Source organism: Giraffa tippelskirchi, chromosome X (assembly GCF_054371585.1).
Source record: "Giraffa tippelskirchi isolate mGirTip1 chromosome X, T2T-mGirTip1v1.2.pri, whole genome shotgun sequence".
Lineage (NCBI taxonomy): Eukaryota > Metazoa > Chordata > Mammalia > Artiodactyla > Giraffidae > Giraffa > Giraffa tippelskirchi.
In genome coordinates, this window is record NC_137289.1 from 57,701,499 (window position 1) to 57,845,677 (window position 144,179).

A 144,179-nucleotide genomic window follows, 5' to 3' on the forward strand; every position below is an offset into this window, starting at 1 on the left:
TCTCTGGTCGTGTCCATCTCTCCCATAAGTTGTTCTTTCACCACTACCAGGGTACATGTAGAAAAAAAGAAAACCAGATCACTTCTTTTCCCTGCTCAAAACTGCTTTCTATCACACTTAAGCTTCCCTTGTGGCTCAGCTGGTAAAGAATCTGCCTGCAATGTGGGAGACCTGGGTTCGATCCCTGGGTTGGAAAGAGCCCCTGGAGAAGGGAATGGCTCTCCACTCCAGTATTCTGGCCTGGAGAATTTCATGGACTGTATAGTCCATGGGGTCACAAAGAGTCAGACATGACTGAGCAACATTTAAAATAAAATCCAGATTTTATTTAAATAAAGTCACATTTAAAATAAAATCCAGTCTCTTTGCCATGTTATATTATATGTGTGCAATGTTCTATATTGCCTCTAATTGATTTAAGAACACTTAAGTATCAGCTTTGTAATATACCTTCTTTAAGATGCATATTTTTCCCACTTTTTATCACCTCTGAAGTTGGGATTAATTTTACCGTTAATGGCACATCATATTTTAATTGCAAGCAATTTTTCTCCTTGGTGCATAAAAGAAATACGGGTCTTACAATGTATGGACATCTTGAATTCAGAGAATCAATGATTTAATGAAATGGTGTATTGGTCTAAAAAGTAATCTTCTGAAATATTGGGCTATGGTGGGGCAGTGGAAGTAAGAAGCAGTGGGTTTAGTGTATATTTTGAAGTAGAGAAAGAACAGGCAGTATTTATTCATATTGATAAACAATTCATTCAAGTCATTGTAAATTGGTTTTAATCCACACTCTGGGGGTGGTTAGTTAACATTTGAGTTATCCTAATCAGGAATATATACTCAGGGGGACTTCACATGCAGGGCGATGAGGGAAGGGAATGTCGAAGCCTGAGTGTGGCAGTTACTGAACCGTGGCTCTGTAACAAGAGAAGCCTGAGGGCTACAACTAGAGAAGCCCATACACCGCAGTGAAGACCAAATGCAGTCAAAAAAAAAGAAAGATTTAAAAGGAATATACACTCAGGAGTAGTTAGCATTTTAAAAATCCTAAAGATCCTACTCAGGTGTCCTTACCCTAAAGATAGTCAAACACACCCCCACTCCATGTACACAGTTTCCTATCTGAACCTGTGCTAAAGCAGTTCTTATACTTTCTTTGTGCCATGGGCCATTTTGACCAACTGATGAAGCCATTTCAGAGTCATGTTTTTAATGCACAACAAGATGAAACACATACAATTACAATTAAAACCAACTGGTTGAAATGCAGTTATAAAAAATTTGACATATTATTATGTATACTTCTTTATTAACCTAGCAAATAACCAGATCTAGTGGCATGGTTAATAATCACTGTAATTTGGAAATAGTGATGAGTTTAATCTTTTGAGATTGGCAATAGCCATAATATGATATGAAAATGTTTGGTATGTGTTGGTGACAAAATCACAGGTACTGCTAATAAGACTGTGTTTTGTTGACTACATTCAACTAGAAATTGATAAAATAAAGACATTTTTCCCCATCAAAGTCCCAGATCCCCCTGGATTCTATCCACAGGGTCAAAGGTTAGGAAACCTTGCACCACAGATTCTGCTTATCAACATAAGAGTTGTAAGAAATACATTTCACTGGTGAAATGAATTGTGTTCAAAATATGTGGAGTCGCTAGAAATGTTGTCCAGGTGCTTCCATCCTTGCATAAATACAATATAAAAGTCTTGCAAGCCATTCTAACAGCTGAGCACTCTTTGGGGTAGCATTCTGCTCCTCGGACCCTGTGAGGTCTTATATCCCACTGCATGATCGCCAGCCTGCCAGACAGTTCCCAGTGATTCTTTCCTTGTATGGTTACTGCCTTCCCACACTGAATAGGAAATAATATAACTACTGTAATGTAACCAGCAGAATATTATGGAAATGTCCAAGTGTGACTTCCCGGGCTAGGTTAGAAAAGACATTGCAGCTTCTGTCTTACCTTATCTTGTATCATTGCTCTGAACTTACACATTTATGAGAAACGGAGAGGGCCACGTGGTGAGGAACAGAGATCTGTCAACCACTAACATGAACTTGCTAGGCATACAAGTGAACCACCTTGAAAGCAGATCCCCAGGCCCATTCATGCCCTTAGATGACTGCAGCCCTAGCCAACATCTTGACTGCAACCTCATGAGAGACTCTCAGCCAGAACCAGCCAATGAAGCTGTTTCCAGATCCCTGACACACAGAAACTATGGGACATAATAAATGTTTGAAATAAATACTAAAATTTGCGGTAATTTGTAGCACAGTAGTAGATAACTAATACATACTACTGACTGGAAGATTTTCCTGCTCCATCCAGAAGATAGACTGATCCTATCACCATAGAATTAGGCTACCTGTTTCAGGTAAATGTTTCATGCAAGCAACTTGCTGGCGTTTCTAAAGACAAGAAGAGCCTATGTGACTGAACCCCTGATTGCTACTAACTGAATGTGTCATAGAATTTAGTGTGATGCTTACTTTCATTGTAATGTTCTACCTAGTAAGGGAGGTTGTGGAAGAAGTATGACCTATAGCCCTCACTTACCTCTAATCTTCAGAGGCTCCCTAAGTCTACCAAAAACGATGGGTTTAAGTCTATTGACATCACATTTGCGAAGGCCTGCATGGTCCTAGATAATTTGACTTTTTCCTACCTTTCTAGGGGCTTACCTAGTGGCTCAGATGGTAAAGAATCTGCCTGCAATGTGGGAGACCCAGGTTTGATCCCTGGGTAGGGAAGATCCCCCAGAGAAGGGAATGGCTACCCACTCCAATATTCTTGCCTGGAGAATTCCATGGACAGAGGAGAGCCTGGTGGACTACAGTCCATGGCGTCACAAAGAGTTGGACACGACTGAGCTACTAACACAAGGGGTTTCCCAAGTGGCACTAGTGGTAAAGAATTTGCCTGGCAAGGAAGGAGATGCAAGAGACATGGGTTCAATCTTTGGGTCAGGAAGATTCCCTGGAGGAGGAAATGGCAACCCACTCCAGTATTCTTGCTTGGGAAATCCCATGGCCAGAGGAGCCTGGCAGGCTATAGTCCATGGGGTCGCACAGAGATGGACATTATTGAGCATAAAAGCTGAACTCATTTCTTACCCTATTCTCTCAGTCCTCTTCATGGCTGTATTCATTTGCTAGGAGTGCCATAACAAAATGCCACACATGGAGTGGCTTCAGCAGAAGTTTGTCTCACACTTCTGGAGAATAGAAGTTCTAGTTCAAGATATTGGCAGGGTTTTTTCCTTCTCAGAGCTGTAAAGAAGAATCTGTTCCATGCCTGTCCCCTAGCTTCTGGTGGTTCGCTGGCAATCTTGGGTGTTCCTTAGCTTATAGAACCATCACTCTGATCTCTGTTTTCATTTTCACATGTGTTCTCCCATGTCCATGTCTGCGTTCAAATTCCCTTTTATGATGACATTAGTCATATTGGATTGGAAGCTCACCCTACTCCAGTATGATGTCCTCTTAACAAATTACGTCCAAATAAATTTGCTTTCTGAGGTACTGGGGCATCTGCATATATATATATATATATTTTTTCGGCCACTCCTTGAGGCTTGTGGGATCTTGGTTCCCTGACCAGAGATTGAACCTGGGCCTTCAGCAGTGAAAGTGCTGGGACCACCAGGGAATTCCCCTGCATATGAATTTTTGAGGAAACACAATTCAACCCATAACACTGGCCTTCTTTTTATTCCTCTAGCACACCAAGCTCATTTCTACTTCAGGTCCTTTATATGTACTAGTTCTCCCTCTAGAACCCCAAAGAAGCATGACTGTTTCCTTCTCAGCACACTCAGTCATCTTATATGTCACCTCCTCAAAGAGGTCTTCCTTGATCATCCTAGCTAAAATAGCCCCTCCACCACACACATCATTCTCTACTCCTTTCCCTGCTTCAACTTTCTTCATAGCACTCATCTTTACCTGGTATATTTCTTTTTACTTATTAAAAAATTTTTGGCTGCACTAGTTTGGTCACCTGATGTGAAGAACTGACTCATTGGAAAAGACCCTGATGCTGGGAAAGGTTGAAGGCAAGAGGAGAAGGGGACGACAGAGGATGAGACGGTTGAATGGCATCACTGACTCGATGGCATCACCAAGTTTGAGCAAGCTCCAAGAGTTGGTGATGGACAGGGAAGCCTGGCATGCTGCAATCCACGGGGTCGCAAAGAGTCGGACCTGACTGAGTGACTGAAATGAGGTCTTCGTTGCTGCACATGGGCTTTCTCTAGTTGCGGTGAGTGGGGGCTACTCTCTAGATTCGGTGTGCAGGCTTCTCACTGCAGTGGCTTCTCTTATTGCAGGGCGCGGACTCTAGGCATGAGGGCTTCTGTAGTTGTGGCACACAGACTTAGTGGCCCCATGGCATATGAAATCTTCCTGGACCAGGGGTCAAACCCATGTCCCCTGCATTGGTAGGCAGATTCTTAACCAATGGACCACCAGGGAAGTCCTCTTTTTATTTTTAATTTGTCTTTCGCACCAGAATATAAGTTCCATAAGGACAGGGAGCTTGTCCATCTTATTTACTGCTGTGTCATCAGCCCTTAACACAATGGCTGTTAGAAAGTAAATATTTAATAAATGTTTGTTGAGTGAGCAAATGCTCACTTTGTTGATTCTCTGATTTAGTTTCTGGAAAGCTCAGTAGAATCAAGTTTTCCCTGAGAAAATGGAACTTACACCAAGATATTAATTCTCCTCCTTGAAATGAACTAACTTATTATCCAATTATAAAACAGCAAAATAATATTACTTCTCTCCCCCAAAGTTACCTTTTCCCCCCTCCATTTGTACTACCAGGAAGCCACCTGACGGCAGCAAAAAATCAGAGTGGAGAGAGGTCAGTTCCAAGGCAGAGGCACACTTTCAGTCTTTCCTCAAAGATTGTCTACCAAGTGCTCTGTCTCCAGCCTGGCTAGTTCTTTTCACTTCTAGTGCGTGCTGCTGTATAGCACGTGGCGTGTGTGCATACTAAGTCACTTCAGTCATGTCCTACAATTTGTGACTCCATGGACTGTAGCCCTCCAGGCTCCTCTGTCCATGGGATTCTCCAGGCAAGAATACTGGAACGGGATGCCATGCCTTCCTCCAGGGAATCTTCCCAACCCAGGGATCGAACCAGCGTCTCTTAAGTCTCCTGCATTGGCAGGTGGGTTCTTCACCACTAGTGCCGCCTTAGGAAAAGTAGGGGATCCCTTTTCATTGAATCAGATTGCTCAGAAAATGCCAAGGAACTAAGTTACCTTCCAACTGAGATTTCTAGATTTAATAGCCTTAAGTCAGAGAAATGGCTATATTTTGTCCTTTATTTTGTTTGTTTTTTAAAAAGAACAGTCCACTTTGAGATCTGGCCTGTCAGGTATCTCCCAGCTCTCAGCTATATGACCTCTGACAGGCACTGAGATAAAATGGTATCTTAACAAAGTCTCTTGGGATTTTTTTTTTCATTATTGTTTGTTTTCCTATTTCCTTAATGATCAAAAGATGACTCCAAGCCAGAATCTTTGATGTTTATTCACCTAGACTCAGGCTTTTCCTGTCATAAAAAAAGGGAGGAGTGTGTGTGTTTTATGATCTGGTAAGATTCAAGCAAGGGTAGAGGGAGGTTCAGTTTCTAAACCATTTCTTAAAGGACAAGAAAGGAATCTAATTAAACCGTCTTGCGAGATCAGTGCCCCAGTTTTTTTTTCCATTTAATCTTTTCCCAAACCTGCTTAAATGTTTGAGCCCTTGTGGGTTGCAGACTCTGTAGAGCAATGCTTCTCAAATTTAATGTGCACATGAATCACCTGGTGATCCTGTCAAAAGGAAAATTCTGAATCAGTAGGTGTGGAAAGGATATTATAGGTGGATTAAGTGGGCTTTCACACATTCACTTTGGCTTCAGCCCACCTCTGAACAGCCAATGCACCCTTGTTTTCCAGAGTGCTCTGCTGCAGTGCTCCATTCTAACTACTCCTTACCGCCAGATGCCCCAGGGACCTGTAATAGGTCCCTTTCTCAGCAGACCCTGCCTTCTGTGAAAATACAAGTTACAAGTGATAGTGGGCTGATTAGTAACTTTCCCCTCTCTCCCTAGAGCAGAGGACCCATCCTCCACCCCTTCTTCGACACAAGATAACAGTGGAATTTAGTCACAGCCTCCAAGAACATAGTTTTCTCCAAAGGAATAATTCCAATGGTAAGAATTTCTTGTCCTATGACAGACTAATAAAAAGACTATTTTAGTGGGATAGGGAAGAGGAATATCATTTTAAATTTCTGAAAAAAAATTATACAACACAGGAGACTGTCAACCCAATTTACTTTCTCCTCTACCTGTCATCTGCTTTGGTCTCATTAAAGGCAGCATTTTCTTATTTTATAAGTGGAACCATGAAACTGTCATATTAGTGTCTATTTCACATTTATGTACAAAGAAGTTGCAATTCCATAGCAATAGAAGCAACAGAAATCTGAGTGAAGTTTCCCAGTGGATGACAGTACATTATTTGGTGTTTACTGATGCTTAAAGGATCCTGATAATATTTGACCAATATTTCACCCAATAATTTTTCTATAATTTCTTTATTTTGGTAGAATTGAAACTAGTTATCTAAAATTATTTAAACCTTCAAACCACAGGACAAAATATTTTATAGGATAGCTTATTTTCATGTCATTTATAAAAACAAAAATGGGCTCCTCAGGAGATAAACTTGCCCTGCTAGAGATGTAAATGTTTGCCTGCTCTACCTACATCATGTTGTATTTTATTCGCTCAGTCGTGTCCGACTCTTTGTGACCCTGTGGACTGTAGCCCACCAGGCTCTTCTGTCCATGGGATTCCCCAGGCAAGAATACTGGAGCAGATTGCCATGCCCTCCTCCAGGGGATCTTCCCAACCCAGGGCTTGAACCCTCGTCTCCTGTGTCTCCTGCATTGGCAGGCGGATTCTTTACCACTGTGCCACTTGTCCTCCTCCTGCCTCAGTGACTGTTATCCTGAACTAATAATCACATTAATTGATCAGATGATCACATAACCCAAGGATAGGTAATCTCATCTGATAGAATGGCCAGCAATCATATCTGGCCTGGAGCATAAGAAAGGCTGGGCCAGGGAGTTCCTTGGCGGTCCAGGGGTTAAGAATCTGCCTTGCAGTGCGGGGGATGCTGGTTTGATCCCTGGCCAGGAACTAAGATCCTGTGTGCCTCCGGGCAACTAAGCCTGCTTGTCACTACTAGAGAGAAGCCCCATGCACTGCAACGAAAGATCCCACATGCTGCAACTAAGACCCAACGGAGCCATAAATAAATAAATATATTTAAAAAAAAGAAAGGCTGGGCCAATCAAAGTCTGTTCTCAGAAATATTGCTGAGGAAACAGAAAAGATATAGAGATGAGAGGGAAAAGTAATCCACAAAAAGAACAGAGAAGGTACACCTGAAAATAGGGCCTCTTTTTTTCTTGCAATGCACTGAATTGGTTTCTGTTCTTTGCATCAGAGGAGTGAGAAAAGAAGCAATAACAAAGGAAAAAAAACACTGTGGCCTGGAGGGATAAATGATGGTAGATTGGGGAGTTGGTGGCTTCTGCATAAATAAAACATTAAAGACATTCCTTCCATCTTTCTTGCTACACTGTGAGCTCCTTGAAGAAAGGGGCTATGTCTTATTCATCTTTGATTTCCTTACACCTTGTGTAGAACAGATATCCAATAAATATCAAATTCCATTTTTTTTGATGCATGCAAGTCATCAAGATCTGATAGCATAGTTTGGTTGATCACAACCTTTTCATCACCTAGGACTTCTTTCTTTACATTTCCCTCAGTGGACCTTATATTTTGAAAAATATTGTTCAACTTGCATTAAGTAATAATGATTTTTCTTACAAGATGCCTGAACTTCATTAATTTTCAAATTGTAAAGTCTAAAAGTCCAGTTTAGTTATTAGAATTAAAAATAATTGAGCTAGGCTCTTGGGTCAAAATAAATATACCAATTGAATCCTATATAGATGACAAACAGATTAAAGATGAAATTTAAAATATTCAAAATATCAGGCAATAATAAATATGAACAATTAGGAATCAATATACAGAAAAATATGCAAGACTTCTATGGTTAAATAATAATAGTTCATGAAAGACATTTTAAAATACCAAAGTGCTCTGTCCCAGCCCTGGGGCTTAAGCTTGATCAGATCATATTTTCTCCCAGAACAGATGCAGAAACTTACCTCCACTACCTAAATAGATGTCCAAGGCTTATAGGTTTTAAGAACTGAAAGGGCAGGGATTTTACCTTACAAGCTAATAAGTGAGACTGTGTCGTGGATGTTGGTGAAGACAAGAGACTCCTGGGCAGAGACAGAGGATTTTATTTTTCATGACACAGCAAGCAGCACAAACTTCATGTTGGTTTTTGTGAGCTCCCCACGCCTCTCAGGACCCATAGGGGAGACATAAGCAGGGTAAGGGAGGGCCAGGCTGATGCTGTACATGACATGGGTTTGCTTTGTGGCCAAGGAACACTTAGCTTGGGGGATTTATTGATTTATAGCAGGCAGAGTCAAGGCCACTCTGTCTATGGGGAGATATTAACTCATCTCTCAAGGCTGCTGATTGCCATAAGACTCAGAAATGGCCTGGGTAAAGAGCAGGTCAGGATCTTGCATTCTTGGCATAGCAATATTTGTAGGAGCATGAGAGACTTGTGGAAGAGTAGTTCCCCAACAAAGGGTGTTTGTGGGTATTGTGAGGAGATATCTGCATGGGATAGGTGGTTAATGACAGAGAAAAATCTTTTTTTTTTTAATTGAGGTACAATTGACATATATTATTTTCAGATGCATAACAATGATTTAATATTTGTATATATTGGCAAATGATCACTGCAATAAGTCTTGTTAACATTGGTTACCATATATAGTTAGAATTTTTTTCTTGTGATGAGGACTTTTAAGATATACTCTTTTAACAACTTTCAAATATGCAATACAGTATTATTAATTATAATTACCATGCTGTACATTACATTCCCTAGCAAAATTTTATTGTAAGTGAGATGACTGTGGAAAGCTGTTTAGCAGTTCCTCAATATGTTCAACATAGAATTACCACATGACCCAGCAATTTTACTGCTAGGTACATACCCAAAAGAATTGAAAACAGGTGTTCAGACAAAAATTTGTACATAAATGTTCATAGCGGCACTATTCACAATAGCTAAAAGGTGGAAGTAACCCAAATGTCCATCAATGGATGAATGGATAAACAAAATGTGGTATATTCATGCAACAGAATATTATTCATTAAGGAAAGGGAATGAAGTCCTGATATATGCTACAATATGGATGATCTTTGGAACCTTATGCTAAGTGAAAGAAGCCAGTCACAAAAGTCACATACGTTACATATGTTCAAGCCAGCTCTGCTCACTACACGACAGGCCAATTAACCAAGAAGACGAGGTGTTTAGGAAAGACATGCATGCTCAGTCGTGTTAGGGGAAGTACACTGACTGAAACCACCAACGCTGGGCAGGCACCATAGTAACCATTTGCGTTAGTTGTTTTATGACAGGAGGTCCTGGTAAGGAACTAATAAGCCACTACCAACCAGAAGAGTTCGGCAAAGGTCAAAAGGAGACACCACGTGTCCAACCACCTCCCAGAAACTTTCTTGCTGGTGTCCATTTTGGCTAAGCAATGCATGCACCACCAGGAAGGACTCTGAGTCAGAATGATTGGTCAGAGTCAACCTGGAAACTAATCCTATCACCATAAAACCTGAGACTGCACATGGCAGAGCAGTTCTGCTGGGTTCCCTTACCCTACTGCTCTCTGCCTGGGCACCCCTTCCCAATAAAATCTCTTGCTTTGTCAGCACATGTGTCTCCTCAGACAATTCATTTCCAAGTGTTAGACAATAGCCCACTTTTGGACCCTGGAAGGGGTCCCCCTTCCTGCAACAGTTGTGTCTGACTCTTTGCAACCCCATGCCCATGCAGGGTCTTCTGTCCATGGTATTTTCTAAGCAAGAATACTGGAGTGGCTTGCTGTTTTCTTCTCCAGGGGATCTTCCCTACCCAGGGATCGAACCCATGTCTCTTGCATCTCCTGCATTGGCAGGCAGATTCTTTACCACTGTGCCACTCAGGGAGCCTGTCAAGGTAAAGAATAACAGCTTTATTTGGAAAGCTGGCTTGCGAAGAAGATGGCAGACTAATGTCTCAAAATAACCATCTCATCAGGGTCTGGATGCCAGGTTCTTTTATAGAACAGAGATGAGAGGAGGTGAGGAAATAAAGTAAAAAGGCCATTAATCCTGCAAATAACTTCTAAAATGGCAAGCCTTGGGGAAGGGATGTGTTAATCTCTTCTTTCTTGCAGTCATTCACAGGTGGGCAGGGTCAGATTATCTCTATGTGCACTGAACAAAGGCACTTTAACAGGCAGAGGGGCAGGATTCTCTGAGGCAAGCCATTATGTATGAGCTTCCCAGGTTGTGATAGTGGTAAAGAACCTGCCTGCCAATGTAGGAAAGGTAAGAGATGCAGGTTCAATCCTTGGATCTGGAAGATACCCTGGAGGAGGGCATGGCAACCCATTCCAGTACTCTTGCCTGGAGAATCCCATGGACAGAGGAGCCTGACGGACTATGGTCCATAGGGTTGCAAAGAGTCAGACACGACTGAAGCAACTTAGCATGCATGCACATAATAACAAAAGCAATAAAAAGCAAGTCAAAGAAACAATTCCAATATAGAGTCAGAATTGGCTTTTCCCTGCAACACATACTGTAATGTTTCATTTATATGAAATGTCCAGAACAGACAACTCCATAGAGTCAGAAAGAAGATACCAGAGAGCAGAAAGCAATCACTAAGGACTAAGGGAAGGCAAGAATGGAGATTGACTGCTTACTTGGCACAAGGTTTCCTTTCATGGTGACAAAAATTTTCCAGAACTAGATACTGGTGATGATTTGCACAACATTGTGAATGTACTAAATGCTATTGAGTTGTGCACTTTAAACTGGTTAAGATGGTGAATTTTAATATCATGTGTATTTTACCAGTGAAGTGAAAGTGTTAGGGGCTCTGTTGTGTTCGACTCTTTGCAACCCCCTGGACTGTAGCCCACCAGGCTCCTCTCTTCATGGGATTTCCCAGGCAGGCATACTGGAGTGGGTAGTCATTCCTTTCTCCAGGGGATCTTCCTGATCCAGGGGTTGAACCTGTGTCTCCTGTATTGCAGGCAGATTCTTTACCATCTGAGCCCCTAGGGACACAGACACAAATCTTCTTGAAGTTCAAGTATTGCTCCCTCCAACAGGTTGATCAGATGACAGTAAAGCACCTGGCAGAATAGTCATGTTCTTGCCTAGGCACAGACTGGAGGACCAATGGGCAGAGGCCCTAGATGCAGGTATTGCCCTTTAGCAAGGCATGTCTCTCAGTTTACTCGAACAGTTATAGATTTGGGGACACCACTCTAGGATTGAACCTCAGAGCACCTCTGCCACCCTTCCCTAACCCATCCAGCAATTCTTTTCCTTGTCTTTCCCACTCCAGCTCTTCCCTAGGTTTCAGGATACTTCCTTTCCATCCAAGCCCAGTTCTGTTTTCTTTACCAGGAGACTTTGATGACCCATGGTAAAGAGCCTCAAACCAGAGTCTATGTCCTTAACAATGAAAAACCATTTTCTTGACAGCAGGAAAGTCTCAGTCTTTAAATTTTAGATAATCTCATCTTGTACTCTCTGGAAGAGAGAGCCAAAATTTTCATCCTGTTCTGAGATTGTTCCTTACACCTAGAATGAACTGTGTATTTCTAGTACACCAAAGGGAAAGGTTTTTTAAAAAGCAGTTGCATTTCCTTGTTAAAAAGACCAATCGTTGGGTTTCCATGGTGGCTTAGTGGTTAAGAATCCACTTGCTGGTGCAAGAGATGAGGGTTCGTTCCCTGATCCAGGGAGATCCCACATGCCTTGGAGCAACTAAACCTGTGCACCACAAGCACAATTGAACCTGTGCTCTACAGCCTGGGAACTGCAACTACTGAGCCTATGTGCCACAGCTCCTGAAGTCTGAGAGCCCTAGAGCCTGTGTTCCACAATAGAAGCCACCACAAACAGAAGCCTGAACACCACAACTAGAGAGTAGCCCCTGATCACTGAAACTAGAGAAAAGCCCACACAGAAGCAAAACCCCAGCACAGCCAAAAATAAATACAATCATATATATGTTGACTACTGGGCTGCAGTTCTCATTTTGGCTCAAATAAAACACTTCAGAACTCTCAAGCTGTGCATCTATTTTTAGTTGATGTATATTAAAAAGACCAATCATTAACATCTTGCTTTACTTGCAAACAAAACAGTTCTAGCTCATCTACTCCACAGCACATGTTAATTCTTGAGACTATAGACTATCAACCTTTAGCTCTGAAAACTTAGGCTTTATTTTCTTTCTCAGGCAGAGTAGGAAGTTCAGAACCAGTGAATACAGTCACAGGAATGTCATTTCTTGCCATCTGTATTAGCTTCCTGTTGTTACTGTAACATAGTACTACAAACTTGGTGGCTAAAAACAACACAAATTTATTATCTTACAGTTTTAGATGTTAGAAATCTGCAATGGGTCCCAATAGGCTAAAATCAAGGCTTTGTCAAGACTGCATTCCTTTCTGTAGGTTCTAGTGTGCCTGGTGAATTTAAGGTTCTTTCTCCATCGTGAAAGAATTCAGAGACAAGCAGAGAGGTTAAGACAGTAAAGTGAAGGTTTATTTAAGGAAGGATAGGCTCTCAAGAGGGAGAGTGGTCAGACAGGTGAGGACCTGCTGCCTTGGGTTTCTTTGACAAGAGGGAAATGAGGGGATTACAACTGAAGGGGTGGAATATTCACTGGGGAAGGAGGAGTTTGGGGGTCTTTGTCCTGGCTTTTCATCCCAGCTCCATTTCCCTGAGGGGAGGAGGGATTTTTGTCCTGTTTAGCTTAGATCAGAAATACATCTTATCTGCAAAGCTAATCTCATTGTAATGAGAGCATTAGGAGCAAAAAGGTTCCATTCAGACTCAGAAGACTCCTGCCATTCTCCACTCCACGCTATCTGCTACTGGAACTCTTATCACCCAAAACGTGTGGTTTCCTGTCAGTCTGAAGATTCCTGCTTTCCTCTGTCTGCCTGTGGATCCTCGCTGTTTACAAGACGTGTGATTTCCTGCCACCTGCCCCTGCCCCCATTTCTCTGCTCATACCTAGCTACCTGCCTGCTGTAACACTAGGACAGAACCCATTTCCTTGCCTTTTTCCAGCTTCATGCCTGTATTTCTTGGCTCCTGGCCTTTTTCCTTCACCTACAAAGCCAGCAGTAGAGAGCTGTGTTCTCATATCACATCACTCTGACCTCTTCTTCTGCCTCCCTCTTCCACTTTTAAGGATCCTTGTGATTACGTTATGACCATATGCATAATCCAGACTCAGTTCAGTTCAGTCACTCATTTGTGTCTGACTCTTTGTGACCCCATGGACTGCAGCACCCCAGGCCTCCCTGTCCATCACCAACTCCCAGAGCTTACTCAAACTCATGTCCGTTGAGTTGGTGATGCCATCCAACCATCTCATCCTCTGTCCTCCCCTTCTCCTTCCGCCTTCGATCTTTCCCAGCATCAGGGTCTTTTCAATTAAAGCCTTTAAGCTAATCCAGAATAATCTTCCTATTTTAAGATCAACTGATTAGCAACCTTAATTCCATCTGCAAACTTAACTCCTCTTTTCCATGTAAAATGGCATATTAACAGGTTCCAGGGATTAGAATGTGAATGTCGTGGGGGGAACATGATACCACCTACCATACCATCACTTGACAATGTTTATTGAACACTTACTGTGCATAGAGAGTTTCATACTCTGACTTAGGGAGTCATTTGGGTGTGGCAGGCTTTATTTAGAAACGATTAAATAAGGAAGGTTTCACAGGCCACAGGAGAGGTAAGAAGAGAAGAGGAACTTCTGCTATGAAAATTAGAACACAGTATCATATGATTGTTGAGGTATTCAGAGAAGACTTCCTGGAAGAAGCAGAACTTGCATAATCAGTTTTAAAGAAAAGGCAAGACTAAAATATTGTTTCAACGATACTGAACCATTGAACTGAGTTCAATGAGTTGAGCGTGTTACATACTGTTAAATTAATTAAACAAGCAGGCCATTAGACTGAGGTGGCTCTAATGCTTTCGTGACTTAGGTGAGCAAATCAAAACCTATACCTGTACATGCTTCAATGTTAAGAAATAGAAACTTAAAGATTACCAATCACAAATAGACAATAAGGCTTTAAGCTGTGGCCAAATAATATCCTTTCTTTGCTTCCATACCTTTTCTATATACGTCATTCCCTTAGTTCCTGTTGGTGGAGTGCTCCTAACCACTTTTGGTTTGGTGCTGCTCTAGCAAAATCAATTTTTGCTCAAATAAACTCTTAATATTTTTAATATGCCTGTTTGTCTGTAAATAATACACACTTCTAAGTTCAGCTTTCCAATGCAGCAGTTGTAAAAATGAACATACTCACTCCTATTACAGAGATGTCTCTGTAACACTAACCAGCTTAAAAAGCAATGTTATAAAGTCACTTGGTGCTTACCACAGCCCTCTGAGGGAAGTAGAGAGGACAAGAAAACACAAGAGCCTTGCCATAATTAAGTCCTCAGACCCCTTCCCAGGCCTAGGTCAGCTCCCCATGTTCCTTCTTCCTTGTAGCCACAGGAACACACCTGTTTTCTCTTCTTTTGCTGTTGTCTTCCTAAACCTAGCTGCAGAATGATACATGGTCTCTTCACCTCCCCTACTTGTTTGCTGACATTGAAGTCAAGCACAGGGCTCATTTAATTTTAAGGTTTATCTGCTAACTACCCTGGAGAAACAGGGAATAAAGTTAACAGATATAAGGGAGTGGCAAAGGTTCTATAATCTTACAAAGTTCATATAATTATGGCCTTTAAGCTATAATTTCTATTCCCTTTTTCAAAAGTAAAAGAAAGTACCATTGGGTTCAGAGCATCTGCTTATATTTTCTTAGGAATCATCATCATCAGAGTAGTAAGCAACTATGGAGTGCATTGTTCTAAATGCTTTATGTATTTTAACTCATAATCTTACAACAAGCCATTTTATGGTAAAGTAAAATGAGGCAGACTTCAAACCCAGGTAGACTGGCTCTGGAATCTGTCTTTCCAACCTTTATACCATACTGCTTCACTGTCTCTTTCTCTCACCACCCCGCCTTCTGCCTGTCAATGTAGGTTATTGCTTGGACAGTTGCTTCATGAGGAACCAGAACACTAAGTTATAGATGAATAAACTGAGTCCTAGAAAAGTTAGACTTTCCAAGGCAGCATTGGTTGTGACTGGGGAGTGGGGAGTTAAATCCAGTTCCATCACAACATGCTGTCTTTTTAAAAATAATATTTATTTATTTATTTTTGGTTGCGCTGGGTCTTTGTTGCTGCGTGTGGGCTTTTTCTAGTTGTGGTATATGGGCTTCTCATTTCAGTGGTTTCTCTTGTTGCAGAGCACAGGCTCTAGGTTGTGTAGACTCAGGAGTTGTGGCTCTAGGGCTTAGTTGCCCCAAGGCATATGGGATCTTCCCGGGCCAGGAATGGAACCTGTGTCCCCTGCATTGGAAGGCATATTCTTAACCACAGCAGGGAAGTCCTATACCATGCTATCTTTATGTTCGCTTTGTGAAGTCTGATTCTGATCCAACATAGTGAAAATAATTGATTTCAAATGATTCCACATACATCGACCCCTTTTATCACTATGGGATGTTTCATTTTTGCACACTTCAGTCAAGGCCAGATTAATACCATTAGACTCTAAACTCTAAAAGAGAAGGATTCCAACACCATTCTCTATGGATTCAAATTAAAAACCTTTATAAACAATAAAATAAATATAACAAAGTACCAATTTTCCCCATCATGACTACTTAATTTTTTTTTTTTCTTTTTGAAACACCAACAATCAAATTCTTAGAAGAATTCTTAGAAACATTTTTCTGGATGTCCCAAGTACATGTTTAAACTGTTAAGTAATTCAGCACTGCCCATTACATATTAATTCCTGGAAATTGTATACAAGAGTTATAACCATAAAAGTAAGTTTAGGACAAACAATGACAGAGACAAGTGATCAGAAAAGAGAGCAAGCAAGTCAGAGAAGGGCTCTATGTTTGCAGTTTACAAAATCCACCTACAGTGGGTGGAATCAACTGTCTACAGGAAATCTTTCAAAAACACTGAAGCCTATTTACATCAATAGCGTAACTATGGATAAGTTACTGATGACATTTGAATACTCCCTAGAGGTCTCCAGGAAGCAGCCAACTTCAAGTAATGTCAGTCTATAAACCTGGGAAATGCAAACATTAAGATAATCTGGTGAAAAAAAGAGGGAGGGAAAGCATTATAATATGTAGAACCAAAAGAAGGAAAAATATTCTTAGAGAATTTACAAGAAAGGGAATATGATGCTAAAAAATTTTTTAGTATGTTCAGCATTGCCTAAGGAAGAGGGGCTTCAGTTTTGGGTCATGAATGTTTTAGTTGGATTAGCTGATATAATCTTATTTTCAAAGGGCCCAACTGATCCTGCTGCTGCAGCCTAATAATATTCCATTAAGATTTGTTCAGAGTCTGTGCTCACCAACTTATCAATTGACTTCCTAGCACATTGGGAATGGGGTCCTCAAGCATGGCCTATATAATCCCTTGGGTAGAATATAAATTGTCATCTAAATGATGTCATTCTCCAGTGAATCACAAGATCTCAAGATTGGAGGATACTTCTAAGACATTTAATTAACTATCCATCTGGTGCTGAAATTCCTCCTATAATGGCAAGAGGGTCGTTAATTTTTCCTTGAGCATCTCAAGCAACAGGAAATTTACTGTCTCTTTACTTCTTTGAATACCTGTGATAGGAAATTCTGTTTTATATTGAACAAAAGTGTATCACTTTAGAGGCTCCAGTCCTAGGTTGACTCCTTGTATCCAGATACAAAACAAACTAAGCCTCCAAAAGCAAGAAACCATAGATAAGCTCATGTTCCTGACAAACCTCTCTTCCAGGCCAAACTCTCCAAATTTTTAAAAGTTCCTAATATAGGGTAGTTTCAAATCATTACAGCATCCTGGTCACCCTCCTGTGGACAGGCTTTAATTATTCTTTTAAGCTGTGGTCTTAGACAGGATCAAGTGTATTTGTAAAATTTGCGAAAGTTGATATCTTCATCACAAATGGCTAAGATGAGTGTCTCTTTCCACTCCTCCTTCTCCTCTGTCACAATCCCCCTCCTGTCAGGCAATGCTGGAGTGGCCATGTGAATTCTGGAATAGAGCAAAGGGGGGAAGTTGCACTGGTAATGTATTTAGTTTGGATTTAAGAGAATTTACTTTGTGTGGTTCACTGATACTTTCGTGTAAGTTAACTGATTGTCTTAGTGTGGTAATGGCTTCCAGGAATACTCCTACCACTAACTGTGCTAATTTCACACAACATTGTGACACTAGGTTGCAGGTGTCACAGCTGTCTAACACTTTAGCTGTTAGACAGCTAAAGAAAGTGTTATATTATTTTATGAGCTTTGTGGTATTGAAGAAATTTTACAGCTTTTTAAAATATAAAATGTGCTATGCATTGAGCTGTACCCTTACAATGGGGAAATTTTGCTGCTGCTGCTGCTAAGTCGCTTCAGTCGTGTCGGACTCTGTGCGACCCTATAGACGGCAGCCCACCAGGCTCCGCCGTCCCTGGGATTCTCCAGGCAAGAACACTGGATTGGGTTGCCATTTCCTTCTCCAATGCATGAAAGGGAAAAGTGGAAGTGAAGTCGCTCATTCGTGTCCGACTCTTAGTGACCCCATGGACTACAGCCTACCAGGCTCCTCCGTCCATGGGATTTTCCAGGCAAGAGGACTGGAGTGGGGTGCCATTGCCTTCTCCAGGGGAAATTTTATGGTATGTAAATTATAGCTCAAAAAAGTTGTTAAAATGTGCTGTAACTTCTTTTTTTATTTTAAATAAATATTCACTTTTGTGCCTAAAGTGAAGTAAAATAAGAATATATAGCCAGGTATCTACAAAAAGCTACACCAAACATCATACTTAAGGGTGAAATGTTGAAAGAATCCCCTTTGAGACTGGGAATTAGACAAAGGAATTGATATTACTACTTTTGTTCAACATTGTGTTAGAAGTTCTAGTGAGTAAGATAAGCCAGGAAAAAAATACAGTGGACTTTTGAACAACATGGGAGTTAGGGATACTGACCCTCCACCCAGTTGAAAATCTGCATATAGTCAGCCCTCTGTTTAGGGTCTGTGGTACTTCCACATCTGTGGTTCTGCATCTGCAGATTCAACCAACTGGGGATCATGTAGTACTGTAATATTTACTATTAAAAAAAGCCACATTTAAGTGGACTCATACAGTTCAAACCCATGTTGTTCAAGGGTCAACTGTAAAAGATTTAAAAATCAGAAAGGAAGAAGTAAAATTGTTATTATAACAAAAAATATGACTGTGTTTATAGAAAATGTGAAAGACTAAATACAGGGATATTATTAGAATTAACAAGTGCATTTAGCAACATTGTTGGACACAAAAGTCAATGTGTTGCACTTTTATATAATAACCACAATTTCAATTAAAAGATATAATTTACATTCCTAGAAAAATGTAAAGTATTTAGCAATAAATGTAGCAAAACTTTGCAATAAAGAGGAAGTTGAATCTAAAATTGACATGAAAGTGCAAAAGACCAAGAATAGCCAAATCGCTTTTGAAAAACAAGATGGGGAAACTTGCCCTATCAAATGTCAAGACTTATTATAAAGTCATAAAAATTAAGGCTGTGGTGTGGGGAAAACTAAATAGAGAGTTCAAGAACAAATCCACCTGTATATAGACATTTAATGTATAATAGAACTGATATTTTAGATCAGTGAAGAAAGTGTACTTTTCAAAAATGGTGCTGGAACAATTAGTTTTTCATATGGAAAAATCATTAATTGGACCCCTACTTCACACCATACACACACAAAAAAACCAACTCCAGATAGATTCAAAGCATAAATGTGAAAAGCAAAAATATAAGACTTTTAGAAGAAAATATAATGAAAGAATACCTTAATGATCTCTGAGTAAGTGAAGGATTTCTAAAAGGATACATAAAATGTATATATCATAAAGGAAAAGATGGTAAATCAGACTATATCAAAATTAAGAACTTCTACTTATCAGAAAACGCTATTAGGAGAGTGAAAACACATGCTATAAACATAACCAATTAAGCATTGATATCCAATTATAAACAGAACTCTAAGAATGTTTAAGCCATAGAAAAACAAACCAATAGAAATACCGGCCAGAGGGCAAAGAGGCCAAGATGGCAGAGTAGGGATACTCTGAGCTCACCTCCTCCCGTGGGCACACGAAAATTCCAATTATTTACAGGGAAACTATTGATGAGAAAAACAAAAGACTAGCAGAAGAGATCTTCTATTAATACAACTAAAGATATAAAGATAGAATCTTAATGAGATGGAACAAAAGATGAAACATTAAGAAAAAAGAAAGAGAAAAAAAAAAGGAAGAAACAAGTTCATGGATCACCTTTCCAAGAGGGGCCGAAGACAGGTTGAACCTTTTGATTTCCGCAACAGTCATGTGGTGTAAGGCGGCCAAACAAGGATGCAGAGCCAAGCACTGTGAATCCTACAGAAACACGGAAAAGCTCAGGGAATACCACGTCTTTCCCACCGCATCAAAACTCCTGAAATCAGTGACCACATCCTCTGCAACCACACAATACAGACTTGGAGATTTACACACAGAAAAAAGGAAGGAAGGAAGGAAAGAAAGAAAAGAAAAGAAAAAGGTCAAAAAGTAGAATAGGCCATTTCTCAAAGAGGAAAACTCAAATGGCCAACAGTTGAATTAAAAGATGCTCAACTGGGAGTTCCCTGCTGACCTAGTGGTTAGGATTCCAGGCTTTCAATGATGTGGCCTGGGTTCAATCCCTGTTCGGGGAACTGAGACACCACATACCATGGGAACTACATGTGCCAACATATATGAATCTCAGAAACAATGTTGAGTGACAGAAGCAAATCACAGGAGCATACATACATACATATAAACAGCTAGATCCCATTTATTTAAAAGTTCCAAAACAGAGAAAATCTAAACAATGTGTTGTTTAGGAATGTATTTAGTTAGTAAAACTATAAAGAAAAACAGGGCAATGATTACTCCAAATTTCAGGAGAGTAGTTACATCTGATTTGAGGGACAAACTGGGGTAGAAGGGAGACTGATCATGGAGGGACACCCAGGGGACTTTAAAATACTGGAAATAAATACTCAATTTTTTAAACCTGGGTACTGAATACACAGATATTCACTCCTTAAAATTATTTTCATTTTATTTTTTTAAATTTGTTTATTTTAGTTGGAGGCTAATTACTTTACAATATTGTAGTGGTTTTTGCCATACATTGATGTGAATCAGCCATGGGTTTACATGTGTTCCCCATTCTGAACCCCCCTCCCTCCCATTACATATATATGTTTTGCACATTCTTCTGCATATATTTCATCATTTTAGAAAAGGATAAATAGTAGTGCCCAGAACTGAACACACAACTCTAGCTAATCCATCATATTAGAAGACAATCACCTCCCTCGTTTTAAATACTTTGCTGTTTTTGTTTAGTAAGTCGATCATGTCCATCTGTTTCTGACACCATGGACTGTAGCCCAACAGCCTCCTCTGTCCATGGGATTTTCCAGGCAAGAATACTGGAGTGGGTTGACCTTTCCTTCTCCAAGGGATCTTCCTGACCCAAGTGTCAAACCTGGGTCTTCACATCTCCTGCATTGGATGTGCATTCTTTACCCCTCAGCCACCATGCAAGCTCATAAAACCCAGTATTTACTTATGAAAATTAGTTGCATTCATGGAGAAAAATTCAACCTTTATAAACTAGATGTTAAATGTTACTAGTCATTTCTTATTTGAGAAAAACTGATTAAACCAAGAAGGTCTCATTTTCATAATACCCCCTTACATAACAAATTATCAGACACATTTGTACATATGGATGTACTATCTTCTTAGAATATTTTTGTAAGTAACCTAAAATCTGATTTGACAAATCATTCAACTGAAAAGTATTGTACTGATTTTATTATACAATCTTGACTCAACAGTGGCTTTCAGCTTTATCTATCTATATAACAAAAATTCCCAAATATTTTGAGACAAATACTTTGCCTCTATTTTCTTCTGAGCTGAGGTGTACATTTATACCTGCTAAATTTTCTTTTATTCTATGTGGCCATTCTTTTCACTTGTCCTTCCAACCAGTCAAGAGCTCCCCAGAACCAGGTCATCTTCCAGGAGAATTGGTAAACCAAGTTTCTGAGCTAGCCAAGCTGAGGTCCAAACTGCAGCCAGCAGAGCCAACAACTCTTCTGAAAACCCACCTCAAAGCAGCTTCCTTAACATGCTTGTGTTCTGCCCTGCTTTTCCAGAGGTCATCTGTTTATCGCCTCAGCCTAAACTCTTCCTTCTGAGAAACCTTAGCGAGTGTCTTATCAAGGAAGACAATGCCTCACATTAAGTCATGTTGGTAAGTTGATAGGAGAGAATATTCTCACCCAAGAAGATTGTTATTTCCTGAAGGGATAAAACCTCACCAGGGAAAACCCCTGTGGTACTTATAGGTAGGGCTGGTCTACCAATGCTGATAACACAGTTCTGACCAGAGGAGGAAGATAGAGTGCATTTATTCATTCCTGAAAGCTTTGTGGGTAGAGGTGCATCTTTCTGTAATCTGCAATCTTCAAGTTTCACAGACTCTGAGCTGGACAGAGGTGCTAACCCTGAAGAGCCTCTTCAGAATCCAAGTTGCCGAATCTTCCTTGCTGCCTGCAGAGGCTCCAAACCACCTATTGACAATGGGAAACTGGGTGGTTAATCATTGTTTTCCAGTTTTGTTTCTGGTAAGTGATTTTTCACTTTCTATTAATTACTCTTAGAGTAAGGAGATGTTACGTTTGTTAATATGTGTACAGTTACCTGAAAGGGAAAGATTCCATGACAATATTGATCTCTTCAAGGTCAGTTATCACTGAAAGGTCCAATCCTAGGATTGCATATATATGTTTAATATACTTTTCTATGTATGATGTATTTCAGTATCTTAGAAATCAGTCCAACTCCAGAAATTGATTGATAAAGAGACAAGAATATAAACCGAAAGTATTTGGAATTTCAATCTGTTTTCATCTTTTTTCTTTTCCATTTCACTTCTAACTACTGCTATGGAGCACTCATTTCTCTCCATTCTTTCTATCCTGCTCACACCAAGAAATCATAAAATCATTGAATGTTTGAAGTAGAAGTGATCTTAGAGATTATGGCCCAGCACTGTCCACTAGAAATATAATGTGAAGTCACATATGTAATGTAAAAATTGTCTAATACCTATGTTGAAAAAGGTAAGAAGAAAATGGTGAAATGAATGGCCAGTAATATGTCTTATTTAACCCCGTATATTTAAAATGTTGTCCTTTAAACATGTAATCAATATGAAAATATTAATGAGATAATTTATTTTATTTTTACTGTTTTTGAAACCCAATGTGTATTTTATACTTACAGCACATCTCAATTAAAACTAGGCATATTTCGTGTACTTAGTCGCCACATGTGGTTAGTGGCTATGGCTTTGGGTAGTGCACAAAGAAACCAACTCTTTGATTTTACAAGGGAAAATAAGACCCAGATGTCACACAGTGAATTGATTGGAGAGCCATCACTCAAACCCAGCTCCCCAGTGTTCAAGCCAGAACTCCTTTACCACACTACATGTACACAATCCCCTTCTCCTAACACACTCTCTAACTCAACTCTAGCTTCATTTCTGCTATTAACTGAGTGACCAAGATCAAATTACTTATCTTCTCTAGACTTTCCTGTGTTGTAGGTGGGGGAGGATTAATGAAAACTAAATTACATATAAATATGAGTGTTTCCAGCTCTAAAATCCTCTTTTGTAATCCCTCTCTTAGGTGATGATGATTTAAATATCTTTCCACCTTACACCAGTCTCACCAGAGGGCTCAGACTTCTTATTATCTCTGACATGTACTCTTTTGCTATTTTTTTTAATGAAAAATAAATTAGCCCCAAAATACTTTTACTCCTTCCTGCCAGGTCTTCTACTTGACTTTCTTTTCCATTCATAGTGAAGGAAATTATAGTCAAGGTGGGGAAGGGAATGGAATTCCTTACAGATGTCACTGTATTTCATCACTCATCTTACCTGCAGTTGATTATTTGGCTGACACAGTGTTCTTTGCCTCTGTGTCCCTGTCAGATACTGAAATATTTTTTCTCTCTCTAAATAAGGTTCTCTACCTTGTCTTCTAAACTCTTGAATTATCTGTGGCTTTCACCTCTCTTTTTCCATTAGGGTCAAAGATCTCTGGAAGACACACAACTCTGGAAAGGGTGTGTGGGTAAAGAATGCAGAAAGAAATTGAGTGGAAAAGCCAGTCTGGTGATGAAACAGCCAAAATTTATTGAGCTTGTACAATGCACCAAGCATTGTATTAATCACTTGACATGTATTATTTCATGTAACATTCACAGCATTGCTGTGGTGTAGATATTGTTATTATCCTCATTTCAGAAGTGAAGAAATTAAGGTTCAGAAAAGTTAAATCACAGACCTAAGATTACAGAGCTAGAAAGTGGTGGAGCTAGAATTTGAGCCCAGGGAGTTTGACTCCAGCATCATGCTTCAAATCCGTATGTTATGATGCTACAGGTACGTGAGTGGTCCAGATCTAGGGAATCTGAATGGACCATAATCTAGGCTAAAGGCCCTCTACCCATAGGGCTGAGATGGTTCTGGACCATCCTAGGGCCACAGGTATATATTAGAGGTATGTATTCCAGTGCCCCCAGAGTCCTGATCAATTACAGACTTTGTTCTCCAAAGCAATGGAGAATAGGTTCCAAATTTCTCTCTTTGCCAATGGAGACAGATCTTGGGTCAGACAAAAGAAGTCTTAAGCGCTCAAATGAGTCCACAGCAATGATAGGTTAATTTGAAGAAAAGAATAACAACATAAAATCAGGGAAGTGTGTGTCAGGGTATAATTAAAGAGGCAGGCCCATCTGGAATGGTTTATTCCCTTCAGATGGGTATTGTTACAGATGTTGAATTTATTCTTTGTTTCTTTAGAAATCCATTTATTCACTTATTGCCACTTAGGTGCAATAGTTTGAATGCTCTAGTCCAGAAGTTGGTAAATGTTTTCTGTAAAAGGCTAGATTGTACATATTTTAGGCTTTGTGGGCCATATGTTCTCTGTCACAATTTCTCAACAGTTCCATTGAATCACAAAAGCAGTTATAAACAATACAGAAACAAGTAGGTGTGGCTAAGTTCAAATACCATTGTATTTATAGATACTGGAATGTGAATTTCATATAATTTTTGCATGTCATGAAATATATTCTTCTTTTGATTTTTCCAACCATTTAAAAATGGGAAAAAATATAAAAACCATTCTTTAGCCTGTAGGCTGTACAAAACAGGTGGTGAGCTAGATTTGGCCTATGAGCCTTGATTGGCTGACCTTGGTCATTAGCATCTAGTGCATGTCTTGAAGTCCTGACTCTGAGAGTAAGTTTACTCATTTAAAATGAAAACAGATTATAGGATTTTCCCTGATGGTCCAGTGGTTAGGAATCTACACTTTCACTGCAGGGGGAACAGGTTAGATCCCTGGTCAGGGAACTAAGATTCCACATGCCTCACAGTGCACGCCCTCTGCCAAAAAAAGAAAACGTATAAACACAAAATAGCCAAATGGTAAAGCTATTCTTTACCCTTTACCTACTCCTTCCCATACCCAAATTTCGCTTTATACCTTGCTTCATTTTTCTTCCTCTAGGCTGCTTGGTTGGGGCTGAATGTTTTCCCGTTCGTGCATGCCTTCCTGTCATTTGAGAAGGCCACCAAGTACTACTACACAAGAGAAATACTGGGGGTGAGTATCACAGTTGTGATGTGGGGAATCTCTCTCTTTTTTCTTGTCTCTCACCCTGGCTCCTTCGAGACCCAATGCCCTGATTTCCCCTCGAGTTTGGGTCGCCAGAAAAAACTTCAGGCTACCCAGGTAAATTTGAATTCCAGAAAAACAACAAATCTTTTTTATTTATTTTTGGCTGTGCTGGGTTTCACTGCTATGCGGGCCTTTTCTCTAGTTGTGTTGAGCCAGGGCTACTCTTAGCCCTACTTCTTTGCAGTGCCCAGGCTTCTCACTATGGTGGCTTCTCTTGTTGTGGAGCATGGGCTCTAGGGCATCTGGGCTTCAGTAGTTGTAGCTCCCAGGCTCTAGAGCACATGCTAAATAGTGTGGCAACTTAGTTGCTCTGCCACACATGGGATCTTCCCGGACCAGGGATCGAACAGGTGCCCCTTGCATTGCAAGGCGAATTCTTAACCACTGGACCACCAGGGAAGCCCCAAATCTTTTTTTAAATTTAGTATTTATTTGGCTGCATCAGGCATTAGTTGTGGCATGAGATATCTCTCCTTGTGGCGCTGCGGTGCACAGACTCTCTAGTTGTAGCACCTGGGCTCAGTAGCTGTGGCGTGTGGGTTTAGCTGCTGCATGGCAGGTGAGATCCCAGTTCCCTCATCAGGGATTGAACCAGCGTCCCCCCTCCCCCATTGCAAAGTGAACTCTCAACCACTGGACCACCAGGCAAGTCCCAACAAGTATTTTATTGGGGGTATCACTTATTCCAAATATTGCATGAGACAGGGCCATATCAGAAAATGATTCATTTTTTAAAGTTCAGATTTAGCTGAGCATCCTGTATTTTTGTTTGCTAATCTGACAGCCTTATCCAGGGCACACTCCCAGGCTCCAATAATGAAAACACACAATAAAGAAATATTGAGTGATTTTCAAACCGGTTTCCATAGAAATTCAGGTGTCCCTGCAGAGTGTGAGGAGAAAGCTAACTGGACAGTGTCCCTACATCAACCAAAGCAGCATTTATCTGTCTTGTGGATTCCTGCTTATGATTTTAAGAAAGAGCTTGGCTGAAAACAAATGAATGAATAATTTGAAAACCATTGCTGTGGACTGATCTCACAGAAAAATACGTATCAAACAAGAGGGATACTTGGTGTGATGAGTTTTGTGGAGTGGATGGTGTTGCCAAATTCAAGGCCTGTAGAAAGATGGGGTCAAGTCAGAGTAACAGGATGGAGAAGCCTGGGGAAGGAGTAGATTATAAGGACAGGAGAGGAAGGGTGAGGTGGGTATGGCACGTTGGCTTGGAAGTGAACAAGAAGAAGCTTGGAGATGAGAATGGTTCTCTCACGGGCTCGTCAATCTGGCCACTGCCTGGTTAAAGAAACAAATTTGACAGCTAACTCTTGTCAGTTATTCAGTAACATGTAGGGATTTGAAGAAGTCACTTTCATCTTGATGGTACCTTTTTTCACTAGCTTTCCAGAAAGACTCACCCAGTGTACATGTTTAAAGATAGCTTGTCCTTTAAAAAATCCTCTTGTCTCTTCATAATCAAATGATTCATGTTGAGATCACAACTCGTTTGAATGTTCTGTTCAGACTTATTTCACCCTGCTGTTTTTCATTTTAAATGTTGATCCTTGATCCTTCTTTGGAAACTATAACTCCAAAGGAAGTGTTAATTTGTTTTAAAAATGGTTTTTTATTAAGAGAATGATGTAATAAATGTGACTAACTATTAAGAACAGAATTGCTTTATGATCAAAAAGTCAGCAGCAGAAAAATGAATCATGCTGATATCCTGTGGACATTTCACTTTGTAAAATCCTTTCTATAAAAAATTAACTATAAATGATACTACTTTCAAGGAGATCAAATGGTATAGAAGTGTTAGAATAAAATGTGAAAATCACTCTCCCATCACATTCCGTGGAGATAACCTTTGTTAATGGTTTGACTTGTGTGTCTCTAAAGACACACTGACATATACTCACAAATGCATCATATATATAGGTTTTGTTTTTGAGATAGGTAATATTTTTATTCATTTATTCCGTATAAACAGTAAAACTTGCTCTTTTTGGTGTACGCTTCTATGAGATTTGATAAACACATTCAATGGGACAATTAAAAAAAAATTAACCAAAGAAAAAAAAGGATCACATTGTAGATATTGGCTGCAAATTTCTTCTTACACTTAGTGTATCTCAGATATCTCTCCATGTATGTACATAACCAGTGATGTGCTGGAACCACCTCATGCAGTTGCCAGTTGTGCATCTCTTCCCAACCCTATATCCAGTGTTGTTTAACGACATAAGGTTGGTATCTTGAAATCTGCATTGGTGGGAGTATTTACAACAGGTAAATTGACAAACACTGGAAATCAAGAATCTCCCTTCCCCTGAAAGCTGATTGTGAAGCATTTACCAGCCTTACACCACTGCATATAGATAGCCCTCATTCTTTTAAGAGAATAACAGTTCGTGGCATTGAGGTACCATAATTTATTTAATCATTCCCAAGGGTATGTCTGAAATTTATGCTTCCTTTAGGAAAATACAGAGTTATTTTCATCAGAGGAATGAGTTTAAATCCATAGTCAATGAGGCATTAATGGCAGCTGCAATTGAATTAAAACATCAGTTAGTGTTAGTGTTGAAAAGTGAACATAAATTGGTGTATTTCAATGTGCTGCTACTGGGAAAAAAAAGATTTGCTCTGCAAAGAATTCATCCCATACAGATATCTTCAACAGAATATGAAGCTGTGAAATTGTAGTCCTATATTTTTCAATTCGCTTGTCAATTTTAGCTTTAAGAAACCTCTGTGACTCAAATAAGCAAGCGGTGGGAACTAATGTGGAAATGCAGGATCTTTGAGATGAGCAGAGGAAATTTACTCAGAAGCAGAACAGGCTATCTCTACCAGAAACAGTTGGAGTGTCACTCAGCAGAGGGAGAAAACACACGTCATGTGGAAGAGTCAGAAATGGAAAACAGTAGGGCAGCTCATGTTCACTGTACTGCCTGACATTGTAAGCCATTATGGATGTAGGCAGATCTTGACCTGGCTTATTAAGCCAATGTCATGTTGTCTGGGTTTAGGTTGTATGGAAAAATAGTCTTTGTGCCGAAAAGGTTATTAGAAAAAGGTGAGTAGTGGTGATGATTTAGTCGCTCAGTCATGTCTGACTCTTGCGACCCCATGGACTGTAGCCCACCAGGCTTCTCTGTCCATGGAATTTTCCAGGCAAAAATATTGGAGTGTGTTGCTATTTCCTACTCCAGGGATCTCCCTGATCCAGAGACAGTGACAAATTGTTTATTGTAAAAACCAATTGCATAACTAGAGGGGTTCTTTTTCAATACCATGGATTACTCTGTCTAGTGAAGCCTACCTACCAACTCCCTTTCAGAATAATATTTTTAAATATAGTCGATAAAATGCATGGGATTACAATAGAAGCCAATTATATTGAAATATAACCAAAATGTACAATAAAACAAATTTGTGATAGAGTAATATATCTATCTGCTTCTTTAGTTATTGTTGTTTAGTCTCTAAGTCATGTCTGACTCTTTGAGACGCCGTGGACTGTAGCCTGCCAGGCTTCTCTGTCCATGGGATTCTCCAGGCAAGAATACTGGACTAGGTTGCCATTTCCTTCTCCAAGAAAAAAGCAGAGAAATTGTTAACTCTGTCTCATCTTCTTCCTTTTAGCCAGTCATTGACAGGCACAATTGTAAGGCTGGCCAGTCAGATGAAGTGTAACAAAAATTGTCTGGCTGCTGCCACCACCTTTGTTGCTGCTGTGAAACTGTCATACTACATTGTATGCAGTCCCAAGTACATGGAGCTGACTCAGAGACCAGTTGTACAGTTGAGGAGAGAAATCGAAATAGCTACCACAGAGTTGAACATATTCTATCCAGTCTATACCTAATCAAGCCTGTTTCTGGGCTCAATCCTTTGAAGCACTGATTCCTTGTCTCCTTTTCTAGCAGCTTATACTATTAGATCAGATGTGGTCCACTGGAGAAGGGAATGGCAAACCACTTCAGTATTCTTGCCTTGAGAATCCCATGAACAGTATGAAAAGGCAAAAATAGAGGACACTGAAAGAGGAACTCCCCAGGTTGGTAGGTGCCCAATATGCTGCTGGAGATCAGTGGAGAAATAACTCCAGAAAGAATGAAGGGATGGAGCCAAAGCAAAAACAACACCCAGTTGTGGATGTGACTGGTGATAGAAGCAAGGTCCGATGCTGTAAAGAGCAATGTTGCATAGGAACCTGGAATGTTAGATCCATGAATTAAGGCAAACTGGAAGTGGTCAAACAGAAGATGGCAAGAATGTACATCAACATTCTAGGAATCAGTGAACTAAAATGGACTGGAATGGGTGAATTTAACTCAGATGACCATTATATCTACTACTGTGGGCAGGAATCCCTTAGAAGAAGTGGAGTAGCCATCACAGTCAACAAAAGAGTCCAAAATGCAGTACTTGGATGCAATCTCAAAAATGACAGAATAATCTCTGTTCGTTTCCAAGGCAAACCATTCAAAATCATGGCAATCCAAGTCTATGCCCCGACCAGTAATGCTGAAGAAGCTGAAGTTGAATGGTTCTATGAAAACCTACAAGACCTTTTAGAACTAACACCCCCAAAAGATATCCTTTTCATTATAGGGGACTGGAATGCAAAAGTAGGAAGTCAGGAAACACCTGGAGTAACAGGCAAATTTGGCCTTGGAGTACAGAATGAAGCAGGGCAAAGGCTAATAGAGTTTTGCCAAGAGAACGCACTGGTCATAGCAAACACCCTATTCCAACAACACAAGAGAAGACTCCACACATGGATATCAGCAGATGGCCAACACTGAAATCAGATTGATTATATTCTTTGCAGCCAAAGATGGAAAAGCTCTATACAGTCAACAAAAACAGGACTGGGAGCTGACTGGCTCAGATGATGAACTCCTTTTTGCCAAATTCAGTCTTAAATTGAAGAAAGTAGGGAAAACCACTAGACCATTCAGGTATGACCTAAATCAAATCCATTATGATTATACAGTGGAAGTGAGAAACAGATTTAAGGACCTAGATCTGATAGACAGAGTGCCTGATGAACTATGGACCGAAGTTCATGACATTGTACAGGAGACAGGGAGCAAGACCATCCCCGAGAAAAAGAAATGCAAAAAAGCAAAATGGCTGTCTGAGGAGGCCTTACAGATAGCTGTGAAAAGAAGAGAAGTGAAAAGCAAAGAAGAAAAGGAGAGATACACCCATTTGAGTGCAAGTTCCAAAGAATAACAAGGAGAGATAAGAAAGCCTTCCTAACTGATCAGTGCAAAGAAATAGAGGAAAATAATAGAATGGGAAAGACTAGACATCGCTTCAAGAAAATTAGAGATACCAAGGGAACATTTCACACAAAGATGGGCTCAATAAAGAACAGATCTACAAAACAGATCTTCATGACCCAGATAGTCACGATGGTGTGATCACTCACCTAGAGCCAGACATCCTGGAATGTGAAGTCACTCATAGAATTTATTTGTTAACATCAAATCATTAAATTCTGTTCTCTTTTATATTGATAAATGTGTAGTCAAACATTTCCAAACCATTGTCATGAGGATTTCTCAATTCAATATTAAGTGCAGCAAATTTTCTGTTATTTGTAACCAGAGAGTTTGGACTCATTGTCCAGGTCTCAGACAAGTGGACCAGGCCCATGCTCACCTGCTAGATGAAGAGATGAAGCAGCTGATGGTTTCTTCTCTCCTCTGTTCTAGTCAGCGCTGGCCTGGGCCCGAGCCTCTGCTCGCTGCTTGAATTTTAACAGCATGCTGAGCCTGCTTCCTGTGTGTTGAAATTTGCTGTCTTTCCTGAGAGGCACCTGCTCAGTGAGTCCTAACCATTTGTAGGTCATTTTTCACATTAAAGACAAAAGACTCTGTACATCTCAGTAGGACAGTTCAACACCAAGCCCCTAGGAATGGAAGCCAGAGATCTCCTTTGGGGAGTGAGGCAAGGGGGTGAGCAAGAGTGGGTGGGTATTGGCATGCTTTATGTAAGACATGTTGGTTATATGTTGAAAGTGTTATTTGCTCAGTTGTGTCCAACTCTTTGTGATCCCACGGACTGTAGGCCACCAGGCTCTGCAGTCCATGGAATTCTCCAGGCAATAATACTGGAGTGGGTAGCCATTTCTTTCTCCAGGGTATCTTCTCAACCCAGGGATTGAACCTGTGTCTCCTGCATAGCAGGCAGATTCTTTACCATCTGAGCCAGCAGGGAAGCCCATATAGTGAATTTCATAAAGCTGCCTGGGGACACCTGACCATGATCATTTCACATTTGTAGTTTTATAGGAGTACCCTGAGAAATCAACTGGATCACAACCTCGCCTTCCACAAACTGGTGGGATATATGATCTGCCTACACACAGGTAACTGGGGCAACGGATGAACCTGCAGGCTTCCAGACATTCAGAATCTAGTTTCATTCATCCATGTGTATAAACATTCAAAATATATTTATTGAACACCTGGCACTGTTTGCCAAGCACTATTTTAGACCTGCTTTCATGGAATTTACATTCTATTCCTTTGGGAGTGAATATAAAAAAGATCTTAATTCTCTCTGTAATCATTATTGGGCACTTTATGTGGACTCACCATTCTGCTTGGCACCACATGTAGGATTTTCCCTTTCTAGTGAGGCATGCCTGCCGTGATGTTTCTGAGACAACTTTCACATTCCTTTCCATCTTTCCATTTAGCCATTCACGTCATTGCACACCTGTTTAACCTTGAACGATATAGCAGAAGCAGACAGGCCACAGATGGATCCCTTGCTTCCATTCTCTCCAACCTACCTCATCAAGAGAATGATTCATGGCTAAATCCCATCCAGTCACCAAACACAGTGAGTTGACTCAAGGGAAAAGCATCTGGGATCTGGACATGAGCAGGAAGGGCATGGGGTCCTTGGTGGACATTGTGTCTGGTTGAAATTTCTCCTTTCATGGACAGTGATGTATGTGACATTCACCAGCATTGCTGGTCTCACTGGAGTGATCATCACAATGGCTCTGGTTCTCATGGTGACTTCAGCTATGGAATTTACCCGGAGGAGTTATTTTGAGGTCTTCTGGTATACACACCACATTTTTATCGTCTACTTCATTGGCTTAGGAATTCATGGTCTTGGGTAAGGTCCTCAAACTCCCATTTTTCACGCCCCAGTTCCTGATCTTGTGTAATTCTTTGCCACATATTGTCCTTTTTTTCTGCCTCAGTGGAATTGTCCGGGGTCAAACAGAAGAGAGCATGGCTGAGAATCATCCTCACAAGTGTGCAGAGTTTTTTGAGAAGTGGGATGATCCTTCCTTCCATTGCAAGCCTCCTCAATTTGAAGGGCTCCCTGCTGAGGTAAGACCAGGACAAGGATAGTAGGCTCTTGCTAGGAGATGTTATTGTCATTGTTGTTATTATCACTTTTCCTATTATAATCATTATCAGTTCAGCCTGATGCTGACTCCTATGGAGGACATATGCTGTAGGTTATTCATCTTATGGATGAATGCTTGTACTTTTTGACCAGCATCTCCCAATTTCCCTCACCTTCCAGCTTTCCCTTACTACTTTGTTTTTGAGTTCAAATTTTTTTTAAAATTGAACTATAGTTGACTTACAGTATATATTACTTTCAAGTGTACAACAGAGTGATTTGGTATTTTTATATATTACAAAATGATCACTGTAATAAGTTGCCATCTATCACCATAGAGAGTTATTAAGATATTATTGACTATATTCTGCATGCTGTACATTACTTCTCTGTGACTTATTTTATAACTGAAAGTTTGTACCTTTTAATCTCCTTACTATGTTATTCATTCCCCCCCATACCCCTTCTGGCATCACCAATCTCTTCTCTGTATCAATGAGTCTGTGTCTGTTTTGTTTGTTCATTTGTTCTGCATTTTAGATCCCACATGTAAGTGAAATCATGTGGTATTTGTCTTTCTCTGACTTATTCAACTTTGCATAATACCCTCAGGGTCCATCCATGTTGTTGCAAATGGCAAGATTTCACTCTTTTTTATGGTTGAGTAATATATATGTATTATATATATATATAACATCCATTATATATGCATATGTAAAATCACATCTTCTTTATCTATTCATCTATCAGTGGACACTTAGGTTGCTTCCATATCTTGGTTATTTTAAATAATGATGCAGTGGATCTTTTCCAGTTAGTGTTTTTTGGTTACTTTGGAAAGATACAATTGACCCTTGAACAACAGAGGAGTTAGGAGTGACAATCCTTGGGAAGTAAAAAATCTGTGTATAACTTTACATTTGGCCCTTTGCATTCACAGTTTGGCTTTAGTAGACTCAACCAGCCACAGATCTTGTAGTACTGTAGTATGTATTTATTGAAAAATCTGCATATAAATGAACGTGTGCAGTTCAAACTCATGTTGTTCAAGGGTCAACTGTACCCTGAAGTGGAGTTGCTAGCTCCTATGATAGTTCTGTTTTTGATTTTTTGAGGAACTGCCATACTGTTTTACTTAATGGCTGCACCAATTTATACTCCCTCCAACAGTGCGTAAGGATTCTCTTTCTTCCACATTCTTATCAACACGTGTTATTTGTTGTCTTTTAAATAATGGACATTGTGACAAGTGTGAAGTAATATCTCATTGTGGTTTTGATTTGCATTTCCCTGATAATTTAGTGACATTTTGTATCCTTTCATGTGTCTGTTAGCCATCTGTATGTCTTTTTAAAAAAAGCATCTATTCAGGTTCTCTGCCCATTTTTAAATTGGGTTGTTTGTTTGATGTTGAGTTATATGAATTCTTTGCATAGTTTGGATATTAACCCTTTATTGGATATATCATTTGCAAGTATCTTCTCCTATTCTGTAGGCTACTTTTTCATTTTGTTGATAGTTTCTTTCACTGTGCAAGTTTTTTATTTTATGTAGTCCTATTTGTTTATTTTTGCCTTTGTTTCTCTTGACTGAGGAGACATATTAAAAAAATATTGAATGACTAAGACTGATGTCAAAGAGCATGCTGCCTACCTTCTTCTAGGAATTTTACGGTTTCAAGTTTTACATTAAAGTCTTTAATTCATTATCATTTGAGTTTATTTTTGTTTATAGTGTAAGAGAGTAGTCCATAGCTGTTCAGTTTTCCCAACACCATTTATTGGAGAGGGTATCTTTTCCCCATAATCTTGCTGCCTCTGTCATAGATTAATTGATCATCTCCCTGTGGATTTATTTCTGGGCTCTCTATTCTGCTCCATTGGCCTATATGTGTTTTTGTGCCAGTATCATACTGTTTTGATTACTGTAGCTTTGTAGTATAGCTTGAAATGCAGGAGCTCTAGCTTTGCTCTTCTTTCTCAAGACTGTTTTGGTTATCTAGGATCTTTTGTGTTTCCACACATATTTTATTTTTTATTTATTTATTTTTATTAAGTTAGTTTATTTTCTATTTTTTAACTTTACAATATTGTCTTTGTTTTGCCATACATTGACATGAATCCACCATGGGTGTACATGTTTTCCCCTTCCAGAACCCCCCTTCCACCTCCCTCCCCATCCCATCCCTCCGGGTCATCCTGGTGCACCAGCCCTGAGCACCCTGCATCATGTGTTGAACCTGGACTGGCGATTCGTTTCACATATGATAATTTACATGCTTCAATGCCATTCTCCCATATCATCCCGCCCTCACCCTCTCCCATAGATTCCATAATACTGTTCTATTTATCTGTGTCTCTTTTGATGTCTCGCATACAGGGTTATCTTTACCGATTGACTAAATACCATATATATGTGTTGGTATACTGTATTGGTGTTTTTCTTTCTGGCTTACTTCACTCTGTATAATAGGCTCCAGTTTCATCCACCTCATTAGAACTGATTCAAATGTATTCTTTGTAATGGCTGAGTAATATTCCATTGTGTATATGTACCACAGCTTCCTTATCCATTCATCTGCTGATGGGCATCTAGGCTGCTTCCATGTCCTGGCTATTATAAACAGTCCACACATATTTTAGAATTATTTGTTCTAGTTCTGCAAAAAATGCCATTAGTACTTTGGTAGGGATTGCACTGAATCTGTAGATTGCCTTGGGCAGTATGGTCATTTTAGCAATAATAATTCTTCCAATCCATGAGTGCAGTATATCTTCCCATGTATTGTATCCTCTTCAATTTCCTTCATCAATGTCTTATAGTTTTCCAAGTGTAGATTTTTTTTTACCTCTTTGGTTAGGTTTATTCCTAGGTGTTTTATTCTTTTTGATGCCATTGTAAGTGGGATTGCTTTCTTCATTTCTCTCTCTGATAGTTCATTTTTAGTGTATGGAAACGCAGCATTCCTGTTGTGTTAACAGAACACATAATTAACATATTAGTTAACATGTTGTTGTTTAGTCACTAAATTGTGTCCGACTCTTTGCAACCTCATGGACTGTAGCCCACCAGGCTCCTCTGTCCATAGGATTTCCCAGGCAAGAATTCTGGAGTTGGTTGCCATTTCCTTCTCCGAGGGATTTTCCCAACCCAGGGATCAAACTCATGTCTCTTGCATTGGCAGGCAGATTCTTTACCACTGAGCCACCAGGGAAGCCTACATTTGTTAGTACTTCTAGAATAAGATCTATTGAGGTTGAAGTGGATGAAACTGCCATTTTTGTGGGACAATTGCTCAACATCAGCAGTTTCATCCACTTTGACCTAATAAGACAGGAAAGTAAGACTGCAGTGGATTTCCCCTAACTAACTCATTCTGCTGAGTGGTCCAGACCCAAAGTTCCCCAGGTCCCCACTTACATTGCCTGTGACCTTTCTAAGGGCCACAGTGCATCCTAAGGAGTGTCACTAAGAAAGGAAAAAAGAACTTCAAAAGAACAAAACTGAAAATGCCAGCCTGGCTGCAGCACCAGTATATGTATCCCAGACATGCCAGCCACAGGCTGGGCCCATAGGAGGTAGCTCTTAACTTGTTAATATATATTATTGATATATTAATTTTGTATCCTGAAACTTTACTCAATTCATTTATTAGTTCTAATAGTTTCCTGGTGGTGGCCTTAGAGTTTTCTATATATATTATTTTGTTATCTACAAACAGTGACAGTTTTACTTCTTTGTTCCTAATTTGGATTCCTTTTATGTATTTTTCTTGTCTGCTGTGGTTAATACTTCCAATACTATGTTGAATAACAGTGGCAAGAGTGGGCATCCTCATCTTGTTCCCGATCTTAGAGAAAATACTTTCAGGTTTTCACTAGTGTATATAAGGTTGGCTGTGCTTTGTCATATATGGCATTTATTTTGTTGAGGTATACTTCTTGTATGCCCACTTTTTTAAGAGTTGTTTTTAATCATAAATGGATGTTGAATTTTATCAAAAGTTTTTAGGCATCTATTGATATGATCATTTTTATTTTTCAACTTGTTAATGTGGTGTATCACATTGATTGATTTGCAGCTATTAAACCATTCTTGCATCCCTGGAATCAGTCCCACTTGATCATGATGTATAATCCTTTTAATGTATTATTGAATTCTGTTTGCTAATATTTTATTGAGAATTTTCACATGTATGTTCATCAGTGATATTGACCTGTAATTTTCTTTTGTAGTGTCTGGTTTTGGTATTAAGGTGGTGCAGGCCTTACAGAATGCATTCAGAATTGTTCCTTCTTCTGTGATTTTTTGGAATAATTTGAGAAGGGTAGGTGCTAACTCTTTAGGTGTTTACTAGAATTCACCTATGAAGCCATCTGGTCCTAGACTTTTGTTTGTTTGGAGTATTTTTTTTTTTGCTACTGATTTAATTTCATTGCTGGTAATCAATCTGTTCATATTTTCTATTTCTTCCTGATTCATTCCTGGGAGATCATATGTTTCTAGGAATTTATCCATTTCTTCTACTTTGTCCATTTTATTAACCTATAATAATTTTTTGTGGTAATCTCTTATGATCCTTTGTATTTGTATGGTGTCAGTTGTAACTTTTCTTCTTTCATTTCTGATTTCATTTACTTGGGCCCATTCTTTTTCTTGATGAGTATGGTTAAAAATTTATCCATTTTGTTTATCTGTTCAAAGAACCAGCCTTTAGTTTCATTGATTTTTTTTTTCCTCTAGTCTCTATTACATTTGTTTCCACTGATCTTTACTGATGCTGAGCTCTTTAAGCTTTTACATGACTGTAACACTCTATCTCTTTTTCAAATCTGAATGATAGCTTTGTCAGGTATTCTTGGTTGTAGGTTTTTTCCTTTCATCTCTTTGAATATATAGTGCCTCTTTCTTCTGGCCTGTAAAGTTTCTGCTGAAAAGTTAGCTGTTAGTCTTATGGAAGTTCCCTTGTACATAACTAGTTCCTTTTCTCTTGCTCCTTTTCAGATTCTCTCTTTATCTTTAATTTTGCCATGTCAATTATAATGTGCCTTGGTGTGGACATCTTTGAGTTCATCTTGTTTGGGACTCTCTGTGCCTCCTGGACCTGGATGTCTGCTTCCTTCCCCCGATTAAGAAAGTTTTCAGCTATTATTTCTTCAAATAAGCTATCTGACCCCTTTTCTCTCTCTTCTCTGAGATCCCTATAATTCAAATGTTAGCCTGCTTGACAAGGTCCCAGAAGTCTCTCAAGCTTTCCTCATTTTTAAAAATTGTTTTTTCTGTTTAGCTCCAGTGGTTTCTATTACTCTGTCTTCCAGTGTGCTGATCTAATTCTGCATCATCTAATTTACCATTAATTCCTTCTGGTTTATTTTTTATTTCAGTTACTTTATTTCAACTCTGTTTGGTTCCTCTTTTTTTTTTTTTAAATTTAAGTTTTAATTTATATGGAACTTAGTTGATTTACAATGTTGTATTAATTTCATGTGTACAGCTAAGTGATTCAATTATACATAAACATATTTCCATTCTTTTTCTTTTTTTTAATTTCTTTTTTTTTTTAATAAATTTATTTATTTTAGTTGGGGGCTAATTACTTTACAATATGGTAATAGTTTTTTATCTTTTCTAACTCTTTGTTAAAACTTCTCAGTGTTCATTTTTTTATTTTCCTGAGATTGTTGAGAATCTTTATGATCATTACCTTTAACTCTTTGTCAGGTAGATTACTTGTCTCTATTTTGCCTAGTTTTTCTGAGGTTTTGTCTTGTTCATTTGTCTGAAACATATTCCTCTGTCTCCTCATTTTGGCTAATTGTCTTTATTTATTTCTGTGTATTAGGTAGGTCAATAACATTTCCTGATCTTGAAGAAGTAGCCTTACACAGGAGACATCCTTTGGGGCCCAGTAGCACACTCCCCTCTGATCATCAGAACTATATGCTGTATGGGCGCCCCCTTTGTGAGTTGCATGGTCTCTTCTGTTGTGATGAGGCTGACTACTGTGGGCCTGTGGGCATACTGGTAAGCATGATTGACCTCTGGCCCAGTTGACTGCCAGGCCCTGCCTCTTGGGGTGGCCACCAACCTACTGTGTGACTGGGTCCCCTATGTGGCTGCCTTCACAGTCTGGGGGTCCTAGGGTTGGTGCCAGCCTGCTGTTGGGTGGGTCCGTGTCTAAGTGTGACTACCAGTGCTGCTGGGGGGACATCAATGCCAGCCCACTGGTGGGTGGGTAAGCTCCCAGCACTAATAGCCTAGTGGCAGGACTCCAGAATGGCCCTTGCCAGCATCAGTGTCCTTGTGGAAGAACGAGCTTCCTCAAATGGTTGCCACCAGTGTCTATATCCCAGAGGTTGGGCTCCAATGACCTCTTGCCTCTCTGAGAGGCTCTACAAGAACAGTAGCCTTCCAAAAGTAAGCCCCATTGGCCTTCAAAGCTAAAAAAATCTAGGGGCTCATCTTCCCGGTACAAGACCCTAGGCTGGAGAGCCCAATGTGGGGCTCAGACTTCTTTCTCCGTGAGGAGAGCCTCTGCGGTTGTAACCATTCTCTTGTTTGTGGGTTGCTCACCTGGGTAAGTGACTATAACATGACTCCACCCCTCCTACTCATCTCGTTTTGGTTATTTCTTTATATTTTTAGTTGTGGAAAATCTTTTCTGCTGGTCTTTAGGTCATTCTCATAGAGAGTTGCTCTGTAAATATTTATAATGTTGGTGTGCCTGTGGGAGGAGGTGAGCTAAGGGTCTTCCTAGTTAACCATGTGGGTCACAGTCTGCTGCCTCATGATTTCATAAAATGCCAAAAAGAACCCTGTGAAGGAAGATCTTCTCCTCAGTCCTTGGATGGGGAACCTGAAGCTCAGGGACCTTAGTGTCCTATTTTGCCATAGGTCACTGGCAGAGGACACACTGGAAGCCTCCTCAATTTATTTTTTAAAATATTCTTGAAGTTGGCTTTCTTTGATTTTGTAAGAACATGCTTGGAAATTATTATTAAATAGAGGATGATCAATAAACTGGGTTCCAGGAATCTTAAGGTGTGCCTCAAGTTAATTACCATAGATATTATGTTTTACCTTTGCTTGTTCATAAAATGTTAGGTTGAGGATGAAAAGGAAAGGAAAGTTTGACTTGTGGTGTCTTAAAGTGCTCTGAGGATGATTAAAATCTTTAAATCACGTACAGAATTAAGAGCAATAGCTGAGGCCTCATATAGAAAGGGAAAAATGTTTTTTTAAGAATCCCCTAAAGTTGACATTTCAAAACAGTTGGAAGAAAAGAGTCATTATTCAATAATTTTCTTTAGGATAGGATGGACATCTAAAAAAAAGCTGTCTCTGTATTCCACTTTACAGTAAAATATGGTCCAAGATACATTGATCAAGGATTTAAATGCTGAAAAAAAGAAAGACATTGTAGAAGTACCCTAAGTCCTCATGGGAATTTTTTCTAATACAAGAGTGTTAGTAAAAATACTCTAAATAATATTTTTTAAAAGCTCAAAGCCAGAAAAGGAAAGATATTGTATATTTTCTTAAAATTTATTTCTTCTTTCCCTCTCTCTTTATATATATATATATATATATAAAAATATATATATATATATATAACTTTATGGCAAAACACCCCATCATAAATAAAGACAGGTAACAAATTACCAAGTAGGAAAAGTATTTACAATTCACAGACCATGAATTAATTTCCTAATATACAAATATAGAAATCAATAAGAGAAAGCCCAACAACCTGATTTTAAAAAAAAAGATGTAGAAGATATGAACAAAGTGACCACAGAAATAAACCTAACAGATTAGCAAAGATCAAAGATTTTGCTCACATGCTGTGTTGGTAATGCTCTCAAGCATTGCCGGTGAACGTGTAAATCTATAAAGCTGCTTTTAAGTGTAATTTGACAGTATTTACCAAGCTTTACAATTCTACTTCCAGGAGTTTGTTCTAAAATATGCTTGCATATGTGTTAAATTACATGCATTAGGTTATTCATTGTAGCATTGCTTGATAGAGCAAAAGATTGGAAATAAGTGCCCATCAGTAGGAGACTATTTAAATTATAGGACTTTCCTACAATGGCATACTCTGTAGCCATTGAAAAGAAAAAGGTAGCTTTATAGATATGAATATGGAGCAGTCTCGAAGATGTTGTTGTTGTTCAGTCACTCAGTCATGTCCGACTCTTTGTGACCCCATGGACTGCAAAATGCCAGGCGTCCCTGTCCATCACCAACTCCCAGAGCTTGCTCAAACTCTATCCATTCAGTTGGTGATGCCATCCAACCATCTCGTCCTCTGTCATCCCCTTCTCCTTCTGCCTTCAATCTTTCCCAGCATCAGGGTCTTTTCCAATGAGCTGGCTCTTCGCATCAGGTGGCCAAAATATTGGAGTTTCAGCTTCAGCATCAGTCCTTCCAATAAATATTGAGGATTGATTTCCTTTAGGATTGACTGGTTTGATCTCCTTGCAGTCCAAGGGACTCTCACGAGTCTTCTCCAACACCTCAGTTCAAAAGCATCAATTCTTCAGTGCTTAGCCTTCTTTGTGGTCCAACTCTCACGTCCATACATGACTACTGGAAGATGTTAAATGAAAAAAAGGCAGTGCGGTGTGTATGGTCTGCTACCACTTGTACTTAATGAAATACTTTCACTTAAATGCATATTCTCCAAAAGGATTCACAAAATAATAATATTGATTGCCTTGGGGAGCTGAGGACAGGGCTGGAAGGTAGATTTACTTTTTATTGTATACTCTTTTGTACTTTTGAGTTGTATGATATGTCCGTGTATTACCAACTTTAAAAATAATTTTAAAAAGACATACTTTGCATATCTTAATAGCGCATTTCATTTCTAAAGTCAGTGTAACTTGTAGGCTATGACCAGACACCTTTTATATTATTTGACCAGTACACAAGAGGTCCTTAAAGACAGAAAGCTATAAAGCTTGACTAGTCCCTTACTAGCTAAGGTAGTTAATCCCCTGTCTTATCTTGAGCATCAGCTTCTATCCCTTTCCCATTACCTGAGATAAACGTATATTTGGCTTATTTGGTTGTATACTTAGAACTTGGGGGTTGCTTTGATTAGGCATGTAACACTGCAAGGGAGAGAATATCAGTTTTACCATCTGTTTGTATTAGTTTGTTTCTTTCATGAACGCACACAAAAATACTCTCTCCATAGTCTCTCCATTTAAAAATTATAACAATAATATTAACACATGCTTATTGTAGAAAATTTGGAAAATACAGAAAAATATTTAGTAGAAAAGAAAAATTTCACAGAATTTTACCACCTAGAAGTAATAATTTTTTTTCTTTAATCTATATCATGGATCCTTTCCTATATTGTCAAATATTCTTCTGAAACTTTTGTTGTTGTTGTTGCACTGCATGCAGAATCTTAGTTCTCCAACCAGGGGTTGAATCTATGCTGGCGGCAGTGGAAGCATGGAGTCCTTACCACGGGACCAACAGGGAGTTCCCCATAGCATTTGTTTTTAAAATACCATTTTGTCATTTTTTTCCCGACCTAGTCATTTTTAATGACCTTGAGGGTATTACTTATTTTTAGTCAGACAGAAAAAGACAAATGCAGTATGATCTCATATGAGGACTCTCCTTTAAAAAAACAAGGAAAAAAGAAGCTCATAGATACAGAGAACAGATGGGTGGTTATCAGAGGCAGGGTTTGGGGAGTAGGCTAAATGGGTGAAAGTATGAAAAGGTACAAACTTCCGGTTATAAAATAAATTCTGAGGACTAAATGTACATGGTGACTATAATTAATAATACTGTACAGATTATTTGAAAGGTACCAAGAAAGTAATTCTCATCACAAGAAAAAAATATTTTTGGTAACCATGCATGGTGTGGAAGGTTAACTAGATGTACTGTGGTGATCATTTTGCAACATTTACAAATATTGAATCATTATGTTGTACACATAAAACTGATACATTATATGTCAATTATATCTCAATACAAAAATAAATAAAATTAAGAAAAGACAGCTTGGTCTTCAAAAAAATCTGTATAGTATGCCATTTTTATCATTTTTTGTCCTTAATAAATAGTCATGACTATACTCATGTACTTTGTGCATGCCTTAATTATTATTATTATTATATATACTGTATTATATACAATATATATAACATATAAAATATATGTTATAATTATAATATATAAAATATAATATAATATATGTAATATATTATAATAATTATATAATATATAATAATTATATAAGATATAATATATTATATATATTATATATGTATAAAATATATATTATATATAATATGATATATGATAATATGTAATAATATAATATTATAGATTAGATGTATGATATTATATATTATATATAATACATAATTTATTATTATATATCATATATTATATATTTATATACATAATATATATTTATTATATATTATATATTATAATGTTATTATACTATATACTGTATTATATTTATGTTAATATTTTTATATATTTATTATATATAACAAACATATATAATATATATTATAATATAATTATAATATATATGATAATAATTAGATTATAATAAATTATATATCATATATATTTGCTATATATATTTATTATATATAAAATAAATACATATAATAATGTATTACATATATATACATATATACATATATATATACATATATGTATATGTATAATATATATATTATATTTATATAGTATATATTCGTATATAATATTTATATATAATATATAACATAGTAATAATATAAAATATATATTATATATATTTTATATATAATATATATTATATATATTATATATAATATATAACATTATAATAATATAAAATATAATATATATACTACATAGATTATATAATATATATTTGTATATATTTATATATACAAATATATATATTTATATATATTATATTTATATATATTTGTATATAATATTTATATATAATATATTAATATATATAATATATAAAATATATATATAATATAACATTATAGTAATAATATAAAATATATATAATATATATTTATATAATATATAACATTATAATAATAATATAAAATATAATATAATATATTTGTATATATTTATATATAATATATTAATATATAATATAAAATATTATATATTATATATTATTATATATAATATATAAATACACATAATAATTATATATTATAATAATATATAAATATACATTATATTATATATTATAATAATATATAAATATATATTATATTATATATATAATTATTATTATTATGCCTTAATTATTCATTTATTCTCCATTTCCTAGTAGTAAAATTCCTGTGTCAAAGAGAAGGAATGCTTTCAAGGCTGTTAGATGTGTTGCCAAATTTCTTTGGGAAGATGCTACTTATTTGTACTTCCCAGGTACACATGTGAATGGTACACATCTATTTCTCTGCATCCCAGTTAATGGTGGGCATCATTGTTTAAAGCTGTTTTCCAATTTGAGAAGCTAAAATGCTATTTTGTTTTAATATTGATTTTCTCTGATTACTTCAAAGCTAACATCCCCCCCCCATTGGTGACTAGCCACTTCTTAAATATATTTTTTCATGTCTTCTGAATCATCTGGGGATTTTTTTTTCCAAATAAGAGGTAGTATCAAATTGTAATATGCCCCTTCTCAGGTTTACTGGCCCTGTCTCTGCCCCATTTTTCCCCAGAGATACCCAAGGAAATATCTTGCCTGAAATAGCATAAGAAATCTCTTTCCACAGAGTTCCAAAGTATTGTGATCGAGCAATTGTGCACAAAAGAACATGACTTGGCATTGCTAGGAAATACATTTTTAGGAGCCCCTGTGAGTATGGAAGCAACCTGCTGCCTTTGAGATCTGACGGATAGAAAGCCTTTTTTTTTAAGTAGACAAGATAAAAATTGTATTACTATGTTAGATGTTTTGAGCACCTGAGAAAAGAGGTGATGAATAAATACCAAGTTTTATATATTGCTGTTATCAATAGTGTGAGCCACACACTTTTTTCTTTGCTTTGTTTTTAATCATCTACTTCTATTTCACATCAACCTTCTTTGTTGGCTTTTCAGATTGGACAAGTTGTCCTGGAAGAAAGTCTTATTTTTTTTTATGTCTTTACAACACTGTTTCTGTTTCATGTTTTGGTTTTTTGACTGAGAGGCATGCAGGATCTTAGCTCCTCCACCAGGGATCGAAAACATGCCCCCTGCATTGGAAGGTGAAGTCTCAACTACTGGACTGCCAGGGAAGCCCCAGCCTTAGAGTCTTAAAATTAAATTTTAAATATAATTTAAGAATATATATTATTACCATGTAGTTTATTTCTGTGCTTTTCTCTTGTTTCCTGGTGAGACCTGTAAAATTTCAGGAAATGATCTGCTTTATGAGTAACAGATTAATAAAACTGTTGTGGATTACTCCTTTCCATTTCCGTCTTCAAGTTTTGGTGAAATTATAATGATACACATCACTCAAAAATATTTATTGAATGAAGGAATGAACTGTTACACAAATAAATCCTATAGATTAGTGTGTAACTTCTCTTTTTATTGTCTCTGTGTGCAGTCTTGGAAATGGATCCTTGCACCAGGCATTCTTTACATCTTTGAAAGGATCCTCCGATTTTACCGCTCTCAGCAGAAGGTTGTTATTACCAAGGTAAAGAATATGCACTTTCTTCTTGGTGTGCTAAGAGTTCTGTTCTTCCTGATTATAGAAATAAATTGCCATGTTGTCACCTTCAGGGGAATAAAAAAGAATTTGAGGGCAATATATATGAGTTCCTCTGGTGCTGGAGAGAACTGGAGAGATTTGGCAGAAATCATCAGCATGGGTCTATGTCAGAAGTTGCTAACAGGTGGTCTACGCCATATCTCTGTAGCCCGTCAGGCTCCTCTGTCCATGGGATTCACCAGGCAAGAATACTGGAGGGGGTTAGCCATTTCCTTCTCCAACACTTTGGCCACCTGATATGGAGAGCCAACTCACTGGAAAAGACCCTGATGCTGGGAAAAGATTGAGGGCAGGAGGAGAAGGGGATGACACAGGATGAGATGGTTGGATAGCATCACCGACGCAATGGACATGAGTTTGGGCAAACTCCAGGAGATGGTGAAGGACAGGGAATCCTGGCAAGTCCATGGGGTCGCAAAATGTCAGACACGACTGAGCAAATGAACTACAACAACAACAACAATCTAGCCCACAGACGTATTTTGTTTGGCCCATACACTGATTGTTTAGAAAGTTGAATTGGTCGCTAACGTTTAGAAACCTGGATGGAGGCTTTCACATCAAAAAATATTATTTCTTGTTGCTTTTCCAGCTTATCCAGTTATAGCACAGGGAATTGTATTCAATATTTTGTAACAAGATAGAATGGAATTTAATCTGAAAATAGTAACTGAATCACTTTGCTGTACACCTGAAACTAACATAATATTATAAATCAACTATGCTTCAATTTAAAACTGACATTTCTAGCCTCTCTTGAAGAATCAAGCAACCTGATAATGCTGAATCTCCGCTCCATAGTGCAACCATTGTCTGGACTTGGTAATTGCTGCCCCCTTCAGAAAAGACTTCTGTTTGCAATTTACTGTCATCACCAGCCCTTCAGCTTTACTAATTTACTTTATCTGCTTGCCCCTGTTGCCATTTGAATTTGCCTCTTTTGGCCTCTGCGCTTCGTTCATAGGTTGTCATGCACCCATCCAAAGTTTTGGAATTGCAGATGCACAAGCATGGCTTCAGCATGGAAGTGGGACAGTATATTTTTGTTAATTGCCCCTCAATCTCTTACCTGGAGTGGCATCCCTTTACCCTGACCTCCGCTCCAGAGGAAGACTTCTTCTCCATTCATATCCGAGCAGTGGGGGACTGGACAGAAAATCTCATAAGGACTTTTGAACAACAGTATTTGCCAGTTCCCAGGTAGGTCCTTAAGAGCAGTAGAGACCCAGACCAGAATGCAGACAGGCAGAAAAGAGAAAATAATTCCTCACTGAACCTTAAGTCTGGTAAAATGGACTATGATTAAAATACACAAGCAACAGTGAGCCGTGGAGCAGTTATGTCTCTGGGAGGACACTTGAGGTTGCAGGTGGAGGCGAGACTTCACTTTTGCCCACTGTCTTTTGCCTTCTGCCAGGATCCAGGTGGACGGATTTTTTGGCACTGTCAGTGAGGATGTTTTCCAGTATGAAGTGGCTGTGTTGGTTGGAGCAGGAATTGGGGTTACCCCCTTTGCTTCTATCTTGAAATCCATCTGGTACAAATTTCAGCATGCAGATAACAATCTCAAAACACAAAAGGTACACCCCTGAGTACCATTTTTCATCTGGTCTGAGCCTGACAGGTCCACGGTTTTCATGGGCTAAGCTCTTTACAATTAGTAAGAGAGTAACCTCTCCCTGGAGTTACGAGAGTGAGTGATCACTTCTTCCAGTCAAGGCATCTGCTTCTGCAGACTTTCCATAAGAACTGGGTCTTCATTTTCAAATGGAGTTTGAAAGCACCTTGAACTGAAGCTGATGTTTGAGCTCTTTCCATAATGGAAGTTGTCAGGACTCTGGACATTAATGCCACTTGAGGTCAGCAGCTCTGTACAAGTGACTTTTTCCAGGTCACTCTTAGACTTAATCAACAAATATAGTGTATATGTGCATAATCATGTCACCATAGTGCACATTGTAAGAGGCACTTAATAAGGCTATATTCTCTCTTGCTGATTCCAGATCTATTTCTACTGGATCTGCAGGGAGATGGGTGCTTTTGCTTGGTTCAATGACTTATTGGCTTCCCTGGAATAGGAGATGGAGGAATTAGGCAAAGTGGGTTTTCTAAACTACCATCTCTTCCTCACCGGATGGAACAGCAACTTTGTGAGTTCAAACAACATACTAATTCCCTAAGATGAAGGTCAGACAAAACATAATGCATGCTGAGCGGAAATAATCATATCTTATGATCTCCTACTTGCTCTCACCTTCACACCCAAGTTTAAAAGTGGCTGAAGGAAGGGCAGCTATCAGGACATGCTTTTTCTAACTTCCCATTTCTCCGACTCCAGGCTGGTCATGCAGCACTAAACTTTGATAAGGCCAATGACATCCTGACAGGTGTGAAACAGAAAACCTTCTTTGGGAGACCTATGTGGGACAATGAGTTCTCTACAATAGCTACCGCTCACCCCAAGTAAGTGTATTCTCCTCTAGTTGGTTGATTTTGCAATTAGGTTTAGGAAAAGTATTACAGCATGTTGAATACTCTTGGGAAAAGATCTCTGGGTCCAAAACTATTTGCACCAATCTTAAATTCTTGCTTAAAAGTGAGGAAATTTCATCTGAGATTTCAGCCAAATAGGGGTCTTGATCTTGTAATTGATGAGAAGACGTCTGTTGTCCCCACCTGCATTGGAACAGTGAGGCAAAGAAACTCAGTTCTGGTTGTATTACCAAATAAAAGAGAGAACTAGAACCACTCAAATGCAATGTTTTGGGCCAAAGCAATTCTGAAGAAAAACAACAAAGCTGGAGGCATAACTCTCCCAGACTTTAGATAATACTACAAAGCTACAGTAATCAAAACATCTTGGTATTGGCACAAACATATAGATCAATGGGACAGAATAGAGGGCCCAGAAATAAACCCACACACTTAGGGCCAGTTAATTTTTGACAAAGGAAGCAAGAATATACAATGGAAAAAAGACAGTCTTTTCACCAAATGGTGTTGGGAAACCTGGACAGCCTCAGGTAAATCAATGAAGTTAGAATGCTCCCTCATACTATACACAAAAATAAATTCAAAATGGCTTAAAGACTTAAATGTAAAACATGACACCATAAAACTCCTAGAAGAGAACCTAGGTAAAATGTTCTTGGACATAAATCATAGTAAGATTTTCTTAGATCAGGCTCCCAAGGCAAAAGAAATAAAAGCAAACATAAAAAAATAGGATCATATTAAACTTCAAAGCTTTTGCACAGCAAAGGAAACCATAAACAAAATGAAAAGACAACCTACAGACTGGAAGAAAATATTTCCAAGCAGTGCAACTGACAAGGGCTTACTTTTCAAAATATACAGACAGCTCATACAACTCAATATCAAAAAAACAACTCTATTAAAAAATGGGCAGAAGACCTAAATAGCCATTTCTGCAGAGAAGGCATACAGGTGACCAACAGGCACATGAAAAGATTCTCAGCATTGCTAATTATTAGAGAAATGCAAATTAAAACTAAAAATGAAGTATCACTTCACAGCAGTCAGAATGGCCATCATCAAAATGTCTAGAAGTAGCAAATGCTGGAAAGGGTATGAAGAAAAGGAAATCCTCTGACAGTATTAGTGGGAATATAAATTAGTTAAGCCACTATGGAAAGCAGTATGGAGGTTTCTTTAAAAAATTAGTTGTTACTATATGATTCAGCAATCCCACTCTGTGGCATATATCCAGAGAAAAGTCTAATTTGCAAATATACATGCCATCCCAATGTTCATAACAGCACTATTTACAATAGTCAAGACATGAAAGCAACCTAAATATCTACTGACAGATGAATGGATAAAGAGGGTGTGATACACATACTCACACACAATGGAATACTACTAAGATAATGCCATTTGCAACATGGAGGGACCATACTAAGCAAAGTCAGTCAGACAAAGATATATCACTTATATGTGGAATCTAAAAAATATGGTACGAATGAACTTATTTATAAAACAGAAATGGACTCAAAGACAGAAAACAAACTTATGGTTATCAAAGGGGGAAGGGGAGGGGAAGGAATAAATTGGGAGTATGGGATTAACAGATACACACCACTTATATATGGGCTTCTCCAGTGGCTCAGTAGTAAAGAAACCACCTGCAAGGCAGGAGCCGCAGGAGAAGTGGGTTCAATCCCTAGGTCAGGAAGATCTCCTAGAGGAGGGCATGGCAACCCACTCCAGCATTCTTGCCTGGAGAATCCCATGGACAGAGGAGTCTGGCGGGCTACAGTCCATGGGGTTGCAGTGTCTGACATGACTGAGCACACAACTAAATAACTGATGACCTGACCTCAGTTTTCTGAGGGGTTTTGAGACATGCTGGAACATGAAAATCAGTCATAAAATCCGCCATTCAGATGGGAAGGAGATTAAGCTGATTGTATCAGATGATAAATTCCTGACACTTTCCAGTTCTGGAACCTTGAGCTAGAAAGAAAACCCTCTGATCTTCAGATTCCTCATCTGTAAATGGGGTTTATATTAGTAAGCGCCTGCTCTACTCACTTGCAGGATTGTCATGAATAAAGCAAGACAATGTATCAAAAATGCCCTGTAAACTGGAAAGCAGCATATAAACAAAAGAGATTATGTTAATTATTGTGTCAGGTTGACCATAGTTGAAGCTGCATTAAGGAATGCTTACATCATGTGGGAAAGGAGAAAGAGGAGCCAGGGAAGGAGTAGGAGAGTGTGGAGAAGCAGTGTCACAGAAGGCAAGAGAGGATGTATTAGAGGAGAGTTGTCAACAGTGTTGGAGGAATGGCAGGGTCCAGCAAATGCTTATTTAGTTTAAGGACGATCTAACTATATTTATAGACAGATCAGGAGCCAGTAGATAGGAATAAAATAAACATGCAAAATAAACATGCAAAAGGGGTTTCTCCCACATTGTTTATGGGAATGTGAAACAGTGCACCACTTTGGGAAAACTCTGGCATTTCCTCAAAATGTTAAATTCCATCACCACATGACCCAGCATTTTGACTCCTAAGTATATACCCAAAAGAAATGAAAACATATGTCCACACACAAACTTGTATATGAATGTATGTAAAATAGCCAAAAAGTGTGGAAACAACCCAAGTGTCCATCAACAGATGAATGGATAAACAAAATGTGATATATTCACACAACGGAATATTATTCAGTTGTAAAAAGGAATGAAGTACTGTTATATGCTACATGGATGAACCTTGAAAACAGTACGGTAAGTGCAAGAAATCCAACACAAAAGGCCACATATCATATGATCCCAGATTAGGCAAATCTAGAGACAGGAAGTAGATTTGATTATCTAGGGCAGGGGTGGGGGCGGTTGGCAGAAAATGGCAAATGACTGCTAATGTGTATGGGTTTTTTGAGATGAAAATGTTCTTGGATTTTGCACAACTTGGTGGTTATACTAAAAAGCACCACTCTAAAAGGGTGAATGTTATGTCATGAGAATTACATTTCAAATAAAAGAGGGGAGAGGAAGATATGAGGGAAGGAAGGAGAGAGTGAGGCCCAGAGCCTAGTTAGAAAGAGCATCTTTGGCAAGAAGAATCACCACCTCTTCAATGTGAGAAAACACTGGATGGCTTTAATGGCAGCTAACATAAGCACTTGCTATGTGCCAGGCATTTTTCTAATTGCTTTACATGTTATTTTTGTTTAAACCTCCAAACAAGACTATGAGGTGGATACTATTTTTATCCCCATTTTACAGGGTTTGGGGGGAATGGTGAAAGAGAGATTAAGAAACTTGCCTAAAGTCATACAGCTGGGACAAATGTCAGAACAGGGATTAGAACCTAGACAGCCTGGCTTTAGAGTCTAGTAGTTCATAGTGCGCTGCTCTCCATATCCTATGAGTGTGCTCAGTAGTAGAATAGGCAAGGCTAAGTACTGAGAGGGTTAAGGGCTGGGAGCATATTGGGGATTGCAAACAGAAAAGGTGAGATGAACATGAAGAATGTGAGGCAGTCAATAACTGAATTTTTATAAGGTTGTTGGGAGGAGAGGCATAGCAGAGGTAGAAAACATTCCCACAAACCATCAGCAGCCTTTGCTACCTTCTAGCTCTGGCTACCATTCTATTCTTGCAGGTCGGTGGTGGGAGTCTTCCTATGTGGTCCTCAGACTTTGGCCAAGAGCCTGAGCAAACGCTGTCACCAGTACTCCAGCCTGGATCCTAGGAAGGTTCAATTCTACTTCAACAAAGAAAATTTCTGAGTTATAGGAATAAGGATAGTAATCTGCATTTGTCTCTTCTTTTCACCTTCAACAATTTACTTGGTTTGGCCAGGTTGAGGCAACCACTTAAAGACAGTAACGTTTCTTTCAAGCCTCGAGTCCCTGGCACTCTTTTTTGATTGGATTCAACTTAGTCATCACTGGGAGCTTCATGGACCTAAAGTACTTCAGAAGTTATCATAATTGCAAAGCCAATGGATTCTTTCTTTGGAAATCACTGTAAATCCTTTTGGAATGCCCTGATTGCAGCAAGGCCTGATAGCAGATGCAGTTGACAGTTACATAATTTAACCTCGGGTGATTTTGTTGATTCCAAGTGTTAACCATATCCTGGACTCTGGGTCATTCTCCTATCCCTCCTACCCACCAAGAAAATTTCTACGTAAGGTGATTTTTTTTCAAATAAAAATTTATTAAAGAATTAATGACATAATATAATAAACATAAATAGTAAAACAACAAACATAAAATTACCAAGAACTCAATCCCTATATAACAGTATGTACATTCTGTTAAACATGGTCTTATCCAGTGTGAATGGCAACTTATGCTTTACTTATTTTTGCTTATCAAAAAATGAAGGAGTTTCCTCTGTTTAATGAATAAATCTTTCGTTACTTTATCTAGGCTCTCCATTTAGGAAAGATAATCTTAAAAGTATGCTAATCGCAACTGAAATTGTATTATAATTGAAAGCCAGCTGTTGTCATTAGCTTGCCTTGTTCTGTTGGAAATAGTTGTGAAAACTTGAACTCCATCTTAGGATGATTATTTAGTCAACAAGGATTCTTTATTACCATTTTAATCAAGGGGGTTATTAATGTCCTATCTTAAAAAGATAATTTAAAATTTTGACATTTCTTTGGCTCCTACGTCCCTATTAAGGAATCATTCAGTAACATAAGCAAAATGCCTTTTCTTTCTCCTATTAAAATGCTCTTTTATTTCTGCCATCCACCTGGCTTTGGGGTGTCAGTAGTCACAGTGAATCAGTAGAAGGAAAGAAGACTGGGGCCCTTAAAAGAGGAAAAATAATACACATTTTGTTGTGCTCAAAGACAATTCAAATCATCAGATTTACAAGAATGTTTCTACTGAATTAACATTAGCGCACCTATCTCTCTACCATTGTGACCAAAAATGAATGATTGCTTCCAATTGTCCAGAAACCTATATGACTTGAAGGATTAGAAAAACCGATTTTTTTCAGTCACTAGAAGGCAATGGCACCCCACTCCAGTACTTGTGCCTGGAAAATCCCATGGACGGAGGAGCCTGGTAGGCTGCAGTCCATGGGGTCGCTAAGAGTCGGACACGACTGAGCGACTTCACTTTCACTTTTCCCTTTCATGCACTGGAGAAGGAAATGGCAACCCACTCCAGTATTCTTGCCTGGAGAATCCCAGGGACGGGGAGCCTGGTGGGCTGCCGTCTATGGGGTCGCACAGAGTCGGACACGACTGAAGCGACTTAGCAGTAGCAGTCTGAACAAAATAAAGGAAGGTCATGAACTCATGGTAGCTAATTGTGTTTCATGTATTAACTGGACATCAAGAAAAAATACTAATGGACGTTTCTGAGAGAATAGATTGGGATACCCCTGCTGTTACCAATTTCCCGGATTTCAGCTAATTTAAATTTAATAAGGCTTCAGGAACATGCACACTGCAGCCTTGATGATATGGTTCCTATTAAGACAACTGCTGACCAAATTATAATTTGATCTCCAATGAGTCTGATTTGGAATTTTAGTGTTCCTTAAAACTTATTATAATGAGTTCCTAAGGAGAAAGGCTGTACTCTCGGTCTTAATGTCTCAATATAGACACTTCAAGACATGACTGCTGCTAAAATCAACATATCAAGGCCTAGAATGTTCATGGAAGCTGGCAGAAAAGGTAATGATAATAATAAATCCTACATACAATCAACATCTAAGCCCAAATTAGGGATGAGCAGGCTACCTAGAAAGCTCCTCAGCTGTTTTGAGCAAGTTTTTCTTCCTAGGTTGCAATTATCAAGTATCTTTCTCAGCAAACTTTTCTTGTAGTAAATGCTTATATATGAGTAGAAAATCTCTCAATTTTAATGTCCCTAATAATTTTGATTATCTTTGCATTCTTTTGCTTGACATGTAAGCAATATGCTATTACATTCTCTATGCCTATGGCAGGCTTTTAATTCACTTGACCATAATCCTAACGTAGAGGCTAGGACTTTGAGAATATAAACAGACTCAGTAGTTCCAGTGGAACTTTACTAATTATTAAGGCACCTCTTTAACCTCTTGAGGTTGGCCTGATGGAGATAAATCATGTTTCTCCTTAATGCCACTATGAGAGAGAATACTAGGCCGGAAGAGCTGTAGGTTATAGCCAGTGGCACTGATTGTGTTCACACCCATCTGAAAGGAAGCAGGCAGGGTCAGGCCTAATGGGCAATCTGCTTATACATTTGGTCCTCTTGAAATAAATGAGAAAAATGTAAATGTAAACATTTTAGAATTTCTGTGTTTTAATTTCCCAGAATAAATTTGGTTACTGGGTAGGGCTGCAGATTAGTAATTATTTAGAAGGCAAGATGAAATGTATTATTTGATTTCTTTTCAGTGTTTATTTCATCTTGAACATGGGAAAAATTAGGGGCTTTCTAAACTTTTAAAGTTGACTACCCAGACTGAAGAGTTTTAGAACAAGAAAATCTCAACAGTCTCTTGTGTTGCTGACACATTAAAACCAGTGATCATACATTGTCCTTGTCTTAACTCTGAACTATGTATGTGAATAGACTTTAGTTCATTTCAGTTCAGTCACTCAGTCTTGTCCGACTTTGTGACCCCATGGACTGCAGCATGCCAGGCTTCCCTGTTCATCACCAACTCCCGGAGTTTGGTCAAACTCATGCCCACTGAGTTGGTGATGCCATCCAACCATCTTATCCTCTGTCGTCCCCTTCCTGGTACTGACCAAAAAATACATTTTGATATTTGGATTTTTCTAAACTAAATACACTGCTCTGCTATGTAGGCTCTTTGCTTTGCTGGCCTTCTGACCATTTTACAGCTCTAAGCACATGCTACTTTCTGAGTAGACTCAGAAGCTCTAGCAAGTTCTCAAAGGGCAAATATTATTATTCCTGTTGGAAGCAAACTAAGCAAAAACTAAGCTCCAGAAAACCCTGCTTCTGAGAAGTTCTCAAATATCATTAAGAAGAATAAATGGTTAACTTAAAAGGAAAAACAGCTATGCAACATTAAAGTACAATATTGCAGTAAGGGTAGAAAACGTGTAAAGTTTCACCCTTGGAGTTCAGCCTTTTAAAAGCAAAAAGGTTATGCATATCAATTTGCAGTATACTAAAATTATGTTCAAAGTTTATTTCAAGTCACAGAAAATATACAAACTAAGACAACAGAATGATCTGATTTTGTTCTGAGAGAAGGTGATAGGAGTCCTCCACCTGGCACCAATTTGAGTTATTCAAGGGTTAGGATGCAGAAGTCATCTTTTTGCAACATTTCAACCAAGTTATGCAATTAATTTCCATTTCTGTTGCCAGATATTTTTGAAAACCTGTAAGGAAAAGTTGGGAGAAAGCCATTACAAGTGGAGACAAAGTTCTCTTCCCCAAACATCAGGAAGAAAAGAATTTAAAGGTAGGGGAAGGAGGCTATACATAAGAACAAATTACCAGGGACAGATTCCTAAAGTGTCTGCCTCCTGCTTCCCCAAAATAATCATCCCTTACAGTGGAGTTTCTCAACCTCAGCACTACTGACATCTGGGGTCAGATAACTCTTTGTTATCAGGGGGTGTCCTGAGCATTACAAGAGGTTTAGCAGTATCTCTGGTCCCTACCCACTGAAAGCCAGTAGCACACCATACCCGCTAAAGCTGTGATAACCAAAAATGTCTCCAGACATTTCCAAGTATCGTGTAGGGGGCAAAACCACCTCTGGCTGAGAACCACTGACCTAATGGTAATGGTACATAAGCCTGTCAGTGATAGCAGAGCTGGATCACAACCAGTAAGGTACAGGATGGAGGGAGAGCCAACCTCTTGGCTACAGTATGCGCCAATACGAGCAAATACACATTAAAACCTTCCCAGTGGAAAATTGCATAGAACTACATGCACCACACGTACATATTAGTGGAAGTTTAAAAGAGATAAAAGGTGAATAAGGTTTGCAGTCTAGTTAAGAGTAATGTACCAATGTACATTTCTTCCTTTTGCACTATAAACCAAAAAGGTATTGTGTACAATAGATTCCCAAAATTTTATCACTGTGGGAAGCTTAGGGAAAGGTGCATGAGGCTCTCTGTACTATTTTCCCAACTTCCTGTGAATTTCTAATTATTTCAAAATAAAATATAAAACAAACAAAAAACCCTGCTCTGTGGTTTATGTGCAAGGCTTTGAAATGAGGTACCTTATAAGCAAGAATACACAAGGAGAGAACTTTCAGAAACATTTTTTACCTCTACTATCCCAAAACATAATTTTCTCACATTCTGCTGCTGCTGCTGCTAAGTCGCTTCAGTCGTGTCTGACTCTGTGCGACCCCATAGACGGCAGCCCACCAGGCTCCACCATCCCTGGTTCCTCAAACTGTAATAGGCAGTCTACACTTTCACTAAAGAAAATAGAATGCCTTGGGTATCTGGACTAAAAGTTCTAGTCGCACTGTAAGTCTAGTGCCACCCATCTATGACTGCTTCCCATTAAAGATCAGTCAATTTAATATCTAGATACAGATATAATGCATATTTCCAGTTTGAAAGTTTTAACAATATTACAAATATGGATTAAAATACAATATATTTAGTAAAGACTGCTAGTTAGTGTAAATGAGACCACTGTTAAATGATAATATATGAACAGAAATTATTACAAAGAGGGAATAAAAAGCAGAAATTCAAAATGTGAAATTCCAATTGATATTGGGACAATGTAAATTTTAAACTGTTTTTAAAAAGCAAAATTGTTTATGAAATATAACATGTTGGGGAAAAATTTTTTAAAAAACCCTATACATGTAATCAGGTTAGGTCACATGATTATGTTATGTTCCTTTCTACCTGACTGATGAGCAAGAAAACTAAGGGCAGTAGTGTATAGTAACCTCTAAAATGTACAGGGATTGATGGTGATGGTGGACATTCACTACCTTAAATTATGTGCTGTAACAGTTTAACCTCAAAATATTCAATGTAAAATAAATAGTTGAAACTAAAATGTTTACATATTTTATTGAAATGGTTTGTATTTTCATTTTGATGGGATAGTTGGGAGTAAAATAACAACTGATTCTGGAAGAATATATACCAAACTATATTTAGCAGTTATGTCTTTGGAATGAGATTGAGAAACCAGAGCTTTTACCCTTTCTACATTTCTGTATTTGATTAATTTGGTTAAATTGATCATATGTCACTGTTGCCAATTTTAGGAAAAAAAGGTTAAATGAGATTACAATCAATTCAACAATTGAACAAATGCCTGTCACCTTCCCCTACCATGACAGGGACTGAGTTACTGAAGAGTGAAGGGTCTAGTCAAGAGGGGTACAGGCCTCGGGTAGTCTTGAGATCAAGAGACTCTTGTTGGTTAAGCTTGAAAAGTACATACCCCAAATGCACAAGGAGCTTATCTGACTCAGGCAGAGTAATTCTGCTCACCTTTTAAGGAGCTCCAGTAGATTTCTGTATTTGTTCCTTTAAGATCAGGATACTCTGCCTCTGCTCAGGAGGCAGCATGGCGATCTGGTCTGCAGTTAGTTGAAGAACCTGCATGATCAAAGCAGCCTGTGCAGAGAAAAAAAAACATAATGAGTTTTAACGATGGTGGCTAAAAAAATACCACCAGCTTCTGTCCAAGACGGAAGGATAGTTCACATACAGAAAACAGAAAGCCAAAAAAAAAAAAATTAAAAAAATCAAACCAAACCAAACCAAAGAAAAAACCAAAACCAGCTGGTGAGAAGAGGCAAAATGAAAAGCACTGGTACAATGCCTAAGATTAGAAGATTCAAAGCAGACACCTTCATGAACCCCAAATTCTTACAGATGAAGATGGTACTGGTAACCCCTGGGAAGTCTACAGTTTTTAATCCTGCTTTGAAAGTTGCTCCTTTTCATAAGTTTTGAGCTCCCTACAATGGTCAAATATAGAAACAGAAAGATATGCTTGTGGGGAATCTGCTATCATCTTTAGGGATAAAGTATAAAAGAGAGGAAGAAAGGGATTTGGATTTCCAGGTCAATCAGGCCTGCACACAAAATATCTATTGGCAGATGAGTCTGAAAAGTAAGACAAGCTACCATTGACATATAGCCATTTAAGAATTTTAGGACCTGGCCCACAGATTTTCAGGTAACAAGATCATAAAGAATTCTAAGAGTATAAGCATCACTTCCAAAGGGACTCTGAAGACCCAGGACCTCCACATGGTGACTATGAAAAGAGGACTCCAAAAGATTTGTGCAAATGGAGGCAGCTGGACAACATTACTTACCTTCTCATGGTCCTGTGGAGTGACTTGGTTCTGGCCAGGACTAAAGCCACCAGGCTGGCCTCCACCCTGAATGCTTGCTCCCTGCATGCCTGCTCCCTGCATGACTGGGACCTATGTGCACAGAGACAAGGAGAGATTTTCGGTACTTCTCATTTAGGTTACCAGAATCCAGTAATATTAGCAACGTGAAAAAACAGGATCTGATTGTGGAGACGAGTAAAAAAGGCAAATAAAATAAATGACTCTGAAGATCAGTTCCTACTGTTAGCAACCGCAGAAGGCAGGGTTTAGCCAGAGATCAACTAGTACGTTGATACATTTGCTTATGACAGCACCAGCATCATCAACAAATACCACAAAGCATAACTGCTGCTGCTGCTGCTAAGTCACTTCAGTTGTGTCTGAGTCTGTGAGACCCCATAGATGGCAGCCCACCAGGCTCCTCTGTCCCTGGGATTCTCCAGGCAAGAGTACTGGAGTTGGTTGCCATTTCCTTCTCCAATACATGCCTGCACGCTAAGTCGCTTCAGTCGTGTCCAACTCTGTGATCCCAGAGACAGCAGCCCACCAGGCTCCTCGGTCCACAGGATTCTCTAGGCAAGAATACTGGAGTGGGTTGCCATTTCCTTCTCCATAAAGCACAACTGGATACTATTAAATCAAGCAAAATTCAGCCACATAAGCACAGGGAAAACTGACAGCATCCGAGAAACTATTGCTCAGTGGAAACAGAAATGAAAGCTGACATACTGTAGAATAATGTAGGCTGGCCCACTGGGGAGCTACATTCACAGGGATACTGCCTACCTCTAATTCAATCAAACACGGTTCGTCCCAAAGGGCCCTATCCTATAAGTAAGGCAGAAACGATCATAATGGCAGAGGCAGAAAGGAGACGGGAAGGTCTCTGGGGAAAAGACTACTATTAGCCCGATATTTGTTTTTTATAACTTCCCTCAGAGAAGACGCAGCAGATACTTTCTGCTAAATACAGACCAAGAAACATGACTGACCTGAGTTAACCAAGTGAAGTTATATCATTCTTACTGGTACTTAAGATCTTCAATGGGTTCAATCTTTTGAAAAACAACAAGAACCCAAGGAAAAGGCCTCAGAGCAACTAGAATACTTGTTAAAATGTCCCTATGCTGGAATTATGTTCACCCTCAAGCATTCACCCAGACCTTAGGTGGTAGTTGTTGATCAGTTGCTAAGTCGTGTCTTTGTGACTCTCTGTGACTCTTTGTGAACCCATGACCTGCAGCATGCCAGGCTTCCCTGTCCTTCACTATCTTCTGGAGTTTGCTTAAACTCATGTCCGCTGAGTCAGTGATTCTACCTAACCATCTCATCCTCTGCCATCCCTTCTTCTCTTGTCCTCAATCTTTCCTGTCATCAGGGTTTTTTCCCAACGAATTGGCTATTTGCAATCAAGTGGCCAAAGTATTGGAACTTCAGCTTCAGCATCAGTCCTTCTAATGAATATTCAGGGTTGATTTCCTTGAGGACTAACTGGTTTGATATCTGCTGTCCAAGGGACTCTCAACAGTCTTCTTGAGCACAATTTGAAAACATCAATTCTTCAGCGCCCAGCCTTTTTTATGGCCCAATTCTCACGTCCATACATGACTACCAGAAAAAACCACAGATTTGACTATATGGACCTTTGTTGGCAAAGTGATGTCTCTGCTTTTTAATATGTTGTCTAGGTTTGTCATAGCTTTTCTTCCAAGGAGCAAGTGTCTTTTAATTTCATGGCTGCAGTCACCATCTGCAGTGATTTTGGAGCCCAAGAAGATAAACTCTGACACTGTTTCCACTGTTTCCCCATCTATTTGCCATGAAGTGATGGCAGTGGATGCCATGATCTTAGTTTTTTGAATGCTGAGTTTTAAGCCAGCTTTTTCACTCTCCTCTTTCAACCTCATCAAGAGGCTCTTTAGTTCCTTTTCACTTTCTGCCATTAGAGTAATATCAGTTGCATATCTGAGGTTGCTGATATTTCTTCTGGCAATCTGGATTCCAGCTTGTGCTTCATCAAGCCTGGCATTTCGCATGATGTACTCTGCATATAAGTTAAATAAGCAGGGTGACCATAAACAGCTTTGACGTACTCCTTTCCCAATTTGGAACGAGTCTGTTGTTCCATGTCCGGTTCCAACTATTGTTTCTTGTCCTGCATACAGGTTTCTCAGGGGACAGGTAAGGTGGTCTGGTAGTCCCACCTCTTAAGAATTTTCCACAGTTTGTTGTGATCCACAAAGTCAAAGGCTTTAGCATAGTCAATGTAGCAAAAGTACATTTTTTTTTTTAATTCCTTTGCTTTTTCTATAATCCAACAGATGTTGGCAATTTGATCTCTGCTCTTATTAAACACAAATTGTTAATAAACATGTTACCTGCTTCCTCAGCAGATGAAAAGGAGCAAAGCATAAAAGAGATGTGGACAAACCATTAGGAACAGATATCATAATAGCATTGTGAAGAACCAGGTGACAGTCTGACAGTGAAGGACACCAGAAAGCAAAGCAGGAAATAACTATGATTTCTATTATAGCATATATAATAATGAGTGGGTACATTTAATGATGACCTTGAGTAATCAAAAATGATCAAAATCATTTTTTGCATCCTATTTAAGAAGAGAAGAAAGCATAGTATATTTTATAAATGATTTTTCGTTAAAATAGTTTTGAAAACTTGGTTGAATAATTCTATTATCTGGAACATTCATTTGCATGCATTAAATCAGTTCCCAAAGACACTAGAGACATGAAGCATTAGAACAGCTTTGTACAGATTGCTAACATGCTATCACTTTCAGTTCTTTATGAATACTGAATCCAGAGACCAGTCTGAACCTTAATGATCTGTTATGGACTGGAAATATCTATGAGAATAACATTTTTGAAGGTTCAGTCAATACTAATTTGAGGTATTGTAATGTGATCTAACCATTTAATAATCGCCATTTAAAGTTTTTAGAAGAACCTATTCTAGGCAGACAAGTAATAATACAGGTAAGCATGAATCTAGGTTTGCTAAGACAGTCCCAATTTATGCTTTTGCCTCACAGTAATTACTGACAGCACCCTCAAATGTGTCTCTGTATAGACAATAAGTTATATAATTACCCTAGTAATAAGAAACCTTTATCAACAAGTTTCCAACTAGGTGGATGGAAGTTAATTTCAAAATTTGATTTAAAATTATGAATTAAGGATATACTATTAGGTTAAAAAACAAGGTGCGGAAGAGTGAAAGGAGGAAAAAATAAGAATACATGTATATTCATATTTGCAAAAATAGTATGCATTCTGATTTGCCAGAAAGATACATTATAATAAAATATAATTATCTACAGGAGATGGGGGTCACAGGGAGACAGGTATGGGGAGAAAGCGAGGTTCTTACTGTCTATCTTTTATACATGAGTGAATGTATTTTATATTATTTGTTTATAAGAAAACACATTGAACAATTTTTAAAAGTTGGAAGATAAATTTTTTCTCTACCTTAAATCTAATTGGCTTTATAGAATCTACTAATGAAAACTAGGATAAATTTAACATTGCAGAGTAACAAGTCCGAGTACTAGAAGATAAAGTACCAAGAAATTATTGACAAACAGTCTTCCAACCATTATTTTTGACATCCTTCTCAAAAGACTTCTCAATAGAATTATATAAGGACATCATGCAGTTATTTGTTATTTATCTCTCCACTAGAATGCAAGCTCTACAGGGGCAGGACTTTATTTTGTTCACCCTGCTCTATCCCCACTACCTATAGCTCTGTCTGATATACAGTAAGTGCTCAACAAATATTTGTTGAATGACTGAATGAAAGCATTAAAAACCCATTTTAATTATGAGGCTTACTGACCATAGAGGGCACAATAAAAATCAAGCCCCAAAACACATTTTTTTAAAAAGTACAACTTGAAAAACAGTAACCAAGTATTTTCCTACACATACCAGAAAACAACATATTCACATATCATATTAAAGAGGAGGGACAGACACACATATACACAATATACAATGTGCAGATAACAGAGACGTAGTAGTCTAGTAGGAAACAATATAGGTTCTATTCCTTGCTCTACCACTTTTTAGTTTTGTGAATTTGGATAAGTCACCTGAATTCTTGGGTCTCAGTTTCCAAACCGAAAAAATGAGAGAATTGGATGACTGACATGTTCCATTCCACTCTGACCATACAATTCTCTCATACACACATACACATGCACGCATGAGAGGGAGTAAGGCACAGAAGCATATGGGAAAGAAAAGAGAAACACAAGTACATAGAGGAAGGAGGAAGTCACACTGAAGAAATATGAAGGTGGAAGAGCTAGAGGCAAACAAAAGTATTAGCAGAAAAAAAACAAAACAAAATAAGCAAACAAACTCACAGAGAAGATACACACACACTACCTGAAGGGTAAAAAGGATGGAGATGACAACATATAGACAATCACAGCCCACCATAACACATAACTGGAGAAAACCAAATAAAGAGAAAGAAGAGAAAATTCAGTTGCACAGCTTTTAAGGTGAGCATTAGTAAATTGCCATTCATACTCCACTGTTCACTTTAGGCTATGTGATGAAAGTAAATTAAAACAGATTTCTCCAAACCTAAGATTAGCTAAATGACCACTAATAGCTCTTCATATGCTTGAATGCAGTAGTTCTTAGGGCTACACATTAGAATCATTTGGGGGAGGCTTTTCAAATTATCCATGCCCAGATTCTACTGATGTACACGCTGTCCCTTAAAATCAGGGGCTCTGTTCTGAATAGAATTTGAAATTGTGGGACAAGGTTACACCTAGGGACTATACTCTTGGCAGTCAGAAAACCACCACAACCTAAGGAACAGAGAAACAAAAGGAAGGGAGATCCTAATCTTCCCCAACAAGCTCAGAAACCAGAAAGCAGTAATAATCAGCCTCAGTAACCAATTCATGAGTAGATCAAGACTTCACATGGAAGTGAGAGTACTACACATACCTGTCTGGATCCCTGGGGTCCAACAGCCCCCATGTTAATTGGACTAGGACCCTGGATTCCACTAGGTATAGGGCCTCTTGGGCCTGGCACTGGGCCCCTTGTATCCATGCTTCTGGCCTCCATCCCTCTGACTTCCATTGCACGAGCCTCCATAGCACGGGCCTCCATTGCGCGGGCCTCCATTGCACGGGCCTCCATTGCACGGGCTTCTAATCCTCTAGCATCTAATCCTCTAGCCTCCATGGCTCGTGCCTCCATCCCTCGTGCATCTATGCCTCGGGGATCTCTTCCGCCTATAAAAAAAAGTTTAAAGAAAACTATTCGGTAGCTACCCACATTTACTGCAAGAAGAACCAATAATCAACGAAAGACAGAAATCTATTTTCTCCAGTCACATCTCCCCCAGGTACATGAGATTGCTTTCTCCTTCTCAATTTCTCAAATTTGCAGATAAACTTGAAAAATGTTTGCCAACTCTACTGACCCAGCATTCTGTATCCCAGATTGGAGCCTAAGACAGAGCATTCATCACGAGTCCACAACTACCAGTCAGCTTTGTGACATGGTTTCCCCTCACCTCTGCCATCCAAGGGTGGACCCCTCTGATCTATCATGGGTCCTCTTGGCTCTGCCATTAGAGGTCTGGGCTCAGTTAATGGCCCTCCCCTCATCTCATGTGGGGGTGGGCCACGGCTGTCATGGCCAGGGACATGGTGCATGGGCGGACCCTGATGAGGTGGTCCCAGGTAACCTCTAGAGATGGAGAAAAAAATGTTATATTTTAAAAGAGAACAAAACAACATGAAAAGTGTCAACCAGAAGATCAGTAAGTAAAAATTAGATAAAGAACTGATACAAACATCAGTCTACAAATTCTAAGAGAATAACACAAAACAGGTCAAAGACAAACTAGAGATGTAAACCCATGTATTTAAGAATTTCATATTTGGTCAGGGCACTCAAATTAAGGAGGAATTAATGGATATCCATTATATATAATGAATACACAGTATGGTACTTAAGAACATGGGTTATTATATGGGTTCAAATCTGGGCTTTATCACGTATTAGTTATGTGATCTTCAGCACATTTGCTTAAATTCTTGATGCCTTGGTTTCTTCATCTGTAACATGGGACTGATATTAGTATCAACCTCAAGGTTAGTATCAACAACAGGGTTGTTGTGTAGATTTAATGAAATAATCTCAATGAAGTATTCAATGCAGATTCAGAGGCATAAACCTCATTAATATCCATTATTATTATTATTGCCATTAGTAGTAGTTTTTTCCCGGTCCGATACGTCTGCTAGAATTTCTAATTCCTGAGGATAAAGTAGCAATGGTTAGTTCAAAATGATATACTTCAACTACAAATTCTGCCCAGCAAGTGCTTCATTTTGGACAGCGGTCATGAATATTTATTTATCTTTTGAAATAGGCAAACAGGCACAAATGGTAAAAGAAGACTTTGTTCTCAAAGCAAGGGAAAATTCTAATTCCTCCAATCTTTTTCTTCTGTGGCAGGGCTTACCTAGGCTCTACCTCTCCAGTTACAGAAAGTAAAGTGCCTCCACGTGGGTCATTTGGAGCATCTCCCAACAGACCTCGAGGCGTTGGGACGTTGGCAGGCAAGGGCCCACGCTGCATAGCTGCTCTGGGGTCTTGCATTGGCACTGACAGGGAAACAAACGGGGAGTTATTTCTGTGAAGGACACATATGGCAACAAGGAATGAATGACTCTACCACTGACAACGTAGTTCAGACACCGTAGAGTGGGTGAAATCTCACCACAGCAGAGTCCTCTTGCAGCTCAAGAACAGAAGCAGGGTATAGGCAGAATCTGTGCCAGGTCAGAGGTATGGATGGAATTATATAAAGAGCAAACTGGGGAGCAACCTTCCAAGGCCTAGCACTGCAATCTGAAGAAGAAACTTGGGCCCTTGGTTTTGCTTAGAATCAATCTTAGTTCAAGGACCAGAGCCACAAAAGAGTTAGGGTCTTGGCATATGTGAACACTGCCATGGCTCTGTGAGAACCGGCTGTCTCCTTACAGACTGCTATTCCATCCAAGCCTCCTGACACCAGTAGGGAGGGAGTACAGCCTCAGACAGATGCCCATATCCTCCATGTTCTCTGCCCTGTGCGAAGACATCAATCTTAGGCCTGTGGCCCCAAGAGGAAAAAAAAAAAAACCCAAATGCTACCCTTTTGGGTTCTGAAGGTGAGGATGACTGCCGAGCAGTCCTTATCCTCTCAATGTCCCACCCTGAACATCACAAGCAAAAGGAAACCCGCAGATACAATGGGTACCTTGAACTCGCTCAATTGATGCAGGCCCGGTGGGTCCCACGGGCGAGTGCTGTACGGTTCCTAAGTGAGCAGTAAGTTCAAAAGGAGAAAGAGCAGACACTTAAAATAGCTTGCACACACACATGCAGAAGCATACAGACACTGGAGATTTATACACATCAGTTAAAAAGCCAAGAGGTCATTAGCTTGCCTTGGGCTACAAAATCTTCCTAAACTATATGATCTGAAACTGTCCTGCTCTGATGAAATTGCTTCCTAAGGTAAAACCTGTGGGCCACTGATTTTATCTGGGCAGGAATAACCAGCCACTTGTAATTTTCACCTCTGCTACTAGGATTCTCCTTAAATCTTATGATACTTGAAAAAAAGAAACAATATAAAACAGATGCTTCTGAATCTCTAGTTAGGCAAAGAAGGCAAAGATATTTTCATAAGCAAAAAATGGAAGAAACTGCAGTGAATCTGGAAGGCAAGATTTATTCTGGAAAAGCCCGTAACAAAAGTGGGACAGTATTACTTCTGTCATACTTTAAGGCACAAAAATTTCTGCTATCAAAAGGGGAAATACAGTGAATGAACTTTAGATAAAGAGAATATCACTCCTCAAGAAGTACTCAGCCACTCTAAGTTTTCAATAAACAAACATCACATCATTAAAGACTAATAAGATGACAAGGGCACCAATGCTAAACTAAGGCAGCAGAAGGCAAGAAGTCTCTTCTTAAACATCTCACTGTCTCTTTTCACCTTTACAAATGTTCAAAAGAAGTATGGATTGCAGGAAAAGACTGACGAACTGGGTACAAATGAAAGATTCTTGCTTCTTCTGCTGGGTACTAAAGGAAAACTAGGAAGGAAAGTCTCATTTTATCTCTTCATGAAGACATCCTTGATACATCTTCAAAACTCAAGTCATTTCCCTTTGTTAACTTTTGACCAGAAAGGTGAAGATAACTACATCAAGAGGGAAGATGTCTTTTGGAAATGTGTATTAAACAAAGTTTGGTTTATTCATGGCTGGGGGAGAGGCAAAGGTATGACTGAAACTCTAATTCCTTCTTTCTAAATATTCAAAGCAGAAATACTTTGTGACACATACTACTGATAGTGGCCGAGCTGGGTGGGGCACAACAGCACAAAAGCATGGGCTGCTCAAGTGAGGTGTTTGGACGAAAGCTTGTTCCACTGTCAGCCTGACAAGATTATGCGTTGTCACTTCAGCCACCAATATCAGTATATAAACCACAGACAAGGAGTACAGTGCATAGACCTTTATCTCAGTATTTTGCTTTTTTAAAAAAAAGGGTTTGGGGGAATTCCCTGGCAGTCCAGTGGTTAGGACTCAGTGCTTTTACTGAGGTGGCCTGAGTTCAATCTCTGGTTGGGGAATTAAGATCCCCCAGGCCACAGGGCATAGCTAAAAAAAAAATTAAAAAATAATTCAAAAATGGGTTTTACTTATAGACCACATGCTAATAAGTAATTTAAGCTTCCCTATGCTTACCCAAAGCAGTTCTTTCTAATCACAAGGATGCAATGAACAAGAATATGTGCTTAGTCACTCTACTGTATCCATCTCTTTGCAACCCCATGGACCGCAGCCCACCAGGCTCCTCAGTCCATGGGATTTCCCAGGCAAGAATACTGGAGTGGGTTGTCATTTCCTCCTCCAGGGGATCTTTCTGACCCAGGAATCAAACCCAGCTCTCTCTCTCTCTCACATTGTAGGCAGATTCTTTACCATCTGAGCCACCAGGGAAGCCCATGAATTAGAATAGAAGACATTAAAAAGCATTTTTGGAAGTTAATAGAGGCAGTGTGGACTGACAGAAAGGGGAGAGATTTCAGAGTCAGAGACTTTGGAATCTTAGTTCTGCAACTTATTAGCTGGAAGAGAAGATGAGTGCACCAAGCCCAGTCTACATTATTCAGATCCCAGTATTTACTTACCTTGTCCCCTTGAGAAAGTAACTCAGAACTCTGAGCTTCCGGCTCTTCACCTGAAAACCAAAGTGTTGCCACCCCCACCTAACTCGCAAGGTTGTGTATGAAAACTAAAGTGCGTGGCCTATAGGTTGCACTCAGTTTTATTGTTAGTTCCTTCTGGTTTTTTTTTTCTCTCTCTTCCCGATGTTGGTTTCAAACAAATCACTGCATTCTTTTTCTTCAAACTTCAGTAACAGAGAGAATAACGTGGTGATTTTGGAGTGGCTGTCACTGTGGTGGTATCCAGTGTTACTACCACAGTATAACATACACTTACCAAGCAGGTATCACAGACCTTTGATTCCCCCCTGCCCAATTTTCTCTGGGGTTTAAAGTTAGTCTTCCACATACCTAGCCACATGCTGCATGCTCATTACTAAAATTCCTTACTCAGATCTCCATAGAGGGAGAGAGGACATGTGAGTAGAAGCATTAAACTACCAGGAAAATGTGATATAAGTTAAATAGAGACAAAGGATTCATGTGCTTCATCATTAATTCTTGTAGAGTTGGGCTCTAAATCAATTGACAGTGCTGTCCAACAGAATTTTCTGCAATGATGGGAATGTTCTATATCTGCAATATCCAGGATGGTATCCTAGCCATATGCAGCTACTGAGCACTTAGAATGCAGCTAGTGTGCATGAGAAACTGAATTTTAGATTTTACTTAATTTCCATTTAATTCAATTTAATTAATTTCATATTTGAATAGCCATATGTGGATACTGGCTGCCATATCAGTGCAGATATAGACCATTTCCAAGTCTAGTCCACATTAATTGGATATTAGTATTTATTTACCTTGTCCCCGCTCCATGGACACTGGTCCACTTCCTGGCATTCCAACCTGGGCCTGCATTCCTCCTAGAAGATAAAGGGCAAGAAAGAAAAACATAAACACAGTAAGGGAAAAATTTGGACTGTGGCTGAGTTAACAAATTTCCTCTTTCTGCCCCACAAGCAGAAACCTACAAAGGAGGATCATTAACTACCACTAAACAATGGATTTATACAGAAGATGGAGTTTGTTAGTGTACTTAAGCTTCAGTGACAGAAAAGTGAGTTATGTGAGATTAAGTAAGATAAAGTGAGTTAAGATTAAGATTCTTAATCTCACTCATTACCAAAAGCTTGGCAGGGGGTTCTGTAATACAGCATAATGGCACATACCTCCTCCCACAAGAGATAGTACTGTTCCCAGGGTACTTTGTATTATAAATGTGTGAGTATACTGTTTCAGTGGTGACAAAGATTTGTTGGGGCACAACTGGCATTTTATGAGAAGCCAACAGGTATACTATTGATAGATGTCCTGCAAAGTGTGAGACAGTTCTATCAAATCGAGAATTACTCTATCTTGCAAAATTTTCAAATGTCTTGCTGAATATTCACATAAATGAAAATCTTTTTACAGTCATCTGAACTTAGAACTTGTCTGTTTTATTTGTAAGCAAAGAGCTTCTTTGCCCTGTTTTTACACCAACACATACACACACTGAATTTTCCAAAAACGGAATTACTGAGTAAATTATGGGTACTGTCTCTTGTTAATAACTTTACCAAGAGTTTTCATTTTCACCATTCAGAAAATCACATCATCAATGTCAATGGTCCTTGTGGTATCTGAATTGCCAAAATATACCTGGATCTGTCTTTTACAGTACAGGTGCAAGCATCTGTTATTTTTTGTTTTCTAGTGTACTTGTGCTTAAATACTTGCATATTTATAATATTCTTTTACTATAAGTTAATTTCCTTTTACTTCCCCCTTATAGTTAGGGTAAGTATACTGAATTTTCTTGGAAACCATGTTAAGTATGTTATGTCATCTGCACATTTCATTTTAGGATAGTAAAGCATCACTGTAAGATATCTGTTACAAAAAGGAGTCACTGGGTCTAATAGTGTTGAGAATGATAGGTCTACTCTAACCAGCAGGGGTATGATTGCTATACAAAGACTAAACATGTACCATAAGTACTTGTCTGGTCCTTCCCACACAGCAGTAATTTTCTTTTCCTCAAAACAATAATATTTGCTGTGAAAGAGGAGAAAAGACAGGCTGAACTATTTGGAATTCTTTAATATTTATCTAAAATACCCAAGTACATGTCACATTCTCTTATCTCATTTAACATGTCAGGCACCAAAGAGCCATGAATTGAGAACCTGAATCTGTGCTAGCCCTAACAATGTTACTAAGTAATTGTCATTTTAGACAACTGATTTGATAAAATTAATATAGCCTCCAGGCTTGCTCATCTGTACAGGGAACAAGTATCTTCTCAGAATGTGGTCCCCAGACGAGCAGCATCAGCATCACCAGGAATGTGTCAGAACTGCAAAGCTCAGAGCCCTACCTCAGACCTGCTGAATTAGAAAGTCTGGGTGTGGAGACCAGTAATCTGTATTTTAATAAGCCCTTCAGGTAAAGCTAATGCACATTAACATCTGAGGTCTAAATGATTTCAAAGTTCTCTTTTAGCCATAACATTCTATGATTTATTCAGACCACTCACCAAAACAATACAAAGATTTAGGATCTGAGGTTATGCAGTGGCAGAAGGAACCACGGGCCTAATTTCTCATATTACACTATCACATAACGGCACCTTTATTTGTATGGGCTAGCTTCCCAGAAGTGGAATTGGTGGGTCAAAGTGTACATGAATTTTTAATGTGAGACTATTAAAAGGATGAAAAACTTCACATTTCCACTAGCAATGTATAGTATCACTCCCTCCACCAAGTGTCATCTCTGAAAACTTTTGCTTGTCTGCTAGGCTCAAGTAACAAATGTTTTTGTTGCCATCTGGATCTGCTCTTCTATGAAGTGCCTACTCCTTTTCTTTGCTTACTTTTCTACTAGTTTGTTTCCCCTTCTCAGCAACTGCCAAAGAGCTTTGTACAGGGTATCCCAAAACTTGTAGTGAAGTTTTAATAACTTTAGAACTATAAATGCTACAAACGCATTAAAAAAAACTTGAAAATTTAATTACTTAAATTCCTTTTATAGTTACTTTTTTTCCCTAATACTCTAGAACTAGAAAAGTTCCTTTATTCTTTAATAAGGTGCCTAAGGATATTCACTTTCCTTTAAATACTGCTTTCACTACTTTCCCACACATTTTTTAATGGAGTGTATTACTTTTTGTTGTATTTTCGATAATCTATAAATTTCTTTTTATTTCCTCTTTAATTCAAGGATTACCAAGAATATACTCCTTAACTTTAAAAGGTATTTTTCAGTTGCCTTTTATTTATTCCTATCTTTATTGGCTTATAAGCAAATAATGCAACATGTAAAATCTCTACATATTAAAACTTGTTTTTATTTTTTATGGCTAAGTAGTCACTTTTTAATGGGGTGAGTATATTTTCTAGTGAAAATATAAGGCTCCCTCTCTATATTAAATCAAGCTTACTGGTTCCATTATTTTATTTCTCAACATCCTTACTTATGTTTTGTCTACAGATGACAATGATTTATACACTGTATGTTAACAGTTCATGACAATGTTAAGTACAGAAATGGAGAGCAGATATTTTTATAGCAACTTGACATACAAATGCATGATATGCACTAGGCTCACTGAACAGGGTATAGACTAGCTTAGGTGTTTCTCAACTCATGTAATGAGTTGCAAGTCATGAGTTGCACACTTGCCATGTATAGTAGGACCGGGTTACATACAACTCGTGATATTTTAAGGTAAGCTAGGCACCTATAACACAAGAAAATATATAAAACACGGAATCTCTTTCTTTCAGTGAAAGGTAATTTAAGTTCAATGGTAACTCTATAGGATAAGGGAAAACTGTTGAGTTTGCTGAAATTTACTTAAAAATCCTTTCTCCCAGGAACATACCACAACATAATAAAAGCCATACACGACAAGCTCACAGCAAACATTATCCTCAATGATGAAAAATTGAAAGCATTTCCCCTAAAGTCAGGAACAAGACAAGGGTGCCCACTCTCACCAATACTATTCAACATAGTTTTGGAAGTTTTGGCCACAGCAATCAGAGCAGAAAAAGAAATAAAAGGAATCCAGATTGGAAAAGAAGTAAAACTCTCACTGTTTGCAGATGACATGATCCTCTACATAGAAAACCCTAAAGACTTCACCAGAAAATTGCAAGAGCTAATCAATGAATATAGTAAAGGTGCAGGATATAAAATTAACACACAGAAATCCCTTGCATTCCTATACACTAACGATGAGAAAACAGAAAGAGAAATTAAGGAAACAATTCCATTCACCATCACAATGAAAAGAATAAAATACTTAGGAATAAATCTACCTAAAGAAACAAAAGACCTATATATAGAAAACTATAAAACACTGATGAAAGAAATCAAAGAGGACACAAATAGATGGAGAAATATACCATGTTCATGGATTGGAAGAATCAATATAGCGAAAAAGAGTATACTACCCAAAGCAATCTATAGGTTTAATGCAATCCCTATCAAGCTACCAATGGTATTTTTCACAGAACTAGAACAAATAATTTCACAATTTGTATGGAAATACAAAAAACCTCCAATAGCCAAAGCAATCTTGAGAAAGAAGAATGGAACTGGAGGAATCAACCTGCCTGACTTCAGAGTATACTACAAAGCTACAGTCATCAAGACAGTATGGTCCTGGCACAAAGACAGAAATATACATCAATGGAACAAAATAGAAAGCCCAGAGATAAATCCACACACCGGACACCTTATCTTTGACAAAGAAGGCAGGAATATACAATGGAGAAAAGATAATCTCTCTAATAAGTGATGCTGGGAAAACTGGTCAAGCACTTGTAAAAGATGAAACTAGAACACTTTCTAACAGCATACAGAAAAATAAACTCAAAATGGATTAAAGATCTAAATGTGAGACCAGAAACTATAAAACTCCTAGAGGAAAACAGGCAAAACACTCTCTGACATAAATCACAGCAGGATCCTCTGTGACCCACCTCCCAGAGTAATAGAAATAAAAGCAAAAATAAACAAATGGAACCAAATTAAACTTAAAAGCTTTTGCACAACGAAGGAAACTATAAGCAAGGTGAAAAGACAGCCTTCAGGATGGGAGAAAATAATAGCAAATGAAGCAACTGACAAATAATTAATCTCAAAAATATACAAGCAGCTCCTGCAGCTCAATTCCAGAAAAATAAACGACCCAATCAAAAAATGGGCCAAAGAACTAAACAGACATTTCTCCAAAGAAGACATACAGATGGCTAACAAACACATGAAAGATGCTCAACATGACTCATTATCCGAGAAATGCAAATCAAAACCACAATGAGGTACCATCTCACACCAGTCAGAATGGCTGCTATCCAAAAGTCTACAAACAATAAATGCTGGAGAGGGTACGGAGAAAAGGGAACCCTCTTACACTGTTGGTAGGAATGCAAACTAGTACAGCCACTATGGAGAACAGTGTGGAGACTCCTTAAAAACCTGGAAATAGAACTGCCATAAGACCCAGCAATCCCACTGCTGGGCATACACACTGAGGAAAGCAGAATTGAAAGAGACACGTGTACCCCAATGTTCATCGCAGCACTGTTTACAATAGCCAGGACATGGAAGCAACCTAGATGTCCATTGGCAGGTGAATGGATAAGGAAGCTGTAGTACATATACACAATGGAATATTACTCGGCCACTAAAAAGAATACATTTGAATCAGTTCTAATGAGGTGGATGAAACTGGAGCCTATTATACAGAGTGAAGTTAAGTCAGAAAGAAAAACACCAATACAGTATACTAACATATATATATGGAATTTAGAAAGATGGTAACGATGACCCTATATGTGAGACAGTAAAAGAGACACAGATGTATAGAACAGTCTTTTGGACTCTGTGGGAGAAGGCGAGGGTGAGATGATTTGAGAGGGTAGCGTTGAAATGTGTATATTATCATATGTGAAGTGGATTGCCAGTCCAGGTTTGATGCATGAGACAGGGTGCTCAGGGCTGGTGTACTGGGATGACCCTGTGGGATGGGATGGGGAGGGAGGTGGGAGGGGCGTTCTGGATGGGGAACACATGTGCACCGATGGCTGATTCATGTCGATATATGGCAAAAACCACTACAATATTGTAAAGTAATTAGTCTCCAATTAAAATAAATTATTAAAAAAATCCCTTCTCCCATTCCCTGTCAACTTAGCTCTTTAGACTGGTTTCTTTATAAAACAGAAAAATTTAAATCCAAATTATCACCTATTAGTTGTGTTGCAGTCAATCTAACACAGATTAGATAAAATAACAAGTGAGTTTGTTACATAAAAAACTTTAAATACATGTCATATGTTCATACAGGTGTTTCATATGAGGAATCACTATTCCACCCATAACATTGTTAGTTATGGTTGCTGAATGATGAAAAGCTGTAAGTGTAATATTAATTCCTATATACACAATTTTAGTGAACATATTAGTTTTTAAAATTCTTTTTCCCTCTTGTTTGGTCTAATTATAGTTCATGAAATACAGTGTTATGTTTGTTAAATATAATGCTAACAACAAACATGACCAGGCATTTTTTTGTTTCCTGCCCACCACCCACCCCATGGACTTTTTAACCTAACCTGACAGTCTTTGGCTTTTAGTGGGAGAATTCAATCCATTTACATTTAGCAGAATGACTACATGAGACTTTATTCCTTCCACCTTAACTCTATGTTTATTATTACTGACTTCAAAATGTCGTTTCCTTTTCTCTGTATTTGTTGATTTGGTCTAGTTTCCATTTCTTCTATTTTTCCCCTCATTAACTTGGAATTTTATCATTCTTTGCCTTGCTCTCATAATCAGACATGTAAATTTGTATATAATAAATCAACTATTTCTTCCACCTAGGATATATACTGCCTAGCTATACATTAATATCAAGATCTCGTTGCCACATCATAATTTTGCTATATACTATGCCATTTGCTGTAACAAAACTCTAGCAAAACACCAAAATGGCAAAGACTCTAAATGAAAACATACCTCCAGGAGCTAAGGAACCAGGGCCAGGTCCTGTTACAGTGGCTGGTATCTGCCCTGGTGCTGCAACTCCAGCCTGCAGGGAAGCTTGCATCATAGGAGGTGCGCCATTGACATGCATTCCACTCTGACCAAGAGAAAAACCAGAGTATTTTTATGCCTCTGTGGAGACTCAACATGCAAAGTCTTCAAATGGACACCACCAAATATTCTACCAAATACCCTTTTCTTACAGCATGTCTAATGCAACATTAGATTTATAACACTTTGAACAGAAGTTGCAATACATACAATGAGCTTGGTTACATAGAACACGACTGAGAGAGACCATATTCTAAAAGTAGACATACACAAATCTTGTCTGTGCAGTGAGGCCATTTTGTTGTTCAGTTGTGTCCAACTGTGGCTCAGTTGTGTCCAACTCTTTGGGACCCCATGGACTACAGCACACCAGGGTTCCCTGTCCTTCATCATCTCCCAGAGTGTGCTCAAACTCATGTCCATTGAGTCGGTGATGCCATCCAACCATCTCATCCTCTGTCATCCCCTTCTCCCGCCTTCAATCTTTCCCAGCATCACGGTCTTTTCTAATGAGTCAGCTCTTCGCATCAGGTGGCCAAAGTATTAGAGCTTCAGTGTCAGTCCTTCCAATGAACATTCAGGATTGATTTCCTTTAGGATTGACTGGTTTGATCTTCTTGCAGTCCAAGGGACTCTCAAGAGTCTTTTCCAACACCACAGTTCAAAAGCATCAATTCTTCGGTGCTCAGCTTTCTTTAGGGTCCAACTCTCACATCCATACATGACTACTGGAAAAACCGTAACTGACTAGACGGGCCTTTGTTGGCAAAGTAATGTCTCTGCTTTTTAATGTGCTGTCTAGGTTTGTCATAAATTTTCTTCCAAGGCCATATATAGCACCTATTGTTGACTTCAAGACCAGGGCCTGGCAGTAAGAGTTTTTTAAAAAAAAGTGCTGTGAAGCAAAGAGGAAATAATTTAGGACTTTTTCCTTTTAAAAATGGAACTGTTGGCAGTCTATATTTTTAAGGTGAAAAAATTTTTTTGACCATTCTTTTCTCATCACTTTCCTTAGATACAATTCTTGTTCGAGGGGAATGTAAAAAAATTTTTTTTAATGCTACAGTAAAGCTCCTGGAGGGAAAGGGAATGTTGTTTTCATCTGTGTATTTCCAAGAGAACTGAGGAGTCCCTTGGAATAGAAAGAACTCAATAAATACAGAATAAAACTAAGATATATAAGTATTTTAAAAATCACATGGTCTCAGAGAACACACACGAAACTCCAGAACAGAAAAAAGAAAACTGTATAGTGAGGTGGTTAAGAGAAAACAGGCTATGAGGACAGATAGAACCAGATTCAGATCTTGAATTTACCACTTAGATTGTTATTTTTGGAGCAGTTAACCTCTCTGCATCTTAATTTATTTCTGCATTTACTGAATCAGAGCACGGGTTGGTAAACTATGACCCATGGGGCCAAATTTGGCTCCCTGCTTGGTTTCATAAACAAAGTTTTACCAGAACACAAACATGCACATTTGTTCATGTATTGCCTATGGCTCATTTCACACTCCAATGGCAGAGTTGGGTAATCAAGACAGATCCCATGGCCTGCAAAGCTGCCCCCAAATTTACTATCTGGCCATTTAGAAGATGTTTGCTGACCCTTACCATAAACCTTTGTATGAGTTATCCAAATTGTTTACCTCTGCCAATCTAACAGGTGAAAAATGGTAGCTTATTGTACTTCATTCACATTTATCTTGTTTTGAAGTTGAACAGTTTTCACACATTTATTTAATATCTATCTGTATTTCTATCCTTATGAACAGTTCATGTCCATTGCAGTTTTCTACTGGGTTACTGGGTTAGCAAGTTTCTTACTAATTTATTTGAGGTCTTTTGTTGTTGTTGTTTATTGTGAAAAATTCCAGATATGTTATAGAGAGAATAAAATAACCATACATCTTAGGAACCATATTCAGTCAGTTCAGTTCAGTTGCTCAGTCATGTCCAACTCTTTGCAACCCCATGGACTACAGCATGCCAGGGTTCCTTGCCCATCACCAGCTCCTGGAGCTTGCTCAAACTCATATCCATTGAATCGGTGATGCCATCCCACAATCTCATCCTCTGTTGTCCCCTTTTCCTCCTGCCTTCAATCTTTCCCAGCATCAGGGTCTTTTCTAATGAGTCAGTTCTTCACATCAGGTGGCCAAAATATTGGAGTCTTAGCTTCAGCATCAGTCCTTCCAATGGACATTCAGGAGTGATTTCCTTTAGGACTGACTGGTTTGATGTCCTTGCTGTCCAAGGGACTCTCAAGAGTCTTCTCCAACACCACAGTTCAAAAGCATCATTTCCTTGGTCCTCAGCTTTCTTTAGGGTCCAACTCTCACATCCATACATGACTACTGGAAAAACCATAGCTTTGACTAGAAGGACCTTTGTCAGGAAACTAATATCTCTGCTTTTCAAAATGCTGTCTAGGTTTGTCACAGCTTTCCTTCCAAGGAGCAAGTGTCTTTTAATTTCATGGCTGCAGTCACCATCTGCAGTGATTCTGCAACCCAAGAAAATAAAGTCTGTCACTGTTTCCATCTTTTCCCCCATCTATCTGCCGTGAAGTGATGGGACTGGATGCCATGATCTTAGTTTTTTGAACGATGACTTTTAAGCCAGCTTTTTCACTCTCCTCTTTCACCTTCATCAAGAGGTTCTTTAGTTCCTCTTTGCTTTCTGCTGTAAGGGTGGTGTCATCTGCATATCTGAGGTTATTGATATTTCTCCCTGCAATCTTAATTTCAGCTTCTGCTTCATCCAGCCCAAGGAAACATATTTTATATACACACACACACACACACACATATACACACATATACGTATACATATATGTGTATACATGGGCTTCCCTGGTGGCTCAGATGGTAAAGTGTCTGCCTACAATGAAGGAGACCCGGGTTCAATCCCTGGGTCGGGAAGATCTCCTGGAGAAGGAAATGGCAACCCACTCCAACATTCTTGCCTGGAAAATCCCATGGACAGAGGACCCTGTTAGGCTACAGTCCATGGGGTCGCAAATTGTCGGACACGACTGAGCGACTCCACTTTCACTTTTCACTTTCATATGTGTATACATATATATATACACTTATACACATATATATACAGATACACATATACAATTGAAATCTCCCATAGGTTTCCCCCAGTTGCATCCTGTATCTCCCTCTTAAGACAACCACTGAACAATTCTGATGGATGTTTTGAAATTTTATGTAAACAATTACATACTGAACATATTCTTTGCAACTCACTCAACATGCTTTTGGGATATGTACAGACACATACATCCCATATTTTGGAAATACTTCCACATTTACTTATTTTCACTCCTGTATGGCATTACATTTTTGAGTTATCTGTGTTGATAGCATGTATCCTAGTTCACTTTAACTGCTACATGAAACTACATTCTGCAAGTTATTCATGGTGACACATGTACTTTATTGAACTGTTATAAGAGTATTTCATTAAATAAATACACTTTTCTCTGTTCTTCCATTGTTATACATTTAGGACGTTTCCAATTTTTCACTATTATAAAGTGGTGATAAACATTCTAGAACATGACTAACTTAAGTAGTCAGCCTCCAGTGCCTCACTTGTGTGGCAAATACTTTTTTCCAATTTGTCGTTTGTCTCTGGTGTTTATTTCTTTTCCTCCATACAGAATTTTTCAGTTTTTAAATATACTGATTTTCATGGCTTCAAGGTGTTGTGTCACAGTTGGAAAATTAGCTTCACTTTTTTCATCAGTAAGAATGGAGATAAGAGTGCCAATATTATGCAATGCTCTAAGTATTAAATGAGATAATATCTATGGAAGAACAAAGTGCCAACCACAGTGCCATGCATGCATACACACAAAATTAGCTTATAAAAAAGGGCATGAAGCAAGGATCTTTGTTTTACAAACTTGGCACCAAATATGTCTTCATTCAGATGTCATGTACTATGCAACCTTGTTAACTGTTTTTATGCCTGGAAATTGAAATTATCATCTCTGGCTGCTGAACATTCTTCTTTCAATATACCCTTCTAAAATGAAAATGACATTCTCAAGACAGATTTAAAAAAATGTTAAGGGATAAAGTCTTACCAAAGACTGGGCCTGAGGTGTCTGAGGATTCTGCTGGTTCATTGACACACTGGATCCTGAGCCAGGCCCGGCACTGTGGACTGTCTGAGGGTTGCCTGCAATCAGCGTAGGAATATTTGTCTGGCGATGAAGAATTTTCTAAAAAGTGAGAAGACAAATCTATGTGCTGTTTCTTTCCTACTCACGGTTTACCTTAGCATTTCCATAAAAGAACCAGAAGCACTTACCAAGGCAATTTCTGGATCCACAATTCTCATGACTACCTGTGCTTGTAGCAAAGCATATGCCAGTTGAGGGTTCTGAAGCAGCATGTTCCGTGCTTCTTGAGGACTATTCTGGACACAGAGCTGTGAAGATAAACAGATTCATCATTAGGTTCAATACTTATTACTCAGAAATTGACAGTGATTTGGAGCTATTCCCATCTGAGAAATGTAATATGCAAGAGGCTTTTAAAGCTATTACTGGGACTTTCCTGGGGGTCTTCTGGTTAAGAATCCGCCTGCCAATGCAAGAAACATTGGTTCCATCCCTGGTCCGGGAAGATCCTACATGCTACAGGGCAACTAAGCCTATGTGCCACAATTCCTGAGCCTGCATGCTCTAAAGCCCATGCTCTGCAATATCAGAAGCCAGCGCATTGCAATTAGAGTAGCCCCCACTCGTCACAACTAGAAAAAGCCCGTGCAGCAACTAAGACCCAGCAGAGCCAAAAATAATTACTTTGTAAAAAAGAAGCAATTATAAGTTTTTACATAGCACAGAAAATCTTGGGCATAGCAGGCCAGAATAGGAGGAGGTAGGTATTTCAAATAGCATAATACCACCATTTAGGAAAAAAAGACACATTTTAACATCTACACATGATATCTATGGGCCACAAAAACCCAGCCAGATTGTGTAGGTGTGTCTGTGCACAAAAAATAGAAAACTCTTTGTATGAAATTTATAATACACTGAGTACATGTGGAATACTGAAGGTGTAAGAAATGTTGGTCAACAGGCACATCTACTATTTGAGCTCAGGATATCATTTCCATTAACTTATCAATGACTCCTTGAAGAGTTGATATGATAAAATAATCATAACCTAATCCCTCCTCCCACCTTCATCTGTTTCATCAGCTCAAACATCTGCTCTGGTGGAAGGCTGGCAACTGCTTTGCTAATGGACTCAGGGGCATCCTCAGGACTGATGGTCTCTCCATAAGGTGACTCAATGACAGGGGCACCAGTTCCAAGGCCTGATTGGGAAGAAGGTACAAAAATGTTAAGGAGGTAAAATAAAGAGCTAAATCACTTCATGTATCTACTTTCCAAGGCTGCTGTAAGAACCTGTTGATAACTTTAAATTTTCTGGATTCTAGAAATAAGTGATTTGCAAATATTTTATTTCTGTGAAGGAAAGTCACAGAGTGTTATTTTCTGTTCTCAGATGAAAGTTGAGACCAGATTATACAGTTGAACAGTGTTAACCTAAATTAGGGACTAGGCATATTCATTTCCTTTCACAAGTCGTTTCAGAAGCAAAAGGTTCAAACAGAAAAAATTCTAATTTCAAAATGGAATTTCTGGATCTATTACCTTGTGAAAAAAGCCATGAGAATGCCTTGGTATCCCCAGCAGTTACAGATCTGGCAACATAATTACAGGAGTGGCAAACACTAATGACAGTTAACATGACTTATGGCTTGGTAAGCCTGAAACTCATCTTCAACTGGAAATCAATTCCTTGGAGATGGAAGGGCTTAAGCCAATTTTACTTTATTTCTCAAAGATACACACACATTTCCCTCATGCAGGCACTTTAGGTAGGTCAAGTAAAAAAGGCTGATAACCATTTCAACAGATACTAAAACATATCATTAAGCGAGAAATCTTCATTGTTACATCTTTACTAACTCATGTTATATACAGTTTGGATTTATACTCACTCTTCAGCTCTTCTTTGTTCTTTTCACTGGCAGCATTGTCCACTCGAAGTGCTCTCCCACTAAATTCACGCCCATTTAGGTTTCGCATGGCACTAAGTGCTGTCTCCTGGTCTTGGTATTCACAGAAGCCATAACCTTTTGGCTTTCCTGTCTCCCTATCATAAACCAACCTGGAGAGCAGAGGCAAGCGTCAGGTGCAAATGTTACATACACACAGGGTTCCTACTATCATGACTGTTGTTTTAGTTGCTAAGTTGTGTCCAACTCTTTTGTGACCCCATGGACTGTAGCCCACCAGGCTCCTCTGTCCATGGGATTTTCCAGACAAGAATACTGGAGTGAGTTGCTATTCCTTTCTCCAGGGGATCTTCCCAACCCAGGGATTGAACCCAAGTCTCCTGAATTGGTAGGTGGATTCTTTAGCACTGAGCCACTTGGGAAGCCCCTTCCACTACCACTGCCTTGTAATTTGGTCTACTGTAAGACAAATAACCCCATTGCTCTGTCCCACTGAAATATTTTTTACACATCTTTTTAAGTGAAAAAAATGTATCTTAGTAAAAATGAATGTGAATCCTATGGTACGTGAATCTCAGTGAAGCTATTACAAACTAACAAAGAAGAATGCATGTGAAAACTCACCAGTAAAAACCTTGCCATTATTACTAAGGGCCAAATCTGTGGTGATTTTTAAGAAACTTCCACCAAGTAGTAAAAGATCTCACCTGAAACTAACAACAGGTCCAACCTCAGAAAAGATGTCCTTTAACTGCTCTTCAGTAGCCTCATAAGGAATGTTCCCCACTAAGGAAGAAAATAGATAACATATCAAAATTCTGATTTTTGTAACCTAGATCTTTAGTGAGAAAATATCTGCATATATCACTGACAATGTAACAACTGGTTCAAATACAATGTTCCTTCAATCGCAGTTCCCTGGTAGTCCCTTAGACAAGATTTTAATTCTGGCGCTGACTTTAATCACAAGAGAAATAAACCAGAGACTAGACACAAAAGGAGTAGGCACTCTTTAAGTATCAGTTCTCGGACTATACTGACAAGTGTTAGATTTCCCTTAACTATGGTGAAAACACTTAGGCATTGGTATTTATCTTAAGTTGTTTAAGTTTTATCATTAACTACTAAAAATGTCAATATAATTTTTAAAGCTGGTGCATATGTCTTTATTTTCACATATACATGCACTCAAAGGAGAATGACCATGAGTGTACTAGAGGATGTTTAAAAATCATTCTGTTGTAAAACAACTATAACAAAAAATACTGGGAACTGTTTCCTCACGTTTCTTCCAAAAGTTGCTTTAAAATCACCACACGTACTTAAAAAAAAAAAAACTTATTTCGGCTGAAAAGATTACTCAGAATAGACTCGACCCTCTTTAAAATTTCTTCAACGAGGTTTTAATCGTTCGTTCATTCATTCATTCATTCATTTACAATCCACCTTAAGACGCCAGGTAGCCACTACCACTAAACACGAACTAAAATGTAACCGGTAAAAAGCAGAGGATGAAAGCCCTTATGAGAGGGCGGGAAGTGAACACAAGGCTCTATACCCTCAGCACACAACCTATATTCTAGGCTAGGGGGTGAGAAGTAGCACAGGACAGTTGCCATGATTCCTCGCTTCTGGCTAATAATTGAAGCTTATGAAAAGAGAAACGCATAGAAGCTGAACAGTAGTTTTTTTTACAACACGGTAGTTTTTGCTGAGAGACCTTGAGGGAAGGGGTGCATCACTTTGCTGACGAGTCTATTAGGCTGAGGGCCCCACAGTTTAGGCAGGTCGAGTTTCAAGCCCGACCTATGGCTCCCACGGAGATTACCGAGGGGCAGGGAGGGGATTCCCCGCCGCTCCCCGTCTTTTTCTGTCCCTCCCTGATGTTTGGTTCCACCGAATTCCTCTCACCGAACACGGAACGTAGAGAACGATCCACCGCAGGGTCTCTCACAGTCAAACCCGCCATCGCTCTTTTCCGGCAGCTTCCGGTGCGCCGAAGAACACTTCCGTACGGCGCATGAGCCCAGCGCGGAACACACGTCCCTACGGCCGGTGAGCCGGAAGCGCCTGAGCCCGAGGCGCTTGGGCGGGATGCAGACAGGGTCCCTCCCCCGGCGTCATCCCGTCACTGTCGGCACGTATTACTTCCACTAGAGCGCTTGCCGTCGCCCCCGCCCCCGCCCCCCTCTCCCCGTATCCCGCCTGAGAAAAACTCGGTTCTGAGCTAGAGCTCGGCTAATTTGAAGGCTTTTAGTATGTAGAATCGGAGAAGGCAATGGCACCCCACTCCAGTACTCTTGCCTGGAAAATCCCATGGACGGAGGAGCCTGGTAGGCTGCAGTCCATGGGGTCGCGAAGAGTCGGACACGACTGAGCGACTTCACTTTCACTTTTCACTTTCATGCATTGGAGGAGGAAATGGCAACCCACTCCAGTGTTCCTGCCTGGAGAATCCCAGGGACGGCGGAGCCTGCTGGGCTGCCATCTATGAGGTCGCACAGAGTCGGGCACGACTGAGGTGACTTAGCAGTAGCAGCAGCAGTATGTAGAATTTCTTATTATCCGTTTTTTCCTTAGGTTAACGCAAGTAATTGTCGACCACAAAAATGATGGCGGCGACGGCTTTACCATAGTAACAGGGAAGTCATTTGATAAACAACCCTGGCACTTTAACTTTAGTTCCGCCCTGTAAGGGAAGGGAAACGCGTGGCCCTGCCCCAGCGGCGTGAGTTTTGTTCTTTTGCAAAAGCTGTGAACATTCGGACTGAGAGAAGGAAAGAGTCGGGGCATCCTAGAGAATGAGGGTTGCTCACTGTGAAGACGTCAACATAGCGGAGGATATGGGGAAGTAACAGAAGAACAAGTCCGCCTGCTTTCATGTAGCCTGTGGGCTCCATATGCTTGGTGGTGAGGGGGCGGGGCGACAGAGGATGTTGGCAGGCAGGGTATCAGAAAACATCCGAACTGCAAGTATCTTTGATCCCTGGTACACAGCAAGCAGCTAAGGTATGATTTTAACTTAATTGCTTTGACTCCAGAGGATGAATGTTTATGTGCTGTATCTACTGCTTTCAAGTATAACTCAGAATTTTTAATGGCGTAACTTAAAATCATTTTGGGAAAAAAACTTAGAGCATAGGGCCCGGTGATGGTAGATCAATGGCTCATAATAATGAACCACTAAAGAATAGGTTGAGGCACCACGGCTTGTTCTGCCTTCAGCCATTTGTGGAGAATGGACTGTTGGTTCTCTCACTTCATCAACCACTCTTACTGGTTATAAAAGAAGAGATGTGTACAAGGGATATTTCTTAAGCTTTTTTTTTTTTTATATTTGGGTTTCAGATACAGGCTACATACCTATGACGCTACGTCTCATTGGTATTGTCCATGATTGTCTTTTTCCTTCATTGCTTCACTCCCAGAGTGGCACATTTGTTTTGCCTCCAGTTTGTAGCAAAATGAAGACAGAAGGTGTTGTCTGATGCTATTATAGGTATAACATCTTAGGGAGTCATGGAATGACATCCCCCTCTGAAAGGTAGCAACTTCTGGATAGACGTCTTTTCATCGAAAAGATTCAAAATAGCCCTTGTAGCATTACCTAAGTTAAGAAAAATCCTCTAGGAGGCCTGCAGACATAAGGTAACTTGGGACCCTCAGAGAACACCTGAATGTTGACACTGATCCTGGTCAGTATCTGGCTATGGGTACCAATTGGCTTGCTTTCCAGAAAGAAACATCATTCCTAGGTTTTGCACTACTGCTTTAAAACACTGGTTCTGCACCAGTGTTTATACTTTCTGAGAATGTTTGAGGGTTCAGCTCTGAGGCTACTCTACAGATAATTGTCTAATCCATCAAGGCTGGCTATTCAGTCTTTCGGTTTTAACATTTTCTTTTTTTATTTCTTATCTAACTACTTTTCTCAATTCATGCTCAATGAATGTATTTTCTGTATTCCTTTCCCAGAATCCTGTTCCTTCAAAGGAGGTTTGGGATTCTTCACCTGTCCAAAGGCTGCCTTATGAGATCTCTTGGTTGGTAGCAGGCTAGGGAGTTGGGCAGTCAACTGAATTGGAAGATTTCATTTGTTCTTGGCAGTGGCATGCTGACCTCTTGTTGCTGATTGAGGACTGCTTCCAAACTAAACATTGGGGAAAACTGATTAAAAGGAGGAAGTCTTTTGAGTTTTTTTCTATAAAAACCACCAGGCTTGTCTAAAACTTTTGTCAATTTGGGGTCTTGTTCTGTTTCAGAACCAGAAATCTGGGAGACTATTGCCTTGGCACGTGGAATCCAGGGCCTAGCAAAATGAAGTTGGATATCACTGGATAGCACTTAAACTCCAACAGTATGCTGCTAGGTAAGCAGGGCTTGATTGAGCATGTGGATAATGGTATCAGGTTGGGATAAAGAGGGTGATGATTAAAAAGAATCACTATTTGTGAAGGGCCATATATTGGGTTGGCCCAAAAGTTTGAGTTTTTCTGCAAGCTGTTACAGAAAAACCCGAACAAACTTTTGGGTCAATCCAATAGATTACAGAGCTTCTTTACATAGACCTCACTTGATTCTCACAAAACCTGGGAGACAGTTTTAGTGTGCTGTCTTTTTTCTTACTGTGATAAAATATGCATAACAAAATTTATAATTTTAACCATTTTAAGTGTATAATTCAGTGGTGTTAAGAATAGTCACTTTGGGCAACCATCATCACTGTCCATCTCCAGAACTTTCGTATTTTCACAGACCGAAACTCTATACCCAGCAAACACTAATTCCCCCTCTCCCCAGTCCCTGTTAACCACCATTCCATCTCTATGAATTTGACTACATACCTCACATAAGTGGAATCATAACACTGGGTCTTTTTTTGGTTATGGTTTATTTAACTTAGCATAATATCTTCAAGGTTCATTTATGCTATAGCATGTATCAGAATTTCCTTCCTTTTTAAGGCTAAATAATAGTCCATTGTGTGTATATACCACATTTTGTTTATTCCTTCTTGCGTTGTTGAACACCTGAGTTGCTTCTTCCTTTTGACTATTGTAATACTGCTGTCAACATGGGTGTGCAAATATCTTTCTGAGTCCCTGCTTTCAGTTCTTTTGGATATATATGCAGAAGTGGAATTGGTGGATTGTCTATGTTTAATTTTTAAAAATAATTTTGTTTCTTTATTTTTGGCTGTGCTGGGTCTTCATTGCAGTGTGGCCTTTTCTCTAGTTGTGGGGAGCAGGGGCTACTCTCTAGTTGTGGTGTGTGGGCTTCTCATTGCAGTGGCTTCTCTTGTGGAGTACGGGCTCTAGGGCAGGGCTTTCCATGTGGCACTAGTGGTAAAGAACCTGCCTGCCAATGCAACAGGTATAAGAGTCATGGGCTCGATCCCTGGATCAGGAAGATCCTCTGGAGAAGGGCATGGCAACCCACTCCAATATTCTTGCTTGGAGAATCCCACGGACAGAGGAACTTGGTGGGCTACAGTCCATGTGGCTTGGACGGTAAAGAATCTGCCTGCAATGCAGGAGACTGGGTTTGATCCCTGCGTCAGGAAGATCCCCTAGAGAAGGGAATGGTAAACCACTCCAGTATCCTTGCCTGGAAAATTCCATGGACAGAGGAGCTTGGCGGGCTACAGTCCATGGGATTGCAAAGAGTCGGATATGACTGAGCAACTAACACTCACGGGCTCTAGGACAGAAGCTCAGTAGTTTTGACATATAGGCTTAGCTGCTCCAATGAATGTGAGATCTTCCTGTGTCAGGGATCGAACCTATATCTCCTGCATCGGAGGGCAGATTCTTTACCACTGAGCCACCAGGGAAGCCCCTATGTTTAACTTTTTGAGGAACCATCGTATTATTTTCCACAGTGGCTGCATCATTTTACATTCCTGCCAGTAGTACACAAGGGTTCCTATTTCATTCTCAGCAACATTGTTATTTTTTTTTTCAATACTGTCCACCCTAATGAGTATGAAGTGATATTCCATTGTGGTTTTGATTTACATTTCCCTATTATATTGGAAAAACCTACCATTCTCCTGTGGTGTGTGTCTCTTTTACTTTAACATAGAACACTTCACTTTTAATACTTCCGTGTTTTTTCCCACATGAAGCAATTCTCTGTGATACTAGGTGGGTGTCCTACAATTTAACTCAATTCTAACACGTATCTACCTGGAGATAGCATCAAATTCATAGGTTAAAGGCTCAGTCCCACAAGACTGCCTTCCACCTCCGCTTAAGATGCCAGTTGTAAGTTCAGGTTATCACCTGTGCTTCTGACTAACTGGCTATATAAATGAGAAGTTCCAATGACTCCCTCCTTGGGTTCAACTTATTAACTAGAGTGGCTCATAGAACTCCAGAGAACAGTTACTTATATTTACTGGTTTATTAAAGGATATGACAAAGGATACAGTTGAACATCCGCATAAAGAGATACATAGGATGAGTTCTGTGAGGGTCCCGAGTGCAAGAGCTTCTATCTCTGAAGAGCTGGGGTGCATCACTCTCCTGGTACTTGGATGTGTTCACCCACTGGGAAGCTCTTTGAACCCCTACTTTGGGGATTTTTATGGAGGCTTCATCACATAGGTATGATTAATTATTGCTCTATTTCCAGTCTCTCTCCCCTCTCTGGAGGATAGGGAGGGAGTGGAGCCAAAAAGTCCAAGCTTCTAATCCTAGCTTGGTCATCCTGAAAACCAGCCCCCATCTAGGAGCTCACCTGGAGTTGCCTCATTAGAACAAAAGATACTCCTAGTGCTCTTAGGAAAGGGTTTTAGAATGTAATGAAATATATATATTTTCTGTTATCTCACACCTAAGGATTAATGAGCTTTTTGGCTGTTTGTATATCTTCTTTGGAGAAATGTCTATTTAATTACTTTCCCCATTTTTTTTTATCTGGTTGTTTGGGGGCTTCACTGGTGGCTCAGAGGGTAAAGCGTCTGCCTACAATGCGGGAGACCTGGGTTTGATTCCTGGGTTGGGAAGATCCCCTGGAGGAGGAAATGGCAACCCACTCCAGTACTCTTGCCTGGAAAATCCCATGAATGGAGGAGCCTGTAGGCTACAGTCTATGGTAGGTTACAGTCTATGGGGTTGCAAAGAGTCGGACACGACTGAGCAACTTCACTTTCACTTTTGTTTTTTGTTGTTGTTGAGTTGTAGAGGTTTTAAAAAATATATTTTGGATCCTAATCCCTTATCAGGTATGTAGCTTGCAAATATTTTCCCCATGCTGTGGGGTGCCTTTTTACTGTGTTCATAGTGTCCTTTGATGCACATAAGTTTTACATTTTGATGGAGATCAACTTATCTTTCTTTTAATTTGTTGCCTGTGCATTTGGTATCATTTCCAAGAAAACTTTGCCAAATCCAGTGTCATAAACCTTTTCTTCTATGTTTTTTCTAAGAGTTTTATGGATTTATCTCTTACATTTAAGTCTTTGGTCCAGTTCAAGTTAATTTTTGTATCTGGTTTAAGGGAAGGATCCAACTTCATCCTTTAGCATGTGGATATCCAGTATTCCCAGTGCCATTTGTTCAAGACTCCTCTTCTCCCATTGGATGGTCCTGATACCCTTGTTGAAAATCATGTGACCATTGACCATATATGTGAAGGTTTATTTCTGGACTCCCAATTCTATTCCATTGGTGTATATGTTTGTCTTATGCTAGTACCACACTCTTTTGATTATGGTAACTTTGTAGTAAGTTTCAAAATCAGGAAGTATGAGGTCTCCAACTTTTTTTTTCAAGATTCTTGTAACTACTCAAAATCCCTTGGGATACCATAGGAGTTTTAGGATGGATATTTTTAAAAATTTCTGCCAAAATGTCATTGGGATTTGAATAGGGATTGTTTTTGGTGGTACTGGCATCATAACATTATTGAATTTTCCAATTCATAAACATGGATGGCTTTTTATTTATTTGTATATTCCTTAATTTCTTTCAGTAACCTTTTATAATTTTCAGCGTAAAAGTCTTTCAAATCTGGTTAAGTTTATTCCTGAGTATTTTATTCTTTGATACATATGCATGTATATATATTTGACATATAGCATTGCATTAATTTTACATGTACATCATAATGATTCCCTATTTGTATATATTGCAAAATGATCACCACAATAAGTCTAGTTAACATCTATCACCCCACATAATTACACTTGTGATGAGAACATTTATTCGTTTTTTTAATTTATTTATTTTAATTGGAGGCTAATACTTTACAATATTGTAGTGGTTTTTGCCATACATTGACATGAATCAGCCATGGGTATACATCTGTCCCCCATCCTGAGCCCACCTCCCACCTCCCTCCCCATCCCATCACTCTGGGTCATTGCAGTGCACCAGCCCTGAGCGCCTTGTCTCATGCATTGAATCTGAACTGGCGTTCGTTTCACGTATGATAATATACATGTTTCAATGCCATTCTGCCAAATCATCCCACTCTCGCCCTCTCCCACAGAGTCCAAAAGACTGTTCTATACATCTGTGTCTCTTTTGCTGTCTCGCATATAGGGTTATCATTACCATCTTTCTAAATTCCATATGTATGTGTTAGTATACTGTATTGGCGTTTTCTTTCTGGCTTACTTCACTCTGTATAATAGGCTCCAGTTTCATCCATCTCATTAGAACTGATTCAAAAGTATTCTTTTTAGTGGCTGAGTAATATTCCATCATGTATATGTACCACAGCTTTCTTATCCATTCGTCTGCTGATGGACGTCTAGGTTGCTTCCATGTCCTGGTTATTATAAATAGCGCTGCGGCGAACATTGGGGTACACGTGTCTCGTTCAATTCTGGTTTCCTCGGTGTGTATGCCCAGTAGTGGGATTGCTGGGTCATATGGCAGTTCTATTTCCAGGTTTTTAAGGATTCTCCACACTGTTCTCCATAGTGGCTGTACTAGTTTGCATTCCCATCAACAGTGTAAGAGGGTTCCCTTTTTTCCGTACCCTCTCCAGCATTTATTTGTAGACTTTTGGATAGCAGCCATTCTAACTGGCGTGAAATGGTACCTCACTGTGGTTTTGATTTGCATTTCTATGATAATGAGTGATGTTGAGCATCTTTTCATGTGTTCGTTAGCCATCTGTATGTCTTCTTTGGAGAAATGTCTGTTTAGTTCTTTGGCCCATTTTTTGATTGGGTCATTTATTTTTCTGGAATTGAGCTGCAGGAGCTGCTTGTATATTTTTGAGATTAAATTCTTTGTCAGTTGCTTCATTTGCTATTATTTTCTCCCATTCTGAAGGCTGTCTTTTCACCTTGCTTATAGTTTCCTTCGTTGTGCAAAAGCTTTTAAGTTTAATTTGGTTCCATTTGTTTATTTTTGCTTTTATTTCCATTACTCTGGGAGGTGGGTCATAGAGGATCCTGCTGTGATTTATGTCAGGGAGTGTTTTGCCTATATTTTCCTCTAGAAGTTTTATAGTTTCTGGTCTTATGTTTAGATATTTAATCCATTTTGAGTTTATTTTTGTGTATGGTGTTAGAAAGTGTTCTAGTTTCATTCTTTTACAAGTGATTAACCAGTTTTCCCAGAACCACTTGTTAAAGAGATTGTCTTTTCTCCGTTGTATATTCTTGCCTTCTTTGTCAAAGATAAGGTGTCCATAGGTGTGTGGATTTATCTCTGGGCTTTCTATTTTGTTCCATTGATCTATATTTCTATCTTTGTGCCAGTACCATACTGTCTTGATGACTGTGGCTTTGTAGTAGAGCCTGAAGTCAGGCAGGTTGATTCCTCCAGTTCCATTCTTCTTTCTCAGGATTGCTGTGGCTATTCGAGGTTTTTTATATTTCCATACAAATTGTGAAATTATTTGTTCTAGTTCTGTGAAAAATACCGTTGGTAGCTTGATAGGGATTGCATTGAATCTATAGATTGCTTTGGGTAGTATACTCATTTTTCACTATATTAATTCTTCCAATCTGTGAACATGGAATATTTCTCCATCTATTTGTAGCTTGATAGGGATTGCATTGAATCTATAGATTGCTTTGGGTAGTGTACTCATTTTTCACTATATTAATTCTTCCGATCCGTGAACATGGAATATTTCTCCATCTATTTGTGTCCTCTTTGATTTCCTTCATCAGTGTTTTATAGTTTTCTATATATAGGTCTTTTGTTTCTTTAGGTAGATTTTTTCCTAAGTATTTTATTCTTTTCGTTGCGATGGTGAATGGAATTGTTTCCTTAATTTCTCTTTCTGTTTTCTCATTGTTAGTGTATAGGAATGCAAGGGATTTCTGTGTGTTAATTTTATATCCTGCACCTTTACTATATTCATTGATTAGCTCTAGCAATTTTCTGGTGGAGTCTTTAGGGGTTTCTATGTAGAGGATCATGTCATCTGCAAACAGTGAGAGTTTTACTTCTTTTCCAATCTGGATTCCTTTTATTTCTTTTTCTGCTCTGATTGCTGTGGCCAAAACTTCCAAAACTATGTTGAATAGTATTGGTGAGAGTGGGCACCCTTGTCTTGTTCCTGACTTTAGGGGAAATGCTTTCAATTTTTCATCATTGAGGATAATGTTTGCTGTGGGTTTGTCATATATAGCTTTTATTATGTTGAGGTATGTTCCTTCTATTCCTGCTTTTTGGAGGGTTTTTATCATAAATGGATGTTGAATTTTGTCAAAGGCTTTCTCTGCATCTATTGAGATAATCATATGGTTTTTATCTTTCAATTTGTTAATGTGATGTATTACATTGATTGATTTGCAAATGTTGAAGAATCCTTGCATCCCTGGGATAAAGCCCGCTTGGTCATGATGTATGATCTTTTTAATATGTTGTTGGATTCTGTTTGCTAGAATTTTGTTAAGGATTTTTGCATCTAAGTTCATTAATGATATTGGCCTATAGTTTTCTTTTTGTGTGGCATCTTTGTCTGGTTTTGGTATTAGGGTGATGGTGGCCTCATAGAATGACTTTGGCAGTTTACCTTCCTCTGCCATTTTCTGGGAGAGTTTGAGTAGGATAGGTGTTAGCTCTTCTCTAAATTTTTGGTAGAATTCAGCTGTGAAGCCATCTGGTCGGGTTTTTGTTTGCTAGAAGATTTCTGATTACAGTTTCGATTTCTGTACTTGTGATGGGCCTGTTAAGATTTTCTATTTCTTCCTGGTTCAGTTTTGGAAAGTTGTACTTTTCTAAGAATTTGTCCATTTCTTCCAAGTTGTCCATTTTATTGGCATATAGGTGCTGATAGTAGTCTCTTATGATTCTTTGTATTTCTGTGTTGTCTGTTTTGATCTCTTCATTTTCATTTCTATTTTTGTTGATTTGATTCTTCTCGCTTTGTTTCTTGATTAGTCTGGCTAATGGTTTGTCGATGTTATTTATCTTCTCAAAGAACCAGCTTTGGCTTTGTTGATTTTTGCTTTGGTCTCTTTTGTTTCTTTTGCATTTTTTTCTGCCCTAATTTTTAAGATTTCTTTCCTTCTACTAACCCTGGGGTTCTTCATTTCTTCCTTTTCTAGTTGCTTTAGATGTAGAGTTAGGTTATTTATTTGACTTTTTTCTTGTTTCTTGAGGCAAGCCTGTATTGCTGTGAACCTTCTCCTTAGCACTGCTTTTACAGTGTCCCATAGGTTTTGGGTTGTTATGTTTTCATTTTCATTCGTTTCTATGCATATTTTGATTTCTTCCGTGATTTGTTGGTTATTCAGCAGCGTGCTGTTTAGCCTCCACATGTTGGAATTTTTAATAGTTTTTCTCCTGTAATTGACATCTAATTTTACTGCATTGTGGTCAGAAAAGATGCTTGGAATGATTTCAATTTTTTTGTATTTACCAAGGCTAGATTTATGGCCCAGGATGTGATCTATCCTGGAGAAGGTTGCATGTGCACTTGAGAAAAAGGTGAAATTCCTTGTTTTGGGGTGAAATGTCCTATAGATATCAATTAGGTCTAACTAGTCCATTGTATTATTTAAAGTTTGTGTTTCCTTGCTAATTTCTGTTTAGTTGATCTATCCATAGGTGTGAGTGGGGTATGAAAGTCTCCCACCATTATTGTGTTACTGTTAATTTCCCCTTTCATACTTGTTAGCATTTGCCTTACGTATTGCGGTGCTCCTATGTTGGGTGCATATATATTTATAATCGTTATATCTTTTTCTTGGATCGATCCTTTGATCATTATGTAGTGTCCTTCTTTGTCTCTTTTCACAGCCTTTATTTCAAAGTTTATTTTATCTGATATGAGTATTGCTACTCCTGCTTTCTTTTGGCCTGCATTTGTATGAAATATCTTTTTCCAGCCCTTCACTTTCAGTCTGTTTGTGTCCCTTTGAGGTGGGTCTCTTGTAGATATCATATATAGGGGTCTTGTTTTTGTATCCATGCAGCCAGTCTTCATCTTTTGGTTGTGGCATTCAACCCATTTATGTTTAAGGTAATTATTGATAAGTATGATCCCATTGCCATTTACTTTGTTGTTTTGGCTTCGAGTTTATACATGCTTTCTCTGTTTCCTGTCTAGAGAAGATCCTTTAGCATTTGTTGAAGAGCTGGTTTGGTGGTGCTGAATTCTCTCAGCTTTTGCTTGTGTGTAAAGCTTTTGATTTCTCCTTCATATTTGAATGAGATCCTTGCTGGGTACAGTAATCTGGGCTGTACGTTTTTCTCTTTCATCACTTTAAGTATGTCCTGCCATTCCCTTTTGGCCCCAAGAGTTTCTATTGAAAGATCAGCTGTTATCCTTATGGGAATCCCCTTGTGTATTATTTGTTGTTTTTCCCTTGCTGCTTTTACTGTTTGTTCTTTGTGCTTGATCTTTGTTAATTTGATTAATATGTGTTTTGGGGTGTTTCACCTTGGATTTATCCTGTTTGGGACTCTCTGGGTTTCTTGTACTTGGGTGACTATTTCCTTCCCCATTTTAGGGAAGTTTCCAGCTATTATCTCCTCAAGTATTTTCTCATGGTCTTTCTTTTTGTCTTCTGCTTCTGGGACTCCTGTGATTCAAATATTGGGGTGTTTAGCATTGTCCCAGAGGTCTCTGAGGTTGTCCTCATTTCTTTTAATTCTTTTTTCTTTTTTCCTCTCTGCTTCATTTATTTCTACCATTCTGTCTTCTACCTCACTTATCCTATCTTCTGCCTCCGTTATTTTACTGTTGGTTCTCTCCAGAGTGTTTTTGATCTCATTTTTCCTTATATATTGACTGTTTTTTTATTTCTTCTAGGTCCTTGTTAAGCATTTCTTGCATCTTCTCAATCCTTGTCTCCAGGCTATTTATCTGTAACTCCATTTGGTTTTCAAGATTTTGGATTATTTTCACTATCATTATTCGGAATTCTTTATCAGGTATATTCCCTATCTCTTCCTCTTTTATTTGGTTTGGTGGGCATTTGTCCTGTTCCTTTACCTGCTGAGTATTTCTCTGCCTTTTCATCTTGTTTATATTTTTGTGTTTGCAGAGGCCTTTCCGTATCTGGCAGTTTGTGGTTCCTCTTTATTGTGGAGGTTCCTCACTGTGGGTGGGGTTGGATGTGTGGCTTGTCAAGGTTTCGTGGTTAGGGAAGCTTGTGTCAGTGTTCTGGTGGGTGGAACTGGATTTCTTCTCTCTGGAGTGCAATGAAGTGTCCAGTAGTGAGTTTTGAGATGTCTATGGGTTTGGTGTGACTTTGGGCAGCCTGTATATTGAAGCTCGGGGCTATGTTCCTGTGTTGCTGGAGAATTTGTGCAGTATGTCTTGCTCTGGAACTTGTTGGCCCTTGGGTGGTGCTTGGTTTCAGTGTAGGTATGGAGGCGTTTGATGAGCTCTTATCGATTAATATTCCCTGGAGTCAGGAGTTCTCTGGTGTTCTTAGGTTTTGGACTTAAGCCTCCTGCCTCTGGTTTTCAGTCTTATTCTTACAGTAGCCTCAAGACTTCTCCATCTATACAGCACTGATGATAAAACATCTAGGTTAATGATGAAAAGTTTCTCCACAGTGAGGGACACCCAGAGAGGTGCACAGAGTTACATGAAGAAGAGAAGAGGGAGGAGGGAAATAGAGAGGTGGCCAGGAGGATAAAAGGGGGAATCAAAAGGAAAGAGACAGATCCAGCCAGTAATCAGTTCCCTAAGAGTTGTCCATAGCCCAGAACACACAGAGAGATTCACAGAGTTGGGTAGAGAAGAGAAGGGGGAGGGAGGAGATAGAGGCAACCTGGTGGAGAAAAAAGAGAGTCCAAAGGGGGAGAGAGCAATCAAGCCAGTAATCTCATTCCCAAGTAAAAATGGGTAGTGAAGATTGGGTCTTAAAGGTACAAAATTGATAACAAATTCCAAAAAGCAAAGATTAAAAATCTAGAGTAGAGGTTAGATTCTCAAAAATACAATATTAAAAAAAACAAAGTCACAAAAATTATAAAATATATATATATATATGAAGTTTGCTTTAAAAATAGTCTTTTTTTTTTGCAAGGTAATAGTAGATTATAAAAATGAAAATTAAAGGAGTAATGGAGGACTTAAAAATAAAAATTTATCTTTTTAAATTTAAAAAATGATAATAGTAAAAATATATCTGGGACTTTCTCTGGAGCTGTTGCAGACAGTGTGGGGTCAGTTCATTTTCAGATAGTTGCTTGATCCGGCTTATACTTCTCAAGATCTATAGGCCCCTTCCTATGTAGTTGGTGCTAACTACAGGGTTTTAATCTATTGCACCTGTCACTTCCAAAGTGATTCCCTCTGTTTATTTTAGCTTCTTCTGTTTGCTGGTCTCTTTAGTGTCTAATTTCCGCCCTGACACAAGGGGGCGGTGGTGGTCACTTTTTTTGGCTCATTTGTTCTGTCGTGCTGTAGGGAGCAAGGAACACTGCAAACAATTATCACTGGCCTGTTTGGGGAGTGCTCACAGTGTTTCAGCTGCACTGGGTTTGCCCCTGCTCATAGCATAATCTGTGGGTTTTAATTATTTATTTATTTTTCCTCCCGGTTATGTTGCCTTCTGAGATTCCAAGGCTCACCACAGACCCGCTGCTAAGAGTGTTTCCTGGTGTTTGGAAACTTCTCTTTTTTTTTAAGACTCCCTTCCCAGGACGAATCTCCATCCCTACCTCTTTTGCCTCTCTTTTTATCTTTTATATTTTGTCCTGCCCCCTTTCGAAGACAATGGGCTGCCTTTCTGGGTGCCTGATGTCCTATTCCAGCATTCAGAAGTTGTTTTGTGGAATTTGCTCAGTGTTCAAATGCTCTTTCGATGAATTTGTAGGGGAGAAAGTGGTCTCCCCGTCCTATTCCTCCAGCATCTTAGGACCGCCCCCCCCCTTTCAGTACTTTAAATATATCCTGCCATTCCCTTCTGGCCTGCAGAGTTTCTGCTGAAAGATCAGCTGTTAAGCATATGGGGTTTCCTTGTATGTTACTTGTTTCTCCCTTGCTGATTTTCATATTCTTTCTTTGTGTTTAGTCTTTGTTAGTTTGATTAATATGTGTCTTGGCCTGTTTCTCCTTGGGTTTGTCCTGTGTGGGAGTCTTTGTGCCTCTTGGACTTGATCGACAATTTCCTTTTCAATGTTGAAGAAATTTTCAGCTGTAATCTCTTCAAAAATTTTCTCATACCCTTTCTTTTTCTCTTCTTCTTCTGGGACTCCTATAATTTGAATGTTGGTGCATTTGATATTGTCCCAGAGGTCTCTGAGACTGTCCTCGGCTCTTTTCATTCTTTTTTACTTTATCCTGCTCTTCAGCAGTTATTTCCACTATTTTATCTTCCAGCTTACCGATTCGTTCTTCTGCTTCAGGTATTCTGCTATTGATTCCTTCTAGAGTATTGTTAATTTCAGTAATTGTATTATTTGTCTCTGATGCTTATTCTTTAATTCTTCTATGTCTCTATTAATTGATTTTTGCATTTTCTCCATTTTCAAAGTTTTTGATCATCTTTACTATTATTATTCTGAATTCTTTTTTCAGGAAATTTTGCTATTTCCTCTTCATTTATTTAGACTTCTGTGTTTCTAGTTTGTTCCTTCATTTGTGCAGTATTTTGCTGCCTTTTCATTTTTTTAAGTTATTGTTTTTGAGGTCTCCTTTTCCCAGGGTTCAAAGAAGGTTGAATTCTTTCCTTGAAGAAGGTTGAATTCTTTCTTCCTTTTGGTTTCTGCCCTCCTAAGGTTGGTCCAGTGGTTTGTGTGAGTATAGGGGGAGATTTGTGCTGAGTTTTTGTTTGTTTGGTTTTCTTCTGATGGGCAAGGCTGAGTGAGGTGGTAATCGTGTCTGCTTATGATTGGGTTGTATTTTTGTTTTGTTTGTTGTTTGGATGAGGCGTCCTGCACAGGGTGCTACTGGTGGTTGGGTGATGCCAGGTCTCGTATTCAAGTGGTTTCCTTTTTGTGACTTCTCACTATTTGATATTCCCTAGAGTTAGTTCTCTGGTAGTCTAGGTTCTTGGAGTCAGTGTTCGCACTCCAAAGGCTCAGGGCTTGATTTCGAGTTTTGTGTGGTTGTACATATTCTTTTCCACAGATCAGGTATTCCTGTCTGCTCTCAGCTGGTGTTCTATATGCACTTCTGTGTCTGAAGGTGTATTCTTGATGTATCTGTGAAGAGAGATGTGCTCTAGGTCCACCTACTCCTCCGCCATCTTCTCAAGAAAGCCCATTTTTATCCAAAACCCAGAGATGAGGTCTAGCAAGTGTTCTTGTGCAGCAGGGTAGTTACATTGAAAGACACTTTTTCCCTCCTCTGCATCATTCCATTCTGCTCAAAGGCACAGCATGGTGGTAAAGGTTATCTCTTATGGTCTGCTGGAGCTCATGATCAGGCGACCTTTTCTGGTACCTCTGATTGAGAAAATGTTGCAGGTCTTTGTTCAGCTTTCCTCCTCAGCCGTTTCACTGGAGATTGCCATCATGCTCGGCGGTTGCAGTGCATGAAGGTAGAGCTTGCAGTGCGAAGACAGAGAAGCATCTGGCATGGCCCTGCTCTAGGTACGTTGGAACCAGGCTAGAGCCTATGTGAGCGGTGGTTGGCCAGGCTGGCAGTTTCTCTGGTGTGCGCGCCTCTCTGAGTGCCCGTCCCTGGAAGCCTCGGAGCGCCGTGAGCTGGGCAGTTGTGGCGGGGTTGACTCCAAGGTGTCTATGGAGTTGCTGGGGCACTGACTGGCTGGGAAGATGCCAGCGAAGGGTGAAAGGACATGTCTCTTCCCACTGTCAGAGTGGGTGGCGAGCCCTTTGTCCACTTTTTAATTGAATTGTCAATATATTGTTGAATTTTAAGAGCTCTTTATATATTTAAGATATTAGAATCGTATTATGTATATGATTTGCAGATATTTCCTTCTATTCTGTTTTATTTTTAAGATTTAATTTCTTGTGTGGAGCAGTTGTAGGTTCACAAAATATTTGAGAGAAAGGTACAAAAATTTCCCATGTACGTCTTGCTTGTGTACATGCATAGCCTTCACATTTTCAACATACCCCACCAGAGTGGTACTTTTATTACAATTGATGAATCTATATCAGCACATCATAATTACCCAAAGTTCATAGTTTATCTTAGGGTTCACTCTTGATGCTACACATCCTGTGGGTTTGGGCAAATGTAAAATGACTTATGTCAGTCATTGTAGTATCATACAGAAGATTTCGACTCCCTTAAAAAATCTTGTGTACTCAGAACCACCCTTTGCTCATAATCCCTGGATACCACAGATCTTTTTTACTGTCTCTATGGTTCTGCCTTTTTCAGCATGTCATGTAGCTGGAATGATACAGTATGGAGCCTTTTCAGTTTGTATTCTTTGAGTAATAAGCATTTAAGGTTCCTCTATGTCTTTTTATGACTTGATAGCTTATTTCTTTTTAGCACTGAGTAACAATCCATTGTCTAGATATACCACAATTTATTTATCCATTTACCTACTGAAGGACATCTTGTTTGCTTCCAAGTGAAAGTGAAAGTATTAGTCACTCAGTCCTGTCTGGCTTTTTGTGACCCCATGGACTAGGCTCCTCTGTCCATGGAATTCTCCAGGCAAGAATACTGGAGTGGATAGCCATTCCCTTCTCCAGGGGATCTTCCTGACCCAGGGATCAAACCTGGGTCTCCTGCAGTGCAGTTGGAGTCTTACCGTCTGAGCCACCAGGGAAGCACGTGTGCTTCCAAAGTTTTGGCAGTTATGTATCAAGCTGCTGTACATACTTGTGTGCACATTTTCATGTGGACATGAGTTTTTACTTACTGTAGGTAAATACCAAGCAATGTCATTGCTGGATTGTATTGTAATAATATGTTTAGTTTTGTCAGAAACCACCAAACTGTCTTTCAGAGTGGCTCTACAATTTTATATTTCTACTGGCAATGAATGATAGAGTTCCTGCTGTTCAGCATCTTTGCCAGCATTTAATGTTGTCAGTGTTCTGGATTTGGGGCGTTCTAATAGGTATATAGTGTTATCTCTGTTACTTAATTTGCAATTCCCTGATGACGTATGGTGTGGAGTTTCTTTTCATATGATTATTTGCCATCTGTGTATCTTCTTCAATGAGGTGTCTGTTAAGGTGTAAGGCTCGTTTGTTCCTTTTTTAATCAAGATGCTTGTTCTCTTGTTTTTATTTTAATCATTGAGTCTTTAATAATTATAGCTCAGTTACAAAAGCATTGGCTCTTTTAATATGATTTTTGATTTATAATATTATATAAGGTAAAGCTGTACAGCATGGTGGTGGTTTAGTCACGGAGTAGTGTCCGACTCTTTACTACCCTTTGGACTGGAGTCCATCAGGCTCCTCTGTCTATGGGATTTCCCAGGCAAGAATACTGGAGTGGCTTGCCATTTCCTTCTCCAGGGAATCTTCCTGACCCAGGAATTGAACCCATGTCTCCTGCATTGCAGGTGAATTCTTTACCACTGAGCCACCAGAGAAGCCATGTGCAACATAGTGATTCACAACTTTTAATGGTTATACTTCATTTATAGTTATTATAAAGTATTGACTATGTTACCTGTGATGTAAAATATATCCTTGTAGCTTATTTATTTTATGCATAGTAGTTTGTACGTCTTAATCCCCTACCCTTGTATTTCCCTTTCCCACTTACCTCTCCCCACTAGTAACCACTAGTTTGTTCTCCATACCTGTGAGTCTGTTCCTTTTTTTGTTATATTTACTAGTTTGTTTTATTTTTTAGATTCCACATATAAATGATGTGTGTGTGTGTGTGTTAGTCGCTCAGTCGTGTCCAACTCTTTGTGACCCCATGGGCTGTAGCCTTCTAGGCTCCTCTGTCGATGGAATTATTCAGGCAGGAATACTGGAATGGGTTGCCCTTTCCTTCTCCACATATAAATGATATCATACAGTATTTTTCTTTCTCTGTCTGATTTATTTCACTTAGAATAATGTCCTCCAAGTTCATGCATTTTGTTGTAAATGGAAAATTTTCATTCTTTTTATGGCCAAGTAGTATTCCATTTTTATACAGTAAAAGATTGCCAGGAGAAATGTCAACAACTACAGATATGCAGATGATACCTCTATAAGGGCAGAAAGTGAAGTGGAACTAAAGAGCTTCTTAATGAGGGTGAAAGAGGAGACAGAAAAAGCCAATTTAAAACTCAGTATTAAAAAAACTAAGATCATGGCATCTGGTCCCATCACTTCATGGCAAATAGAAAGGGGAAAGGTTGAAGCAGTGACAGATTTCCTTCTCTTGGGCTCTAAAATCACTGTGGATGGTGACCATAGCCATGAAATTAGAAGACAATTGCTTCTTGGCAGGAAACCTGTAACAAACCTAGACAGTGTATTAAAAAGCAAAGACATCACTTTGCCAACAAAGGTCCATATAGTCAAGGCTATGGTCTTACCAGTACTCATGTATGGATATGAGAGACATAAAAGAAGGCAGAGCACTGAAGAATTGATGCTTTCGAGCTGTGGTGCTGGAGAAGACTCTTGAGAGTCCCTTGGACAGCAAGGAGATCAAACCAATCAATCCTAAGGGAAATCAACCTTGAATACACACTGGAAGGACTGATGCTGAAGCTGAAGCTCCAGTACTTTGGCCACCTGATGTGAAGAGCCAACTCATTGGAAAAGACCCTGGTACTGGGAAAGATTGAAGGCAGAAAGAGAAGAGGGCAACAGAGGATGAAATGGTTGGGTGGTATCACCAGTTCAATGGACATAAACTTGGGCAAACTCTGGGAGATGGTGAGGGACAGGGAGGCCTGGCATGTTTGGGGTCACAGAGTTAGACATGGTGACTGAACAACAACAAAGTATTCCATTGTAAACATTTATCTCACATCTTCATTATCTATTCATCTGTTGAAGGACATTTAGGTTGCTTTTACATCTTGGCTGGCTTCCCCAGGGGCTCAGCTGGTAAAGAATATGCCTGCGATGCAGAAGATGCAGGAGACCTGGCTTCGATCCGTGGGTGGGGAATAGCCCCTGGAGAAGGGCATGGCAGTGCACTCCAATGCTCTTGCCTGGAGAATCCCTATGGACAAAGGAGCCTGGCGGGCTACAGTCCATGGGGTCACAGAATTGGACATGACTGAAGTGACTGAGCACCCACATCTTGGCTATTGTAAATAATGCTGCCATGAACAGAGAGTTGTATCAGTTCAGTTCAGTTGCTCAGTCCTATCCAACTCTTTGCAACCCTATGGATTGCAGCACACCAGGCTTCTCCGTCCATCACCATTTGTATATATCTTCAAAGCTGAAACATTGTTTTTCGTTTTTTGTTGGCTATATACCCAGGAGTGGAATTGCTGGATCATATGGTAGTTCTATTTTTCAGTTTTTGAGGAACCTCCCTTCTGTTTTCCACAGTGCCTGCACCAATTTATATTCCTACCAACAGTATACCAAAAGGGTTCATTTTTTTCCACATGTTCTCCAACGTTTCTTATTTGTGTTTTTTTTTTTTTTTTGATGACAGCCTTTCTGACAGGCATGAAGTGGTATCTCATGGTTTTGATTTGCCTTTCTCTAATAATTAACAATGTTGAACGTCTTTTCATGTGCCTGTTGGCCATCTGTATATCTTCTTCAGGAATGTCTATTCAGGTCTTCTGCCCACTTTAACTGGGTTGTTTGGTTTTTTTGATGTGGAGTTGTACGAGTTGTTCATACATTTTAGATACTAATCCCTTATCAATCCTAGCATTTGCAAATATTTTCTCTCATTCAGTGGTTGACTTTTCGTTTTGTTCATGGTTTCCTTTGCTCTGCAAAAGCTTTTAAGTTTAAGTGGGTCCCATTTATTTATTTTTGGTTTTGTTTCCTTTGCCTTGGAAACAAGGCGAAAGGATAGGAATCTATCCAAAAAAATACTGCTACAATTTAGGTCAGAGTGTTCTGCCTATGTTTTCTTCCAGGAGTTTGATGGTTTTTGGTCCTTAATCACATTTAGGTCCTTAATCTATTTTGAGGACTTTCCTTGTGGTCCAGTGGCTGAGACTCCATACTCCCAGTGCAGGGGGCCTGGGTTCATTCCCTGACCAGGGAGCCAGATTCCACATGCCACAACTAAGAGTTCACATGCTACAACTAAAGATGCTACATGCCAGACTAAGTCCCAGCACAGCCAGATAAATATTTTAAAAAACTTAAAAAAAATCTATTTTGAGTTTATTTTTTTATATGGTATAAGCAAATATTCTAATTTCATTCTTTTACATGTAGCTGTCCAGTTTCCCCAGCCCCACTTATTGAAGAGACTGTCTTTTCTCCATTGTATATTCTTGCCTCCTTTGTCTTAGATTAATTGACCATAGGTGTGCGGGTTTATTTCTGGGCTTTCTGTCCTGTTCCATTGATCTATGGATATATACTATCTGCAGTTTCAGACATCCACCGAGAATCTTGAAACATATCCCTCATGGATAAGGGGGGACTACTGTGTAGCTATCCTTGCTTGCTTTTGGTTCCTATTTGCCTGGAATATCTTTTTCCATGCCTTCTCATTAATTGATATGTGTCCTTAAAGTTGAAGTCAGTCTCTTGTAGGCATCATATACTTGGATCTTGGTTTGTTTGTTTTTTAAATTGGTATAGCCACTGTTTGTCTTCTTATTGGAGAGTTTAGTTTACATATAGAGTAATTATTGATATGTATGGACATATCACATTGTTAATTGGTTTCTGGCTGTTTGTAGTTCTTTTGTTCCTGTCTTCCTCTCTTCATCTTCTTTTGTGGTTTGACAGCTATTTTTAATTTTTTTATTGAGTCGTACTTGACATGTAGCATTGTGTAAGTTTAAGATGTACATTGTGTTGATTTAATACATTTATTTTGCAGTATGATTGCCATTGTACTATTAACTAACACTTCTGTTGGATCACATAGTTATCATTTCTTCTATTATTGGTAACAATTAAGATTAGTTCCTTAGCAAATTTAATGTTTAATACAGATTTGTAGGCTTTAATCACTGGACTGTGTATAGGTCTCTGGAATTATTTATCTACTATTTGTAAGTATTTACTCTTAAACAATATTTCTCCTAGTCTCCCACCCCATCCCCACCCCCTTCAAACCCATTTTACTTTCTGCTATTATGAGTTTTGGTTTTTTAGATTCCACATATAAGAGATATCATAGATTATTTGTCTTTCTGTGTCTCACTTATCTCATTTAGCGTCATGTCCTTAAGGTCCATCTGTGTTGTTGCAAAGCACAGAATTTCCTTTTTCATGGCTGAGTAGTATTCCATCGCATATACATACATCATACATACTTGTGTGTGTGTGTATACACACACACACATGCATACACCACATCTTTATCCATTCATTCATTAATGGGCAGTTCATTTGTTTCCATATCTTGGCTATTGTAAATAATGGTGCAGTAAGCATAGGAGTTCAAATATCTCTTTGTTAACCTACTTTCATTCTTTTGGCTGTATACTGAGAAGTGGAATTGCTGGATAATATATTAGTTCTATTTTTAATTTTCTGAAAAATCTCCATGCTATTCCCAAAGTGGCTGAACCAGCTTACAATCCCACCAACAATGCACAAGAGTTGCTTTTCTCCATATGCTTTCCAACACTTGTTATCTCTTATCTTCTTGATGACCTGTAGTCTTACAGGTGTAAGGTGATATCTCATTGTGGCTTTGATTTACTTTTCTCTGATGCTTAATAATGTTGAGTATCTTTTCATGTACCTGTTGGCATTTGGATTACTTCTTGGAAAAAAATGTCCTATTTTGTTCTCATACCAATTTTAAAAATTGAGGTTTTTTTTAATCATTGAGTTGTATGTGTTGTATAAATTCTTTATATATTTTTGATATTATTCCCTTATCTGATACATGGTTTGCAAATATTTTTTCCCATTCCATAAGTTGCTTTTTCATTTTGTCAATTGTTTCTTTTGCTGTACAGAAGCTTTTTAGCTTAATGTAGTCCCGCTTGTTGATTTTTGCTTTTGTTGCTTGTGCTTTTAGTGCTACATCAAAAAAACATTGCCAAGACCCATGTAAGGGAGCTTCTTCGCTATATTTTCTTCCAGTACTTTTATGGTTTTAGGTCTTATGTGTAAGTCTTTGATCCATTTCAAGTCAGTTTTCGTAAGTGGTGTAAAATAAGGTTCAGTTTTATTTTTCTGTATGTGGTCATACATTTTCCCCACACCATTTGTTGAAGGGACTATTCATTTCCTATTGGATGTTCCTGGCTTCCTTATCAAATGTTAGATGACTGTATATGCAAAGGTTTAATTCTGAGCTCTTTATTCTGTTCCATTGGTCTATGTGTCTGTTTTTATGCCAGTCCTGTACAGTTTAACAAAAGAGTAAAGACTATACAATGGGCCAAAAAGAGTTTTTTAAAACAAATGGTGCTGAAATAACTGAGTATGTATATATGAAAAAAAAAAGAATCTAGATGCAAACTTCATACCCTTCACAAAAACAACTCAGAAATAGATTATAGACCTAAATGTAAAAGACAAAAGTATAAAACTTTGAAAACAGAACATAAGAGAAAATCTAGATGACTTTGGGTTTAGCAGTGGTTTTTTAGATGCAAAACCAAAGGCACAATCTATTAAAAAATGGATTGATAAGCTGAAATTAATGTTAAAATTTTCTGCTCTGCAAAAGACTGTCAAGAAAATGAAAAGATGAACCACAGCCTGGGAGATAATATTTGTAGAAAATATACCCAATAAAGGACTATTATCAAAGTATGCAAAGAACTATTAAAACTCAACAGTAAGAAAAATAATACAATTAAAGCATGGCCAAGAGGCCTTAGCAGACCCCTTTAGTTCAGTTGTGTCCTACTCTTTTTGACACCATGGACTGTAGCACACCAGGCTTCCCTGTCCATCACCAACTCCCAGAACTTGCTCAAAATCATTTTCATCGAGTCAGTGATTCCATCCAACCATCTATTCTTCTGTCATCCCTTTCTCCTCCTGCCTTCAGTCTTTCCCAGCATCTGGGTCTTTTCCGGTGAGTTAGCTCTTTGCATCAGGTGGCCAAAGTGTTGGAGCTTCAGCTTCAGCATCAGTCCTTCCAATGAATATTCAGAGTTGATTTCCTTTAGGATTGAGTGGTTTGATCTTCTTGCAGTCCAGGGGACTCTCAAGAGTCTTCTCTAACACCATAGTTCAAAAGCATCAATTCTTTGCCCCTCAGCTTTCTTTATAGTCCAACTCTCACATCCATACATGACTACTGGAAAAACCATAGCTTTGACTAGATGGACCTTTTGGCAAAGTAATGTCTCTGCTTCTTAATATGCTGTCTAGGTTGGCCATAGCCACCAAAGAAGATATATAGGTAGAAATTAAACATATGAAAAATAATCCACATGATGTATCATAAGGGAAATGAAAACAGAAATGAGATACCACTATACACCCATTAGAATGGCCAAGATCCAGGACACTGACAACACCATACGCTAGCGAAGATGTGGAGGAACAAAACTCTCATTCATTGCTGGTGGGAATGCAAAGTGGTACAGACACTTTAGAACATAATTTGGCAATGTCTTCCAAGAGTATAACATACTCTTACCATATGATACAGCAGTCATACTCCTTGGTATTTATCTGAAGCAATTGAAAACTTATGTCCACACAAAAACTTGCACATGGATGTTTATATCAGCTTTATTTTTTTTTCAAAACAATTAACTTTTTATTGAAGTATAGTTGATTTACAATGTAGTATTAGTTTCAGATGTACAGCAAAGTGATATATATACATATATATGCATATATATATGTATATATATATGCACACACATATATGTTATTTTCTGATTCCTTTCCATTATAGGTTATTACAAAATATTGAATTTAGTTCCCTGTGCCATACAGTAGGTCCTTGTCATTTTATATATAATAGTTGTTTTAGTTGCTGAGTTATGTCTGACTCTTTTGTGATCCCATAGACTGTAGCCTTCCAGGCTCCTCTGTCCATGATATTTCCCAGGCAAGAATACTGGAGTCAATTGCCATTTCTTTCTCCAGGGTATCTTCCCAACCCAGGGATTGAACCCACATCTCCTACATCTTCTGCATTGGTAGATGGATTCTTTACCACTGAGCCACTGGGGAAGCCAATATACAATAGTATTAATCTGTTAATCCTGAACTCCTAATTTGTCCCTCCCTCCTCCTTTCCCCTTTGGTAACCAAAAGTTTGTTTTGTACGTTTGGGAGTCTATTTCTGTTTTATAAATAAGTTCATTTGTATCATTTTTTTTCTTTTAAAATGAATATTTTAATTCTTTTTTTAAATTACTTTATTTATCTATTTTTTAATTTTACAATATTGTATTTGTTTTGCCATACATTGACATGAATCCACCATGGGTGTACATGTTTTCCCCTTCCAGAAGCCCCCTCACACCTCCCTCCCCATCCTATCCCTCCAGGTCATCCTGGTGCACCAGCCCCGAGCACCATGTATCATGCATCGAACCTGGACTGGTGATTCATTTCACATATGATAATTTACATGTTTCAGTGCTATTCTCCCATATCATCCCGCCCTCGCCCTCTCCCATAGAGTCCATAATACTGTTCTATTTATCTGTGTCTCTTTTGATGTCTCGCATACACGGTTAACTAAATACTGATTAACTAAATACCATATATATGTGTTAGTATACTGTATTGGTGTTTGTCTTTCTGGCTTACTTCACTCTGTATAATAGACTCCAGTTTCATCCACCTCATTAGAACTGATTTGAATGTATTCTTTTTAATGGCTGAGTAATATTCCATTGTGTATATGTACCACAGTTTCCTTATCCATTCATATCATTTTTTAAACATTCCACATATCAATGATATCATGTGATATTTGTCTTTCTCTAGAAAGCTGAGCACCAAAGAATTGATGGTTTTGAACTGCGTTGTTGGAGAAGACTCTTGGGAGTCCCTTGGACTGCAAGGAGATCCAACCAGTCCATCCTAAAGGAGATCATTCCTGGATGTTCATTGGAAGGACTGATGTTGAATCTGAAACTCCAATACTCTGGCCACCTGATGCGAAGAGCTGACCCATTTGAAAAGACCCTGGGAAAGATTGAGGGCAGGAGGAGAAGGGGGCGACAGAGGATGAGATGGTTGGATGGCATCACCAACTCAATGGACGTGGGTTTGGATAGACTCCGGCAGTTGGTGATGGACAGGGAGGCCTGGCATGCTGCGGTTCATGGGATTGCAAAGAGTCGGACACGACTGAGCGACTGAACTGAACTGAACTGAACTGATCTGACTTCACTTAGTATGGTTATCTCTAGGTCCATCCATTTTGCTCCAGATGGCATTGTTTTATTCTTTTTTATGACTGAGTAAAATGCCATTATATATATATATATATATGTATATATGTATGTCACATCTTTTTATCCATTCATCTGTCAATGGACACTTAGGTTGTTGCCATGTCTTGGCTGTATATCAGCTTTATTTTTAATTGCTGAAACTTGGAAGCAATAAAGATGTCCTTCTTTAGGAGAATGGATAAATAAGGTGTAGTACATTCAGACAATGGAATATCACTAAATGTTCCTAAAAGTGCTGTAAAAAGAAAAAAAAAGCTATCATGAAAAGTCATGGAGGGAACTTAAATGCATATTTGTGAAAGTCCATTTGAAAACGGTCACATACTATATGATTCCAACTTTATGACATTCTAGAAAAGGCAAAACTATGAAAACAGCAAAAAGATCAGTTGATCAGTTGTTGTCAGGGATTAGGGAGGTAGGAGGGGTGAATGGGCAGCGTACAGAAGACTTTTAGGGCATTGAAGCAACTCTGTATTTTTCTATAATGGTAGATACATGACGTTATACATTTATGTAAACCCATAGAATGTACATCAAAATTGAACTCTAATATAAACTATGGACTCTGAGTTATAATGATTTGTCCATGTAGGTTCATCAGTTGTAACAAATGTACCACTCTAATGGAGGATGTTTTTAATTGGAGAGGCTATTCATGTGGCAGAAGCTGGGGGTAGTGATTGGCTATGAGGGATAAGGGGGGCTTGGACCTGATGCTGCATGTGAACAGAGTGAGGGAAACAACGTGGATACCTGCACAGGTAGTGCACCAGAGACAGATTCCACCACTGGTCATGGACATGAGCTGAGAGCACTGGTGAGCCCCCCCTTGCCCCCCTCCTCCGGGTCAAGGGTCCCAATGTTGGGAGAGGGGAAAGCACACACTTAAGGGAACAGAGTCAGCTTGTGCCTGAACCTTCGGACTTCTGCTCCAGCATCTTGGGAGCAGACTCTGCCCCCAGTAGACTAGTGGTGTCACTGAGCAGAGCAGAAACCCTGCCTCATATGTGGCTCTGGCACTAGCACCTCCATCTCCAGCCCCACCTCGTACCAAGGTGATAGCTCTCAGCACACCCTGAAGAAAGATGTGACTTTCATCCACATCAAATTCAGCTCTCCCACCAAAGGCATTGTGCCTACACAGCCTGTATGGGGATGCTCCCACATAAGGACGCTCCTTTACGACCACAGTAGGTAAGTGTTTCACTTAAATTCATAGAGTCAGAGAAAGTTAAGCAAAAGGAAAAGGCAGAGAAACTGGTTCCAATTGAAAGAGCAAGAGAAAATACCCCTGAAAAAGCAAATAATGAAACAATTTACCAGATAAAGAAGAACGTTAACTGAATTATGAAAAACAATAGATGAACACAGTGCGAATTTAAGGATCCAATCAGAAATGAAGAATTCAATAACTGAAATAAAAAATACCCTAGAAGGAATGAATAGCAAACCAAGTGATACACAAGAGCACATAGGTGATCTGAAAGTTAGAATAATGAAAATCACCGAACCAGAACATCAAACAGAAAAACAAGTTAAAAAAATGAGAACACTTTAAGAGATCTTTTTGACGTAGCATTAAGCATACCAACACTCACATTACTGGTGGAGGGAGAAGAGAGAGAAGGGAATTGAAAAAGTAGTGCTGAGGAAAAAACCCTGCAACCTAGGATACTCTACTCAGCAAGATCATTTAGAATAGAAGGAGAAAGAACGTCTCAGACACACAAAAATTAAAAGAATTCAGCAATACTAAACACACCCTAAAAGAAATGTTGAAGGGTCTTCTCTAAATGGAAAAGAAGTAAGAATCTATAGGAAAGGGAAAGTCCCACTACAGAAAGCAAATATATAGCAAGAATTGAAGATCATTTAAAGAAGCCAGCATGTAGATTATAAGACCAAATTTGTAAAAGTAACCATAACTACAATAAACAGTAAAGGGATGAGCATGAAAATGTAAAATATGATGTCAGAAACACAAAATGTGGGAGAGGGAAGTAAAAAATGTAGATCTTTTAGGCTGTGTTTGAATCAAAATGAATAACAGTCTAAAAGAAGTATGTATAGTAGTATATATGAACCCCATGGTAACCACAAATTAAAAACCTACAATAAGGGGAATTCCCTGGTGGTCCGGTGGTTAACACTCCAGCTTCTACTGCAGGGAGCATGAGTTCAATCCCTGGTCAGGGAACCAAGATCCCACATGCCTTGGCATGGCCGAAAAAAAAAAAAAAAAAAAAACAACAAACAGACCTACAATAGATACATAAAAACTAAAAGGAACTCATGTCACTGAAGAAAATTATCACAATAATGAATGTAGATACAGAACTTAAATCCTTCACAAAAATTAACTCAAAATGGGTAATAGACCTAAATAATTTGGTTCTGTTGTTTCTGGAATTGACTCCTTAATCTGATTAGATTTAAAGACACTGATTCCTCTATTTTCAGTAGTAAAGAGAACATTGATAGTCCATGATGGGAACTGTTCGTAGAGATACACAAAATATACACTCGTGATCAAGCACTAGGGTTCCTAGGTGGTTCTAGTGGTAAAGAACCCGCTTGCTAATGCAGGCAGCCCACTCCAGTATTCTTGCCTAGAGAATCCCATAAACAGAGGAGCCTGGCAGACTACAGTCCATAGAGTCACAAAGAGTTGGACATGACTGAAGTGACTTACCATGCATGCACACAATCAAGCACTTATAAGAAGCAAGAGGCTAAGTGACTCAGTGAATGATACTTTTCAACATTTTTTGAAAGTTAAGGAAGTAAATGATGTTGGTTGTTCCTAATGTTGCTGGACAAAATGGTGTAAGAAAAGGATAAGCTCGGGGATTTGAATACCTAGCTTGAATGTCATGTAAATGTCATGTAAATATCATGTAAGAGCTTCTCTGTGTACCTTGAAGAACAGTCTTATCTCCTGTAGAAGCAGAGCTAAAATTGCTGAAAATCAAACACAGAACTTCACCTTGTAATTGACTGAGTTACAACATAAATTTAACTCTCAGTCTTACAGAGTGTCTACTGTTAAAAGCACTGTTTATAATAGCCAGGACATAGAAGCAACCTAGATGTCCATCAGCAGATGAATGGATAAGAAAGCTGTGGTACATATACACAGTGGAATATTACTCAGCGATTCAAAAGAATACATTTGAAGCAGTTCTAATGAGGTGGATGAAACTGGAGCCTAATATACAGAGTGAAGTAAGCCAGAAAGAAAAACACCAATACAGTATACTAACGCATATATACGGAATTTAGAAAGATGGTAACGATAACCCTATATGTGAGACAGCAAAAGAGACACAGATGTATAGAACAGTCTTTTGGACTCTGTGGGAGAGGGCGAGGGCGGGATGATTTGGGAGAATGGCATTGAAACATGTATATTATCATATGTGAAATGGATTGCCAGTCTAGGTTCGATGCATGAGACAGGGTACTCGGGGCTGGTACACTGCGATGACCCAGAGGGATGGGATGGGGGTTCAGGATGGGGAACACATGTACACCTGTGGTGGATTCATGTCAATGTATGACGAAAATCACTATAATATTGTAAAGTAATTAGCCTCCAATTAAAATAAATTTATATTTAAAAAAACAAAAGTGAAGGTGTTGACTGGGAAATAATGGGATCCTGCAAACTTGGATGGAAATGTGTGGAAAGACTCTAATGAAGCTGGAGACTTTGAGTCCCTAAATATTGATAAATCATTGCCCATGGAAGAGGTCTCTCCACCCCAAGTGGAAGCAGCCTCCCCATCTTCAGTGGAATCAACTTCCTTTCCTCCAGCCAAATTGACATCCTCAGCCCCAGGCAAAGTGTCTTCCCCAACTGCAGTAAAAGTGGCCTCCTTACCCCCATTGTCAGCAGCATCTCCATTCCTAGTTTACCCTCCCCCAGCAGTATGGTCCTTTCTACCGTCTGTGGGGATTAGCACAGCATTGCTTAAGGAAATGGTAATTGCCTCCCTTCATGCCGTTGCCATGGAAGATAGTTGTGAGACCTCTCAGGATCCATTCCCATCACCCTTCTCTGCTTCTAGACCTATAACTATACTCAGGTTGCAGCAGGCTTCTAAAGATGAGATACAAAGTATGATCCATGAGGGAGAGCACTACACTCCAAAGGAACTAATTGAGTTTTCTAATTTATATAAGCAGAAACCTGGGGAGATTGTGTGAATGTATATTAAGAATGTAAGATAATGGTGGAAGGAACATTAAGTTGGATCAGGCTGAATTTACTGATACGGGCTCATGTTGGTTTGCAACCTTGGGAGTCCCTGGGTGAAATTTGAAACTGGCCTCCATACTTGGAAGACAAGGAGAAACCACAGAAAGAGAGCACTCCAGATTAGTAGGTGATAGGGGTTTTGTTTTGTTTTTTAGTTCATGTTGTGTGGCATGCAGGATCTTAGTTCCTCGACAGAGATCAAACCAGTGACCCCTGTGTTGGGAGCGGGGAGTCTTCACCACTGGATGGCCAGGGAAGTCGCCAGGGGCAGTTTTAATAAGCACGGGAACTTACATATGAGGCTTGTCTTGAGTAGTTGCAAGACAAGTAGATCTCTGCACCTACTAGCCAGCATCTTAAAAGTTTATATAGAGGTCTTAACAGGGTTCAATCATGTGCACAGTTCAGATTATCTCAACAATATGTCACTCTCTCAAGGCTGCATCATTGAAACAGCTCCTAGTACGTGAATGGTGGGAAGAATGTACATTCCAAGGACAGGGGAATCATCAATTGGTGATTGATAAGTGATTGATTGGTAAGCAGTCATCAATTGCCCAGGTCCAGCTTGCAGGTCAACTGGAGGTCACATCCTGTTCAGTAACCTCCTCTAATACTCCAACCCTGGTAACCAGCTCTTACAAAACTATACATCGTCCTCTTCTGCAGTGTCTGAGCAATCAGCAAGGAGTTTTATTACCATGGAGGTGGCTTGACTGGCAGCTCTCTGGCTACATTGGAGGTAGATGCCACAGCAACAGTATAAGCATATACAAGAGAAAACACATATAATGATTCTTAATATAAGTAACAGTTTTTTCCACCAAGAACTCCATGATCTAAACCACTGATTTACTAAGTCTCCTAAGGCTAGAGGTGGGATCACTCAGAGCATTCACTCACTTGTGTCCTCATGTGATTTAATAAAGTTGATACATTAGTAGACTCATCAGGTATGAACATATAGCATTCTGTTTGGACAATGGCATAGGTGCATCCTTTTGAGGCAATAATACTGACCAAGACCATCCTACTTTAGAGCTTCCCTGGTGGCTCAGCAGTAAAGAATCTGCCTGCAGTGCAGGAGAGCCGGGTTATATCCCTGAGTCAGGAAGATACCCTGGAGCAAGGAATGGCTACCCATCCTACTTTAGAGGATGTTTTTTCTCAGTAGATACTTGTCAGTGTTCAGTAAGGAAAGGCTTTATTGCCTATCATTTAAGTCTTGTTGGGTGAATCTAGTAAGGGATTCTGTGTGTGCTATAATGTCCTCCCGGCCAATGGAATAAAAAACAATGGCTGAATGATCCTACCAGTGGAAAATGTACCCATCTAGTGACTGGACACCACGGGACAGGGTCAGCAGAAGTCTAAGGTTAAAAAGACAGATATTTAGCAGAAATTTGTATGGGACAATCTTTCCTATCTGTAGAATAGAGTAAGGCCTGTGACACTACTTTAGTCTACTCAGCCAAGGTCATTTTACCTGTTAGTAGTTTAATCTGCTGTTTAGTATTCCATTTTTCTTTCCTGGGCTTTCCTGGGGTTTCCATCAGGGCTTCCCTGGTGGCTCAGCTGGTAAAGAATCCGCTTGCAATGCGAGTTCAATCCCTGGGTTGGGAAGATCCCCTGGAGAAGAGAATGGCTACCCACTCCAGTGGACTATATAGTCCATGGGGTCACAAAGAGTCAGACATGACTGGGCGACTTTCACTTTACTTTTTCCTTTCTACCAACCCTGCTGCTTGTGGGCTATAGGGAAGATGGGACCTCCACTTAATGTCATATACTTTTGCCAGCCTTGCTACCATGATATTTGAAATGTGAACCCCCCAGTCACTGTCTATTCTATGAAGATATCTGTACATGGTACTCAGCTTCTCTGATCTAATGGTAGCAACCTAGCTTGCATGGCAACAATGGAAAGCTTGGGTTAGGCCAGATGCAGTGTCTACCCGAACCAAAGTGTATTTAGCACATTAACTGAGACAGAGAGGGGCTGATATAATTAAATTGCAAATGCCTCACTGATGGGGGACTCTGGTGGATAGCCCCAGGCTCCTTTGGCAGTTGCCTTGGCTATTTTTAGAACAAACAGGACATGTTACTGCATTAACCAAGTCACTGTCTTACAAGGGCAATCTGTTATCCTTGGTAATACACCTGGGTGCTACAGTGGCCAGTCTTTCTATGCACTCAATCTACTGTGGAAGACAGTGAGGACTGCCTCAGGTTCTTGCAAGTGAAAAAGTGAAAGTTAAAGTCGCTCAGTGGTGTCTGACTCTTTGCGAACCCGTGGACTCTACAGTCCATGGAATTCTCCAGGCCAGAATACTGGAGTGGGTAGCCTTTCCCTTCTCCAGGGGATCTTCCCAACACAGGAATCAAACCAGGGTCTCCTGAATTGCAGGCGGATTCTTTACCAACTGAGCTTCTTGCAGGTGAACCTCAAAGTCTTTCTACATATCCTGACTCAATGAGGACTTATTTATGATTATTCATCCTTTGACTTGCCATTGTCCAAGTCATAGGGTTAAACCCTTGAGAATAGCCCAACAACTTGTCAGTGCAAAGGGCTAATAGCCAGGCCTCATCAGTGATGAGTGAAATTGAATTCAGCACATAGGCTCCTATGGTTCATTCCTGTTTCCATCCAGATGGTGTCAGTGTTGGACTGAAGAGCCATTGAAATGCATGTGGGCGGGTTGCCCTGACTAGACCCATCTATACACTAGGCATTAGGGGGAATTTCTTCTATTACCTCTCTACAGGCCCCAGGGGCCACCATAGGAATAAGGGCAGGGGCATTTGGAGGATCTACATATTCCACAGACCTGGTAACACCTGCATTTCCAGAGACAGTGGGCTGGCAGACAGGGTGCTCCTCTGCTGCATATAGGCGTGCAACTTGGTCAAAACAGGAGTTTAAGCCATAATAGAGGTGAGTTGATGGAACATATTCTCAACTCAGCTCTTCATAGGAAAGGAAGTTCTTACCATAATATCCTGTTCATTAAAGCTGCCTTGTCATATCTGATTCTATGCACAGTTTGATTTTTTAAATTTTATTTGTTTAGTTTTTAGAAATTTATTTTCCATCAATTGAATTTCCGTTTTAAGAGTTTGCGGAAGAACAGTTTAAGACCACTCAGTGGTTGTTCCTACGTATTCAGTGATCCGAGCAGTGGGAGCTGCAGACCAGTTTTCAGTGGGGAACTACTGAATAGGTACAGAGGGCACCTGCACACCTTTGGACCAGTCTGCCACCTCAGGTTCAATAGCAGTGAACTCCAGAACTAGAGCAGACCATTCACCCTGAAATTCCCTCTTGGTCACAGCCTTCTCAGCTGCCTCCTGCTCTTCCTTTTCAATCTCTTCAGGATCTCTGTAGAAGTAGAGATCAGGTATGACCTCCCATGGGTGTTCACAGAAGATGGTACCACATATGCACGGAACTTCTCAGGTGAGCATCTACCACAGCACACCTACTGAGTGAGCTCCTTTGTTGCACAGAATGGCAGTGTCTACAGAATGCAGAAGAGAGTCTGTGTTACACGGAGCAATGGTGAGCGTGTGTGCTAAGTCACTTCAGTTGTGTCCAACTGTTTGCAACCCTATGGACTGTAGCCCACCAATCTCCTCTATCCATGGGATTTCCCAGGCAAGAATACTGGAGTTGGTTGCCATGCCCTCCTCCAGGGGATCTTCCTGACCCAGGGATCAAACTCACTTCTCTTATGTCTCTTGCATTGGCAGGCAAGTTCTTTACCAGGAGCGCCACCTGGGAAGCCACGTGGGAACTTCCACTTTCAGCATTGATAGGCAGGTTAACATAAGAGGCCTCTGTAGAGGCTGGTGGTCAGCCCTGGGGTCAGTAACCACCAGAAATCTAGGTTCCTGCAAGGCTACCTGCATCTGGTTGGTGAATGCTCCAGGAGTGAAGTGGCCAGCAGTAGGAGTGGCTCCAGTGGCAGCAGCAAACTTCAGCCCAGCTCACTGGCCAGTATTCCTGGAGAATGTGACACTGACATCAGCTGGGTTTTCGATGTCAGCAATGGCAGAAGCTGCCAACAGAAGCTTCTCCCATGTTCTCTTCAGATTTATGATGTAGATGCCATCACTATTCCTTTTATAGATGTACTGTTCCATTTGGAAGTCATAGTTGGTGCCACCTAAGTGGATTCCTGCTGCAAGGAATTTAAGGGCATCCTGCTTCTTCATTTGCAAGACATCAAGGGCTCTGGACATTGTGAAAATTTCCCTTTAAGTTGCGGTGGGAATCCAGAATAATGCCTTATGGACCCCTTATGCACATTTTAAAATATGACATTCTAAGCAAAGCCTTGGTAATATAACCAAGTTCCAATTGTGTCCTGTTACAATAAAAACAGATTCTTACTGAACTTATGCAAATAAGTATCTTGCCATAAAATAAGACTATTCACCAAGAGTTTCTGAATTCTGGAGAGATCGGGCAGGGGGGAATAAGATAAATGTTTCACTTTTGTTTATAAAGATACATGTTAGCAAATTGCTGATAACTTGGGAAAAGAGATAAAGATTATCTTTTTTTTCTTTAAAAATAATTACTGGTTTTGAATGACAAAATATAAGATGCAAGGGTGACCTCTTGGCTGAACTTCTCTTCCATAAACAACTTTTATAACCCCAGACTCCTGCTGCCCAAGCATTTTCTCACAGCCTAACAGCTGCAGAGTATAGTGCTGAACACATGGTAAGGTAAACAGAGGCCCTGTAAGCAATGGGGTGGGGGGGGGAGTCCCTTTCAATTAGGTCTTCCAGTTCACTGCTGCCAGTATTGCAACCACACCGGCTGTTCCAACTGTTCATGTCCTAAAACTCTTATGAACAAATAAGGTTGCAGACAAATGATGCCTGCATAACCCTTAGAACTGCCTACACTGACTAATACCCCTTGGCTCTACCCAGTCTGCCTGTGGCACCTGCATGGCAGCCACCTGTGGCACCGCATCCTAGGGTGGTGATTGAGGAAGGGCAGGGCAGGCCAAGCATGAAGAATAAACTATCAATTTTATTGGGCTCACACCAGAAATCCATGGGTCTCAAGGACCTCTGTGACTTTGTCAGTTTTCTTCTTGATGTTCTTTTCAGCTTGCTTCCATAGCCTCATGAGCTGCTTCTTTTTCCAGTAATGGGTCTTGGCCTTTCTCTTCTCCACCAGGGAGACTATTATGGCCTGGTACTTCCAGCCACCCTCATGAGCCAGGCTCCCTAGGTAGGCAGACGTCCGTGTAGGCTTCAAACACACAATCTTGAGGGCTGCAGAACCACCATTTGCTTTTTGTTGTCACAGGGTGATGGGATCCCAGCAAATATCTTGAAGTAGTCCAGAGTGGCTGGGCCTGGCTTGTTCTTGTGGGGCAGGATGCTCTGCACTGTCTGCCAGAAGATGTGGCTGGGGACTCTAAAGTGGTAGGAATCACGGTAAGGGTTGGTATTCATCTGCTTGTGGAGAAAGGCCAGATACTTCAACTTATTTCTGTGGAAATTGCCAGAAATGTTGATGCCCTTACAATGCATGACCACAACTTTCAGGCCGAGAAGCGCCTGCTTGACTGCAGTGGCTTCCAGGTGGCCCGGGAGATGGCCTCAGCCATTGAGCACCAGGACCTGGCCCTCTGCCATCTTCGGCAGCTGCCTGGGAAAGCTAAAGAGTATCTTAAATGTGGAAAAAACAAAGCAATAGAACCAACAACATTTCAAACAAAAACCCATAAAAGTTATAATCATCCTCATCAGTTCATTTACTCCACTGTAATTAAGTCTTTTTTAAGGATATTTTTTAAATTTTATTTATTTTTATTGAAGGATAATTGCTTTACAGAATTTTGCTGTTTCCTGTCAAATGTCAACATGAATCAGCCATAGGTATACATATATCCCCTCCCTTTTGAAATTCCGTCCCATCTCCCTCCCCATCCCACCCCTCTGGGTTGATACAGAGCCCCTGGTTGAGTTTCCTGAGCCATACAGCAAATTCCCATTGGCTATCTATTTTACACATGTTAATGTAAGTTTCCATGTTACTCTTTCCATACATCTCACCCTCTCCTCCCTTCTCCCCATGTCCATAAATCTATTCTCTATGTCTGTTTCTCCATTGCTGCCCTGTAAATAAATTCTTTAGTACCATTTTTCTAGATGCCATATATATGTGTTAGAATATAATATTTATCTTTCTCTTTCTGACTTACTTCTCTCTGTATAATAGGTCCTTGATTCATCCACCCCATTAGAACTGACTCAAATGCGTTTCTTTTTGTGGCTGAGTAATATTCCATTGTGTATATGTACCACACTTCTTTATCCATTCATCTGTCGATGGACATCTAGGTTGCTTCCATGTTCTAGCTATTGTAAATAGTGCTGCAATGAAAAATGGGATACATGTGACTTTCAATTTTGGTTTCCTCAGAGTATATGCCTAGGAGTGGGATTGCTGTGTCATATGGTGGTTTTATTCCTAGTTTTTTTTTTAAGGAATCTCCATACTGTCTTCCATAGTGGCTGTATCAATTTACATTCCCACCAACAGTACAAGAGCATTCCCTTTTCTCCAGACCCTCTCCAGAATTTACTGTTTGTAGAATTTTTGATGATGGCCATTCTGACCAGTGTGAAGTCACATCTCATTGTAGTTTTGATTTGCATTTCTCTAATAATGAGCGATGTTGAGTATCTTTTCATGTGTTTGTTAGGCATCTGTATGTCTCCTTTGGAGAAATGTCTGTTTAGGTCGTTTTGCAACTTTTTGATTGGGTTGTTTGTTTTTCTGGTATTGAGTTGTATGAGCTGCTTGAATATTTTGGAAATTAATCCTTTGTCAGTTATTTCATTTGCTATTATTTTCTCCCATTCTGAGGGTTGTCTGTTCACCTTGCTTACAGTTTCCTTTGCTGTGCAAAAGCTTTTAAGTTTAATCAGGTCTCACTTGTTTACATTTGTTTTTATTTCCATTACTCTAGGAGTTGGACTGTAGAGGATCTTGCTTTGATTTATGTCATTGAATGTTCTGCCTATGTTTTCCTCTAAGAGTTTTATAGTTTCTGCTCTTACATTTAGGTCTTTAATCCATTTTCAGTTTATCTTCATGTATGGTGTTAGGAAGTGTTCTAATTTCATTCTTTTACATGTAGCTGTCCAGTTTTCCCAGCACCATTTATTGAAGAGGCTGTCTTTGCCCCATTGTATATTCTTGCCTCCTTTGTCAAATATAAGGTACCCGTAGGTTCGTGGGTGTATTTGTTGGCTTTCTTATCTTGTTCCATTGGTCTGTGTTTCTGTTTTTGTGCCAGTACTGTACTGTCTTGATGACTTTAGCTTTGTAGTATAGCCTGAAGTCAGGAAGGTTGATTTCTCTAGCTCCATTCTTCTTTCCCAAGACTGCTTTGGCTATTCGGGTTCTTTTGTGTTTCCATATGAATTGTGAAATTTTTTGTTCTAGTTCTGTGCAAAAGGCCACTGGTAATTTGATAGGGATCACATTGAATCTGTAGATTGTGTTTGGTAGTATAGTCATTTTCACAATATCGATTCTTCCTACCCAGGAACATCCCTCCATCTGTTTATGTCATCTTTGATTTCTTTCATCAGTGTCTTATAATTTTCTGTGTACAGTTCTTTTGTCTCCTTAGGTAAGTTTATTCCTAGATATTTTATTCTTTTTGTTGCAATGGTGAATGGGATTGATTCCTTAATTTCTCTTTCTGAGTTTTCATTGTTAGTATATAGAAATGCAAGCGATTTCTGTGTATTGATTTTATATCCTGCAACTTTGCTAAATTCACTGATTAGCTCTAGTAAATTTTCTGATACTATCTTTAGGATTTTCTATGTACAGTATCATGTCATCTGTAAACAGAGCTTTACTTCTTCTTTTCCAATCTGGATTCCTTTTATTTCTTTTTCTTCTCTGATTGCTATAGATAGGACTTCCAGAACTATGTTGAATAATAGTGGTAAAAGTGGACACCCTTGTCTTGTTCCTGATCTTAGGGGGAATGCTTTCAGTTTTTCACCATTGAGAATAATGTGTGCTGTAGGCTTATCATATATGGCCTTTACTGTGTTGAGGTAGGTTCCTTCTATGCCCATTTTTTGAAGAGTTTTAATCATTAATAGGTGCTGAATTTTGTCAATGGCTTTTTCTGCATCTATTGAGATGATCATATGGATTTTATCTTTCAAATTGTTAATATGGTCTGTCACATTGACTGATTTGTGTATATTGAAGAATCCTTGCATTCCTGGAATAAAATCAACTTGATCATGGTGTATGAGCTTTTTGATGTGTTGCTGAATTGCGTTTGCTAAAATTTTATTGAGGATTTTTGCATCTATCTTCATCAGTGATATTGACCTGTAGTTTTCTTTTTTTGTGTTGTCTTTGTCTAGTTTTGCTATCAGGGTGATGGTGGCCTCGTCGAATGAGTTTGGAAGTGTTCCTTCCTCTGCAATTTTTTGAAAGAGTTTTGGAAGGATAGGCATTAGCTCTTCTCTAAATGATTGATAGAATTCTCCTGTGAAGCCATCTGGTCCTGGGCTTTTGTATCTTGGGAGATGTTTGACCACAGCTTCAATTTCAGTGGTTGTATTTGGGTTATTCATATTTTCCATTTCTTCCTGGTTCAGTCTTGGAAGATTGAACTTTTCTAAGAATCTGTCCATTTCTTCCAGGTTATCTATTTTATTGCCATATAGTTGTTCATAGTAGTCTCTTATAATCCTTTGTACTTTTGCATTGTCCATTGTAACCTCTCCTTTTTCATTTCTAATTTTGTTGATTTGATTCTTCTCTCTTTTTTTCTTGATGAGTCTAAGGATTTGTCAATTTTGTGTATCTTCTCAAAGAATCAGCTTTTAGTTTTATTAATCTTTATTGTTGTTTCTTTCATTTATTTTTCATTTATTTCTGCTCGGATTTTTATTATTTCTTTCCTTCTACTAATTTTGGGGTTTCTTTGTTCTTCTTTTTCCAGTTGTTTTAGGTGTAAACTTAGGTTGTCTATTCAATATTTTTCTTGTTTCTTGAACTAGGATTGTATTGCTATAAACTTCCCTCTTCTTAGAACTGCTTTTGCTGCATCCCATAGGTTTTGAGTTGTCATGTTTTCATTGTCATTTGTTTCTAGAAATTTGTTGATTTCCCTTTTGATTTCTTCAGTAGCCTATTGATTATTTAGAAATGTGTGGTTTAATCTCCATGTGTTTGTGTTTCTTGCAGTTTTTTTCTTGTAATTGATATTTAGTCTCATAGTGTTGTGGTCAGAGTAGATCCTCGACACGATTTCAATTTTCTTAAATTTACTGAGGTTTGATTTGTGAACTAAGATGTAGTCTATCCTGGAGAATGTTCCACGTGCACTTGAGAAGGTGTATTCTTCTGCATTTGGATGGAATGTCCTGAAGATATCAATGAGGTCCATCTCATTTAATGTGTCGTTTAAAACTTGTGTTTCCTTATGAATTTTCTGTTTTGATGATCTGTCCATTGGTGTGAGTGGGGTGTTAAAGTCTCCTACTATTATTGTGTTACTGTCAATTTCTCCTTTTATGTCCGTTAGTGTTTGTCTTATGTATTGAGATGCTCCTATGTTGGGTGCATAGATATTTACAATTGGTATGTCTTCCTCTTGGATTGATCCCTTGATCATTATGTAGTGTCCTTTCTGATCTCTTGTAATCTTCTTTATTTTAAGGTCTAATTTTGTTTGATATGAGGATAGCTACTCCAGTTTTCTTTTGCTTCCAATTTGCATGGAATATATTTTTCCATCCTCTTACTTTCAGTCTAATATGTGTCTTGATGTCTGAAGTGGGTTTCTTGTAGACAGCATATATATGGGTCTTGTTGTTGTATCCATTCAGCCAATCTGTGTCTTTTGGTTGAGCATTTAATCCATTTACCTTTAATTCTTGATATATATATATATATATATATATATATATATTCCTATAGCCATTTTCTTAATTGTTTGAGGTTGATTTTGTAGATCTGTTTTCTTCTCTTGTATTTCTTGAGTGTATAAGGCCCTTTAACATTTGTTGTAAAGCTGGTTTTGTGTCACTGAATTCTCTTTTAACTTTTGCTTGTCTGAAAAGCTTTTTATTTCTCCATCAATTTTGAATGTGACCCTTTCTGGGTACAGTAATCTTGGTTGTAGATTTTTCCCTTTCAGTACTTTAAATATATCCTGCCATTCCCTTCTGGCCTGCAGAGTTTCTGCTGAAAGATCAGCTGTTAAGCATATGGGTTTCCTTTATGTTACTTGTTTCTCCCTTGCTGCTTTTCATATTCTTTCTTTGTGTTTAGTCTTTGTTAGTTTGATTAGTATGTGTCTTGGCCTGTTTCTCCTTGGGTTTATCCTGTATAGGAGTCTTTATGCCTCTTGGACTTGATCGACAATTTCCTTTTCAATGTTGTGGAAATTTTCAGCTATAATCTCTTCAAAAATTTTCTCATACCCTTTCTTTTTCTCTTCTTCTTCTGGGACTCCTATAATTCGAATGTTGGTGCATTTGATATTGTCCCAGAGGTCTCTGAGGCTGTCCTCGGCTCTTTTCATTCTTTTTACTTTATCCTGCACTTCAGCAGTTATTTCCACCATTTTATCTTCCAGCTCACCGATTCGTTCTTCTGCTTCAAATATTCTGCTGTTGATCCTTCTAGAGTATTGTTAATTTCAGTAATTGTGTTGTTTCTATATGTTTATCTTTAATTCTTCTACGTCTTTATTAATTGATTCTTGCATTTTCTCCGTTTTGTTTTCAAGGTTTTTGTTCATCTTTACTATCATTCTGAATTGTTTTTCAGGGAGTTTGCCTATTTCCTCTTCAATTTTTTTGGATTTCTTTGTTTCTAGTTTGTTCATCTGTTTAGTATTTCTCTGCCTTTTCATTATTTTTTTAACTTATTGTTTTTGATGTCTCCTTTTCCCAGGCTTCAAGGAAAGTTGAATTCTTTCCTTGAAGAAGGTTGATTTCTTTCTTCCTTTTGGTTTCTGCTCTCCTAAGGTTGGTCCTGTTGTTTGTAGAGTGATATTTGTGCTGAGTTTTTGTTTGTTTGTTTGTTTTTCCTCTTATGGGCAAGGCTGGGTGAGGTGGTAATCGTGTCTGTTGATGATTGGGTTTGTATTTTTGTTTTGTTTGTTGTTTAGATGAGGCATCCTGCTCAGGGTGCTACTGGTCATTGGGTGATGCCAGGTCTTGTATTCAAGTGGTTTCCTTTGTGTGAGTTCTCACTACTTGATACTCCCTAAGGTTAGTTCTCTGGTAGTCTAGGTTCTTGGAGTCAGTGTTCCCACTCCAAAGCCTCAGGGCTTGATCTCTTTCAGGGAGTCTTGGCCTCATGCTCAACATCTGTTCCATCCATTCTTGGAGAGTTACCACTGTCTGGAGATGATGTGCCTGTCAATCTGGACTTCAGATCTGGTTCCTACCTCTTTAATTCTTGCAGATTCTCCTGATTAGGGCTCCAGTACTCCTGCTAGGTTCAGCTCCCGGTCCTAGATCTTTATCCACTGGTTAGAATTCTACAAAGAGTCAGACACGACTGAGTGACTGAACCGAACTGATGTCAGACTCTCAAATTGTCCAGTGTAATTAATTCTTGTTGATCGTGATCTTTGGTTAGCAGTTTTATAAATTCATCAGTTTTTTCTTTCAGTTCACTTCAGTTCAGTTGCTTAGTCGTGTCCGACTCTTTGTGACCCCATGAACCACAGCACGCCAGGCCTCCCTGTCCATTACCAGCTCCCGGAGTTCACCCAAACTCATGTCCATTGAGTCAGTGATGACATCCAACCATCTCATCATCTGTTGTCCCCTTCTCCTCCTGTGCTCCTTCCCAGCATCAAGGTCTTTTCAAATGAGTCAGCTCTTCACATCAGGTGGCCAAAGTACTGGAGTTTCAGCTTCAACATCAGTCCTTCCAATGAACACCCAGGACTGATCTCCTTTAGGATGGACTGGTTGGATCTTCTTGCAGTCCAAGGGACTCTCAAGAGTCTTCTCCAACACCACAGTTCAAAAGCATCAATTGTTCGGCGCTCAGCATTCTTCACCGTCCAACTCTCACATCCATACATGACCACTGGAAAAACCATAGCCTTGACTAGATGAACCTTTGTGGGCAAAGTAATGTCTCTGCTTTTCAATATGCTATCTAGGTTGGTCATAACTTTCCTTCCAAGGAGTAAGCGTCTTTTAATTTCGTGGCTGCAATCACCATCTGCAGCGATTTTGGAGCCCCCAAAAATAAAGTCTGACACTGTTTCCCCATCTATTTGCCATGAAGTGATGGGACCAGATGCTGTGATCTTAGTTTTCTGAATGTTGAGCTTTAAGCCAACTTTTTCACTCTCCTCTTTCACTTTCATCCAGAGGCTCTTTAGTTCTTCTTCACTTTCTGCCATAAGGGTGGTGTCATCTGCATATCTGAGGTTATTGATATTTCTCCTGGCAATCTTGATTCCAGCTTGTGTTTCCTCCATCCCAGCATTTCTCATGATGTACTCTGCATATAAGTTAAATAAGCAGGATGACAATATACAGTCTTGACGTACTCCTTTCCCGATTTGGAATCAGTCTGTTGTTCCATGTCCAGTTGCTTTCTGACCTGCATACAGATTTCTCAAGAGGCATGTCAGGTGGTCTTGTATTCCCATCTCTTTCAGAATTTTCCACAGTTTATTGTGATCCACACAGTCAAAGGCTTTGGCATAGTCAAGAAAGCAGAAATAGATGTTTTTCTGGAACTCTCTTGCTTTTTTGATGATCCAGCGGATGTTGGCCATTTGATCTCTGGTTCCTCTGCCTTATCTAAAACCAGCTTGAACATATGGAAGTTCACAGTCCACATATTGCTGAGGCTTGGCTTGGAGAATTTTGAGCATTACTTTACTAGTGTGTGAGATGAGTGCAATTGTGCAGTAGTTTGAGCATTCTTTGGGACTGGAATGAAAACTGACCTTTTCCAGTCCTGTGGCCACTGCTGAGTTTTCCCGATTTGCTGACATATTGAGTGCAGCACTTTCACAGCATCATCTTTGAGGATTTGAATTAGCTCTACTGGAATTCCATCACCTCCACTAGCTTTGTTGGTAGTGATACTTCCTAAGGCCCACTACACATTCCAGGATGTCTGGCTCTAGGTGAGTGATCACACCATCGTGATTATCTGGGTCATGAAGATCTTTTTTGTACAGTTCTTCTGTGTATTCTTGCCACCTCTTCTTAATATCTTCTGCTTCTGTTAGGTCCATACCATTTCTGTCCTTTATTGAGCCCATCTTTGCATGAAATGTTCCCTTGGCATCTGTAATTTTCTTGAAGAGATCTCTTGTCTTTCCCAATCTGTTTTTTTCCTCTATTTCTTTGCATTGATCGCTGAGGAAGGCTTTCTTTTCTCTCCTTGCTATTCTTTGGAACTCTGCATTCACATGGGTATATCTTTCCTTTGCTTTTCACTTCTCTTCTTTTCGCATCTATTTGTAAGGCCTCCTCAGACAGCCATTTTGCTTTTTTGCATTTCTTTTTCTTGGGGAAAGTCTTGCTCCCTGTCTCCTGTACAATGTCATGAACCTCTGTCCATAGTTCATCAGGCACTCTTGTCTATCAGATCTAGTCCCTTAAATCTATTTCTCACTTCCATTGTATAATCATAAGGGATTTGAGTTAGGTCATACCTGAATGGTCTAGTGGTTTTCCCCACTTTCTTCAATTTAAGTCTGAATTTGGCAATAAGGAGTTTATGATCTGAGCCACAGTCCGTTCCCAGTCTTGTTTTTGCTGACTGTATAGAGCTTCTCCATCTTTGGCTGCAAAGAATATAATCAATCTGATTTGGTGTTGGCCATCTGGTGATGCCCATGTGTAGAGATTTCTCTTGTATTGTTGCAAGAGAGTGTATGCTATGACCAGTGCATTCTCTTGGCAAAACTCTGTTAGCCTTTGCCCTGCTTCATTCTCTACTCCAAGGCCAAATTTGCCTGTTACTCCAGGTGTTTCTTGACTTCCTACTTTGGCATTCCAGTCGCCTGTAATGAAAAAGATATCTTTTTGGAGTGTTAGTTCTAAAATGTCTTGTAGGTTTTCATAGAAGTTTTTCCTTAGAGTTCTGTAAATTCTTACTCAGTTCAGTGATATAATCTTCTTTATCAGAAGCCCATACTTGTTCGCCTTTTTCCATGAATTTCCTTGAATAGGAAACACTTTTGCAGAAATATCTTTACAAAAGCATCAGAGTGAAAAAAATAACTGTCTCTAAATGGAAAAAGACTTTAAAAAGGCCAAGGTTAAAGATCTGATGAGTGTTCATTATAATGCAATTGACAAGGGAATTTGGTTATTTTGATAACACCAGTTTTAAAATAACTGTAATTATTTTTGAATATGGTCTTTGAGAGGACATGACCACTGGTTGACCCATGAGCTGGACCTGGGCAATTGAAGACTCCTCACCTCTTCCCCATCCTTGAAATATACATTCTGTTCATTGTTCCCACACTTGGAGCCATTTTAAAGGATGCTGCCTTGAAAGACCAATGTGTTGTTGAGGTCATCTGAACTGTGTATGTGTCTGAACCTAGTTAATGCCTCTATATAAACTTTTAAGATTCTGGTGGACTCATGCAGAGATTTAGTCATATTGCAGCAGTTTTTTTTAATTTAATTTATTTATTTTAGTTGAGGGCTAATTACTTTACAATATTGTAGTAGTTTTTGTCATATGTTGACATGAATCAGCCATGGGTTTATATGTGTTCCCCATCCTGAACCCCCCTCCCACCTCCCTTCCCATCCCATCCCTCTGGGTCATCCCATGGCCCCAGCCCTGAGCATTTGTCTCATGCATCGAACATGGAATGGTGTTCTGTTTCACATATGATAATATACATGTTTCAGTGCTATTCTCTCAGAACGTCCCACCCTCACCTTCTCCCTCAGAGTCCATAAGACTGTTCTATGCATCTGTGTCTCTTATTCTGTCTCGCATATAGGGTTATCGTTACCATCTTTCAAATTCCATATATATGCATTAGTATACTGTATTGTTGTTTTTCTTTCTGACTTACTTCACTCTGTATAATGGGCTCCAATTTCATCCATCTCAATAGAACTGATTCAAATGTATTCTTTTTAATGGCTGAGTAATATTCCATTGTGTATATGTACCACAGCTTCCTTATCCATTCGTCTGCTGATGGACATCTAGGTTGCTTCCATGTCCTGGCTATGATAAACAGTGCTGGCGTGAAATGGTACCTCATTAAGCCACACCTTTCTTATCCATTCACCTGCTGATGGACATCTAGGTTGCTTCCATGTCCAAGCTATTGTAAACAGTGCTGCGATGAACATTGGGGTACACGTGTCTCTTTCAATTCTGGTTTCCTCGGTGTGTATGCCCAGCAGTGGGATTGCTGGGTCATATGGCAGTTCTATTTCCAGTTTTTAAAGGAATCTCCACACTGTTCTCCATAGTGGCTGTACTAGTTTGCATTCCCACCAACAGTGTAAGAGAGTTCCCTTTTCTCCACACCCTCTCCAACATTTATTGCTTGTAGACTTTTGGATAGCAGTGGGGGCCAGTTTTTAAGCCAACAATTGGTGAGCTAGCCAGGAGACCTGAGAAATGGATATTGGGAAAGAGGCATTTGTAAGGGAAAAGAGGTATCTTGAGTTGGTCACAACCTCTATATGGCCAGGGGTGACCCAGATGTTAGATGCTTGTGGACCACTGCTTGAGTACAGGGACGTCCTGAAAATTCTGGCTGGTTTGACATGCTTGTTTGGAAACTGTACATAGTGTACTGTGGTAAACAAAGAAAATAAGTGGTCTGGTCTCTACTGTGGTCAGTGGAGCAATTTAACATATAAAATAAGCCTAATTAGTTTAATATCTCTCTCTTATCAGGAGAGAGGACAAATCTTTCATATTTTCCAGGGACTCTCTGGAAAACCCCAAAGTTAGTTTGAAGTCAAATCTACTTCATTTAGAAATTGATTATTGGAAAGTCTGTCAAAGATATCAAAAGATTGTAAAAGACTTGCTTAAATGGATTATAGGTCACTGTGATACAACATTTAGTTGATCTATTTAGCCAAAGTGGCAATTAAGAAGTTTGAAGGCAAAATCAGAAAGTTACATTGTTATCAAAAGTCTTAGCTCTTGGACTTCCCTGGTGTTATGGTGGATGAGAGTCCACCTGCCAATGCAGGAGACACAGGTTTGATCCTTGGTCCAGGAAGATTACATATGCTGCCGAGCAACTAAGCCTGTGCACCACAAGTACTGAGCCCATGTGCTGCAATTACTGAAACCCTCGGCCTAGAGCCTGTGCCCTGCAAGAAGAGAAGCCACCACAATGAGAAACCCATGCACCCCAACGAAGAGGAGCCCCCACTCATCAGAACTAGAGAAAGCTCATGCAAAAAAATAAATAAAAAACCAACGAAGACCCACCACAGCCAAAATAAATAGATAAACTTTAAAAAACATCTTAGCTCTTTTAATAGACAGTTTTCTTAAGTAATGAAAGAACTGATAAAGACAATATGAAGCGCAAAAATTATTGTGATGAAACAGAGTCTTTGTTTTCTAGACAGGTTACTTAAAAGGTAAAAAATACCTTTCATAATCTTATCAAGAACAAAGCAATAGTTCAAGGAAACTTTTTCTTCTTCAAGTTAAAAGAAAGTTAAGTTTTACTTTTACTTACATACACTATTAGCATTAAAGCTTTTTTCTTTAAGCCAATTAAATAGAGCTCTTTTAGAAATTAATTTTGACAATACTATTCAGATGTAGAAATATATATATGTAAATATAGACATATAAAAGCATGCAGACAGACACAAATAGAGACCATATAGGTTCCATTCCAAAATTTTAGCCATGAATCAGGTACAACAATACAAAGCTCACTAGTTTACAAATAATGGATGCATGCTAAATTGCTTCAGTCGTTTCTGACTCTTTGCGACCCTATGGACTATTACCTACCAGGCTTCTCTGTCCTTGGAATTTCCCAGGCAAGAATACTTGAGTGGGTTGTCATTTCCTACTCCAGGGAATCTTCCTGACCCAGGGATTGAACCCATGTCTCCTGCATTGGCAGGCAGATTCTTTACTGCTAGTACCACTGGGAAGCCCTTATAAATAATAGTTGAATTCAAATGTGTCTCTGGCAGACAAAACAAGTTAAGACTAGCCATTCAAATGGCCATTTTTCTAATATATGTGGAGAGAACTTTTAAGATTTGTATTTTCCCTTGACCAATAATCATATCGCTTTCATGGATCACAACCTCGTCACGGTGGAAGGGGCTTGCTTAATTCAGTGAAGCTATGAGCTTCGGTGCAGGGCCACCCAAAACGGACAGGTCATAGTGGAAAGTTCTGACAAAATGTGATCCACTGGAGGAGGGAATGGCAAACCACTCCAGTATTCTTGCCACAAGAACCCCATGAACAGTATGAAAAGGCAAAAATATATGACACCAGAAGATGAGGCAAATTGTTCAAACTACCAAACAGTTACACTCATTTCACAGTCTAGTAAGCTATGTTTAAAATCTTTCAACCTAGGTTTCAGCAGTACATGAACTGAGAACTTCCAAATGTACCAGCTGGGTTTAGAAAAGGCAGAGGAACCAGAGATAAAATTGCCAACATTTGTTAGATCAAATTGCCAGCATTTGTTAGATCATAGAGAAAGCAAGGAATTTCCAGAAAAACATCTACTTATGGTTCATTGACTGCACGAAAACCTTTGATTGTCTGGATCACAACAAACTGGGAACATTCTTAAAGAGATGGGAATACCAGACCACCTTACCTGTCTCCTGAGAAACCTGTATGCAGGTCAAGAAACAAGAGTTTGAACCTTATGTAGAACAACTGACTGGTTCCAAATTGGGAAAGGAGTTTGTCAAGGCTATATATTGTCACCCTGTTTATTTAACTTATATGCAAAGTACATCATGTGAAATGCTGAACTGGATGAATTACAAGCTGGAATCTAGATTGTTGGGAGGAATATTAGCAACTTCATATATGCAGATGATATCACTCTAATGGCAGGAAGTAAAGAGGGACTAAAGAACCTCTTGATGAGGGTGAAAGAGGAGAGTGAAAAAGCTGGCTTAAAACTCAACATTCAAAAAAACTGAGACCATGGCATCCAGTCCCATCACTTCATGGAAAATAGAGGAAAAAGTGGAAGCCATGACAGATTTTATTTTCTTGGGCCATTTTTTATCACTGAAGATGGTAACTGCAGCCATGAAATTAAAAGGCGCTTGCTCCTTGGAAGGAAAGCTATAAACCTAGACAGTGTATTAAAAAGCAAAGACATCACTTTGCCAACAAAGGTCCGTATAGTCAAAGCTATGGTTTTCCCAGTAGTCATATATGGATTTGAGAGTTGGACCCTAAATAGGGCTGAGTGCCAAGGAATTGACACTTTCAAACTGTGGTGTTGGAGAAGACTTGAGAGCCCCTTGGATTGCAAGGAGATCAAGCTAGTTAATCCTAAAGGAAATCAACCCTGAATGTTCATTGGAAGGACTGATGCTGTAGCTGAAGCTCCAATACTTTGGCCACCTGATGCAAAGAGCCTATTCATTGGAAAAGACCCTGATGCTAGGAAAGATTGAGGGCAGGAGGAATAGGGGGCAACAGAGGATGAGATGGTTGGATGGCATCACTGATTCAATGGGCAGGAGTTTGAGTAAACTCCAGGAGATAGTTGAAGGAAAGGGAAGACTGGTGGCTGAAGTCTATGGGGTTGCAAAGAGTTGGACATGACTTAGCTACTGAACAACAACAACAATAATCATATAGAGGCTGTGGACTAGATTTTGGGCAAGGGAGCTTTCATAGCAGTATCTGTTTTAAAAAAGCCTCTTTCTGTCACCTTTCCCCCCCTTCAGTCTCAAACAGTCATGGGCAGTATTTTAGTTAGCTCCTGGGATATTTGTATTTCAAAGACATTATGAGATTTACAATTACAATGGACAGAGAAAGAAAGCAAGTTTTTCTCTTAGGAGTTTTGGGGTATATTTCTCTATTATCAGAAATCTGGTAATTACTATCAGAATTTTTCATTTGTGTTAGGGGTCTGATGGTGTAGGGTGTTTTGTCTGTTTCCTTGTCAATCACCACAACACGTCTCCTTTTGTTCTCCTCACTTTCCCAAGGATTCCACATCTTAGTGTCTCAGGCTTTGTATCAGAACTTAATCTGCAACAGCTTGTGCCCTCCTAGCTTTGCAAAATGGGCATGCTGTTGCCTCCAACTTATTATCCTGCTCTGCCCCAGAGCTAGCAGAGTAGTGAACAATCACCCATCCTCCTCCACCCTCAGCTCTTCTTCCAACTGTATAACATGAGCTTCAGCTTCTAGTTGCACGTCAGTGGCCAGATGAAGTGCCCACAGTAGAGACCGGCCTACTGTTGCAGCCGTTTGTTTCCTTTCTCTGCTTTGGTGTCCTGTATGTGATTCCTCAAACACATTAAACCAGCCAGCATTTGTGGGGGTGTCCCTGTAGTCATGTAGCAGTCCACAGGCATCTAACTCTGCACTACCTCTGTCCACAGAGATACCAATGGCTAACTTGGGATTTCCCCTGTGTATACTACTTTCCCAAGACCCTTCAGGCTTCTGGCTGGCTTGCCAACTGTTGGTTTGCAGTTCTTAGGAGTTCTCTGGCTGGAATTCAAAACCAGTCCACATATAACAGAGGGCAAGGAGAGACCAAAGAAAGAGGCAGAGCATTCCAGATTGGTAGGTTGTGGTTTTAATAAGCAAAGGAACTTACATATGAGGCTTGTCTTGGGTGGTTGCAAGATGAGTAGTTCTCTGCATCTACCACCTGAATCTTAAATTTATATAGAGGCCTTAATAGAGGTCAGTCACATACATAGTCCAGATAGTCTCAGCAACACGTGAATAGAACATACATCCCAGTGACAGCAGAGGTGGGTAAGGAGCCTCTGATTGCCTGGGCCAGGTCATGGGTCAACCAGCACTCACACCCTCTCAATTACCTCCTCTATAGAGAGCATCACCAACTCAATGGGCATGAATCTGAGCAAACTCTGGGAGATAGTGGAGGAGAGAAGAGCCTGGTGTGCTGCAGTCCATGGGGTGCAAAGAGTCAGGCATGACTGAGTGACTAAGCACAGTACATAGTTGGTTTACAATGTTGTTTTTTTGTTTTTGCTCTTTTAACTTTTTATATGCAATCTTAACCATGTTATTGAAGACAGATTTCCTTTGCCCTGATGGCTATCTCTTGGTAGAATCTTAATAAGATTGTGATTAGAAACGAAGACTTCCCTGAGATGCCTGTGGTCTTACTTCTTTGGTACATTTCTTATTGGATGTTTTAAGTTATAGAAAACTAGCATGGTAATCTTTCAAAAATGACAATATATCTTATTCTGGATTAACTCTGGAACTTCATGAGAGAAGCTTGAAGACAGATTTCAGTACACTACTGAAAATTTATGCTGTTAATATTTCTCGCAAAGAGACCTACATCCTTTTATCAGCGTAACTGTACATTGAAAAAAAGGAAATAATCAGACCTTTCAGGGGCTACTGGTCACTGGATCTGAGCTAACATTGATTCTAGGAGACCTGAAGCACCACCGGCCCTCCAGTCAGAGTAGAGGTTTATTGAGGTCAGGTGATCAATGATGTTTTAGTTTAGGTCTATCTCACAATGAGCTCAGTAGCTTCCCAAATCCATCCTGTGGTTATTAATATTTCCTCCATTTCAGAATGCATAATTAGAATAGACATACATAGCAGCTGGAACAACCGGTACATTGGTTCCTTGATCTGTGGAGTGTGGGCTATTTGTGGTAGTAAAGGCCAAGTGGAAGTCATTATAATGAACTGCCTCTACCTACAAAAGTAATCATAAAAATAATACCACATTCTGGAGAGATTGCAGATTAGTGCTACCACCAAGGACTTGAAAGATGCAGAGGTTGTGATTCCCACCATATCCCCCTTCCATTCTATTTGACCTGTGCAGAAGACAGATGGATCTTGGAGAATGACAGTGGATTATTAAAAGCTTAATCAATAACTCCAGTTGCAGGTGCTGTACCAAATGTAGTTTCATTGCTTGAGCAAATTAACACATCACCTGGAACCTGGTACGCAACTATTGATCTAGCAAATGATCTTTCTCTCCAATTCATGGGCTGTTAACCAATGGTTTGGATGGATGGTCAGGGACTTGGAAGGAACATAGTTGAAAAATTGGTGACAAAGAAACTTAGGGAAGACGTATGTAGATAGACTTCTCTTAATGGGAAAAAGATGTGAAAATATTTGTGTTGCATGTGAATATTCACCAAAATGTTACCTCAGAAGAGGAGGATTTTAATAATCCAAGTGGATTGAATGACCCATTCTGTGGTAACCATTCAGCATCTTTCCCCAGCCCATCTCTGTCATTGCCCATGCCTATGTTCATGTCATAGGTTCATGAACAAAGTAGCCTTGGTGACAGGGATAGTGGTTACGTGTGGGCTCAGCAACATGGATTTCCACTCACCAAGGTTGACCTGGCTACAGCCACTGTTGAGTCCCCAGTCAACCGGCAGTGGAGACCAACACTGAGGCCCTGATACAGCACCATTCCCTAGCATGATTAGCTAGCTGCTGATGGCAGGTTGATTACGTTGGAGTGCTCCCATCATGGAAGGGGCAGCATTTGTCTTCATTGGAATAGACACTTACTCTGGGTATAGATTTGCCTTCCCTGCATGCAACGCGTTTTCCAAAACTACCATCTGTGGACTTATAGAATGCCTTATCCACTGTCATGGTATTTCACGGAGTATTGCTTCTGATCAAGGAACAACATTTACAATAAAAGAAGTATAACAATGGGCCCAAGCTCATGGAATTCAGTGGTCTTACCATATGCCCCAAGTTTCCCAAATGGCGCTAGTGGTAAAGAACCTGCCTGCCAGAACAGGAGATAAAAGAGACACAGGTTCAATCCCTGGGTCAGGAAGACCTCCTGGAGGAAGGCATGGCAACCCACCCAATATTCTTGCCTGGAGAATCTTATGGACAAAGGAGCCTGGCAAGCTATAGTCCATAGAGTCGCACACATTCGAACGTGACTGAAGCGACTTAGCACACACGCATGTACCATATCCGCCACTATTCTAAAGCAGCTTGCTTAATAAAATAGTTGAATGACCTTTTGAAGATTTAGTTATAACACCAGCTAGGTGGGCAGTACTTTGCAGGGCTGGAGCAAAGTTCTCCAGAAAACTGTATATTCTCTGAATTAGTATCCAATATATGGTGCTGTTTCTCCAGTAGGCAGGATTTGCAGGTCCAGGAATTAAGGGGCAGAAATGAAAGTGCACCACTCACTGTTACCCATAATAACCCACTAGCTTCCTGTTCTCATGACTTCATGCTCTGCTGGCGTAGAGGTCTTAGTGCCAGAGTGAGGAAAGTTTCTATTAGGAGACACAACAATGATTCCATTGGAGTGGAAGTTAAGACTGCCACCTAGTCAGTTTGGTCTCCTCTTGCCTCTGAATCAACAGGCAAATAAAGGAGTTACGGTGTTACCTGGGATGATTGATCCTGACTATCAAGGGGAAATTGAACTTCTACTACATAGTGGAAGTGAGGAATAATATGTCTGGAATATAGGAGATGCCTTAGGTCATCTCTTAGTATTACCATGCCTTGTGGTCAAAGTTAATGGAAAACTACAACAAACCAACCCAGGGAAGACTACTAATGATCCAGACCCTTCAGGATTGAAAGCTAAGCTTACTCTGCCAGCTAAAGAGCAATGACCAGCTGAGGTGCTTGCTGAAGGCAAAGGGAATACAGGATGGGTAGTAGAAGAAGGTAGTTATAAATGCCACCTACAACCAGACAACCAGTTACAGAGATGAGGACTACAATCGTCATAAGTACTTCCTCTTTATTTTGTTATACATATGTTTGTGTGTGTACATAGGGCTTCCCTCAAAGCTCAGTTGGTAAAGAATCTGCCTGCAATGCAGGAGACCCCAGTTTGATTCCTGGGTTGGGAAGATCTGCTGGAGAAGGGATAGGCTACCCACTCCAGTATTCTTGGGCTTCCCTTGTGGTTCAGCTGGTAAAGAATCTGCCTGCAATGTGGGAGACCTAGGTTCGATCCCTGGGTTAGGAAAATCCCCTGGAGAAGGGAAAGGCTACCCACTCCAGTATTCTGGCCTGGAGAATCCCATGGACTATACATAAATTAGCAAATATCTTTTTTCCCCTTTCTTATACTCCTATCATACAAGAAAAACTATTTACTTTATGTCAGTAGTTAAGTATTGCTAATTTTACATCATAGTATTTAAGTTACAGAAGATCAGAAGAGTAAGCATCATTCAAGGACACTATCTCCTCTTCTGGGGAAGGGATTAGTGCATGTTCAGTTGTATGTAGGATAGCTGTATCATGTCAGTGGAACTATGACCTTGTTATTGTCTTATTTGAAGATTAAGTATGGTTTACAGTGATATGTATGAGTACCAAGCTGACAAGGGGTAGAGTAATTATGGTTAATTTTGTGTTAACATGATAGGGCTAAGAGCTGTCTAGAAAGCTGATAAAACATTATTTCTGGGTATGTCTGCGAGGGTTGTTAAAAAAAAAATTCAGCCGAGTAAATCTGAAGATCTCATTGTAGTTATTCAATGATTTCGTGAATCAAGCAGCATCTCGTCTAGCAACCAGAAAGGAGCTCCGAGGAACTACAGAAAATGGAAGCCTCTTATGGACAGAAGGGGGCAGTAAAAGGAAGTTTCTGTCCAAAAGTGGATTGTCTCAGGCAAAGTAACCTTCTTATGGGGGATATAAAGGGTCTGTCTAATGGATTACCTCACTAGTGGTGACCAGGTAATTCCACATTGACTTGTTAAAGGTCACATTGTTGGGAGAGGCTGAAACTGCAATTAGACTAGGTGTTAAGTCTTTGTTTGATGTTGTGGACCTTAGAACAAGTGACTCCATTTGGGGCCTTTTGTTTCCTTTTTAACAGGGTGTTCCTAGAAGAGATTAACATTTTGAATTGGTAGACTGAGTAAAGAGGATCATCTTCACTAATGTAGGTGGACATCATCCAATCCCTTTAAAGCCTGGATTGAACAACCAGGCAGGAGAAAGGCAAATTTACTGTCTTTACTTAAGCTTGGACATCCATCTTCTCCTGCCCTTGTACACTGGCATTCCTAGTTCTTGGGCCTTTACATTCAGACTGGAACTTAAACTATCAGCCCCCAGATGTCAGGCTTTTGGGTTCAGACTGAATTGTACCATGATCTTTCCTGATTCTCCAGCTTGCAGGTGGCAGATCTTGGGATTTCTTGGCCTCCATAATCATATGAGCCAATTCCTGTAAGTCTTCCCTTATCTAGATCTATGTCTATTTATCCATGTTATTGGTTCTGATTCTCTGAAGAATTCTGAATAATACAATATGGAATCTAAAATATTCAAAGTTGTAGAAGCAGAGAATAGTATGGTGGTTGCCAGGGGCTAGGGTGAGAGGGAAATGGGGAGATAGGAAAAAGATACAAAGGTTCAGTTAGGCAAGTCTTAGAGATCTAATATACAGCATGATGACTATAGTTATCAGTACTATATTGTAAATTTAAATTTTCTAAAAGGTGTTCCCATCACACACAAAAAAAGTAATTATATTAGATAATGGGTATGTTAATTAGCTTGATTGTTATTGATATATATGTGTATATGTAAACACATTGTATAATAATTTGAAAACCCTAAAGACACCAGCAGACAATTACTAGAGCTAATCAATGAATATAGTAAAGTTGCAGGATATAAAATTAACATACAGAAATCCCTTGTATTCCTATACACTAACAATGAGAAAACAGAAAGAGAAATTAAGGAAACAATTCCGTTCACCATTGCAACAAGAAGAATAAAATACTTAGGAATAAATCTACCTAAAGAAACAAAAGACCTATATACAGAAAACTATAAAACACTGAAGAAAGAAATCAAAGAGGACGCAAATAGATGGAGAAATACACCATGTTCATGGATTGGAAGAATCAGTATAGTGAAAATGAGTATACTACCCAAAGCAATCTATAGATTCAATGCAATCCCTCTCAAGCTACCAATGGTATTTTTCAGAGAACTAGAACAAATAATTTCACAATTTGTATGGAAATACAAAAAACCTCGAATAGCCAAAGCAATCTTGAGAAAAAAGAGTGGAACTGGAGGAATCAACCTGCCTGACTTCAGGCTATACTACAAAGCTACAGTCATCAAGACAGTGTGGTTCTGGTACAAAGACAGAAATATAGATCAATGGAACAAAATAGAAAGCCCAGAGATAAATCCATGCACTTATGGACACCTTATCTTTGACAAAGGAGGCAAGAATATACAGTGGAGAAAAGACAATCTCTTTAACAAGTAGTGCTGGGAAAACTGGTCAACCACCTGTAAAAGAATGAAACTAGAACACTTTCTAATACCATACACAAAAGTAAACTCAAAATGGATTAAAGACCTAAATGTAAGACCAGAAACAATAAAACTCTTAGAGGAGGCAAAACACTCTCTGACATAAATCGCAGCAGGATCCTCTATGACCCACCTCCCAGAGTAATGGAAATAAAAGCAAAACTAAACAAATGGGACCTAATTAAACTTAAAAGCTTTTGCACAATGAAGGAAGCTATAAGCAAGGTGAAAAGATAGCCTTCAGAATGGGAGAAAATAATAGCAAACAAAGCAACTGACAAAGAATTAATCTCAAAAATATATAAGCAGCTCCTACAGCTCAATTCCGGAAAAATAAATGACTCAATCAAAAAATGGGCCAAAGAACTAAACAGACATTTCTCCAAAGAAGACATACAGATGGGTAACAAGCACATGAAAAGATGCTCAAATCACTCATTATCAGAGAAATGCAAATCAAAATCACAATGAGGTACCATCTCATGCCGGTCAGAATGGCTGCTGACCAAATGTCTACAAGCAATAGATGCTGGAGAGAGTGTGGAGAAAAGGGAACCCTCTTACACTGCTGGTGGGAATGCAAACTAGTACAGCCACTATGGAGACCAGTGTGGAGATTCCTTAAAAAACTGGGAATAGAACTGCTATATGACCCAGCAATCCCACTGCTGGGCATACACACCGAAGAAAGCAGAATTGAAAGAGACACGTGTACCCCAATGTTCATCGCAGCACTGTTTACAATAGCCAGGACATGGAAGCAACCTAGATGTCCATCAGCAGATGAATGGATAAGAAAGCTGTGGTACATATACACAGTGGAATATTACTCAGCTATTAAAAAGAACACATTTGAATCAGTTCTGATGAGGTAGATGAACCTGGAGCCCATTATACAGAATGAATAAGTCAGAAAGTAAAACACCAATACAGTATATTAATGCATATATATGGAATTTAGGAAGATGGTAACAATGACCCTATATGTGAGACAGCAAAAGAGACACAGATATAAAGAACATAATTTTTGACTCTGGAAGAAGGCAAGGGTGGGATGATTTGAGACAATAGCACTGAAACATGTATATTATCATATGTGAAATAGATCACCAGTCCAAATTCAATGCATGACACAGGGCACTCACGGCTGCTGCACTGGGACAACCCTGAGGGATGGGATGGGGAGGGAGGTGGGAGGGGGGTTCAGGATGGGAGAGACATATACACCCATGGCTGACTCATGTCAATGTATGGCAAAAACCACTACCATATTGTAAAGTAATTAGCCTCCAATTAAAAGAAATAAATTAATTAAAAAGTAATTTCACAATGTGTATATATATATATACATACATATATATATATATATATATATATATTTGAAAACATTAAGTTGTTTTAGTTGTGAATTGTACCTCATCAAAGCTGAAACAAACAAACAGAATAAAAATGTCTAAGTTAGAAGAAATGAAGTAAAAATATATTTACTTTCAGATTACATGATCTTGTATATAAGAAACACCCCCCTACACACAATTAGAACTAATAAATGAGTTCAGAAATCCTTCAGGAAACAGAATCAATTATTTAAAAACTCAGTTATATTTCTATGCACTAGCTAATAACAATCCAAAAATAAATTAATAATTTCATTTACAATAACACGAAAAAAATAAAATACTTAGGAATAAATTTAACTAAAGAAATGAATGTCTTGTATACTGAAAATTACAATATCATTGAATGAAATTAAATAGATGGAAAGACATTCCATGTTTATGGACTGGAGGGCTTAATAATGTTAAAATGATAATACTTTTCCAAAATAATCTACACTCCACAGGAATAACCACTATTAACATTTTGATGAATATGGTTTTGAACTAAGTTGTGCACTTCTATTTTAAAAAATCCACCATTCCTGAAGCAGTGCCAGCCTGAATTATTGGACTTTTGGAATTTTCACAACTGCCTATCTCTAGTAGGGTGTATAAAGCAGGAGCAATTGAAGAAAAGAGGAGCACAGTGGAGGAAGCAGATCTGGGGTGGTTGCATAGTTCAACCCCTTTCTGGACTGTCATATTTGACGCCCTGGATGGACCTCACCCACACTAAGTCCTGCTGTGCTGGGCTGGGCTTGTGTGCTCTCTGGGAGGGGCTACATTCTCCACTTCTCACACTCAGAGGAACCTAAGCCAGAAGCATGGGTAAGTAAGCTGCAACTCCACAGCTGGCTGCCCTGCACAAAGCTCCTTTGCAATACATGGAACCCTCTAGAGCCTAAGGCAACCCAGAGAAAAAAGTTAATAACAAATTAATTCTGCAGTGGCCCTGAAAAGGTTAATCCCAAAGTGACTGCAGAACACAAATGTGTTCCCACAGGGCAGAATCTAATCTTGCTGTGGGTAGTAACTTCGCTCTTCGGAACTGGAGCTTATTATCTAGATCGCAAGGTCATTTTGTTTTCCCTCAGAATGTGAAGAGCCAAAAATTCCTGCCATTTGATTCCTCAGTTCAGTTCAGTTCAGTTGCTCAGTTGTGTCCAACTCTTTGCAACTCCATGGACTGCAGCACACCGGGCTTCCCTGTCCAACACCAACTCCTGGAGCTTGCTCAAACTCTTATCCATTGAGTCGGTGATGCCGTCTAACCATGTCATCCTCTATCGTCCCTCTCTCCTCCTCTGTTGTCCCACTCTCCTCCTGTCTTCACTCTTTCCTAGCATCAGGGGCTTTTCCAGTGAGTCAGTTCTTCCCATCATGTGGCCTAAGCATTGGACCTTGAGCTTCAGCATCAGTCCTCCCAATGAATATTCAGGACTGATTTCCTTTAGGATGGACTGGTTGGATCTCCTTGCAGTCCAAGGGACTCTCAAGAGTCTTCTCCAACACCACAGTTCAAAAGCATCAATTCTTCAGTGCTCAGCTTTCTTTATAGTCCAACTCTCATATCCATACATGACCAATGGAAAAACCATTGCTTTGACTAGATGGACCTTTGTTGGTAAAGTAAATGTCACTGCTTTTTAATTTACTATCTGGGTTTGTCATACCTTTTCTTCCAAAGAGCAAGCATCTTAATTTCATGACTGCAGTTACCATCTGCAGTGATTTTGGAGACCAAAAAAATAAAGTCTGTCACTGTTTTCGTTGTTTCCCCCTCTGTTAGCCATGAAGTGATGGGACCAGATGCCATGATCTTACTTTTTTGAATGTGGAGTTTTAAGCCAGCTTTTTCACTCTACTCCTTCACTCTCATCAAGAGGCTCTGTAGTTCCTCTTCACTTTCTGTCATAGGGTGGTGTCATCTGCATAACTGAGGTTATTGATATTTCTACCTGTAATCTTGATTCCAGCTTCTGCTTCATCCATTCCAACATTTTGCATGATATACTCTGCATGTAAGTTAAATAAGCAAGGTGACAATATACAGCCTTGACATACTCCTTTCCCAATTTGGGAGAAGTCTGTTGTTCCATGTCTGGATCTCACTTGCTTCTTCACCTGAATACAGATTTCTCAGGAGGCAGGTAAGGTGCTCTGGTATTCCTATCTCTTTAAGAATGTTCTACAGTTTGTTGTGATCCACACAGTCAAAGGCTTTGGCATAGCCAATAAAGCAGAAGTAGAAGTTTTTCTGGAACTCCCTTGCTTTTTCAATGATCCAACGGATGTTGGCAATTTGATCTCTGGATCCTCTGCCTTTTCTAAATCCAGCTTGAACATCTGGAAGTTCACGTTTCATGTACTGTTGAAGACTCACTTGGAGAATTTTGAGCATTACTTTGCTAGTGTGTGAGATGCGTGCAATTGTGCAGTCGTTTGAACATTCTTTGGCATTGCCTTTCTTTGGGATTGGAATGAAAACTGACCTTTACCAGTCTTGTGGCCACTGCTGAGTTTTCCAAATTTGCTGGCATATTGAGTGAAGCACTTTTACAGCATTATCTTTTAGGATTTGAAACAGCTCAGTTGGAATACCATCACCTCCACTAGCTTTCTTCATACTGATGCTTCCTACGGCCCACTTGACTTCACACTCCACGATGTCTGGCTCTAGGTGAGTGATCACACCATCATGGTTATGTGGATCATGAAGATCTTTTTTGTATAGTTCTTCTGTGTATTCTTGCCACCTCTTCTTAATATCTTCTTCTGCTGCTAGGTTCATACCGTTTCTGTCCTTTATTGCACCCATCTTTGCATGAAATGTTCCCTTGGCATCTATAATTTTCTTGAAGAGATCTCTAGTCTTTCCCTTTCTATTGTTTCCCTCAATTTATTTGCACTGATGACTGAGGAAGCCTTTCTTATCTCTCCTTGCTATTCTTTGGAACTCTGCATTCAACTGGGTATATCTTTTCTTTTCTCCTTTGCCTTTTGCTTCTTTTCTTTTCTCAGCTATTTGTAAGGCCTCCTCAGACAACCATTGTGCCTTTTGGCATTTCTTTTTCTTGGGGATGGTTTTGATCATAGCCTCCTGTACAATGTTACGAACCTCCGTCCATTGTTCTTCAGGCACTCTGTCAGATCTAAATCCTTGAATCTATTTGTCACTTACACTTTATAATCATAAGGGATTTGATTTAGGTCATACCTAAATGGTCTAATGCTTTTCCCTACTTTCTTCAATTTAAGTCTGAATTTGGCAATAAGGAGTTTATGATCTGAGCCACAGTCAGATCCCAGTTTTGTTTTTGTTGATTGTATAGAGCTTTTCCATCTTCAGCTGCAAATCATATAATCAATCTGATTTTGGTATTGACCATCTGGTGATGTCCATGTGTAGAGTCCTCTCTTGTGTTGTTGGAAAAGGGTGTTTGCTATGACCAGTGTGTTCTCTTGACAAAACTTTGTTTGCCTTTGCCCTGCTTCATTTTATACTCCAAGGCCAAAGTTGCTTGTTTCTTCAGGTATCTATTGACTTTCTACTTTTGCATTCCAGTCCACTATGAAGAAAAGGACATCTTTTTTTGGTGTTACTTTTAGAACGTCACGTAGGTCATCATAGAACTGTTCAACTTCAGCTTCTTTGGCATTAGTGGTTGGGTTACAGACTTGGATTACTGTGATATTGAATGGTTTGCCTTGGAAACGAACAGAGATCATTTTTGAGATTGCACCCAGGTACTGCATTTCAGACTCTTTTGTTGACTATGAGGGCTAGTCAGTTTCTTCTTAAGGGATTCTTGCCCACAGTAGTAGATAAAATGGTCATCTGAATTACATTCACCTGTTCTCGTCCATTTTAGTTTGCTCATTCCTAAAACGTGGATGTTTACTCTTGCCATCTCCTGTTTGACCACTTCCAATTTACCTTGATTCATGGACTTAACATTCCAGGTTCCTATGCAATATTGTTCTTTACAGAATTAAACTTTACTTCCATCACCAGTCACATCCACAACTGGGTGTTGTTTTCTTTTTGGCTCTGTCTCTTTATTCTTTCTGGAGCTATTTCTGCACTGATCTCCAGTAGCATATTAGGCACCTACCAACCTGGGGAGTTAATCTTTCAGTGTCATATCTTTTTGACTTTTCATACTGTTCATGGGGTTCTCAAGGCAAGAATACTGAAGTGGTTTGCCATTCCCTTCTCCAGTGGATCACATTTTGTCAGAACTTTCCACCATGACTGGTCTGTCTTGGGTTGCCCTACATGGCATGGCTCATAGTTTCATTGAGTTAGAAAAGGCTGTGGTCCACGTGATCAGTTTGGTTAGTTTTCTGTAATTGTGGTTTCCATTGTCTCGCTTTTTCATGCTGTTCATGGGGTTCCCACTCATCTCACACGCTAGTAAACTAATGCTCAAAATTCTCCAAGCCAGGCTTTAGCAATACGTGAACCGTGAATTTCCAGATGTTCAAGCTGGTTTTAGAAAAGGCAGAGGAACCAGAGATCAAATTGGAAACATCTGCTGGATCATTGAAAAAGCAAGAGAGTACCAGAAAACCATCTATTTCTGCTTTATTGACTATGCCAAAGCCTTTGACTGTGTGGATCACAATAAACTGTGGAAATTTCTGAAAGAGATGGGAATATCAGACCACCTGACATGCCTCTTGAGAAACCTGTATGCAGGTCAGGAAGCAACAGTTAGAACTGGACATGGAACAACAGACTGGTTTCAAATAGGAAAAGGAGTACGTAAGGCTATATATTGTCACCTGGCTTATTTAACTTACATGCAGAATACATCATGAGAAACGCTGGGCTGGAGGAAGCACAAGCTGGAATCAAGATTGCCGGGAGAAATATCAATAACCTCAGATATGCAGATGACACCACCCTTATGGCAGAAAGTGAAGAGGAACTAAAAAGCCTCTTGATGAAAGTGAAAGAGGAGAGGGGAAAATTTGGCTTAAAGCTCAACATTCAGAAAGCTAAGATCATGGCATCCGGTCCCATCACTTCATGGCAAATAGATGGGGAAACAGTGGCTGACTTTATTTTTCTGGGCTCCAAAATCACTGCTGATGGTGATTGCAGCCATGAAATTAAAAGATGCTTACTCCTTGGAAGGAAAGTTATGACCAACCTAGATAGCATATTAAAAAGCAGAGACATTACTTTGCCAACAAAGGGCCGTCTAGTCAAGGCTATGGTTTTTCCAGTAGTCATGTATGGATGTGAGAGTTGGACTGTGAAGAAAGCTGAGTGCCGAAGAATTGATGCTTTTGAACTGTGGTGTTGGAGAAGACTCTTGAGAGTCCCTTGGACTGCAAGGAGATCCAACCAGTCCATCCTAAAGGAGATCAGTCCTGGGTGTTCATTGGAAGGACTGATGTTTTAGCTGAAACTCCAATACTTTGTCC

General features: G+C 39.2%; 2 protein-coding genes, 1 long non-coding RNA gene and 2 pseudogenes across 6 annotated transcripts; 2 read left to right on the plus strand and 3 right to left on the minus strand.

Moving 5' to 3' along the window:
• Positions 1-22,051: 22,051 nt before the first annotated feature.
• On the plus strand, positions 22,052-51,768 carry NOX1 (NADPH oxidase 1). Its single transcript, XM_081567273.1, is given in 13 exon segments — positions 22,052-22,114; positions 25,082-25,177; positions 30,985-31,095; positions 31,556-31,640; positions 31,974-32,123; positions 32,227-32,404; positions 32,493-32,625; positions 45,258-45,350; positions 46,390-46,625; positions 46,843-47,005; positions 47,429-47,575; positions 47,764-47,888; positions 51,563-51,768. Coding segments are annotated over 13 exon segments (1,689 nt in total). The 5' UTR covers positions 22,052-22,069; the 3' UTR covers positions 51,690-51,768.
• Positions 51,769-55,054: 3,286 nt separating this feature from the next.
• CSTF2 (cleavage stimulation factor subunit 2) lies at positions 55,055-82,695 on the minus strand. Of its 4 annotated transcripts, XM_081567263.1 has the most exons (15): positions 82,609-82,695; positions 81,405-81,483; positions 80,680-80,849; positions 79,853-79,989; positions 78,973-79,092; positions 78,746-78,883; positions 74,563-74,686; positions 68,349-68,411; positions 65,560-65,619; positions 64,780-64,921; positions 63,823-63,998; positions 63,246-63,538; positions 58,228-58,338; positions 57,392-57,517; positions 55,055-55,282 (listed from the first exon to the last, which is right to left on the minus strand). In XM_081567263.1, exons 1-14 carry the CDS (start codon positions 82,664-82,666, stop codon positions 57,395-57,397), a joined length of 1,794 nt encoding a protein of 597 aa, XP_081423389.1. In that variant the 5' UTR covers positions 82,667-82,695; the 3' UTR covers positions 55,055-55,282; positions 57,392-57,394. The 4 variants fall into 4 exon arrangements, with proteins under 4 accessions (XP_081423389.1, XP_081423390.1, XP_081423391.1 ...); XM_081567264.1 differs by lacking the exon at positions 65,560-65,619; XM_081567265.1 differs by lacking the exon at positions 65,560-65,619 and having other exon boundaries at positions 82,418-82,695.
• A 118-nt stretch (positions 82,696-82,813) lies between these two features.
• On the plus strand, positions 82,814-109,254 carry LOC145536947 (uncharacterized). Its single transcript, XR_014076096.1, has 3 exons — positions 82,814-83,706; positions 84,960-85,066; positions 107,046-109,254. It is a non-coding gene; the product is annotated as an uncharacterized LOC145536947 (long non-coding RNA).
• A 5,666-nt stretch (positions 109,255-114,920) lies between these two features.
• On the minus strand, positions 114,921-116,030 carry LOC145535396 (small ribosomal subunit protein uS2-like; annotated as a pseudogene).
• An 814-nt stretch (positions 116,031-116,844) lies between these two features.
• LOC145535350 (large ribosomal subunit protein uL13 pseudogene) lies at positions 116,845-117,449 on the minus strand (annotated as a pseudogene).
• Positions 117,450-144,179: the final 26,730 nt, after the last annotated feature.

Excerpts from the sequence above, each read along its gene's own strand:
- CSTF2 (XM_081567263.1), bottom strand. The coding sequence starts at position 82,666 with ATGGCGGGTTTGACTGTGAGAGACCCTGCGGTGGATCGTTCTCTACGT. Across the intron at positions 65,620-68,348 it reads GTCCATGGAGCGGGGACAAG|GAACCGTACAGCACTCGCCC; the intron begins GTAAATAAATAC and ends CTGCTCACTTAG. Across the intron at positions 58,339-63,245 it reads GACCCCAGGGATCCAGACAG|GTCCCAGTCATGCAGGGAGC; the intron begins GTATGTGTAGTA and ends CTGTGCACATAG.